General features: G+C 37.4%; 18 protein-coding genes and 2 long non-coding RNA genes across 37 annotated transcripts; 7 read left to right on the forward strand and 13 right to left on the reverse strand.

Annotated features, from left to right (window-relative positions):
* Positions 1-2,256: 2,256 nt before the first annotated feature.
* LOC122137131 (tetraspanin-7-like) lies at positions 2,257-4,448 on the reverse strand. The gene has a single exon (XM_042722706.1). It carries the CDS (start codon positions 3,902-3,904, stop codon positions 2,810-2,812), a length of 1,095 nt encoding a protein of 364 aa, XP_042578640.1. The 5' UTR covers positions 3,905-4,448; the 3' UTR covers positions 2,257-2,809.
* Positions 4,449-5,402: 954 nt separating this feature from the next.
* On the forward strand, positions 5,403-8,637 carry LOC109063764. The gene is made up of 7 exons (XM_019080791.2): positions 5,403-5,605; positions 6,317-6,513; positions 6,603-6,692; positions 6,790-6,885; positions 7,012-7,122; positions 7,228-7,381; positions 7,835-8,637. The coding sequence occupies exons 1-7, from the start codon at positions 5,572-5,574 to the stop codon at positions 8,485-8,487; spliced, it is 1,335 nt and encodes a 444-aa protein (XP_018936336.2). The 5' UTR covers positions 5,403-5,571; the 3' UTR covers positions 8,488-8,637.
* LOC122137112 (zinc finger protein 135-like) lies at positions 8,573-9,505 on the forward strand. The gene has a single exon (XM_042722612.1). It carries the CDS (start codon positions 8,573-8,575, stop codon positions 9,503-9,505), a length of 933 nt encoding a protein of 310 aa, XP_042578546.1.
* Positions 9,506-10,223: 718 nt separating this feature from the next.
* Positions 10,224-23,268, reverse strand: LOC109063774. 5 transcript variants are annotated; one of them, XM_042722653.1, is made up of 20 exons: positions 23,068-23,268; positions 22,582-22,775; positions 22,409-22,501; positions 22,199-22,294; positions 21,988-22,098; positions 21,778-21,901; positions 20,569-21,015; positions 20,220-20,466; positions 17,872-18,050; positions 17,562-17,787; positions 17,267-17,409; positions 16,375-16,624; positions 14,833-14,951; positions 13,869-14,118; positions 13,678-13,784; positions 13,195-13,444; positions 12,236-12,345; positions 11,818-12,076; positions 11,583-11,738; positions 10,224-11,325 (listed from the first exon to the last, which is right to left on the reverse strand). In XM_042722653.1, exons 1-19 carry the CDS (start codon positions 23,096-23,098, stop codon positions 11,609-11,611), a joined length of 3,366 nt encoding a protein of 1,121 aa, XP_042578587.1. In that variant the 5' UTR covers positions 23,099-23,268; the 3' UTR covers positions 10,224-11,325; positions 11,583-11,608. The 5 variants fall into 5 exon arrangements, with proteins under 5 accessions (XP_042578587.1, XP_042578588.1, XP_042578586.1 ...); XM_042722654.1 differs by having other exon boundaries at positions 13,869-13,971; positions 22,379-22,501; XM_042722652.1 differs by having other exon boundaries at positions 12,236-12,342; positions 22,379-22,501.
* A 731-nt stretch (positions 23,269-23,999) lies between these two features.
* Positions 24,000-27,106, reverse strand: LOC109063785 (DNA-(apurinic or apyrimidinic site) endonuclease). 2 transcript variants are annotated; one of them, XM_042722711.1, is made up of 6 exons: positions 26,948-27,053; positions 26,709-26,756; positions 26,475-26,594; positions 26,222-26,385; positions 25,859-26,051; positions 24,000-25,169 (listed from the first exon to the last, which is right to left on the reverse strand). In XM_042722711.1, the coding sequence occupies exons 2-6, from the start codon at positions 26,740-26,742 to the stop codon at positions 24,655-24,657; spliced, it is 1,026 nt and encodes a 341-aa protein (XP_042578645.1). In that variant the 5' UTR covers positions 26,743-26,756; positions 26,948-27,053; the 3' UTR covers positions 24,000-24,654. The 2 variants fall into 2 exon arrangements, with proteins under 2 accessions (XP_042578645.1, XP_042578646.1); XM_042722712.1 differs by lacking the exon at positions 26,709-26,756 and having other exon boundaries at positions 26,948-27,106.
* Positions 27,107-27,243: 137 nt separating this feature from the next.
* On the forward strand, positions 27,244-30,885 carry LOC122137132 (probable tRNA N6-adenosine threonylcarbamoyltransferase). 5 transcript variants are annotated; one of them, XM_042722714.1, is made up of 12 exons: positions 27,244-27,297; positions 28,315-28,434; positions 28,534-28,653; positions 28,734-28,909; positions 29,062-29,157; positions 29,328-29,377; positions 29,461-29,539; positions 29,622-29,687; positions 29,778-29,868; positions 29,938-30,013; positions 30,108-30,206; positions 30,722-30,885. In XM_042722714.1, the coding sequence occupies exons 2-12, from the start codon at positions 28,320-28,322 to the stop codon at positions 30,759-30,761; spliced, it is 1,008 nt and encodes a 335-aa protein (XP_042578648.1). In that variant the 5' UTR covers positions 27,244-27,297; positions 28,315-28,319; the 3' UTR covers positions 30,762-30,885. The 5 variants fall into 5 exon arrangements, with proteins under 5 accessions (XP_042578648.1, XP_042578650.1, XP_042578647.1 ...); XM_042722716.1 differs by having other exon boundaries at positions 27,267-27,297; positions 28,312-28,434; XM_042722713.1 differs by lacking the exon at positions 27,244-27,297 and adding an exon at positions 27,945-27,953 and having other exon boundaries at positions 28,312-28,434.
* Positions 30,886-31,674: 789 nt separating this feature from the next.
* LOC109065731 lies at positions 31,675-37,289 on the reverse strand. 2 transcript variants are annotated; one of them, XM_042722729.1, is made up of 4 exons: positions 37,142-37,289; positions 34,318-35,043; positions 33,451-33,483; positions 31,675-32,421 (listed from the first exon to the last, which is right to left on the reverse strand). In XM_042722729.1, the coding sequence occupies exons 1-4, from the start codon at positions 37,152-37,154 to the stop codon at positions 32,372-32,374; spliced, it is 822 nt and encodes a 273-aa protein (XP_042578663.1). In that variant the 5' UTR covers positions 37,155-37,289; the 3' UTR covers positions 31,675-32,371. The 2 variants fall into 2 exon arrangements, with proteins under 2 accessions (XP_042578663.1, XP_042578662.1); XM_042722728.1 differs by lacking the exon at positions 37,142-37,289 and adding an exon at positions 36,462-36,618.
* A 236-nt stretch (positions 37,290-37,525) lies between these two features.
* LOC109063793 (GTPase IMAP family member 8-like) lies at positions 37,526-44,500 on the forward strand. Its single transcript, XM_042722656.1, has 5 exons — positions 37,526-37,966; positions 38,608-39,300; positions 39,577-40,284; positions 41,012-41,707; positions 42,074-44,500. Exons 1-5 carry the CDS (start codon positions 37,936-37,938, stop codon positions 42,910-42,912), a joined length of 2,967 nt encoding a protein of 988 aa, XP_042578590.1. The 5' UTR covers positions 37,526-37,935; the 3' UTR covers positions 42,913-44,500.
* Positions 44,323-63,190, forward strand: LOC109059478 (clathrin coat assembly protein AP180-like). Of its 6 annotated transcripts, none has more exons than XM_042722677.1 (23): positions 44,325-45,175; positions 48,386-48,528; positions 48,919-48,995; positions 49,461-49,562; positions 49,866-49,959; positions 50,219-50,330; positions 50,447-50,553; positions 50,639-50,680; positions 51,618-51,679; positions 51,915-51,920; positions 52,025-52,037; positions 52,117-52,235; positions 52,334-52,410; positions 53,447-53,461; positions 53,782-53,946; positions 54,948-55,046; positions 57,212-57,274; positions 59,651-59,737; positions 60,258-60,282; positions 60,393-60,459; positions 61,537-61,620; positions 61,723-61,822; positions 62,269-63,190. In XM_042722677.1, exons 1-22 carry the CDS (start codon positions 45,046-45,048, stop codon positions 61,807-61,809), a joined length of 1,776 nt encoding a protein of 591 aa, XP_042578611.1. In that variant the 5' UTR covers positions 44,325-45,045; the 3' UTR covers positions 61,810-61,822; positions 62,269-63,190. The 6 variants fall into 6 exon arrangements, with proteins under 6 accessions (XP_042578617.1, XP_042578611.1, XP_042578614.1 ...); XM_042722680.1 differs by having other exon boundaries at positions 48,919-48,993; positions 49,459-49,562; positions 59,684-59,737; XM_042722681.1 differs by having other exon boundaries at positions 44,326-45,175; positions 48,919-48,993; positions 49,459-49,562; positions 59,684-59,737; positions 60,393-60,429.
* LOC122137135 lies at positions 59,015-62,275 on the reverse strand. Its single transcript, XR_006154632.1, has 3 exons — positions 61,515-62,275; positions 61,270-61,322; positions 59,015-60,575 (listed from the first exon to the last, which is right to left on the reverse strand). It is a non-coding gene; the product is annotated as an uncharacterized LOC122137135 (long non-coding RNA).
* An 849-nt stretch (positions 63,191-64,039) lies between the features above and the next one.
* On the reverse strand, positions 64,040-65,613 carry LOC109105307. Its single transcript, XR_002020375.2, has 3 exons — positions 65,302-65,613; positions 64,881-64,933; positions 64,040-64,611 (listed from the first exon to the last, which is right to left on the reverse strand). It is a non-coding gene; the product is annotated as an uncharacterized LOC109105307 (long non-coding RNA).
* A 794-nt stretch (positions 65,614-66,407) lies between these two features.
* Positions 66,408-69,126, reverse strand: si:ch211-214j24.14 (uncharacterized protein LOC559160 homolog). 2 transcript variants are annotated; one of them, XM_019076668.2, is made up of 2 exons: positions 68,987-69,126; positions 66,408-67,301 (listed from the first exon to the last, which is right to left on the reverse strand). In XM_019076668.2, the coding sequence occupies exon 2, from the start codon at positions 67,112-67,114 to the stop codon at positions 66,503-66,505; it is 612 nt and encodes a 203-aa protein (XP_018932213.1). In that variant the 5' UTR covers positions 67,115-67,301; positions 68,987-69,126; the 3' UTR covers positions 66,408-66,502. The 2 variants fall into 2 exon arrangements, with proteins under 2 accessions (XP_018932213.1, XP_018932214.1); XM_019076669.2 differs by lacking the exon at positions 68,987-69,126 and adding an exon at positions 68,835-68,933.
* Positions 69,127-69,887: 761 nt separating this feature from the next.
* Positions 69,888-73,461, forward strand: atp6v1e1b (ATPase H+ transporting V1 subunit E1b). The gene is made up of 9 exons (XM_019076667.2): positions 69,888-70,140; positions 70,783-70,848; positions 70,959-71,068; positions 71,251-71,317; positions 71,421-71,510; positions 71,607-71,675; positions 72,406-72,500; positions 72,707-72,794; positions 72,883-73,461. The coding sequence occupies exons 1-9, from the start codon at positions 70,108-70,110 to the stop codon at positions 72,943-72,945; spliced, it is 681 nt and encodes a 226-aa protein (XP_018932212.2). The 5' UTR covers positions 69,888-70,107; the 3' UTR covers positions 72,946-73,461.
* A 144-nt stretch (positions 73,462-73,605) lies between these two features.
* Positions 73,606-80,251, forward strand: ada2b (adenosine deaminase 2b). The gene is made up of 10 exons (XM_042722695.1): positions 73,606-73,739; positions 74,571-74,868; positions 74,941-75,160; positions 76,196-76,406; positions 76,490-76,617; positions 77,264-77,354; positions 77,655-77,763; positions 78,593-78,750; positions 79,620-79,822; positions 79,921-80,251. The coding sequence occupies exons 1-10, from the start codon at positions 73,719-73,721 to the stop codon at positions 80,006-80,008; spliced, it is 1,527 nt and encodes a 508-aa protein (XP_042578629.1). The 5' UTR covers positions 73,606-73,718; the 3' UTR covers positions 80,009-80,251.
* Positions 80,252-81,064: 813 nt separating this feature from the next.
* LOC109059469 (probable polypeptide N-acetylgalactosaminyltransferase 8) lies at positions 81,065-85,296 on the reverse strand. 2 transcript variants are annotated; one of them, XM_042722684.1, is made up of 11 exons: positions 84,735-85,295; positions 84,456-84,660; positions 84,219-84,385; positions 83,943-84,126; positions 83,380-83,577; positions 83,178-83,292; positions 82,612-82,797; positions 82,244-82,381; positions 82,066-82,161; positions 81,717-81,881; positions 81,065-81,623 (listed from the first exon to the last, which is right to left on the reverse strand). In XM_042722684.1, exons 1-11 carry the CDS (start codon positions 84,913-84,915, stop codon positions 81,483-81,485), a joined length of 1,776 nt encoding a protein of 591 aa, XP_042578618.1. In that variant the 5' UTR covers positions 84,916-85,295; the 3' UTR covers positions 81,065-81,482. The 2 variants fall into 2 exon arrangements, with proteins under 2 accessions (XP_042578618.1, XP_042578619.1); XM_042722685.1 differs by lacking the exon at positions 82,066-82,161 and having other exon boundaries at positions 84,735-85,296.
* Positions 85,297-85,439: 143 nt separating this feature from the next.
* On the reverse strand, positions 85,440-90,603 carry LOC109059467 (probable polypeptide N-acetylgalactosaminyltransferase 8). Its single transcript, XM_042722752.1, has 11 exons — positions 90,099-90,603; positions 89,395-89,599; positions 89,157-89,323; positions 88,881-89,064; positions 88,200-88,397; positions 87,998-88,112; positions 87,468-87,653; positions 87,100-87,237; positions 86,923-87,026; positions 86,545-86,701; positions 85,440-86,450 (listed from the first exon to the last, which is right to left on the reverse strand). Exons 1-11 carry the CDS (start codon positions 90,289-90,291, stop codon positions 86,310-86,312), a joined length of 1,788 nt encoding a protein of 595 aa, XP_042578686.1. The 5' UTR covers positions 90,292-90,603; the 3' UTR covers positions 85,440-86,309.
* A 1,370-nt stretch (positions 90,604-91,973) lies between these two features.
* LOC109059473 (probable polypeptide N-acetylgalactosaminyltransferase 8) lies at positions 91,974-98,610 on the reverse strand. The gene is made up of 11 exons (XM_042722676.1): positions 97,251-98,610; positions 96,161-96,365; positions 95,924-96,090; positions 95,648-95,831; positions 94,538-94,735; positions 94,336-94,450; positions 93,654-93,839; positions 93,343-93,477; positions 93,132-93,227; positions 92,855-93,019; positions 91,974-92,756 (listed from the first exon to the last, which is right to left on the reverse strand). The coding sequence occupies exons 1-11, from the start codon at positions 97,441-97,443 to the stop codon at positions 92,616-92,618; spliced, it is 1,785 nt and encodes a 594-aa protein (XP_042578610.1). The 5' UTR covers positions 97,444-98,610; the 3' UTR covers positions 91,974-92,615.
* On the reverse strand, positions 98,604-101,098 carry LOC109059472 (RAD51-associated protein 1-like). Its single transcript, XM_042722710.1, has 10 exons — positions 100,735-101,098; positions 100,511-100,554; positions 100,299-100,431; positions 100,072-100,178; positions 99,907-99,984; positions 99,699-99,770; positions 99,392-99,529; positions 99,083-99,259; positions 98,864-99,001; positions 98,604-98,787 (listed from the first exon to the last, which is right to left on the reverse strand). The coding sequence occupies exons 1-10, from the start codon at positions 100,749-100,751 to the stop codon at positions 98,660-98,662; spliced, it is 1,032 nt and encodes a 343-aa protein (XP_042578644.1). The 5' UTR covers positions 100,752-101,098; the 3' UTR covers positions 98,604-98,659.
* Positions 101,099-103,045: 1,947 nt separating this feature from the next.
* Positions 103,046-105,689, reverse strand: LOC109059470 (fibroblast growth factor 23). Its single transcript, XM_019076661.2, has 3 exons — positions 104,692-105,689; positions 104,421-104,524; positions 103,046-103,661 (listed from the first exon to the last, which is right to left on the reverse strand). Exons 1-3 carry the CDS (start codon positions 104,930-104,932, stop codon positions 103,230-103,232), a joined length of 777 nt encoding a protein of 258 aa, XP_018932206.1. The 5' UTR covers positions 104,933-105,689; the 3' UTR covers positions 103,046-103,229.
* A 2,696-nt stretch (positions 105,690-108,385) lies between these two features.
* LOC109059466 (fibroblast growth factor 6) lies at positions 108,386-115,636 on the reverse strand. The gene is made up of 3 exons (XM_042722742.1): positions 114,325-115,636; positions 113,767-113,870; positions 108,386-111,669 (listed from the first exon to the last, which is right to left on the reverse strand). Exons 1-3 carry the CDS (start codon positions 114,671-114,673, stop codon positions 111,493-111,495), a joined length of 630 nt encoding a protein of 209 aa, XP_042578676.1. The 5' UTR covers positions 114,674-115,636; the 3' UTR covers positions 108,386-111,492.
* Between the last annotated feature and the right edge of the window lie 5,943 nt (positions 115,637-121,579).

Raw genomic sequence — 121,579 nt, forward strand, 5'->3', positions numbered from 1 at the left:
TTCAAAAAGAACACAGAGAATGGCCTTCTCAGCTGCCATAGTTGCAACGCTTGCGTCATCACAACAGGGTGTTCAACACGCCACCGTTTCCGTTTAAAAAACGTTTTGCAACGTTTTGTCGGGGCTGAACGCAGCCCTGGATTTGTCTCAGCCATGGAGAGAATCATCTCCAGCTCACTAAGAATGGACACAGAGGAACACGTCTAAACAAGAAAAACATAGTTCAGTTATTATGTATCTCCAAACCTCCTTTTTTATTTTTGAACATAAGAAATGATGAGGGGTCTCAACCAGGATTATTTGAGTTACATGTAATTAAAACTACAAAAAAATTATTTACTTTGAAATAAATGTAAACTGAAATAAAATAAAATAAAATAAAATAAAATAAAATAAAATAAAATAAAATAAAATAAAATAAAATAAAATTAAATTAAATTAAATTAAATTAAATTAAATTAAATTAAATTAAATTAAATTAAATTAAATTAAATTAAATTAAATTAAGCTAGTTGAAATGCAAGATTTCTCATTTTAATTTAGTTTAACTTGATTTTTAACTTTTACAACTTGGCATTATGAAAAAGAAATGCGAGAAATGCATTTCTATGTGTGTCTGAGGGTAGATACCATATAAATAGAAGTGCTCAACTTGATAAAGGTGGGTGCTATTCTGAAAACCACTGAGCAACTCTTTGGTCTGGGATTGCCACTAGAATGCATCCCTTTGGACATAAAGTCAGAGGTCAGCAGTGGTCCTTCTCTTGATGTGGGAATTCCCAGTGCGAACATGGCCTCACTGCACAGGAACTCTCGAATGCTGGAGCGGAGCACTTTACGCCCATCAGATTGCCTACAGTACAGAGATACTGAAGCCTAATTTTTTTTAAAAACAAAGCACATGGAAATTTTTTTAACCCATTGTTGTTTGGTGTGCGTGCGTTTTTTTTTTTTTTTTTTAACAAGCTTTATTTTCCTTCTGTTTGACAATTTTGTGTCATTATGGGATTTAAAGGATAAGCTCACATTCAAATTAAAATTTCCCTATACTTTACTCACTCCCATGACATCCAAGATATTTACATCTTTCTTTCTTCAGTCAAGGTTTTTGATGAAAACATTCCAGGAAAATTCTCCTTATAGTGGACTATACAATGGCTACCAAACGGTTGAAGTTCAAAATTACAGTTTCAGTGCAGCTTCTAAGGGCTCTACAGCAAGAGTATTCTGAAGGATCTAATCATAGTTGTTTGCAGGTTGAAATTGAGATAAATTACAATCCACTACGTGGCAGGAAATTAAAAAAATTTAAAGAAGCAGCACTGACTGTCCCAGATCCCAATCATTTATCACCCGCTTGTAATTGTAGCAGGGGTTGTGATAAAGAAATACAGACTATCATAAATAAGCTTGTCTAAGATTGCAGTTTGAGGTTTGGTCAGCTATACCTTTCGGGAGCCAAAACATAAATCAAGTGTCTATCCATTTTAAAAAAGCACAATAAAATGCACCATTTTGCTTCAAACTCCCAACCAGATGGAGCTGTGTTGGAGCTGTGTATAGTGGTTTTCAATGTGGGTTGTCCAGAAAGTTAATAGCTGCTGGCATGCAGTTGTTCAACACATTTTTTTACATTTCAATTCATGTTTTTACTTTTACGTTTTGCTACTCTTCAAACTCATATTCAGTCTGGCTCCATTCATCTTAGTACTGCCCAATTTTCATGATTGGGAATTAGATCCCAGTAAATAAACAATTAGGTATCAGATCCCAATAATCAAAGAAAAACAGTTCTGCCATGCATTTTTCTTGTTTAATATTCTGTTTTAGAATATTAAATGAAACGTTGCAAGTGACAATTCACAATTATGAATAATCACATTACTGTTACTAAAATAGCAAGGTTTAATGCTGTGTACTTGGTCATGCATTCTGTAATAGAAATTCATTTAATATTGTAAATATTTTATGTTTATTTTTAAGAACAAGACATTTTTTTCTTTCTTTTAATTGACAATATTTTAGTGCTGTCAAACGATTAATCGCATCCAAAATCAAATTTTTGTTTACATAATATGTGTGTGTACTGTGTATATTTATTATGTGTATATATAAATACACACACATGCATGTATATATTTAAGAAAAATATGTTATGTTCATATATTAAATATATTTATATACAATATCAATTATATATATATATATATATATGTGTGTGTGTGTGTGTGTGTGTGTGTGTGTGTGTGTGTGTTTGTGTAAATATTTTCAAAATATATACTGTATGTGTGTGTATTTATATATACATAATAAATATACAATGTACACACACATACAGTATATTATGTAAACAAAAACTTATTTTGGATGTGCTTAATCCTGATTAATCATATGACAGCAAAACAATATTTATATAATCAATTCAATCATTCAAGAGCAATTGCAATTCACAATCAGTGTAACATCTCTAATGGGCCATTAATAGAAAAAAAAATAACAGAATACAAATGAGACACACTATTAAGACAATTTCTAAACTTATATACATAATATTTCAGGCAGTAATGAAAGCTAAATGGACTATTGGACAAAATCACAAGTCATTCAGAGTCATGCAAAATGTAATTATATATAAGATAATGTACATTTTTTACTCTATATCTTAAACATTCAATCTAACGTTTACGACACATTTGCAGTATTAATTGTTGCATTTGTCCAAAAACTGTTTGCTGGTCTCTTCCATAAAAACTGATCTGAACTCAAGAAACTGCAGCAAGTATATGAAAATTCACGATGTCTTTTTATTTCAACGGGCTTGTCTTCGGAGACTGGGCGAAAGACGATTGGCAAGCAGACATGCAAGGGCTATACCTGCCACCTGGGTGAAAGCAAGGCCCAGGACTGTTGCTGCAATATGAAAGACGTTGTCATTTACCAAGCTGAAGACTTTGCGGAAACAACCGTGAGCATGAATCCCTGCAAGCTCTATGTCACTGAATACACTCTCTGGCAACGGCCTATTGCGACAGCCTTTGCGTTTTATACAGCAACTGTCTGGCAACGACACAGAGGAAGAATCATTCCCCAAACCTCCTGTTGAGTAAACAGTATCTTGAATAGCCCAATTGGACATGAACCAATCGCGCCAACCCTCAGTGCCACAGCACTCAAGTGCCCTCTGCAGGCTGTCCAGTGCATCTGCGCGGCCCTCATCTTCTCCATAGTCCAACACAGCATTCTTAAGCCCACTACGGAAACCTTCGGCAATATCCTCCCTGTAAAAGAGCCCCAAGAGACCTGCCGCTAGTCCACACATGAGTGTGGCCAACTGGAAAAAGCCGTATGCCCGCAGAAGGTAGGGAAGGTTGGCAGCCACTCCCAAACATCCTAAAAAGCCCCACGCTGTCACAGCAGCACCTGTGCCTAACAAGATGATGGGCGCGTTTGGGTAACGGTTCGCAGAGAGTAGCATGTAGTCGGACAGAGAAGCCTGTGCCCAGACCCCTAAGGTGAAGATGGCAAGGCCTGCTGCCCAAAAAAGGAAGCTGAAAATCAGGAGTGCAAGTCGCAGCAAGGGCATGACTCCCACCGTCCGGCAGCACAGTGGGGCGGCACCCACTGCAGGCACAGGGGGTGCCAGCGAGGCCTCTGAGCACAACGATAACGAAAGCCGTTGCTGTTGGTCAGCGTACTCTCGGGAGGGTGAGAGCAGATATCCAGGGAGCGCTGAAGGCCGTCGGGAAATGGAAGGTAGAGCCGGTCGAAGTGGGGAAGACAGTCTTTGAGCACCGTGCAGCTCTCTTTCCCACTCTTTTGCACGGCAGGGGCTTGGCCGAGCTGGTAGCGAGTCGTAAGGCGGTGCAGAGCTCATGGCCCCGTCTTGCACTTTATCTACCACCATTTCACTCTCTCTCTTCTATTCCTCCCTTTGTTTCGTCCTTCCTCATCTCTCCCGCCTGTGTTTTACGGCTGGTCATCAACCCACCAGGGCCTATTCACACCCTCGTTTCACCATAAATCGTCTTTGGATGAACGCATGGCACGCTTATCTTCGCCTGCAGATCCTCAGCCCTCTCTCCGACGTTTATTTGTGACATTTCTTACACTCTCTTGATGCTGCTGCAGTGGGCGTGGGACTACACTGCATCTCTGACGATATGAAGGGGGGTTGGTGATTATATGGCTATGATGCTGTTAACCCACACCGCCCTGATCTCCCTCTACTGGTGCAGGAGCCACCGGTTCAGGATCATAAATGTCTGTTCTGATCGATATGTGGCCGTTATAGGCCTTTAATATCTAATGTCTTTACAACATTGGTTTTGATTAATTTTTTAGATTAAATGTTATAGATTTTTAGAATTACTCATTCATGTTATGTGTGTTGGTGCATATTCAAGGACACACTTTGTAGGTCTTTAAATCGGCTTGAATGTGTATGTTCAATTTGCTTTGACTTCATTGGCATATTCACTAGTATTAAAACATATAAAACTTGAATTAAAACAGCACTGAAAGTGTTTACATGTATGCTGACTTGTTGGCTGCTTTTCCCTTATTATCAGATCCAAAAATATTTTAATACAAAACATATATTTTTAATTCTAAAAATATTTGTAAGAAATAGTCATATGCAGGCATAATGTACATTTGATGCATTTAAGCACATAAAAAGAAAGAATGATGTTTGACATACCTTAACTTTTTCTCTTGCTGTGGTCAATGTACTGCAGTTCACCCAACCATGTAAAACAGCAAAAAACGAAGTTAGGCCTCAATACTCAGGTAAGATGACGAAACATCAAGACTGTATAAATTCTCTAACCTCCTGTCTTGACAACTTATAGCACAAATTACAAAAAAAAAAAAAAAAAAAACTGCCATAATAAATGTAATAAATGTTCCATAACAATCCTTTGCATTTCTCCGCCTCTTCTTAATGTGTATGGAGGTGCTTCTCAGAAATAACATCTGTCAGCAGTGATGGGCTCTGGGAAAAGTGAAAGAAAAGAACAGAAAATGTGAGAGAAGAGATGCAATATTGTGATTGATTACAGTTTCATTGTAACTGTACGTACTGTATCTTAAGCTAATAATGACTCCTTTGAAATTCTGTCAGTTTTGTTATCAGTAAATCGGAAATATGTACCCAATTGTCTTTTGCTTTCTACTAATCTGTATTTGCTCTTACACTGTTTGATTGTACTTACACTTAAACCAATTCCTTGTGGACAAAATTGTATTTACTTAATGCCATGAACGCTTTAATCACTTGCAAAGATATAAATTGGCACAGTTATTTTGTTTCACAACAGGTGAAAGCGCACCCGTTCTACGCCAGACCTGATGCGGTGTCATGCACGTTCAAACATCTTAAAAAAGCGCGGAATAGAGACCTACTTCCGGCTACTTCCGGTACCCCAGTTGAGCGTTGTTGTTCGTTGCTTCGATCAACTTCAGGACAGTCGTTCGCCAGTGCGTTTAACTGCTATTATGGTTTAATTCTGTGTCACGAGGCGTTCAGAGTTTGATTAAAAGACAAAAATCGATTCATTCTAACCTTAAATAATGGAAATCTTTAACGTAGAGAGCCGCGAGGCGGGTGAGTTTTATTTAGCTTGTGAGCTAAATGCTAAGATTGTGAAGCTAGCACAACCAATCCTATTAAAGTTACTCACACACACAACTCAGAACACATTTGGTTATATTATTTTTTTTTAAGAGCGGCCCGGTTAAAAAAAAATACAATTTTGTTCTTTAATTTAACATTATTCGAACTGTATTATTGTTGAAGAATATTTCTAAAAAGTGTCTGTGATAAATAATGCCAGAATACATTTATAATCTAGTTAGATTTCAAGCTCTTTTCACATTATTCATTAAAACCAGATTTAATTTGTTCTGTGATTAATATTTAAATTAGCAGTTGAGTAGTTAAAGTTATCTTTACTGTACTAAAAAGACTGTCTCTTTATTGCACTATAAAGTTCTCTCTGTACTATATATTATTATTATTATTATTGAGCTATGTAGATGTTGCACTCCACCTGTTACAGATTAACTTGCTTAGAATTAACACAACTGATGTCCTTGATGAAACACTGATTTCAAGTGTTGTTAAACAAATTATTACGCATAAATGGATGGAAATGCATTCAATTCTTTAAAACAAGAATTTAATTTTTAAATCAAACAACAATTAAAGGCATCATAATACCTTCAGACTTATCAGACTCGTCATTACTATCAGAATTATTAAGATCTTTTGATATTATACTCTGATATTTATCTGCACTGTCTTTATTTCCCCCCGCTCTCCCTCTCTCTGCACTGCGTCTGGTTGTGCCGCCTCTTCGGCTGATGTCAGCGTTTCTATGGCAGGTGGTTCAGCGTCGTAATGTGACTCAGTACGGGAAGCTGGAGCAATTTGTGGTGCTGGTGACCGAGACCGTGCCAGACATCATGAGTCGAAGTCTGGTTAATAAACTGATCTTTCACCTGCGGAAAAAGGTAGTCATAATTAACCTAAATATTTAATATACTTTATATTATATATTGTACAGTCTGAGACAAGTAACGTGAGATTTGTTTTCTTTTAGGTGATATTGGAGCTTTGTCTTAAAGATAAAATGCCAGATCTGTGGGTCATTCAAGCACATCTGGATTCTCTTCGAAATCTCACACATAAAGTAATAAATGTTGCTTTTGTAATTGCACTTACCATATACAGAAATACTGTTTTAGCATGTTATCAGTTCTTGTTTTTTTGCTTTCAATTTGTTCCAGTGTAAAGATGTGGAAAGTGAGATCATCAATAACAAATTTATCAGAATGGTGCACAACATTTTAGAGGACGCAGAAAAGAAAGAGAATTTCATCCAGGTTAGATTTGTTCACCTCTTTCTTGTCTTTTAGTGCATCTTTCCTCTTCACATTTTTGTGAGGTGAATGAATAAAGCAAGCATGAAAATATGTTTTTCCATCTTTCACCTGTCTCTTTGTCTTCAGCATGTCTTCCCTGTAGAATATGGATCCGGATATGATGCAGTATTACAGAGCCTTGCATGGGAGTTCCTGTCTCGAGTGGAAGATCTGCTGCCGGTGCCCAACCTCAAAGAGGTGTGTCCTCGATGAAAGATTGAAGAAAATGGTCCCTCTACAATAATAAACCAGACATTTTAAAATGAACGGTAAATCTGATTTGAAATCTGTCGACTTTCTCAGACAGCATCGTGGCTTTGCGGCGGTCTCTCGATGATGGAGGAGATTGTGCAGCCACTCTCAGATCCAGTGGAGATCAAGGATGTTCTCCAGCACTTCAAAACTAAAAGACTGCACACAGGAAACAATGAGCAATCTCAAAGAGTGATCAGTGAAAGTGAGCTTTACTGTTGCTACTGAACCATATTTGTTTGCATGTGTTGAATAACTAAAACACAGTGAGACATTTAATTTATATTTAATTCATATGACACTTTCAAAACATAACTGGGTCATATTTCACCCTAAAATCAAAAAAAATAAAAAAATAAAGCGAAATAATAAAACAAAAAGACCTTATCATTCTGAATATAAGCTTAATTTGATCATTGTGTTTTTTATGCATTTATTAAGTACTTTCAATAAAAAATGATTATTTGTTAGGACCCTTGAGGTTTTTTTTTTTTTTTTTGCATTGAGACATTAAGACAGTAATTTGTAAAATGTAATTGCTAATATTTATTATTTTGTGGTGAAATGTGACCTTATAATATGGTTTAAATCAACTATAATAAGATGTTAAGACATCTAAGTATTTTTCTAAGGTTTTTTTTTCTTTTGGTCTGTACAGTGTCCATTCCTTCTACAGCTGAAGTAGTTTGTTTGCCTCATCCAGTCTCGCCTACCATTGCCATTGAACATGAAGAAACTTTGCCCCCGACCTCCATTGCACAAGAGACAATTATCATTGAATCAGAAGGCACAGAGAACAGTCAGAATCTGATTATGCGGCCATTGATAATGAGCCCTTCTCAGAGTTACACAGAAGAGGCTGAGCCTTTAGTGGACAGCGAGGAGTTCACAGCGATAGCTGCCACTGAAGAAGCAGAGGAAGGCTTACAACAAGAGGAGGTACTTTGTGAAGAGAACGACTCAGGCGTCTGTGAAGTCCAGCAGATCTACCTGACCACAGATGGCTCAACCGTGGTGGTGTCAGAGTTTGAGAACGAGGGAGAGGAGGCGACTCAACTGCAATTCCTAGAGCAATCAGAGATAGTGGAAACGTCTGGTGTGAGGCAAGTCAGTTTAGAGCAGTGGATCTCAGAATTAACTGGAAAGGGCATCTCTCTACCAGTTTTGCCTCCAACTCCTGTTGAAATTGTGAGGGAGGAGACCATCTACGTTCCAGTCATAGAAAGACCACCATCTGTGAAGTCCATCATCCACAGAAAGAGCAGTCCACCTCGAGCCACAGTTTCCAAAGGCAGCGGCCACTCCTTCTGAGTCCCAGACAACGCAGGAGGAGAAAAGACACAGCTGTCCCGAGTGTCACAAAGAGTTTCGCTTCAAATGCCTGCTGAAGAATCACATGCGCACTCACACGGGCGAGCGGCCATTCCAGTGCTCAGACTGTGGCAAAAGCTTCCGGTGCCTCAGCTTCTTGACCAATCACATCAAAACGCACTCGCTCGCCAGACCTTTCAAATGCATACAGTGTGTCAAGACCTTTCGCAAAAAAGCAGACCTCATCAAGCACATCCGTGTGCACACTGGTGAGAAACCGTACAAGTGCACCATCTGTGGCAAAAGCTTCTCTCAAGGCTCGTACTTGAAGATCCACCGTGAATGCCACACCTCAGAGAACCTGCACCAGTGTCCTCACTGCAACAAGAGTTTCCCAACGGCATTTAAGCTGTCCATTCACGTCCGCTACCATTCCATGGAGCGCTCGTATCAGTGTAATCAATGCGGGAAGAGCTTCATCTATGCCAGTCTCCTACGAAGACACAAAGGTTATCATGCAGGTGAGCGCCAGCATCTGTGCTCCATCTGTGGCAAGTCCTTCGTCTACATGTTCGACCTGAAAAAGCACCAGCGCAACCATGAGAGACCGCGGATCAAGATCCCGTGCACCCTTTGTAACAAGACGTTTGCGGGACCTGAGATGCTGAGGTGCCACCTGCGCATACACACCGGAGAACGTCCATTCCGCTGTAAGATCTGCGGAAAAGCATTCTCTCAGATTGGGAACATGAAGAGACATGAGCGCGTGCACACAGGCGAGAGGCCATTCACCTGTGAAAGATGTGGGAAGACGTACAAGCATTCGTCTCACCTGAAGAACCACATGCTCAGCCACACAGGCGAGCGGCCATGGCAGTGCTCTCATTGCGGGAAGAGCTTCAAGTTTGCTGGGCCTCTTAAGAAACATGAGAGAACTCACTTGGGTGAACGAGGAAATCGTAGAAGGAGCTACGACCAAACGCGTAGCCGCATAAAACCAGAACCCAAAAGCCCTTAATTGAATGTAGGGATCTTGAGGCTTAACAATGACCAGCTTGACACATGATTAACTAGTTATTACTTTAAAAGGTAATATAATTTTGTTTTCCAAACCATGCTTTATGCAAACTGCACACAGAAATACTTTAGAAATTCATACTTTACATAGGTATTTAAAGGAATAGTTTACCACAAATTGAAAGTTTGCTGAAAATTTACCCTCAGGCCATCCATGATGTAGATGGGTTTTGGTAGAAATTTGCTCACCAATGGATCCTCTGCAGTGAATGGGTGCTATCAGAATGAGAGTCCAAACAGCTGATATAAACATCATAATAATATGCAAGTAATCCACACCACTGCAGTTTAAAGTTGGAAAGTTCTTGATGAAATAGTTTGTTACACACAGCTTTTTGCTTCACAAGACATTAATTGAAGGGCTGGAGTGGTGTGGATTATTTAGATGTTTTTATCAGCTGTTTGGACTCTAATTCTGACCGCACCCATTCACTACAGAGGATCCACTGGTGATCAAGTGATGTAATGCTAAATTTCTCCAAACTGGTTCCAATTAAAAAAACACTACATCTACATCTTGGATGGTCTCAGGGTGAGTACATTTTCAGCCAAGTTTCATTTTTGGATGAACTACTCCTTAAAGTTGACAACAATTGAGTCCTATCCAGAAGGCTTGTTGTCATAGTCACTGTGATATCTTAATCATGCTGGACAAGTCATTTCAACAAACTAATAAATAATCTGTTTATTGCACAGTAAAATGCATAAGGACAAAAGCAATGTGAGATTTAAAACAAAAAATATATAATTTTATTGTTTGTACACTTCAAAAATTTAGAAGCATATTGGAAAAACACACTGTAACATTAATACTGTCCACTTTTCCACCATCACTGAATATAATGCTGTATGTTTTTGTACAAAATTCCTGCACCAATTCTGACAATGTAAAATTCATCCGTTATTCGGCTAATGCCAGTACAAATTGGATACTCTTAAAAAGAGACTGAGATTTGAGCAGTGAGCTTTGGCATCATCCTGTGTAACAGTTACTTACATTTGTTTAATGTATATATTAAATTTAGTTAAATCTAGCAAATATACTTTAAAAGTTAATTCTTTTGTACAAAATGGAAATTCATTTCAGTGTTTTTCCCCATGTAGCACAAATTTGTTTCTTTTTATGATACAAATATACAATATAAATCAATTTTCTGGAAGGTTCTTTTTTCTGCACTAGGAAGAAAAAGACTGACTAAATTCCCTCCAGTTTTTCCATCATGTTCTAAATTGATTTTTTGTTACAATGAAAGAGCTACAAATTCAGACTTGGTTCTTCTATTTCCTGTTACTTGAGTCAGTTTGAGGTTGTAAGGACCTCATATTGTTCAGTAGACCACTGGCTTTAGTTCTCATCTTACTACGCAAATCCATCCCACTCACAAGCTGCCGAGCAGCTGAGACAAATTTAAGTTCAGTGTTAAAATTTACTCTGTAAAAACAAGATCAACTGAGATCACATGAGAACAGCACCATTAGGCAAATGTCTTTCAGATGTACATAAGAGCATAATACAGACGAGCATATTTGTGCACAGAGAACCTGCACAAATGTATTTCTGGTGCTTGGTAGTGGAAGTGTTGGCTTTTTCAGCGACAAGTTCGTGCTTAGAATTCAGCCGATTAAAGGTTTGTGTGTGTCACCATCCTCCACGGTCCACATAACAGAAATTGCCTCAGTCAGATCTGGTTTATATTCCTCAGCCCAGACATCCAGGAGAATATGGTTCTCGCCCCTCCAGACTAGTGTTGTGTAGTCAGACTGAAAAAGTGCAGTAGCAAAATATGGCTGATTACCAACAAATGTTTTTTTTGCTTCAAACACATTTACTAGTACATTTGGATTAACATTTGACATTAAAAGGTGAAGTCTGTACATTTTCTGTTATAATAAAATCTTAATCTCCATTTGTATTTTGATGCCCCCATCATATGTGCGCATTATTTTTACTGTACTTTTTAGTGTAAATTACACTTTTACAATCGGAAATAAGAAACATTTTCACAGTTCAGACTCACCTGAGCTCTGTGCTTTTGCAGAGCTGTTAGGGTTTTTTTTCCCCAACTGCCTCTGGCTCCTGAGCCATGGTGGTTTCGGAGTCATCTAGAGGGTATTTCTCAAATATTTTATTTAGCTGTTTGAAGAACTTCCACTCCACCTGCTCCCCTTCATTTCTGTGGGTTGTGATGACAAAATATATTTAATTTTAAGATTTAAACACTCCACATTTGAGGTCAATGTTGTTGTATCTACCTGTAATTGTCAAGGCACTGGCGGTAACTGGCCTTCAGTCTTTTGATCCTGGAGCGACACTGTTCGTCTGTTCTGCTGTAGCCCTTCTCGGCCATGACCAGTGCAATCTGCTGGAATACAGGTTTGCGTTTGACGCAGCCTTTGAGCCTCTCCTGGATGGTATCGCTGCCCCAGATGGATATAAGATTGTGTGTCTCACTGTCTCCCCATGCCAGCTTCGGTCCGTCCGCAGTGAGAGGTTTGGAGAGAGCAAGGGAGTCTGGGCATGCAAACACATTTCACAAGTACAAATGGATCAACTGTAAAACTTTACAAATTATATTCAAGCATTTTCACATCATAAAGAGATGATAAAAATTATAAAGGGAGACTATATCTCAAAAAAAGAGACCTAAGTAATTGAAATTGAGATTGATACCTGAATCAGAATCCGTTATGGATTCCAGCTCACTGATGTCCTGGCTTTCAGATGTTCTGTCCTTTAAAATAATCTGTTCCATCTGATCATAGAATTTACATTCCTCCCTGCTGGAAAACATTAAAAAGTAGAAACAATTCAAAATATAATACATTTATGCCCGGAATAGCATGGTACCATACTATATTACATATACATCACATTTGAATGTTTTTTAAACATGTTGAATATGCTCATATGAATATGTGGCTGCATTTAATTAAAAATACAGTTTAAACAATAATATTGTGAAATATTACAATTTAAAAGAATAGTCAAAGGTTTGGGGTAAGATTAAAAAAGAAAAGGAGAAAGAAAAATACTTATATTCAGCAAGGACAAATTAAGCTGGTCGAAAGTGACAGTAAAGACTTATGTTACAAAAAAATTCTATTTCAAACAAATGCTGTTGTTTTAAATTTTACATTCATTATAAGATTCTAAAAAAATGTGTCATGATTTACACAAAAAATAATAAGCAACACAACTGATAATAAAAAGGAATGTTTAGCAACATATTAGAATGATTCTGAAGGATCATGTGACACTGAAGACGGGAGTAATGATGCTGAAAATTCAGCTTTGCCATCACAAGAATAAATTAGATTTTAAAATATATTAATATAGGAAACAGTTATTTTAAACTGCAATACTATTCCAAAATATTACTGTTTTTACTGTATTTGTATTCAAATAAATGCAGCTTTCTTGAGCAGCTTGCTTTTAATTTATTTAAAGAAGTCTCTTATGTCTTTAATCTTAATTATTCCAAAATTTTGACCTGTAGTGTATGCTATGCAATACACAATTATTGCATTTTGAACATAACCTTTAAGAACTAGTCATCAATGCAATAACAGATTTTAACATCTTTAACATGTAACCAGTACTAAAGCCGGTCGAGTTTGGTTCTCACTCACCCATCATAGTAAAACTGGGACTTGAGTCTCTTCACACGAGAATGGCACTGCACGCCTGTTCGGTTGAAACCCAGTGCCATCATTCTCTTTGAAATATATTTGTATATGTGCCTGTTTTTTGGGCAGGACATGAGGCTGTGCTGCACACGGTCATCACCCCAGATGTCCAGCAGGGCCTGCGTCTCCCGCTCTGACCAGGTCATCTTCCTGCCGGACTCAGATACTGCTACCATAGCTGCCTGCTGGTATTCTGAGGGAGAACAAATGGATGAAACCAAAAACACTGAATACAGTAATGATGATTAGTAACTGTAATTATAAGAAAGTCTGAAGTAAAATGTCTACAAGAGACTTGATTGCAGTAAATTGAAGAAAAAAAAAAAAAAAACAATTCTAATGTGTTATTTTGGGGTAAAATGTAACCTGTGAGATCCACCCTAAACAAAATGAAGTAATGAATGAATGAATTTCAAAGTCACAAACCTGCATCTTGATCATCTTCATCACAGACATCCATGGAAAAGGCCTCATCACCCAGAACCTGCTCCAGTTTATCATAGTACTTGCAATCTACTTTCTCTATGCCACATCTAGATGAGAACAATATAGAGGAAATTTTTAAACAGAGTGGATGAAAAGTTAAAGCCAGTATCAACAAGCTAAAATAAACTCACTTTTTTCTTTCATAACACTGGCGGAAATTCTTTGTCAGGTTCTTGATCTTCCATCTGCACTGTTCTGGTGTTTTGAAGAATGCCTGACTGTTCAGTTTCTCTGCTATATCAGTAAACATGTGTATGTTAAGGACAGATCCTCTCAGGGCTTCCTGCACCTCATTTTCTGCCCAAACATCTATTAGAGCTACAGTTTCAGAGTCTGACCAGGATGTTGTCTGGTCTACACTGTTGCAGGTGTCCTGAGATTCTGACAGAAGGAAAGACTTTATTTTTACCGGTGTATCAAAAACAGGCATTACTACAATTTATAAAATCATTTTGGGCTGAATTTTTGGCAAAAAAACAAACATACTGTAATATATAACCTTTATTTTATGTACTATGATATAAAATTAAAACAGATTTGGAGAAATTTACCATTCCGTCACTTGCTCACCAATGGATCCTCTACAGTGAATGGGTGCCGTCAGAATGAGAGTCCAAACAGCTAAAAAAAACTCACAGTAATCCACAAGTAATCCACACCACTCCATGGAGTTGTTTCTTACAAACAAACAGCTTTTCAATTCACACAGCATTAACTGATGGACTGGAGTGGTGAGGATTACTTGTGGATTATTGTGATGTTTACAGTGATTAATTTGTAAATTGCGAGGTCCTGGAACAAAGCAGGGTAACGGATGTGATTACAGGAAGAAGAGGTAATGGAGTATTCACGCAATCACATTGGTGTTGCTTCTATGGTACGCACGGTCATGTTTATATCAGCTCTTTCTTTCATTCTGACGGCACCCATTCACTACAGAGGATCCATTAGTGAGCAAGTGATGGAATGCTAAATTTCTCCAAATCTGTTCCAATAAACATACTCATCAACATCTTGGATGGCCTGCAGGTGAGTAAAGTAAAGAATTCACATTTCATATCTTGCACACTATAACTAGATGTTTAAGAAAAGTACCTGATTTGATGCCTTTGTTGGATTCGTTATCTCCTGACCCTTTAGAAGAAGCATTCCTTTGAAAAATATCTTCCATCATATCATAGAATTTGAATTCTACACATTCAGCTTCAGGTGAACTGCACAGAAAAAAAGCACAAGCTGAAATTATATTTAGTGCTTAAGCTATATTAAAGGGGTCATATGACACTGCAAAAAAAGAACATTATTTTGTGTATTTGGTGTAATGAGATGTGTTTATGTGGTTTAAGGTTAAAAAACACATTATTTTCCACATACTGTACATTATTGTTTCTCCTCTATGAAGATTTTAACAAAGCTCATCGTTCTGAAAAGCGAGGTGTGCTCTGATTGGCCAGCTATCCAGTGCTTTGTGAATGCCCCAATACCACAACACCGTTACCAAAATACAAAACCCCTTACCATACTGTGATGCCATGTCCCGGCGTGACGAGACAAAAACAATAAAACCGATTATAAACGAGGCATTTGTAGCATCCAGTGGGGACATAATTACTGATTATAATGACTTATACTGTCTTTTTACGCACTTCACTGCATCGCGCTACGTAAACATAAAACCATGTCTGCATTTTTGATCGGAGAAAGACAAACAAGCACTACTCTACACTGCTCAGAACTTGCTTTTGAATCATCAGTGGCAAATCCTTTAAATATGAAAACATACATACAGGCTGTGAGTCAGCATTATTTGTCAGAACACCGGCATTTTAGGCTACTCTGCCAGGAAACAGTCCTCGTCCTTAGTAAAATGTGCTGCACACATCTGAATATTTAGTTTGAACTATTCTGGAACATTAGTGTTGTAAATACAACTTAACCACTTATTTTTAGTTGTATCCTCTTTTGGAAGACCAAACAAAGTAGTTTCGCTTTCACAACGACACACACAGCGTCTCCATGACATGGCAACAGCAGCAACAACAATACTGCAGAGAGAATCAAAGTAACGTCTTCTGTCTTTGCGTAAACATTTGGGTGGTGTTATGCAAATCTTCACACACAGTGACGTAGACATGTGGGGCGTGTTTAAACGAGCCGTTTTAGGAGGGCGTGGACAACTCTTAACTTTTATAAAGAATATCTCTTTGGGTTTGAGACTTTAGTCTTTGCAACTTTAGGGATAACTCATCTATTCATGAACATCCAAAGAGAAAGGAAAACGTGAAATGGCACCATATAACCCCTTTAATAAATAATGGGCTAATGTGATGGCACTCTAATATTAACCTGTATAATATAAACCCCTTTATAATATAAACCCTATAAGCTTCTTCAGTAGGACAGCTTCATTCATCAGGCTGTCAGGAAGCTTGCCTCCCCTCCCCTCTTTTTCCCCATGCACCACTGAACTCTGAACCCCAGAGTTTTTTATCTGTATTTAATGTTCTACTGTTAGTGTTATCTGTATGCACCAAGGGTCTGAGAGTAATGCAATTTAAATTCTCTGTATGCATGTACTGTACATGTGGAAGAATTGACAATAAAGCAGACTTGACTTGACTTGATATCTTCACTGACCTCATGCTGTCCCTGCAATGCCTGTAGCTGATCTTGAGTCGTTTGATTCTGGTGTGGCATTGCTCAGCAGAGCGCAGGTATCCGTGGGCATTCAGTTTCTCCGAGATCTCTGAGTAGATGTGCCCATTGTGAGGGCAACGTTGAAGGTTCTGCTGGATTTGTTCATTGCCCCATAACTGGAGGAGAATCAGTGTCTCGGCATCAGACCAAGCGACCTTCTTTCTATCGTCCATGCAGTTCGTTGCTGTTTCTATGTTGGGTGATGACAGAGGGACATGACACAGTGACCCCAAAAAGTATTAGACACTTAAAAATGTATGAATCCCCTTGCTACAAGGTCAATTTATGCAGTGTGTACTCTTTGTGTGTCATTTAAAACCGTGTGGGGTCGGTAAGATTTTAAAAAATGTTTTTGAAAGAAGCATTTTTGATCAAATATACAGAAAAACTGTGAAATATTATTACAATTTAAAATAATTTTCTATTGTAATATTTTTTAGGATGTAATTTATTCCTGTGATGCAAAGCTGAATTTTCAGCATCATTACTTCAGTCTTCAGTGTCATATGATCCTTCAGAAATCATTCTTATATGCTGATTTGCTGCTCAAGAAACAATTCTTATTATTATCAGTGCTGAAAATGGTTATGCTGCTTACTATTTGTGTAGTAGAAAATAGAACTGTTTTTCAGGATTTTTGATTTATAGAAAGTCCAATATAACAGCATTTGTTTGACATATTTGGTAAAATTGTGAACTTATTTACAGTCACTTTTGATTTAATGCATCCTTATGTATTAAAATAATTTCTTTCAAAAAAATCATACTGACCCCAAACTTTTGAACCGTGGACTTACACAATACAGTATTTACAAGGATGACAGGAACAAACCTATTTCCTGGTACTTGTACACCTGATATTCAATGTCCGTTGTCTCCTCCTCTTTGATCTGTGATGAGCATGGTTCTTCATTAGCCATAATTCTCTCCATCTGTTTATAGAATTTAAATTCAACTGGCTCTTTGCCTTCAATGCTGCAAAAAGAATCAAGAACAGCACTTTCAGTTATTAAAAATAACAAACAAAAAACAACTGCATTGAATTATATTCACTAGTTTCTCATGTCAGATGGGTTTGCTTGTATTGAAGCAGGAATTTTTTGACAATGATGTTGAACAGCGCTCACTGTTTACTCTCGTAAGACTGTTTGAAGCACAGCTTCAGTCTTTTGACTCGACTCTGACACTGCTCTGCTGTTCGGATGTAGCCATGAGCAGCCATCTTTTTTGAGATCATGGCAAAGATGTGTCCGTTCTGGAGAACCCCTCTCAGCTCTCGCTGGGTTTTGTCCTCTCCCCAGATCCTGATGAGGGTTTGCGTTTCCTGGTCTGTCCATGGAATATTCCTGGTGCCTTGAGAGGGTGTAAATGAAAATTTGGTTAATAACATATCAAGTCTTAAATATTTCATAGCATACGTCCAAAAATTCTGAGTACCCTCTAGTCCGACATGACCAAGAACTTCCCAATCAGTGTCATCTTCTGCCTGCTGTCCTGAGGACTCTTCTGGAATGCTGACATCAGTAACAGTGTCTTCCTGTTCTGTAGATTCTTTACGGCACAGAATTTTCTCCAGCACATTATAGAACTTCCATTCTGGTTTCTCTCCTTTCATACTGCCGAAAAACACACGTTCATTTCACTTGAAATCATAAAAAAAAAAAAGTTGTATGAAAAAAAAAAATCAGTTTCACGTTTCAAAGATTCATATACTCTTCTGTTCAAATGTTTAACTACAGGTCCTTCTCAAAAAATTAGCATATTGTGAAAAAGTTCATACATCTTTTCCATAATGTAATGATAAAAATTAAACTTTCATATATTTTAGATTCATTGCACACCAAACTGAAATATTTCAGGTCTTTTATTGTTTTAATACTGATGATTTTGGCATACAGCTCATGAAAACCAAAATTCCTATCTCAAAAAATTAGCATATTTCATCCGACCAATTAAAGAAAAGTGTTTTTAATACAAAAAAAGTCAACCTTCAAATAATTAGTTCAGTTGCAGAAATGACTGCTTCAATGCGGCGTGGCATGGAGGCAATCAGCCTGTGGCACTGCTAGGTGTTTGGAGGCCCACATTCGATAGCGGCCTTAAGCTCATCCAGTGTTGGGGTCTTGCGTCTCTCAACTTTCTCTTCACAATATCCCACAGATTCTCTATGGGGTTCAGGTCAGGAGAGTTGGCAGGCCACAGTAATACCATGGTCAGTAAACATTTACCAGTGGTTTTGGCACTGTGAGCAGGTGCAAGGTCGTGCTGAAAAACAACGAAATCTCATCTCCATAAAGCCTTTCAGCAGATGGAAGCATGAAGTGCTCCAAAATTCCTGATAGCTAGCTGCATTGACCCTGCCCTTTTAAACACAGTGGACCAACACCAGCAGCTGACATGGCAAGACCATCACTGACTGTGGGTACTTGACACTGGACTTCAGGCATTTTTTATTTCTCCCCAGTCTTCCTCCAGACTCTGGCACCTTGATTTCCGAATGACATGCAAAATTTGTTTCATCCGAAAAAAAAAGTACTTTGGACAGAGCATTTGCTGCTTTTGTAGCCCAGGTCAGGCGCTTCTGCCGCTGTTTTGGTTTGTGCACGGTGGCTCTGGATGTTCTCTACTCCAGACTCAGTCCACTTTTCCGCAGGTCCCCCAAGGTCTGGAAGGTCCTTCTCCACAATCTTCCTCAAGGGTCCGGTCACCTCTTCTCGTTGTGCAGTGTTTTTTGCCAAACTTTTTTCCTTCCCACAGACTTCCCACTGAGGTGCCTTGATACAGCACTCTGGGAACAGCCTATTCGTTTTCAGAAATTTCCTGTTTCTTACCCTCTCGCTTGAGGGTGTCAATGATGGCCTTCTGGGTTAACCTCTTACCCATGTTGCGGTTTTGAGTAATGAACCATGTGGGAGTTTTTAAAAGCCTTGCAGGTGTTTAGAGTTAATTAGTTGATTCAGATGATTAGGTTTAATAGCTCGTTTAGAGAACCTTTTCATGATGCCCTTAATTTTTTGAGATAGGAATTTTGGGTTTTTCATGAGCTGTATGCCAAAATCATCAGTATTAAAACAATAAAAGACCTGAAATATTTCAGATGGTGTGCAATGAATCTAAAATATATGAAAGTTTAATTTTTATCATTACATTATGGAAAATAATGAACTCACATTCACTGTAATTTTTTGAGAAGGACCTGTATATAAAAATACAGTTAAAACAGTAATATTATGAAACAATTTCTATTTTAATCTATTTTAAAAATGCCTGTGAATTTTCCACATCGTTACTCCAGTCTTCAGTGTCACATGATCCTTCAGAAATCAGACTAATATGCTGATTTTCCTTCTCAAGAAACATTTCTTATTATCAGTGTTGAAACCATTTGTGCTGCTTAATATTTTTAGTGGAAACTGATACATTTTAAAATATTTTTTTTTAAGAATACAAAGTTCAAAAGAACAGAATTTTATTTTTAAAATGTAACATTATTGTTTTTAGTCCTAACTATCGTTTTTGATAATTTAAGGCATCCTTAAGGCATAATTTCTTTAAAAAAAAAAAAATCTTACTAATTTACCTTTTTAAACTTATTAAATGTCATGTTAATGTCTTGTGTAAAAAGATGGATCCTTTTTTAACTATACAGAAAGTTATTTGGCCCTAAATTATTTTCTTTAAAGTCAACATTAAATGACTTTCACTGTAATAACAATAAAACCAAAAATATTCATTATGAAAGTCTATTTCATGTTGACTGCAAATGCATTTATGAATGAACTCACATGTTTTCATGGCACTGTCGAAAGCTCATTTTCAAGCGTTTTATCCTGGTATGACATTGCTCTGCAGTTCTGGTAAAGCCTCTCTCAAACATCTTCTTTGAGATGAGGTTGAATATGTGTCGGTTGCGGGCGCAGTCTTTTAGACTCCGCTGGACGCTGTCTTTCCCCCATATGTCAATGAGGCTGAATGTTTCTTCCTCTGACCAAGGGACTTTAGAAGCATCAGAGGTCTGGTAGGAAGACTCTTCTGAGTAAATAAAGCAGAAAAGAGTTTAAATCTGAGTTTAAATCTGCTTATATTAAAGTGATTCATCAAAATGAATATTTCAAATCATTTTGAAGAACTGACCTGTGTATGCACCCAAATGATTGATAAATGTGAACTCTCTGGACATGTCTGCGCTGTCCTCTCTTTTCTTTTTAGGGGACTTTTTAGAGTTTTTTTTGGTGTGTGTCTGATTCAGCTCTTCACCAAGAAAGCTGTCAATGTAACTGTTCTTCTTTTCTCTATATCCGGCACCTGTGATTGGCCAATTCTGATCATCCTCCTCCTCTTCATCCTCTCTCTCCTCCGTCTCTACTTTAAATTTTCTCTTTTTAGCCGTCCAGAAGGACGTATCGGGATCAGACAAGGTTTTAGAAGTGTGGCAATCATCTTTGTCTTGACCATCTACATCGGCCCCTGATTCAGAAGGGTCGCCGGATTCTGTGTGATCGCTGGAAATGACGACTTGAACCAGCGGAGGGAGAGACTGAGATGAAAACGTACAGCCGTTATGAGCAGAGCGAAGAGACTCTACAACAGAGAAAGACAAAAAGACAAAACTCCTTACAAACACTTGTCGGGTGCTTGTGGAGAAAATAATTAAGTGAAGGTGTTTTGTGTAGCATAATGTTATTTGCTAAGAAAATGTTAATTAAGTGTTAATTTTTGCCTTATTATTTGCATTTTGTTATGTTCACTCATGCTGTATATTTAAAGTTGTTTAAGTTTTTGTGATTACCATTTTGCTGAAGAGTAGTTAAGTTGTGGCTAAGTGGTTATATGATGACAGCTAGATTACAGACTGGTATTTTGGCCAGATGCAACGGTTTAAAGTTGAAATCAGTATAATAATGGATTTATTACCTATAAACATGTAGATTTTCACTTCACAAGACATTAATTGCTTTGATTACTAGTGGATTATTGTGATGTTTTTATCATTCTGATGGCACCCATTTACTGCAGAAATGTTAATTTCTCCAAATCTGTTCCAATGAAGATACAAACTCATTTTTATCCTGAAAGGCCAGAGAGTGAGCACATTTTAAGCAAATTTTCATTTTTGGGTGAACTATTGCTTTCAGGCTTCCCAAATGCTTATCCTTAGTGAAACTATCCCCTTGTAACTTGGGTTTGTCATTCTGATTGCATAAGCCATCTGGCTCACACCTTCACAAACACAGATGTAACTAAAAGAGAGAGTCCAAACTGCATCTTGTATTTACACAACATAGAAGCATCTGATATATCCTTTCATGTGTATATGGAATAATTTAATGTAAAAACTTCTACCATTGTCCTGAAGACTTCCATTAGCTCTGTGATGTTCAAGCAGGGTCTTCATCTGCTTTGGGACAAAAACTGAATGAAGACATTCCTCCAGAAGAGACGGGCAGGTCCTGAGCCAAGAGACCGTCTGAGGAACAAAACCAGACCAACTGTAACAGATATAATACAGTAACCATGTTCAGTTCTTTTTACATTTTATGTTTATTGATGTACCTGTGAAAGGTCAGGGACTGATATAATCCGATCAAACTGCAAGAGGAAGGCTTCCATAAGTGTCTTTAGGTTTTTGTCAAACTTGGGGCCATATTCCTCTGGGAAGATGTTCTGTTAATTACACAGGTTTGGGTAAATAATTAATTCATTTCATGGCAAAGAAACAAAAACAGAAAGCCAAGTGTTGTGAGCATGTTTATGTGTTTGAAACCTGAAAGAAATGCTCTCTCTCTTCGGGGTTGCTAATAAGGGTCTGAATTAGGTCTAAGAAACAGGCTTCAGATTCCCCCATGTCTTCATGAACCCCCTGTAATGTATAAAGTCTATTAAAAACATAGTAAAGTTTAATTCAAGATGTTTCAAGATGTTTAATTCGTGATGTTTCAACAACCTCCAAATGGGGTTCTAAGCATGATTTGACCTCACTGACACGAGGAGCACAGACTCGATCCAGGTAAGGCTGAATATCTTCCAGGCTGACCTGACGTTTACCACGACAAAACTCCAGAAGACGCTGTGAAAAATAAGAGATACAGTACTGTAACCAATGCTCTCTCTTTGAAAGCCCAAACTTTTTTCATGGTGGTTTGTTACCATTGTTCTTAATCCAAGTATCAGCTGGGCTCTTTGATTGTAATTTAGAAGCTCTGGCACACTCTCTGTCACCATGGTTACAAACTCCTCCAGCATCCCATAGTGCTTCACCTGTCTCTGTTCAGTCACCTGCCACATGGCTGCAGACAGTAACCTCGAAGGTGGAATGATGAAACTCATCAATGAAAGAGGGTCTGTTATAAAAACAAGACAAATAGGAAACAAATGCAATGAGAGGCAGCATATGCACGCATGTTAATCAGCTTTGACTTTATATTAGGCATTCAAATTGTGTTTTGAAAAACCTTAGAAATTGAATTAAAATGCATTTAATACTTCATGCTTTCATCTAAAATGAAGTTGCGTGATAATCATGAACATGACTGAATTCATTTGACTAACTTACGTTGCTTACACTTTAACATGCTGATTTGTTGTGTTGTATTTTAACGAAAATGGAAAAACAGGAAAAAAAAAAATACTCACCTTCGATTTTCTTGGTCCAAAGCGCTTCCATTGTTTACAACTTCAATCAAGTTTAAACAATCTCGAAATTAATATTTTCAACAGCTGTGAATCATAATTCAGATGAAAGCCGCTATCAGACGGGATACTTTTTAATTTCGATGCGCTTTGCACCTGACCATTTCGTTCGTTTCAAAACACTGGACTCAGTGGACTGAACGACACAGATTCCGGTCTAATCCGCCTTAGTCTGGTCTACAGTGTAATTCGAGTTCTCCCTCTGGTGGTGCAAAACCACATTATACTAGTTTTGCGAGACCATCTCACAAACCCAGCTCCCAAAGCATTCTTTCCTTTCGCTGTTATTTTGTATGCGTCTTACTTTTAATGTGATTTAATCTAGACTGGTATAGGGCATGGGGTCCAGAAACATCATGGATTTATGTTCACATTTTAAAAATTGGTCAAATTGAGGCGACTTTTATTATGAAGGATGTGGCCATGGATTTAGCTCATGACTATTTAATTTAGTTAATCCAACGTTGCTTTAGTAACCTTCCGGGAGTTTCGATCATGTGCCCTCATTAATATTCATAAGCCACCATACCACCGCCTGCCATTGGCCAACGATACGTACTTGAAGTCTTCGCCATGTCGAATTTCGCTGTCTGGTATTTAGATCCTTGACTATCATTTTTGCACTGCTTGTGAGCAGTTTGGACTACAGTATCAAATTTGTTGTACTTTGTAGGTTTACGTGTTGTTGTTACAAACGAAACTATTTTCACCTTCTTTTAAAATATAGACATGATTGTTTAATTTATGCATAAATGCATTCTAATCAGCTTCTTTTTCATTTGTACAGTAACAACCGAAGAAAAGTATAATAATACTTGAATATACATAGACTGTATAAGGTGTAACTTTAAAATGAAAATAAGACCAGAGACTAATTCTTTTTTTATAAACTACTTTATTTCAAAATATGAAAAATGGCTACAGACAGACATACTCTAGGGGAAAAAAACAGCACATAAGCAAAAAATCATTGGTCTTTGAAACTAAGTGGCATATGTAACATTTAACCACCACCAACTTCACGAAGTCGAGAGTAATGTACAATCCAGAGGTTAAAATAGCACCAAAGACAAAATCCAAAGATCTTTAACTTCATACAAATCAGACAGCTCATATATCCTTGCAAGTCAAGGTATTTTAAAAGCTTCAAAACGTTTTGCTATAATCAACACTGATGAGTTTGGCAGGGTTTGTCATTTAGATACCAGTCTGTTTTTTTTTTGTTTTTTTTTGTTTTTTTAAACACTGCAAATATAAAGTGGAATAAGAGCTTGAAATTATGATTTTTAGTAATATTTTAGTGTCAAAATCTGATTTCAGGTGAACAATAACAGCAGAATAAACCAAAATTGCAAAACAATTTATTCACGACTCCTTTCAATGTGTGTCTGCACCACACATATTCCTACATGTGGGCCTGTATTTGGTTTTTAGAAAGGAAATACTATTCGAGGACTAACAGGACTAGATCCTTATGTGTCTATGCAGACGTATATGGAACTGAAACGCTTGGGGCTTTAGAAACCTGATCTACACTGCCAAATACAAGGTAATAGGACAGTGGTCACTTCCCATGGCTGTGTTTCGGATCTTGCTGTCACACAGACCTGGGAGCAAGGCGGACGACAGCAAAAAGTAGTCCAAACGCCAGCCGACGTTTTTGGCTCGAGCGTTCATCATGTAGGTCCAGAAGGTGTAGGCATTGGCTTGTTCCGGATATAGCTCCCGAAAACTGTCAGTAAAACCAGCCTCCAGAAGTTTGGTGAAGCCCTCACGTTCCTCGGGGGTGAAGCCTGCGTTCTTGCGGTTACCCTTGGGGTTTTTGAGATCAATCTCTTGGTGGGCCACATTCAGATCTCCACACAGCACCAGGGGCTTGCGCTGGTCCAAGCCACTCAGGTAGGCCCGGAAATCCACATCCCAGGTCTTACGGTAGTCGAGTCGCACCAGACCACGACTGGCATTAGGCACATACGCCGTGACCAGGAAGAAAGATGGAAACTCAGCAGTGATAACCCGACCTTCTTTATCATGTTCCTCTTTACCTATATTGAGGCAGAATGAGATTTAAAAGCAAACAGCAAATTCAAGATTTGGATTTTGGAAACAATTATAAGCATTACATCAACTATTATACTGTAAAATAAAATAAAAAATGTATAGCAATAATAATAACTGAAATATTACAAAAAGAAACATTTTTTCTCCCCATTCAATATGGCTATATTACAATATTTGTAGCAAAAGTAGTAGTATTTAAATAAGAATTAAATCTAAAAAATTATTATTGCAATACTATAATATTGTAAAAAATGTTTTTGAATATTACTACTGCTACTACTAATAAAAAACATTATTATTTAAATCATAATAAAATTAATAAAGAAATACAATGCTGTTGCAATACTACTATTGTAGTGTAAAATAAAAATATTTACTACTACTAACAACATTAATATTATAATTAAATTATAAAACTTAATCAATAAAGAAATATGACCTTGCAATAAAACAAGTATATAAATACTACTATTATTAATAATAGTAATTTTAGTATAGTAAAGACAAACCTCAAATTAAAATAGCCATCTTAATTTCTCTGTGTTCAAAAATAGTGTTTTTAAATGCATACTATAGGTGAAACACAGACGTTGCATAGATGGAGACTATGCAATTCACATGGGTCATACAATATTGAAATCTGTATAAATATGGGGGGGAAAAAGACACTTACCAATACCATAGGTGACATTGAGCGGTTCAGTCTTGCAGAGCATGGCGACTCCGCTGTAACCCTCCTTATCCTCTGATCCAGCCCAGTACTTGTGCGGATACTCAGGCATGTCAGTGATCGCAGATGGCAGGGCTTTCTCAGCGCACTTAGTCTCCTGCAGACACAGCACGTCTGGATCCTCCTTACGCACCCACTGCAAACAGACAAAAAACAAAGAAACTTAAGAGTCCATACCTCTCTACCAATCTGACATAGACTCGCACACAAATACTAAATAAAGACACAGAGACTGGCTAGACTCCACAAGGAGGACCATGCAGTACATGTAAAACACGATCAATGACTCATATGTTGAATTCTCACATCAAGGCCGTTCTTTTTGACCCACGCGCGCAGACCATCCACATTCCAGGAGGTGATCTTCATGTTGGACGCACGGCCGTCCTTACTGGACATCTTATCTGGAGGATCTTCATACAGAATTGGGGCCTCTGGCTCCTTCCCCTTTTTCTCTTTCTTTGCAGGTTCTGTGATAGAAAACTCTTGTTAATGTTATCTGATGCACTCTGTGAAGATGCAAACTTTTTTTCTTATATACAGTATTAAAACTCTGTACCAGCTCCATTGCCAGTCTCCCCCTCGACAGCTTCCTCATTCTTCTTGGCTCTTTTAGGCATGCTTACAGTTGTTTTAAGACCACACACACGTAAGAAACTGACAGCACACACACGAACACCTACAAGAAAGGACATGCGCAATGGAATGCGTTATTCATCGGTCGCTGCAAACCTCTCATAAACAAAGGCTTTTACACTTATATAGCTCGCACACAAGTGATTAAATCACTTACATAAAATGCGTGAACTGCATAAACCAAAATGCATGAGCTTGCAGTATGCTGCAATAACGAATGGATATACATTAGCAACGTTTGTAAATTGGCCAAAAGTGCGGCCTCAATAAATGAAACAATAAGAGCAAACGGCTCGCGCTCTGCGTTTATATTAGACAAATGTATACTGACCGCGTTGAGAACTCTTTAAATATACATTTTGTTAATGTCTTTATATACAAATAGCTCTTTCTTACCTAACACTCTAATCGTTAGTTGAGTTTATAATGAAACCTCAATCTATGCAGAACTGCTCTGCACGGAAGGAGAGGAAGCCGAGGCTTTCTGCAATGTGCATGAGGCGCATGTTTCACCATCAAGACGTGTCTGACTTATTGCCTGACTAAAACTAAAGACTAAAAAAAAATTATTATTTAAATATTAGGCATTTATCACTTGTATATCAAATTATTGACTAATATTAGCTTGAAATATATTTCTATAAATTTTATAATTTGTTAGCACTAATATTCCCATCTATTTCATACAGGCATTTAGCAAAAGCCATGTTAGCTGTTGTTATGGTCCTACAACAAGCGAGTGTGCGGTAAGAGCAGGGGGCAAGGAAGTCGACCGGAAGTTGAAGTCGTCGGCCGCGTATCTTGTAGCAGAACTTCACTTGCGTTAGCATCCCATTGACTCCCATTCATTTTTGCGTCACTTTGACAGCGAATAACTTTACATCTGAGGCGTTTTTAAAGACTTATTATTTATTTCTAAAGATACACGACAATGTATAAAGGGCTCCATTACCTTCTATGTTACATTATGGCCCCGTAGAAACAGTTTTGTAAAAATAGGCAAGATTGCGTCATAACCACTCTCTCTGTCGCACAGTAGAGAAATTACCGTACAGACAGGAGGAGAAGCTCGCAGGCAATCGGGGAGACGTCAAGAGATATGGCGTACTGGCGTTACATTTTAAAATACTATACAAAATAATTAATTAAAATACTTACTCCTGCTCAACGCCAAAGAACTCCCCGCTCAAACTCTCCGTCTCTGCAAGTTAACGATGGCAGTTTGCACGCACAGCTACTAGAAGATTTATATCTACATATCAGACAGGTTGCTGACGTCATCAAGCTTAGTTTGAGTCTGCGCGTCAGAAACGGAAGTTCTAAAAATCGCTAAAAACGGGCTTCACTTGTCTCAATTGAGTTCCAATGGGGTCGCTGTGTCCATTTCTTTTACTGTCTATGGGTAAGAGTGGAGAAGCAGTGTTAAATAAGAGATAAAACACAAATATAATTATTATTAGTATACAAGTTATTATGATTAACCCAAAACAATCCCGACAATTTAATCTATAAGTGTTAATAATGAGTAGATTGTTTTATTCAGCAGCATGTGTCGCCGATCTCTGACAGCCAGACGGAACAGATTTAACTTTAACTGTAAAATAAAATGTAGAAATTTTTAAAAACACACTCACACTTTTGGAGTATTGACATTAAGACATAAAGAAATTGATTTTGAGGGGAAAAAAGGTAGATATTGTGTAATAGTGTCCCAGTATTTTGTGTTCATTCATCAAATGATTGCAGTTTAATTCTCCCAGCAGAAACCATGCCTGTGGTGATCGGATTTGAGGGCAGCGCTAATAAGATTGGTGTGGGTATCATCAGAGATGGGGAAGTTCTGTCAAACCCCAGGCGCACTTACATCACCCCACCTGGCCAAGGTGAGATCATCAGACAAATCGTTACCTCTAATGGACAGTGTCATCTTTATTTAAAAAGAGCCATCATTCCTCCTTGATTTTTCTCCGTGATCTTCTCAGGGTTCCTACCTGGTGAGACGGCCAAGCACCATCGTGGTGTGATTCTCACTGTGCTCCAGGAGGCACTAGATGAAGCAGGGCTGAAAGCTGCAGATATTGACTGTGTGGCGTACACTAAAGGTGAATATTTCTTACTTACCTGTAATACACTGTGCATTTCTCCACATTACTCCACTTATAAGATATGTCCTGTTGTACAGGGCCTGGAATGGGGGCTCCTCTGGTGACAGTGGCGATTGTGGCCAGGACAGTTGCCCAGTTGTGGGGAAAGCCATTGCTGGGGGTAAACCACTGTATTGGGCACATAGAAATGGGCCGTTTGATCACCAATGCCCAAAACCCCACTGTTCTGTATGTGAGTGGAGGAAATACTCAGGTATGAATTGAGAAGTGAAGATTAGATAAGATTTCTTAATTTGTTTTCACAATTGTATCAAGAGCAGACATATCAATATCCTTGACAGAATTACATTGACATCCTCATATTTCTTTTAATGTAAACAAACATGAATTATATTGTTTCTACAGGTTATTGCATATTCTGAACGCCGTTACAGAATATTTGGAGAAACTATTGATATTGCTGTTGGAAACTGCCTTGACCGGTTCGCCAGGGTCATCAAGGTCAGTCATTAAAAATAAGCTAATAAGAAAATTAAGTAGTACATTTATAGAGCCTTATGTTTATTTGGTATGTTTCTTTATTTTTTTTCTGTGGAGGATTGGAAAATATACCTATGATTTGTCTAAAATGTATGTAATTTTAAGATTACAATTTTCACCTGTATTCACAGATATCAAATGATCCCAGTCCTGGTTACAACATTGAACAAATGGCAAAGAAGTGAGTTTCCATGCACTTTAACATACCTAATTTGTGTAAAAGCATTTGTTTGATATATGTTAATATGCATATTCATTCTTCAGAGGCACCAAGTATATAGAGCTGCCGTATACAGTGAAGGGTATGGATGTGTCATTTTCTGGGATTTTGTCCTATATAGAGGTGAGATGAATGACTGGGAGATGTCTTTAAATTCTGTTTACACTTCTTTAAATTTCAATAATTACCGTATGTTCACATACAGGATGCCGCTCACAAACTGTTGAGTACAGGTCAATGTACGCCTGAGGATTTGTGTTTCTCCCTCCAAGTATGTACTTGAACCTGTGCTCACTATGCTTCCAATAAGACACATTCATTTATGATTATGAAAAGTGACTAAAAATAATGGGATTGACAGGAGACTCTGTTCGCTATGCTGGTGGAGATCACAGAAAGAGCCATGGCTCACTGCGGCTCTCAGGAGGTTCTGATCGTCGGTGGAGTTGGCTGTAAGTGTTTTTATGCTTATTTGGGTATTTCAGTTTTGTCAGCATCTAAGCATGCGTTTTTTTTTTCAGGTAACCTGCGACTGCAGGAGATGATGGGGGTCATGTGTAAGGAGAGAGGTGCTCGACTTTTTGCCACAGATGAGAGGTAAAAAACATGGGTGGCTTTTCACTGGTCACTGCTGAAAGAACTCACAACATTCAGTGTCAGTGGTTTTTAATCTCTTCATGTTAAATCGTAGGTTTTGTATAGACAATGGAGTAATGATCGCACAGGCCGGATGGGAAATGTTCCGCTCAGGTCACGTAACAGAGCTGTCAGACTCCTGGATTACACAAAGGTAAGCAATTTAACAACTAGCCATCAAAAACATTGGAACCAATTTGGAGAAGTTTAGCCTTACATCACTTGTCCAAGAATGGATCCTCTGCAGTTAATGGGTGCCGTCAGAATGAGCGTTCAAACAGCTGATAAAAACATCACAATAAAGTTATGCATATGACTCCAGTCCATCAATAAATGTCTTATGAAGTGAAAAGCTGTGTTTGAAAAGAAGCAAATCCATTATATAGACATTACAACCTAAAAGGTCCATAATTCCTAATAACACTTCCTCCAGAGAAAAAGTCTATTCCCTGTTAATAAATATTTGTTTTGAACGGTTTTGCACTGCTTTGATTTTTGGGTGAACTATTCCTTTAAAAAAAAAAGTGTCACAGATAACCATGCTATTTTCATCATTAGCCCAATGATTTTTCCATTGCATGCTGAGATTAAATATAGACCCGAGATAATAGGTTTTTTTCTTGTTAAGCTGTGACGTTATCATTTATTAATTGTCTATTGTGTTTTTAGGTACAGAACAGATGAAGTGGAGGTCACATGGCGGGACTGATGTTTGGATCTGGTTATTTAGGAATTTCAGTGGCACTAAAGTCAAGTTGTACTCATTGATCCCATTATTCATCCTCATGCAATATAAATTTTTACATCAGGGGCAGAAGTAGTTTTATATTTCAAATAAACTAAAACTTTCTAAAAAACACTTAAAAAAAATCAACAAAAAACACATTGAACTAAAGCTTCCAATCATTGATTATTTATGATGCGGTGAAGTGCTGTATAAAAGTAGTATTAAACTCACAATTACATTATATATCACTAAAGGAAGTTCATCCAAAAATTGTAATGTTCTAGACCATCCAGAATGTAGATGAGTTTGTTTGTTAATGAGAACAGATCTATAGAAATTAAGCATTACATCACTTGCTCACCATTTGATCCTATGCAATGAAATGGTGCCACCAGAATGAGAGTCCAAACAGCTGATAAAAAAAAATCTTGACATACATAATATGATAGACTGGAGTGGTGTGTATTATTGTGATGTTTTAATCAGCTATTTGGACTCTCATTCTGATGGCACCCATTAATTGGAGAGGACCGGCTGGTGACCAAGTGATGTAATTCTAAATGTCTCCAAATCTGTTCTGATGAAGAAACAAACTCATATACAACCCAGATAGCCTGAAGGTGAGTGAATTTTCAGCACTTTTTTTTTAATTTTTGGGTGAATTATTCCTTTCAATATTAGACTGGTTGACAACATGGCAGCTCTAAAATTAAGTACTGTTGGTAAATCAGCAAAATTATACAATACTGAAGATTTTCAGGTGTGTTACTGAAACACCCTGTGACTCTACATATAAAAAGTTATTTGGAAAATTGACAATAGATTGAGTACTGAAATACTAAATATCCAAATTTTTATTTCCTATAGATTTATACAAAAACCAAAGACCATGAAATATTTTAATAAGTTTATTCATTTTTATTATGCAACACTGTTTGATTAAATCTCTGAACATCTTCCAGTGTAAATTTGTATGTTTCTAAAAAAAACAAATTAGGTCATACACAGCAACGGATTCCTATTAGGATTTATGACCGACATTCAATCTGGGTGAAATATATATATTAAAAAAACAGCATTAAGACCAATAGACATTTGAAGGTGCTGCTGTAACGTGCCAATGGCACCTCTGTAAACTTCATGAGAACAATTTGTGTGGCAAGAAAGGGATTATCACCGGAGGGAAGACTGATGAAGACATTCAGGATTTGGTTCTAAAAACGAGGTCAGTCTTTAGAGAAAGGGATGACGTGTTCAACTACAGGTCAGAAAGTGCTTGATTTAACCACTTGCACAAAAGTAGGAACAAGGGAGGAATAAAAGGGATTTTTTTAACTGTAAAACTGCAGTTCACTGAAATAAAATTGCAGTTTTTTTCCTTAAAAGAAACGATTCTCCACCATTAAAATGACAGAGGTATGCAGAGGGACTCTGCGCCTGAGGCAGACTCTGTTGTAAGGCAACCGAGAAGTCCAAGACATCTATCTTCATAGGGGAACAAGTCCTAAAGTGTCTCAGCAGAAACGTTGAGGGGATGAGAACCTGAGTGCGGGGGGTGTGTGTGTGTGTTTGTGGAGACGTGTTAGTGTGTGCTAGGCAGGCGACTCCAGGGCATTCTTGTACCAAACAACCTTTGCAGGGTCTGAAAAACAAAACAAGCCTGTAAAAATAGTGAAAATTATCTAAAAATAGTCATTCTGCTTGTTTTTTAATGGATAGTAGGGCTACATTATATTGGAAGAAAACTGGCATTGCTATTTGATACTGTAAAGCTGAAAAAACACAACATGAAATTTCAAAATCAATATAAAAAAAAAAAAAAAAAATACAGGAACATTTACCAGATTACTTATTAGATTACCTGATTTTTTTTATATATATATATATATACACACACACACAAACAAACTTTTTTTTTATATATTATATTATATATATATATATATATATATAATATATATATATATATAGATATATATATATATCTATATATATATACACACACACACAAACAAACATTTACTTGTTTGTTTACTCTTTACAAGAACTAATTCAAACCTCTTTTAATAGAGTAAACTGTTACAAGTTATATCTTTCCATGAGTTTTCATAGGGAATATTTCAGTCAAATGTTTATTGTGATAAATGATAAACAAAATAAGAAGTTTATTGTAAAATTTAAAGTAAATAAAAAATTTAAGATAAAAATTGTGACTGATTAATAAAAAAAATAATGAAATTTACTGTGATTTTATTGTGATCATAATTAAATATCAAACAAAAGAAATGCACTACAACACTGTAACCTTAATAAAAAAAATCTAGTATTTCGTAAAGTATTTAATAATAACTATAAAATTACAATACCAACATTTATGTATTTTTCCTTCATTTTCAAACATTAAATCAAGCTTTTTTTTGACAGGTTGCCAGAAAATTGATCCATACTCTGCCAGGTTTCAGAATGAAACTCAGAACTGTGTTCTTTTGCATGCAAACAGCATGTAGTCTGGCGTTTTCAACAGAGCCAGAGGAGCTGATGGGCAGAGCCACTCTGAAGCCAGTAGCATATATATTTAATTAAATCACAGTCTGTGTGATTTAACAATTGCCATATCGAGATTCTGATTTAATTTGGACATCATGCAGCTAATAAAAAGTCAAACACCAACCTTGTTTTTGTCTCCATAATATTGCTTTCCATTCTGCGGATGAAAAACAATTAGAGTGAGTTAAGAAATACAAATGAGAAAGCCTTTTGCAACCTTAAAGGGGTCATATGATGCGATTTCAATTTTTCCTTTCTCTTTGTAGTGTTACTAGCTCTTGGTGCATAAAGAAGATCTGTAAAGTTGCAAAGACTAAAGCCTCAAATTCAAAGAGATATTCTTTATAAAAGTTAAGAGTTAACCACGCCTACCTAAAACAGCTCATTCTAACACGCCCCCACGTCTATGTCACGATGTGGGAAGATTTGCATAACGACGCCAAAATGTTCACACAAAGAAAGGCGGTGTAACTTATTCTTGCTTCTGAAGCCCAGACTGTAAGTACGTTTACATATGTAACAATAAAAAAAGAATTTGCCACTGATGATTTAAATGGGAGTTTTGAGAAGACAGTAAAAGTCATTATAATCAGTAATTATGTCCCCACTGGATGCAACAAATGCCTTGTTTGTAATGGGTTTTATTGGTTTTGTCTCATCGCGCCGGTGTCCTGACATTTTATCCTACACGTCAGGCACACATGGCATCACAGTGTTAAGGGGCGTAACATTTCAGTCACATGCTTGAGGCATTCGGCCAATCACAACACACTGGATAGCTGGCCAATCAGAGCACACCTTGCTTTTCAGAACGATGAGCTTTGTAAAAATCGATGTGTTTCAGAAGGCAGGGCATAGAGGAGAAACAACAATGTACATTATGTGGAAAATATTGTGTTTTTTAACCTTAAACCACATAAACACATTGCATTACACCAAATAATGTTCTTTTTAGCAACGTCATATGACCCCTTTAAATGTATCGCCTTACCTAGCGTGTGATACTCCAATGCTTCCTCCAGGTGGCGACAACTAAGCAGCAGCTCCTCTGAACTCTCTGAGCCTCTCGTGACCTGACCGGGCAGAGACTCTGAAGAAGCATGGGCCGGTTTTACAGTAACCTCTCCAGCAAGTGGGTGGAGATCCGGAGTTTTCTCCTGGGGAACATCTGCCTCCGGGCCATCGCTGATGAAGCTGAGTCCCCACTGGTTCTGCAGCAAAACCCCAATACCAGGGGGCTCTTCGGCTGCCCCAACAGAACCTCCCCCTGCCTTCACCTTGGAGGCGTAGCTGATGGCCGGCTGCAGTTTGGCGGGACTGTCCTTCACTGGGAAAGCAGGTGGAGGTTTGAGCAAAGACAGGCTGTTGTCTACCCATCGTTCTTTCTGACCGGTTCTGGAGTGTCTCTCATCTGAACGTGGCCCCTGTCTGGGGCCGTCACGCCGAAAGCTTCTTGATTTATTCGGGACACGACGCTCTCTCGACGTGAAGGTCTGGGTGTGACTCACCCCATTCAGAGAACCTTCCAGGCTACTCGGTGAGGCTTGACGTTTATCCATTCCAGAGGAACAGCCCCCTCCCCCCCCACCGCAGCTGCCAGAGCCGGGGGAGAGGCGACGGTTTCGGATCTGTGGTTCGGGTTTAGAGGGTGACACTAGCACGGCTGGATCACACAAGGGGTCGGACTCACACACTGCATTGCTTGACTCCCAAGTACCTAATGAAAAAATCAGATGCAATTATTCAATGACAAAACATGCAAACTGTTACGAAACATGTTAGACTGTCCCAAACCTTCACTTTCTAATGCAGTCTCAATCATGTGACCTCTTCTAACGATTTCCCCCTGCTGCTTTATTCACATTTTAGTGTTTGCGTCAAATTAAATTGACATGTGACTTTATATTTATTTGTTTAATTTTATTGCCATTGAAGCATGTATGGTTATTTTCATGGTCAGACCAGTGTATTTTAAAAGAAACCAACAGTTATAACACACAGTAGTAATAAAAAACAACTAACAACCCACATAATAAATGTTAAATAAGATTTTTCATTTAGTATCTGATCAAAAATAATTATCATTCCTGGTGAAACATTTTTAAAAACATCCATTATAGGACTTTCTGAATAAAACCTTTGCAAGTTTCAATTAACTTAAAATGTAAAACTTAATTGGAGAAATAAATCTTCCATCGCCATTCAACACGACAGATATATTTATCAGTACTAAATTTTATATTTAAAATGGTTTTGGGAAAAAATTACATTACAAAAATGATTTAAAACCTAGTGGTTTGAAGGATAGTGTCAAAGATTGGTAAAGATTTACAACGACAATTAATTGCTATTTTAGGCCGCACTAAGTGTATTTTTAAATCACATCTAATAATGATTTTTGCCTATCCAGCCACTAAATAAAGATAGAGTAGATTGATATATGCACATGCATACTTTTGCCCCATGCAAAGCAACGAGTCTTGAGCCCATAGCAAGATGTAACGTTAGCTGGAAATTTCTAGTCGCCACCTCATTCACATCTGCAGAATCAGAGAGGCCTTACGACAGAAACTACGACGAATTTGTAAAACATTTCCTACTCATAAACAACTTTTATTAATAACACATCTCATTACAGTTCGGTGATTTCAGTGCCTTCTTATATTCACCCGGTTTACACCAGCATAGAAACGACACAAAGCGTAGATACTGGCACGCATTTTTTTATTGTCTAAATGAACAAAATAAACGTGTTTGTAATTCTAGGCCACTATTATATCGTCAAATGAGTCAGAATAACATTAACGACATTTAAAGGAGATTTTGGCGTGTTTGGATTGCTAACGCTAACAGCAGGCCGCTTGTGTTTGGATGTTTAGCGCCCATAACAACCGCCTTTACACCGGCCAACAGAACAAACCCGACACGTCGGATTAAATAAGAGCCACTGCTTATAATTTCAGATCATTAAATATCTAAATGATAACAAAGAAAGATGCTAGTGACATCAGAAAGATCGAGAAACAAAAGTTTCATAAGGCTCATTCCGCACCATTCGAGCACACACTTCATATTACAAAACACTCCCACTATTACCCAACCAAATCGATAATATACCCTAAAGCCGCCTCTTACCTGTTTTGATATGCATTTCGGTGAGAGAATTCCGGTTTTTAAGCGCGGTTTGGACTTTAGTGTGTCTACGTGAGTGTGTCGCGCAGCGGCGTGTTGCTTAATGCGTTCATACGGAAGTGACAGTCACCAGGGAGAAATGAGGCGATGACCATTTCCGGTGTGCTGCAGGCGCGAAGAAGAGCGGGAACGGCTCATGAACGGAATTTAAATTATATTAAGAATGATAACAAGAAAACTGTGATAATTATTCCTATTTTATTTGTAGTTTACCGTTACAAAAGAAACAAAAAAGATACGTATGTGCATTTATGTACTATTAGACTCCATTACTTTTTAAAATTAGATAAAAGACTACACTCGTGTATAGTATGATATGAAATATGGTTTAAATTTATATAAAAAAGTATAACCAACAACTCCAGCATTTTTATGCCCAGAAAGGAACAAAAAAAAGATCCTATGAAATTAAAATATAATACAGGTAATATCTAATCAAATGCAAATTAGAATCTCCCTTCCCTAATAGACCTAACTTGCTAGCCAATCAAGTTTCATGAGATGTGTAACTACAGACAATTGGCCCTCAAAGTTCATTGTGTTTTTGAGGAAAAGATGGAGTAAGAAATGTTTTTTAAAAAACAAAACCATTAGTCTACACAACTGCATGCATGTTGTCTCACCTTCGGTGTCCATTCTGTCCCCTTTGTCAAAGTGTGTCTTTCACAGACAAAGAAAAAGTTCCATGTTTTCCCTTTCAAGATTCTGGTTACTCCTTCCTTTGCTGCCTTTCCTGACTTCACAGGAATCTCTCCTGTCTTCATTACTTCTGAGTTTTGTTGTTTTCCCTCAGCTGATTGATCTTTTGTCTCATGGGGTACATTATCAAGTTGCTTATCTGTGAGGTTATCTGTGTTTTTCTGTTAGTATTGTATTTCGTCACTCACTTGAGGAGGATTTACTGATTTGTGGTATTCAGTTTTAAGCTTTAACTGTTGTTATACTGGCTAATGAACGTTGCCCTTCTGTCTGTGATCAGTCTCTGTTGGCAAACTCTGAAACAATCTCAAACGATGACAAAAATGTAACGATGTCAACAAAATGAAAACACAGTTTGATTAGTTAATTCATGTTGATATCCTGCAAGTAATAATAATAAATGCAATAGTGACGTTACAATATATCTCATATTTCCTTTTCAACAGCCTTTTAAATATTAAAGGGGAATAGAAAAATGGGTTCTGAATAAACACAAACTAAGCAAAACTTCAAAAGTATATGGCTTTGTTGTGTATGAGGGAGTGGCATTATGGTGCGTCACAGGTTTATCACAGTATAAACTTTGGACCCATGGAATAGGTTGACATTACACATTCCAAAACACACCTAACGATGATTCACTCAGTCTTGTCTATTTCCACTGGAAACATAACCAAGATAATGCTCCTATGCATAAAATAAACCTGCATGACCCATTATGGCCTTAAAACTAACTTCTCAGAATCAAAGTAAGTTATTTTATTTCTTTACATTTGTTCTGACGCATATCCTTAAAGATAAAAGCTATAATGTTAACTATAATTAATGGTTGTTGTTGAGGGAAAAAGAGAGAGGTAATAAGGATGAGTTTGTTGAAAAATTAAACATTACAGAGTTTGGAAAAAGGTATATTATTTCATTTCCTTTTATTTATTTTGATGGATGTTCAAAGACAATAGCTAGGGTGAATTCAGGTAAACTGGGACACATTTTGTCATTGAGATGACTGGAAAAAAAATTCAATTATCACGAATTAACCTAATGTTCATATAATTAATGGTTCCAGGACGGAGAATTAAACTTTACTGACTTTTCTCATTTCCCTTAGGCTACATTTTCTCACACTAAAGTGCACTGTGTAACTTTTTTAGCAGTGATTCAGAAGTGTGAGTTACAGCTGTAGGCCATATTTGGGTCTGTATAATCTTTGCACATACAGATGTGTAATTTTAGGTTATATTTTAACTATGTCTCACAGTCTTGTGCTTTTATTGAATTATTAATCCGCTACTGCTTGAGAAAAAGAGAAACACTGCATATGTATTTTGAAAGATGCCATTAGTCTTCTGATGTGAAATATTAAAAATTGCACACTTTTTTTTTAATCAAGGGAATGTGAAGCATCTGTTCGAGTTGCGGATCATCCTTCTTGGAGGTCGAAATTCTGGAAAGAACATAGTGGGAAATGCTATCTTAAACCAAGAGGAGTTTGTCCTCCATGAAAGAACCACATGCCTGAGAAGAAAAGCTGAGGTACAAGGGAGAAGTGTGATAGTGGTGGATACACCAGGTTGGTGGTGTGACTTCTCAGCACAAGACACACCAGAGCTGGTCAGGAGGGAAATCAGACACAGCGTCTCCATGTGCCACCCAGGGCCTCACATCTTTCTCCTTGTGGTGAAAACAGACTCTGTGTTCATAGAAAAGAGGAGGAGAGCCGTAGAAGAGCATCTTGAGCTCCTCATTGGGGCAGTTTGGAGTCACACTATTGTGCTGTTCACAAAGGGCAAAAATGCAGGAAATAAATCATTTGAGGATCATGTTCAGGCATCAGGTAAACCCCTCCAGTGGCTCCTGGAAAAGTGTAGTGGCAGGTTTCATGTTTTTGATACCCCGGAAACATGTAGTGCCACCCAAGTAATGGAACTGATGGGGAAAATTGACAAAATGTTGGCAGAAAATGAAAGATGCCATTTTGAAATGGATGTAAAGACTTTACAGGAGATAGAGGACAGGAAGAGGGAAGTGGAGCTTAAGGCTCATCAGAGACTGATGAATATACAGAAACAGAGATCTCTGAAGGGTGAGTTTTAAAATAAGGTATTACACTCTTTTCTGGCAATTATTGAAGAACCTTTCCATTCCACAATAGGTTCTTTATAGTGAAAAAAGGTTCTTAAGACTTTTAAAATGCTTTTAAGAAAAAAAGTGGTTGATTAAGAAGTGTTCAGGTAATGGTTTTTTGGGGAACCAAAAACTGTAAACACTCTCTTTTGGAACCTACATTTTCAAAAGTGTAATATTTTATTGTATGCATTTTATTGTAAAACTCAATCATTCTATGTTTTCCTCCCCTCAGTGCACTCATCTCATCAACAAAATATAAGACTCATCTTGCTTGGAGCAAAGGGCTCAGGGAAGAGCTCAACAGGAAACAGCATTCTAGCCGCAGGAAGTGACCTAAGCTTTACACCAAACAAGCGGACCACACAATGCATGAAAGAAACATTCACAGTGGCAGGAAGACAGGTAACAGTTGTAGACACACCTGGCTGGTGGATGAACTACTTTACCCAGGATTCTTCAGCTTTTGACAAAGAGGAAATAGTCAAGAGTGTGTACTTGTTTCCACCTGGTCCTCACGCTTTCCTTTTGGTGGTACGGGTGGACAGGACATTCACAGAGATCTACAGGAGAGCCATTGAGGAGCACATAGAGCTCATTAGTAAGGAAGTTTGGGATCACTCTATAGTGCTGTTCAGCTTTGGGGACTGGCTTGGGGACACAACCATAGAGCAGTACATTGAAAGCGAAGGTAAGGCCCTCCAGAGGCTCGTGGAGAGATGTGGAAACCGCTACCATGTGCTAAACAACAAGCGCCTTGGGAATAAGTTCCAGATCACAGAGCTACTAGAGAAGATAGAAGAGATGACAGCAGGAAGCCACTTTAAAACAGATGAGAGTCTTTTTAAAGAGATGAAGAGAAAACAGCAAATAGAGGAAGACAGTGCAAAGATCCGCCGTGAAAATGTGCTGAGACGAAAACAAAGCTTGAGAGCTTTTAAGAGTAAGTCAAGAAACGTCCAGCATCATCTTATAAATTATACTGTGATACAAAATTTGATTCTGAATCAACCCTCATCTCATTTCAAACCTTAAGACTTTCATTCATCTTTGAAACAAATTAAGATATTTTTAATGAAACCTGGGAGGTTTCTGTCCTTTCACTGAAAGTCTATGCAACCAAAATTTTGAAGATCCAAAAAGATCATAAAGGCATTGTGAAACAAATCCATGTGATTAAATAAAGTCTAAATTAAACTTGTTCATTATAATGTTCATATCTTGGACTTAAATTAATTGGATTAAATTGCTCTATTTGTATGGACTAGGCTAGTGCCCAAACTTCCTGGAGATCTACCTTCCTGCAAAGTTCAACTCCAACCCTGATCAAACACAGCTTAACCAGCTAATTAAGATCTTCAGGAGCACTTGATAATTACATGCAGGTCTCCTGAAGCAGGGTTGAGCTGAACTCTGCAGGTAGGTAGATCTCCAGGAACAGGGTTGGGCACCACTGGATTAGGCTCATGACACTTTTTTGGATCTTGTAAGTTTTGGTCACATGGACTTTCAATAGAGGGACAGAAACCACTCCAATTTCATATAAAAAATGTACACATTTATTGAAGATAAACCAAAATCTTGCTAGTTTGGAATGCCATGTGGTTGAGTAAATGTTGACAGAATTTTCATGAACAATTCCTTTAAGAGTTTTTTTCTTTCTCTTACAGATAAAGTACAGTTGCCATCAGTTGTAAGAGTATTTCTCCTGGGTGGTAGACACTCTGGTAAGACATCTTCTGCAAATTGCATTTTGGGTAATGATGGACAAGAGGCTGACAACCAAAACCTCATGAGAGGTACTGTTATACTCAATGAGACAAGAGTTGAGGTTATGGACACACCAGGCTGGACAACTGAGTGTCCATATATTGCAGAGTTCAGAAGGCAACTTCTCCATGACTGGGTTTCAGGTTCAGCCAGTGGCATAGGCATCCTCCTGCTGGTTGTCAATGCCAGTTCGTCATTTACACTAAGGAACCTGAAAGCAGCTGAGGACCATCTGCGTGCTCTGGGAGGGAAAGCGTGGAGCAGCACTGTTGTGTTGTTCACACATGGAGACTGGCTCGGTGATGTCAGTGTGGAACAGTATATCGAAAGTGAAGGAGATGCACTTCAGACGCTGGTGGAGAAATGTGGAAATAGATATCAGGTTTTCAACAATAAGATCAAAGACAATGGCACTCAGGTCACAGAACTGATGCAGAAGATAGAGGAGATGGTGCTGGAACAAATATTAAATAACACAAAAAATCGAGGGAATATTCAACGACCTTTGGTAAATGACGAATTCAAGTTTGGTGGGAAGGTACAGATTGGGGAAATGCAAAAGACACCTCTTAGAAGCACTACAAACATCCATCATGGTGAGTTGTTATATTTTCACCATAAGTTCTCCACCATGCAGTTTATATCTCAAAATTTGTACTTTATTATCTTTTTCTCACAATTCAGATTCTTAAATACACTCAGACAACACTACCTCAAGCTTCTGAAGGAAATGTAAAGTCAACAATTCACAGTCAAACGTTCACATTTCATAATAAATCATCTAAATTAAAAAAAATTTTTCTCTCCTCAATTCATGTCTGTACAATTACAAGTTTTTCCAGAAGATTTTATATCACTGGTTGGTATTGATACTGGATGTTTAAAGTTTCTATTACTCTTTTAGTAACAGGTGATACTGACATTCGAGGACAGCATCAAATTATAAAAAATTACTCTTTTAGTAACAGGTGATACTGACATTCGAGGACAGCATCAAATTATTGAAATCTCTGAACATTTGCTCCCATCTACATCCAGTGATCCAAAAATTACCACCACAGACTCCAGTCTTTCACCAACTGAAAACCAAGCAGTGGCCTGCAGGAGTATCAAATTATCAAATAGGACCTCATTACCCAGAAACATTCATCAAAGACTAGTAGTGGTGCTCAACACCTCTGAATGGTTTCACCCAAATGAACCATGGATAGGTGTGAGTAGGACAGATGGGCCTGAAACAGGTTCTCTTGCTGCATTCCATGTTTCAACAACTGAACAGCCAATGAATGTGCAGCAATTATACAGGAATGAATCACAGGGGGAAAGTTTTTGGGGGCCATCCCTTCCATATTACCACAGGAATACACCTTACACATCTCAAACTGCAAAAGAAAGAGCCTTTATGGATTTTATCCAATCAGAGAACATGCAGAACCTAATTGACCAATGGGGTGACAGTAACATTGAGGAGCTGGAGGCATTTATAGATTCTTACTTTGAGATGGTGTGGCAGGAGGCTATGAATGAGCCTAAATGCACCAGCATGACTCCAATCAACTCTGAAGGCATCACTGAGAACGATCAGGGACATCTGGCCTCAATTGACAGGAAACTGTCAAAGCTTGACATCCTGGAGGGAGTGCAAAGAGACTTGCAGGAGCTGAAGCAAACAATCAAGCACTGTAGTAGAATATTTCAGGAACTGAAGGACAGTAGTAAAGAGACACACGACCCCAGCCGAACCTCTGAAGCAACTGCGTCAGCAGAAAGTGAGGAAACGGGTCAATCAGATGAAAAGTGAATGCCACTTTTCAGTACTGAAATGGCAAAAATAGAAAATGTATTTGTCAAGTTGGGCCATGACTATAACTTTACTGTTTAAAGTGTAACAAGATGTGCATTTTTCTCTATGAAAGAAAAAGAATGCAAAATAAAATGTAAACAAATATGAGTAAATCCTTTCATTCTAAATATTTTAATACATCTGGTATCCCACAATTCGTGATCTGGAATGCTCTTGAACAGCATGCAGACACTGTCAAAATACCTGATGACAGCAACTAAATGTTTTATATAAATCTAGAAGAAGACCATAACATTTATGCTTTAAATCTTGTGTTTTGGCTTTTGATGTAAGGCTTTACTTAAATGACATAATATCACATCATTAAAAGCATGTATTACAAAAGTCACAAAGTTATATATTACAAAGTCACAAAGAGTGTACATAATGTCTCACCTGTGCCTGCAGACTCTGTTTATAATCATAGGGACCGCCTCCGGCCTTTCTGTAAAGAATTATAAAACCTCTGTATATTTCATGAGTTGGCCTCATTTTTAATGTTTTATTTTATATTTAATATTTTAATCTTTATAAACTTTATTCTTATTTGTGTATTTGAATGGGTCTATTTTATTTTTGTTTTAATTCTGTTCAGTTTATTTTTATTTTTTTTATTAATTGCTGTATCATTTTGGTTCCTTCTTGTCTGTAAAGCATTTTGAATTGCATTAACTTGTTTAGAACAGTGCTTTATAAATAAAATTGACTTTCTTGCTTGCTCTGTCACCTGCATTAACTCCATTTTTCCACAATGCATGATGCATTTCCTCTGGGCCGTCAGACACATGAATAATAGTGTGAGAAAAATATCTGAACAATCTGAAGAAGGTAAAGATTAGTGCATTCACTGGTAGAATTTACAAACATTGTTTCGCTGGTAAATAGGTATACAAGACAAACTTTATAAGGGCTAAACTGTTTGTTGTGGCAATTTAAAAGTAAAATAAATAAATAAATAAAAATCTCTTTAAGCAAATAAAATCAATAGTTTTGAATTGCCTCTACCTAGTGGTCGAATGATGAAGCTGCTGTTTTCACATTCAGTCTCTAGATGTTTATAGTTTGACATGCAGTGGATAATGCTATTGCATATAAGCACCGCAAGGATAAATATAGCATAGCTTGTACGTAGCCTATTCACAGAGCACATAAAAAAGCAACAAAGGTCCAATAATGTAATAGAATTCTGAGACAAACTTAAAAATCATCTACACATTACACGATCATTTGACTGCCGTCTATTATTCACCCAATATCACTGAAAGCTCGTGACAGAAAATCTACCTCTGCAGACAGATGAACCGTGAACGCGCACAGACCCCTTAAAGACGCGTGACAGCATGACGCCGCTTCCCTTTAAGAGCCCGGTATGCGTCACCTGACCAGGTCCACCGACCACCGTCGAGGCAAGACCGTAACCTGCATTACCATAAATTAATCAACTAAAATAGCCAAGATCTACACGATATAGCACTGAGACGTGAAAACATACTTGTCTTCAAAATCCTGCCCTTGAGACGACTGGAAAGAGACACGTCACGCGGATCATCATCCGACTGGACGCGAAGGACACACGGGCTGCGACCGAATATTACCGAGGCTCCGGGATCCCGAACAGCTTTATAGTAGAGGATTTATCAACGGAGCGTTTCTACAACTCGCTTTTAGGTGTTTATTTAGTTAATTACGCTCTGTCATTTTGGTTAGATGGGGTTTTTAATACATATGATAATCAAAGGTGACGGTTTAATGTATTAATTTGATTATTTATTTCCCGCGAGAGCCAGGAAGCAACTCGTCGTAGGGCGTTACGTAATATAGGCATTATCCAGGGTGCTGAAACCAACGCATGCTAGACGCCTACAAGGGAATTTTTTTAAGAATTCAATTGCGAACATATATTTTGTGCTATTAAATACGCAAATTCATTCGCTCCGGTTGGAAACCGAGACGAGGAATTGACATTGTCAGTTTCTAGAGAGCCACCTTGGATTCCGTCTCTTTTTTTTGTCGGCGAATATCATATGCATTTCGGCTGTCCTTCCCCCTGAAGTTGATTCTTGAGGTGGTTGTCGACGCTACCGGGAGAAAATGTCGGGACAGACTCTGACGGATCGCATCGCCGCGGCGCAGTACCAGCTCACCGGATCCGAAGTGGCTCGTGCCGTTTGCAAAGCCACCACGCACGAGGTGATGGCGCCCAAGAAGAAGCACCTGGAATGTAAGTGAGACATTTTGCACGCACCCTCGTTCCTAAGACCTGGCGCTGTCCAGTTCAGCACCAACGATCAATGCGTACTATAATGAAGCTGTGTTTACCGTGCAATGAGCACAGCGCTCTGCATTATGCATGGTTTGCACTCAGCGAGGTTGTTTGCTACTAGTTGCAATTCTTTAAATGGAAAACCTGCCTTTTTTAGGGTGCATTTTATATACGGAGCTTAGTGTGTGAAGCTGATTGAAGGCAAATTGACAGCACAGAACATACCACGGAGTGTCTTTATGTGGGTGGCTTGTCTCGAGCTGAGAAGACAGAAGGAAATCAACTGCATTTAGACAGGACAGAGAGGCTACAAAGCATCTTCATGTCGGCCTCGAGCTCTGTGTCGTGCAGGAGAAGGCCTTCTGAATTATAAATTGATCAGCCAAAGCATGCATGTATTATTTACAAAGCCAAAGGTGAGGACACTGGTATGCAAGCAGAGGAATCAAAAGCCTTGTGTGTTTGTGAATATTAGCAATCCATTCATCAGGGAATCATACATGATGCTTAAGATGTTCCCTGATATCTCAGCAAACTTTAGGCTCTTCTGAAATCCATTCGGTCTTTGCACAGTTTAGCACCTGTGGAAAGATGCATTGTTCTTTGCACAGAAACAAAATAATTTTATTTCAGTAGTGTCAGGTGTCTATGACAAGGAAATATGTTTGATGAGTATTTGTCTTCCTACTTCAGTCATTTGTTTGTTGAATTGGAAGGCATGAGGGGTGTTGGTGAGGTTGTCATGGAAACTGTAGTAGATTATTGGGGAAGGGGGGGAGTGAATGACATCATGATGACATGCTATCAGTTTGCACAAGAGGGTCTTCAATCTAAAACAGACAGGCTGCATTTGCTTTAAAGTAAAAAGACTGAATTTAAAAGAATAGTTCACCCAAAAATTAAAATTGGTTCAACATGGACTCACCCAAGATGAGTTTATTTCTTTATCAGAACAGATTTGGAGAAACATTATATTACTTGCTCACTAAGGGATCCTCTGCAGTGAATGGGTGCTGTGAGAATGTAAATCCAAACAGCTGATAAAAACGTAATAATCCACAAGTTATCCACACCACTCCAGTACATCAGTTAACATCTTATGACGTGAAAAAACGCATGTTTGTAAGAAATAAATCCACTATTAAGGCGTTTTAACCTCAAACCATTGCTTTTGGCTAAAATTAAAGTTCTCTATCCATAATATTGCTTTCTTCGGTGAACAGGTTGTCTTGTATGAATCAGGAGAGAAGTAAGCACAGATCAAGCACCGTTTATAAATGAAAACAGTCAAAAACTAAATTCTAAAATTCTAAATTCTAAACAAATATGTCAGTGGATTTTGATGTGAGAGGACAAAAGGGGATGGAGTTTTTCACTAGAGGAATTGTTGTTAAGGATTATGGACTCATATTTTGGCCAGAAGTGACGTTTTAGAGTTAAAATGCCTTGATAGTTTTTGTTTCTTACAAATATGCAGATTTTCACTTCACAAAATGTTAATTAATGGGCATTTTGCATTTTAATTGATGCAGGTTGTTTGGCTTTTCTACGGAGCCCCGCACATGACATGCAAGAAAAAATAAATAAATTGTGCGCACGATTTACTAATTCATTCCCTCAATGTACTAAAACGTGCACACGATTTAGCCTACTATTTTTTCCTGCATGCCATGTGCGGGGCTCTGTACTTTTCTGCCAGTGTTGTTGTAAACATTAATTATTAACAGTAAAATGTGCTCTTTAGAGTTTATTTAAATATGAATGCAATATTGTCTTTTTAGATGCATTTTCTGTATTATATTTGGCATGACTGATAAGTATGATGTTGCATGATTGCATCATATACAGTAGAAATGACACCCAAGCAGCCATTTAGTCATGTGCTCACATTAATGTGGCCTAGCAGATGACTGTGTGTGTGCGTGTGTGTGTGTGTTTGCAATGTGTCTGTATTTACACTGCCTGTAATCCGGTCACATGAAGCACGGCCTCTTGTGCAATTCCATAATCCCAGTGAGCTGCGCCTGCTCACACTCTCATAACTGATATATGTACAGGGACTGCTGTGCCATACTTCAATATATTGTGACATTACATAGCAACATATTCCACTGGTGCTGACACACTGCATCTCAGTGTGTGTTTTAATCTGAACTATTCTAGGCTTCTTAACTCCACTGCAGTGTGATCTCTAGCAGCCATGACTAACATATTGGCACCCTAAGCACAATGTTATATGCTCAGTTGTGAAGCCTATCAAGAAGATTTCAGGGTCGTGCTGCGCTCCAAATCAAAATAAAAAATAAATAAATACATAAATTATATATATATATATATATATATATATATATATATATATATATATATAGATTACAGAAAATGAATCCTGTTTTAAGACTATTAAGATTTATGTGCATTGTTTTCATGACAATTAAACATATTTCCACAAAAATTCCCAATGCAGATTTCAGTTTAAAAAAATATATATAATAATAACAGTATTGAGAATCTGATGATAATCGCCATTGAGAATAATGGCTTCATTGCTTTATGCTCCAAAAAAAAAAAAGAAAAAAAAAAAAATGTGAGTCTTAAAATGTGAAATGAGTAAAATGTAGCCTGGACATGTTTTTATGTGTTTATCCATTTTTCGGTTCTGTTTCTTTGGTCCCATTTGATTGGAAACTGATATTGTGTCAGAAAGAAGTTAATTTTACAGTTGTATCTTGCGTGTAGTTGATTTCTGGAAGGGACTTTATTTAGACCTGTCAAGTGTGATAACCTTCACACTCCATATACAGTATGTTTCTAAATGTTAAATTTACACTGAATCTGGAAAACTAGATTTTCATGACACATTTGATTTCCTTTGATTTTGTTCAAAAAGCAAATATTGAATGACCTCAATCTCTCTGACTAGAACATTTCTTTCATTTTTTCCCTCATGCATTTCACTGCATGCAGTATGTTGTTACATGCAAGAAAAATGCACAGTAATATTGTTGTTTATCTCGGTGGGGCTGTTTCTTGCTTCCATAATGCAATTGCTGATATGAATTTTCCCCTTGAGAATCTGTCTTCTGGTTCAATAATCATAAAGCTCCTTCATCTACATTTCGGTGCATAGTGCTGTAGTGGTTAATGTGTGTTTTGTGTGTGTGTGTGCAGATCTGATCTCAGCCACCAACGAGACAAACGTGAACATCCCCCAGATGGCTGACACACTATTCGAAAGAGCCACTAATGCCAGCTGGGTGGTCGTGTTCAAAGCTCTAACCACGACCCACCACATCTGCATCTACGGCAATGAGGTGAGGCGCTACTTGCTGATTAATCTTCTCCTTTAAGTCAAACTGCTAATATTAAAACTCACAGAAACTGGGGAAATCGTGGCCTAATGTTTAGAGAGTTTAACTCCTAACCCTAAGGTTGTGGGTTCGAGTCCCAGGGTAATAATACCACTAATAAGCCCCCCATCAACAAACCGAACCCCCAACTGCTCCCCGGGCGCCGCAGCATAAAAAACAACCCACCACTCCAACAATTTTTTCACGTCACGTTTTTTGACAACACTGCCGTGTGTGTGCACTTTGGATGGGTTAAATGCAGTGCATGAATTCTGAGTATGGGTCACCATACTTGGCTGTATGTCACGTCACTTTCACTTTCACTAAAATGCTGTCCTTTTTAAATCCCTGCAGAGATTCATCCAGTATTTGGCCTCAAGGACTTCCCTGTTCAATCTCAGCAACTTTATTGACAAAACAGGCTCCCATGGTGAGTTTACTCACACTCATGACATACAAAAATTAATGAAGACACATAAACTTCACTTAAATTTGATTTAAAATAGCTCACCCAAAAATTTAAATTTGATGAAAATGTATTTACTCACCCTCAGGCCATCCAAGATGTAAATGAGTTTGTTTCTTTATGGGAACAGACATGGAGAATTTTAACATTACATCACTGAATCAACAATGGATCCTCTGCAGTGAATGGGTGCCATCAGAATGAAAGTCCAAACAGCTGATAAAACACCCATTCACTACAGATTTATTGGTGACATTTCTCCAAATCTGTCCTGATGAAGAAACAACCTTATCTACATCGTGGATGGCCTGAGGGTGAGTTTTTTTGGGTGAGCTGTTCCTTTAATTATTAACATGTTTAGCCTGTCTATACAAGTAAATGGTTTTAACTTGAAGGCTGCTTAGTGCTGTTTTTCCTTTTCTGTCTACGGCTATGACATGTCTACATTCATCAGACGATATGCACGGTACTTAAATGAGAAGGCATATGCTTACCGTGCGATGGCCTTCGACTTCACTCGAGTTAAGAAGGGGTAGGTCGATGGATTCTGGGAAAAGAAGGACACATTGGCAACATTTATACACTAGTTACTCCAAGTAATTAAATATTATGTCAGAGTGCATTTTAAATAGCATGTTGCTGTTTGCCTGAAGGTTAGAAACACTTCAGAATTTACTCCCAGAGCTGTTACGCTTACAGAACAAAAAGGGAATGTCATCTCTAAGTTAGAGAGAATGAAAGGATGGTTTCTCAGTATTCACAAACTAACTAACTAAGCAATCAGTCTTATGTAGTGTGTGTGTGTGTGTGTGTGTGTGTGTGTGTGTGTGCACAGAGCTGACGGAGTGATGAGGACTATGGCTCCTGACAAGCTTTTGAAGGCCATGCCTGCCCTTCAGACTCAAGTGGACACATTGCTGGAGTTTGACGTGAGTTATGACATCTCCCACGTCTGAGACAGAAGTTGAACGTCTGAGATTGAGCCGTCTAGGTTTAGGCTTAATGAATGTGGTTTCACCACTGATTTTGTTCTTTCACCAGTTTGTTGACTTGATTGTATTTATTTCAATGTGCTTTATCATTAATTGGTCAGGAACAGAAGGTCCAACTCTATTTTATTGTTCACATTACTGTTATAAATACTCCCTTTTGTCTTGTTCCCTGTCCTTCCACCATCTTTTTTCTCAGGTTCATCCTAAAGACTTGAATAATGGCATCATAAATGCAGCATTCCTGCTTCTCTTTAAGGATCTGATAAAACTCTTCGCCTCCTACAATGACGGCATCATCAATTTATTAGGTATGTGATAACTTATTTGTGATCTCAACTACATTACATCTTTATATTTTAATATATTTTAATGTTTTAAACATCTATTTTGTCCCCTGAAAATGGGTCTATTTTTAATTATACAGAGAGATATTTCAAAATGAAGAAGTCTGAGTGCAAGGATTCTCTGGACATTTATAAGAAATTTCTCACTCGGGTGACCAAAATTGCAGAGTTCATGAAAATTGCTGAGGTAAGGCCAGAAGCAGAGATCTTTTCAAGTCAAGTATTTGGATAGAATGTCAATTCACTGTATTTTTATTGTGTTTCTGTTGCAGCAAGTAGGAGTGGATAAGAATGACATCCCTGACATCTCTTATGTAAGTCAGCCACTTGAAACAAACATTTGTTCGTTCATGCTGGTATGTCACTAGCTCTTAATTAATATGAGAATCAGGTCAGGTATTGATTTCTTGATGTCAATGGCTTCTAAAACATTATAGCATGGGAAGACTCTAACGACCTTTTAAAATAATTAAGTAAAGCTGGTGTGAGTTTCAAAGAGCTTTTCATCCATCCTAACCAAGAGTCATTATCAAAACGCCTTCCCGTGGGGATTCCCAGTGTTTGCACCCCCGCGTAGTTGCAGACCTGGCAGATTCAGACAATGAAGACTGTCCCTTTAAAGACTGCCGCAACGAAGAGCCGGTAACCATGGCGACTGATATGGGACACAATATGCATCAGTGTATTGCTTTTACCTGCTTGTACAGAAGCCCTTCCTGACTGGGCCAGTCACAAAACATTAGTTTTTAACATATGGTGTTACTGGAAGCTTCAAAGCAATAATAAGAACTCTTCTGTTGGGCTGCTTTATAGTTGAAATCAAAGAATTTTGCAAAATTAACATTGTTATTTTCCTGCTTTAAGCTGCACTGAAACAATCTGTATTGTATGAAGTGACGCTATGCAAGTGACTTTTTGACTTGAATTTCTCTCTAAGACCGAAAGGTCACATCATAGTTAGCCTTTTGTTCAGAAGCTGAGAAAAGCAATGCACTGAAGTCCAGTTCTGTCCCACAGTTTGTGCTTTGAGCTGATTTTGCATTGCTGTGAGGAGTGCTTTGGGTAAAGATTTTCACTGGGTTTTGATGTGGTGTTTTTATTGTTTGAATTTGCTGTGGAGATATCAAAATCAAAAATGCCCTGATGCCATGATTTTTGTACTGTCTTCACACTGCTTTCCTTTTCTCATCATATGCGTGTGTGTGTGTGTGTGTGTGTGTGTGTGTGTGTGTTTTATTCTGCTGTCCTCAGGCTCCCAGCAGTATTCTGGAGTCTCTAGAGGCACATATGAACAGTCTAGAGGGCAAGAAAGGGTACGAGATCCCTGAACTCATTCTAAATCACTTTAAATGTCAGAGGGGAAGTAACTCTGCACTTGTAAATCAAATGTTGCATGCTAAATTTGATAGAGAAACTTGAGAAAGGCACATAACCATGGCTTGTCTCTGCAGTTATTATACTGTAAGTCTCTTTGAATAATAAATAGAAAGCCAATAAATAATAATACTAATTTATGTTCTTTTCCTCCTCCTACAATGGTTTGTTCAGGGAAGGGTGAGTATGTTTTAAGTAATCTCAGGCATTTTCATCAGTTATATTGTTTTTAAATAAAATGATCTGTTCACTTTTATCTCATTGTCTCTGCTTGTGTCCTTCAGGTCACCCACAAAAGTAAGTGGGAATTTTTATGGTTTTATTTTTGATAGATATCACACACATGCTCAATATTTTGCTCTGTGTTATGTTTTAGGGATCACCCACCAATAACGTTTCTCCAACCTCCACTCCTGCCAAATCAGCCGCTGCCGTCCCCACTTTGGAGCCGCCGCGTGCTGAGGCCACGCCTGCTGCCGCCGAAACTGCCACCGAGTGAGTGACTTCACTTCCTGTCTGATTAAATGCTAGTCAGAACAACAGATAATATCTGAATGTGCAGCTTTAATAAGTGTTTGTCTGTCTCACCGTAGTTCTCTGCTGGATCTGGACCCACTGTCTTCCTCCGGACCGTCTACAGGAGCATCAGCTGCTCCCACATCTTGGGGAGGTACAATCCAAACACTTACACACTTTGCAGCTCAAACCAGTGTTGTTATTGTTATCTAAAGATATAACTATTAAACGTTTTAGTTAATTAAGCTGAAAAAATAAAATACAAACATTCAGAAAACTTAAACTAAATGTATATGCATAAAATTGCTTTGACATATTAAAATAACAAAATGACAACTAAAACTGAAACGAAACCAAAACTGAAAGAAACATCAATTAAAAATATTTAGAAATATTTTTAACAAACAAACACTAATAAAAATGACAAAAATGACTACAAGTTAAATTAAAATTAAATTTGAATTAAATAAAATGAAAATAAATAAAAATAAACAAATAAAAACACATTTAAAATATTACTAAAAACTAGAGTAATATATAAATAATACTAAAATAGCATTGGCCCAAATCTGTGAATTTCAAGGCCAAATCCAACACAACCCCCCCCAAAAAATGTTTTGAGTAAACTCAGATACATGGCTTTGCTGTGATCTGACTCAAAGATGTTGGAGTATATGTGCCAGCATGCTCAAATTGGGTTACTTTAATATGAAACCATAAAATATTTATAATAATAATTTATCTTATGAACATGAAACAGCATTCACAACCTATTTCACTTACATAATGTGACATATTTTAAAGTGAAACGGGTCATCCAGCAAGAAAAAACTGACTAGATTTATCTATCGGACTGATTAAATAATAAAAGTAGTATCAATGACATCAGGCATAAAGAAAACTGCATTAGAATTAGGTAAAAATTATGATTACATTTGCAATAATATGCACCAGTGAATTATTCAGTTTTGTAAAAGTATATTAGATCTCTTTTAATTTCACATTGATCCATTACAAAACCAAACTTGCCACAAACCCAAAGTAATGTGAAAAACTGATCTCGGTAGCAGACCTTTAACTCACAAACTTCCTAGATTAAAGCATCCGTTTTATATTCCTCATTACAAACTCTTAATGACCTAATTTGAAATATCTTTTTCTTTCTCTGTCATGGGGTGCAATCACATCAGATCTGCTGGGCTCAGGTAAGCGCTGTTGACCTTTCATTTTATGTTGAATAAGTGTTTTCGTCTAATTTGATGTGTTAAATGTCTCATTCACTTTATTAAACATTTAAAAAAAAATGTATAGTTCATCTGGAGAATTGAAATTAGAGTATGACAGAGTATGACAAACCTAGTCTCCAAAAGCCCATTTAACATCTCTGTGACAATCCCTCAGTCTTTGCTCAGTAGAATCTCTTTCTCTCTCTCTTTTGCTCTTACCCTCTTCATTGGTTCCTTTCCTGGTTATCTGTTGATTTTCGGTGTGTTTATATTGGTCCGCTGGGGGCGTGGCTATGCAGAAATAGGCTCCCTTACTACAGAGACTCTCCTTCCTGACCCAACCCCTGCAGTAGACTCCTACACCTCAGCCACGCCCACCACCACAGCCGCTGAGGCAGCCGTTTCTTTGGCTCCTCCTCCTTCCGCTGCCGGTGCTTCCTCCGGCTCAGCAGATCTCCTTGGAGGTCAGTAGTGAGGTTTCTTCCTTACGAAGAGTGGTCTGGGGGAAAAGGCTGTGCCACATTTTGAAACAGAGGAAGAAAATCAAAGATTAGATCAAAATCACAGTTTGTGCATCATTTGTGAAGTCTGTGGTCATCATTGCTCCTCCATTTGTGTCCGTAGTAGAAATCTAGAGCTTCTCATTTCCCTTTCTACTTCTTCCATGCTACACTTATGCAGTTTGCATTTGACATTCATTTGCCATTATTTGTGTATTAAAATTACACTGAATGGATTTGTATCATTTGATTGTTCTTATGTGTACATTTGCAGACTACACAGTAAGATTAATCAGGTTTTCATTAGTTTTAAATTCAGCAACTACAAATAGGTTTAAAGTCAAATTGAAATTTGACCCATTTTATTTTATGTTTCTAGAGTAAAATGGGTATTTTTCATATATCTTTATTACTATTATTATCAAAAGTTTGCAAGACATAAGCTGTGTACCAATTCAAGGGCTACATCCTTAGACGGACCACTAATATGTTTACCTTGGTCCATTTATGTACATAATAAAAGTGTAAACTGCCTTTAAAATCGCATCTTGGTAAGGTCCACATTTGAGCCATTTTAAATTGTCACATTTACATATACTTATTTAAGTGTAGCTCTCTTTTAAAAAATAATCTTTTCATCAATAGTACGAAAAGAATCTTGGGATAGTCTGTGCCGCGAAGGATCCATCGTGGCCTGGGAAATGAAGGGCGGATTTCCAAGGCCACATTTATATAAGCCTACGAAATGGCATGCAGCCTTTGAAGGATGTAGCCCATGAATTGGGATACAGCTTTAGTTTTAAATATTTTAAATGTCAAACATCTTTTCATTCGAACTCTGCATGGCACTGAATCTTTTGTTTCTCTCTCTTTCTCTACACTATCTACTATTTCCACTTCTCCCTTTCCTCTTTTTCTTTGGCTATTATACACCATCCCTTTGGCCCTGATGTGTGCTACTCCAGATGTGTTTGCGGCCCCTGTGGCTGAAACAGCTGCTGCTGCAGAAGGTGGGGCCGCAGCAACCAACCCCACCCCTGCTGCCGATGGCACCGCGCCAACCGGTGGGTGACAACAGTTCACGTGCATATATGTGTATGTGAGAATGTCAGCACATGACGGGTGAGAGAGCGCGTGCTTGCTTCTGAATGTTTCATTTACCGGTCTGAAGAACCTCACAGAGCCTCTTATGCAGGCTCTGCTCCTAATGAAGCCTCCTCTGGTCAGTGTTGAGTTTTCTGGATTGGCATCGGTGTTGCCACGGAGATTGCAATCTGTGTTGCTAGGGCGATAGTCTTTGAACACTGAAGTTCTGTTCTCCAGGAGCCACAAGCAGATGTCGACTTGTTAAATGTGCAACAAAATTCTTTTTCATTCTTCCTACTCTGAAATTTCATCCTTGGGACAACTTTATAAGTCTTTCAGAGCCTGGAAGATGTTTTTAAACACTCATCCTCTTCTCCCGTTAGATCCCTTCACTCCAGCGGCTGGTACTGCTGATAACTCCCATCAGTCGGACCTGTTCTCCATGCAGCCAGTAGATGACAGTAACTCTCTCTTTAGCTCAGTGGCACCCAACATGGTCCAGGCGTCTGTCGCCACAACCACCAGCACTGTAGCCCCCGCTGCTTCCCCAGCCCTGACGATAGACCTGTTTGCTGGTAAACCTCCTTAGCCCAGAGATTTGGCAAGACCCGTTATTAAAATCTGGACTGGAAATCTTTTCCTTTCCTGTTGTTTTTCAGCAAGTGCTTTTAAGGGAAGATCCACCCAAGAATGACAATTATGTCATGATTTCCTACCCGTCCTCATGTTGTTTCAAACTAGTATGACTTTCCTTGTATGACTCTGTGGAATGTAAAAGAAGATACTCTGAAAAATGTTGGCAACCAAAGTTTTGGTACCCACTGACTTCCATAATATGCAGAAAAAATGGAAGTCAGTGGGAACCGGAGCTGTTTGCTTATCAGCACTCTTCAGAATATCTTACTTTTTATGTTCCGCAGGAGACAGAAATGCATGCAGGAACAACATGATGCTGTTAATGATGACGAGCTTTCATTTTTTGGTGTACTGTCCCTTAAAAGGGAACAGTTAAAACTATTTGAATAAAAATTTTGCAATTTAAGGAAGTTATTTATTCCAGTGTAAAGCATAAATTCACATTTCCATGTGATTAGCCATGGCACTGGAACTTTCATAAGGTATCTTTAAGTTTGGTTTATCTGGTCTTTTGGTATTCTATATTTTCATTTGTTTGGTTTGTGTTGTGTATTAATATTATTTGTGTTTATAAATGTTGTCTTGCTTTTAGGTTTTTTTGATCCCATGCCAGACTCATCTGTTCCCAAAACAGACCCAAACCCCAGTCTAGACCTGTTTTCAGCAGGTACACGCTACAGAAAATCCATCCACTCATTCCCTGCCTCGCTTGTGCTTTGTTTGTTTTTTTCTCTATTCTGTCCTTGACTGCTCACGGTGAGCCAAATATGCTTCTCTCCCGGGGCAGCCGAAGGAACTGTCCGTCCGAATAACTGATTTCTCTCAGTCCCTTAGGCCTTCATTCATTTCTTAATCATTCCAAATCTTTCCATCTATGTTTCTTTTGAAACATCTCCAAGACCCATTAGTTACATTATCCCCACTTATAAACGTTTCTATTTTTGCTTTTTCCCTTGGGCTTTATCTCACAAACCTGTCTTCATCTAAGAAGTAAACAGGCTCTGGTTTTGACCTAAAACTAATGCGTTTACGGGTCCTGGTTTACATAGTTGCATAGTTGCTCTTCAAATAATGGATGTTAAACAAGCAGGACTTTAGGTGTCAACTAAACCCATTCCTGTGCTCCAGATGTGTTTCGTCCTCCTGCCGCTGCTCTATCGGCCCCCATGAGCTGGCCAGACAGCGGAGCAAATCTGGACCTGTTTGGGGGTTGGTAACTAGTGTGCATGCTGGAGGTTTGATTAGCATGTCTTGACCAGATGGTTGCTGTGGATTCTATTAAAAGCTGATGGTTGATGGACCAGGAGATTTCCTGAGCAGACAAAAGGCTTTAATGAGGTGTATGTGTGTGCTGTTGTGTGAGTTTGTTTCCATTTCTGGCTTGTATTTATGTGTTATAACTCTCTCTCTCTCTCTCTCTCTTTCTCTCTCTCTGGGGTTATTTCTCAGAGTAATGGCTTTGGCTCACGTTAAACTTTTTTACCCTCATGCTGCGTGGATGGATCAGAATCTGCGAGCACTGGAGAGGCCAAACCAGCCGCAGCAGCAGCCGGAGGAGATCTGATGTCAGGTACATCACCTGCAGCCCTCGTAACTTCTTTCCTTTTTCTTCATGTCATTTTCATTGCACTCTCAGAACAAAAGGTACATCTTTGTGCCTCTAATTGGGTACCTCAAAGGTACATGTTAGATTGTTAGTACCTTTTGAAAGGTTTGGTACCTTTTTCTGAGAGTGTGCAGCCAAATTTTTGTCTGGTGTTCAAAACAGTCATGGTTACAATCATCATAGTCCATAACATGAAAACTGTAGCACTGTTACATACCCTTAGGAAAGACAAATCACAAATGAGATGTCAGTAGTTTCTCACTGAAAGCTGTGAGATTAGATGGAGAACAAATGGAGACTTGTGCTTGAAGTCAGAAAGGAACAGAAATTGTTAAAGATCTTATTGTTATAGAGCTTATCTTATTTGTAACAGGTTGTTAGTGTGTGTGTTTTGTTAAAAAATGTTTTGAACTAATCAGAAAGTCATAACTAGACAGTGTTTTCTGTGGTGATGTCCAATCATATAGTCTGCTTAAGCTCCACCCCTGCAAGATCACATTCATCTGACACACTCACATCTCAACATCCAATCAACAACCGATGAACAGAACCACGTCCCCGCCCATTGCAGCCTGATGAACATAACATTATGGAAGAAAATATCTGTCACTCTGACTTAATCTTCTTATCCTGGTTTTGTTAAAAAAAACCACAATAAAACAACAAAACACAACAACCTCTACTAAACAATCCAACAAACTAATGATAATAAACATTTTCCAACAAAAAAACAAAAAATAATATTTTTTCCTTTTTAGAAACATTTTTTTCTGGGTATATGTCACTTTTACAATCGCAGAGACATGTTTGATGTTCAGTGATTGTGTGCGTGTGCCATATTGAGTCTAGACATGTTACATCTCAGTTGTGTGATGATATTGTTGTGTTGAGATGAGATCAGTTTTGTTTCCATCTGTTTCTCTCATGCCTGGCGTTTACATTCATCTCTGCTCTACATGGACTGAGAAAGTCTTCTTCCCAATGCCTTGCTGCTTAATTCTGCTCTCTTTTCTCTCATTCACTCTCACTCTTTTGTGCTCATCTGATCTGTTTCTACCGCTTCTTCATCCTGATCATGTTCTTCTTCCATTTCTCCTTCCAATGTTTCAATTTCCTCTATTTATCTTTTTTTTTTTTCATTTTCGCTCTCTTTCCCTTCATCTGGCTCTTGGGTCATTGCTTGCTTCCTCCTGTGCTACTGGTGAGTCCTGATGCTCCTACATCAGCTGCAATCCCACAGTGCACTGCTGCATTGCAGAATAGGGCTTTAGTGAATTCAACTGAAAGACTGCTAGCCAAGTTATGCAGATTACAAGATGGGTGGATGAATGAATGGATGTTTGGATGCTTTACAAAGATCTCTAGAGTGAAATTCTGTGCAACAACATGTAGAAACTAATAGTAGAAAAGTACATTATGCGAATTTTGTTGTCTTTAGACTTATTTGACAGCATATGCATAAGCAGTAGCTCGCATTCATTTCTGTGCCCAGGGGCTTTAGGGGCTCCAAAGTTGTGTGTTAATAATTAATAGATGTAAATTAGTTTGGGTGTAAAATGTGATCCTCCTCTTCTCACAGGCCATTATTTAAAGAAATACTCAGTGTTGTTTTAGTATTATTGTGTACTAATATAGTTTTTAATTAATATTTTGAATTAGCTTTTTTATTTACATATTTTTATTAGAATTTTATTTTTTGTAATTTGTAATGTGCTTTTGTCATTTTTATTATTCTTTTGTATAATATTTACATTTATTATATATTTTTGTATATTTTATATTAAATGTTACTATTTAGGTTTAATTTTATTTCAGTTTTAGTTTTAATTTCCAGCTATTTGGCAAGGCAAAGTTTAGTTTAACTTTTTCATCTAATATTTATATTTTTTTTAGCTTTATTGCAGTTAACAAAAACATTTTAATAGTTAACCTTAAAAACCCAGTGTAGTAACCCAGAAATCATGTTATTTTCAGTATTTAGCTGCAGATGGTGTCAATATAAAAGCACAAAGCAAGTCTTTTGGTAGTAGTATGTTCTGCTTTCCGTGCTGTGTGAAACAAGTCTTATATGTAAATGATGATATTAATGTTAAATGTTATGTTGAAATAAATGTTTAATGTTTCATGGCTTTGTGTGACTGTAGTTGATGATAGCGCTCAGCTCTTTCTTACTGCTCTCATCTTTTAGATTTTTCTTGTACTGGTTGCCATAGAGATATGCACTGTGTAACGGTTGTTAGTGTTCAGTTAAGCTCCCTTTTTTTTTTTTTTTTTTTTTTTTTTTTACTGTTACTCAAAATCAAGCTCACTGTTTCTCTTACTCTTCACTCCCCCTTAAAGCTTTTGATGGATTCGGTGATGTGCTCATGCCAGCTATGGCTCCACAGGGAGGAGATCTGGACTCAGCTATGGCCAACATGGCCAGCAGTACGTTCCCATCCACTTTTTACTTTGTGTACTCCAAAATCATACAGTCTTAACATTAAAGTTTCCTTATTGGCATCAATGGTTCCATGAAGAACCTTTAAAAGGTTCTTTATAGCAGAAAAAAACTCTTTAAATTATTAAAATGATCTTCACACTAAGAAAAATAATGGTTCTCTTAAAAACTGTTAACAGAAAGGTTTTTTGAGATACACCTTTTAGAACCTTTATTTTAAAGAGTATAACCAAATAGAATGAAGTTACAACACTTTGACATTTTAGGGTTCTTTACTGGAATCAGTGGTTCCATGAAGAAGCTTTAACATCCATGAAATCTTTCAATTCCACAAAATGTTCTTTATAGTGGAAAAGGTTCTATAGATTATTAAAGTATTTTTCACACTAAGAAAAAATGGTTCTTTCCAGAACTGTTGACTAAAAGGTTCTTTGGGGAATAAAAAATTGTTCTTCATGACATCACAGCAAAATGTAAATTTATATATTTCTGTGTCTGTGCTTGCAGATTTGGCAGTGGGGAACCAGAAACCGTAAGCTACAGTAACTTCCTTCACTCTATTTCACCATATTTTCTTGCCCTCTTCAAATAAATATTTTTGTACCTGTTCCTTTTCTATTTCTATCTTTCTTTACCTCTCAGGGGTGAAGCAGCTGGAGGGGCAAACTGGCAAGCGCAGGTACCCACCCCTAGCTGGGGCGTTGCCATGGTAAATGTTGTGTTGTTCTGTAGATGTGAAGCATGGGGGTGGAGTCGCATGGCTTTGAGCAGCATGACGTAGAGCCAATCACAAGCTTCCTCTTCTCCCTGCCTCTCTCTGGGCTCCTATCAGTTGAATGAACAGGACAAAAGAGGCAGAACTTTCTAATATATGAAACTTAGAGTTGAAATAATGAAAAATTAGACAATGACATACTTTAAAAGGATATTTCAAACTTTGAATTCATAAAAATCTATAATCTTACTTTCACTTGCATTTGTGTGCACTGTGAACAAAGCCTCAAGTCAAGTCAAATTTACTTGAATATCACTTATCAAAATGCATATTGCGTCAAAACTACAGAGCCCCACACATTAAATGTGGGGGGAAAAACACTGTTTCCATTTTAATTACTTCAAATGAGAGAATGAATTAGTGAAACATGGCCATGATTTACTAAAAGGAGAGAACAAATTCATAAACTGATGAAACTAATTCTTAATATGTGGCCACAATAAATATATTTTTGTCTGCACATTTGCTATATATTTTGTTTGCTATATACTATATATGCACATAAAATTGGACGTATCCAAGTTTATATAAAGAGATAATATAATATATTTATTAATATAAATGTAAATGTATATAAAGAGAGAGAGCTGTTACAAATACAGTTTAAGATTCAGATTTATTCTTGCTTTAGAGCTTCAGACCTGTTTGGTTTGACAGCCGCTTCCTTCTCTATTTCTTTTCTTTTTATACTGCTAAACAAATATGCATGCACATGCCTCATAAAACATTAAAACTCACACTTACCTCAGACTGGTAACCACCATCCCGGGTGTGTGTGCAGGTTCCCTCCTGTGTGTCTGTGTGTCATAGAGTCATTTTGTTCAGGTGTTGTCCTGTCCCCCCCCCCCCCCCCCCCCCCCCATTCCTACCACTTGCTTAGACTTCCCCTCTCGGGGTCTGTCCTGTCATGGGATCCCCGTCACCATTTGGCATGGTAAGAGTGTGTGTTTATGTGTATGTGCGTGTGTGCAGGCGTATGTATCTCTTACTGTGTCTCTGTGTGACTCACAGACTGGTGCAGGAACTGCTCCCATGATGCCTGGCTCACCGATGATGAGGCCACAGTTTCCCGCACCAGGAGCCCCTGGACAACCGGTATTTTAGACATACATGCAGTTGAATTTACTGATATAGTCATTTAGACAAGAATGCTTAGCGTGTAAATACACATACACATACTTTATTATTGCTCCTCAGATGTCACCAGGAATGGCCCAGAGTCCCAGGAAGCCTCCCCCTCCTAAAGACCCTCTCGCTGACCTCAGTATCAAAGACTTCATGTAGATGAGCAGCTGGTGTAAGTTTCACTACAGCTAGAGCAGATGTGCAATTTGATGACAGGACACACGAGACACAAGCTGAATTTTTTTCATCTGATGCATCTATTTTGTAATATTAAGAATATAGTTGAAAATAGCCTGCTTGTAGAAACAAAGCATTTACATGAGGCTGTAACCACCAGGGGGAGACAGTACAATAAGTATTTAATCAATATTCAATATCTATACAGTCAGTCAAGATTTGCGACTTCTCATACACACCGCACAAACACACACACACACATATATATGTACTGTAAAAAATATGTTTTTCAGAAAAAGAAATCCTATTTCAGTCTTTGTCTTTCTACTTAAAAATTTAAATGTGTTACTTACCATTTCTTTCTAATAAGCTGTGCAATGTACTAGCGTGTTTTTTTCCAGTGTATAATACTAAAATGTCTTTCTTTTTTCTCTATTGCAGTTGTCACACTTATTGTGCAGCCCTGATGAATCAGACGTGTGTATTCTCTCTTCCGTTCATCACATTCAGGGACTCCAGTCCCTTCTTTTCTCTCTCTTTCCCTTCCCAGTCCGTTTTTGTAGCACAAACCGTGAATGTGAATAAGTACATGTGTGTACGTGTGTTTGTATTTCAGTGTTCTCAGTTACTTCAGATCTATATATATATATAAAAAAAAGTACTATGAAACACGAGAATGGCGGATGCATTCTTGAATGTGCGTCTGGAGGTCTCTTAATGATAGATGTGCATTCATTTTTCCTGGCTCGCTTTCTGTGGGAAATCAAATCAAAAGTGTGACGTTTTCTGTGGAAAATGTTTTTTTGCTGTGGTGAATATCACTGGGCCGGTCTGTGTCATCATCAGTCCAGTATTAGTCATCTTTTGACCAGGGAAGAACTTCTGTGGGAACAATATCAACATATTATGAGTTTGTTTTTATCAATGCCCTGATTTTATTCTTTTTCGTATCTATCGATTGTGAGTTACATGCAACATGTGACTATTTGATGAAAATACATATGCATTTTAAAATATTTTAAAAGACAGATTGTTTTGAATATCCTTAGTCTTTATTTTGAGATAAAAAGGCTGAATATATTTTAGTTATGTCAGAAGTTTACTTTGCATACTACATGTCTAGTTAGTAATCCCATTTGTACAAATGTCTCTGTACATCACAAGGCACTGAGCTGACTGAGTCCTGCTAGTATGTACAATATAATAGCGCAGCATGTAATTCCTCTGTTGTGTAAAGGGGATGTCAGTGAGCCAGAACAGATTCTGAATCAGCAGCAAGTTCACCTACATCTTAATCAACATATCAGAAATAGTTCAACCAAAAATTACAATTTGCTTAAAATGTACTCACCCTCAGATCATCCAAGATGTAGATGAGTTTGAGGAGTCCTCATCAGAACATATTTTGAGTAATGTAGCATTACATCACTTGCTCACCTCACCATTGGCTCCTCTGCAGTGAATGGGTGCCGTCCAAACAGCTGATAAAAACATCACAATAATCCACACCTCTCCAGCCCATCAGTTAACATGAAAAAAATCTGCGTGTTTGTAAGGACCAAATCCATCAAGACTGTTTTAACTTCAAAATGTTGCTTTTGGCTAAAATAGTCTTCCATCTATAAAATTCTCCAGTGAAAGTCGTCTCATCTGAATCAGGAGAGAAATATGCACATATGAAACACTGTTTAAAACAGACAGAAACAGTTCTAAACAAATATGTTGGTGTGTTTTAATAACAGGAGATGGACCTTTTCACTGGAGGAAGCGTTATTATGGATTATGGACTATTTTGGCTTTAAGCGATGGTTTAAAGTTAAAACGCTTTAATCATGTTTTTTTTTTCTTATGAACATGCAGCTTTTCATTTCACAAGAAAAAAATCATGTACTGGAGTGGTGTGGATTACTGTGATGTTTTTATCAGCTGTTTGGACTCTCATTCTGACGGCACCCATTCACTGCAGAGGATCCATTGGTGAGCAAGTGATGGAATGCTACATTTCTCCAAATTTGTTCAATTGAAGAAACAAACTCATCTACATATTTGATGGCCTCAAGGTGAGTGAGCACATTTTCATTTTTCAATGAACTATTTCTTTAAAATAGGACTGAATATACCTGGCTGCCTAGTGTTTTGTTGTATCGCAAGTGAGTGTGTTACCAATTCTATTTGCTACAAGTATCAATGATATCAAAGGGACGAACTGCAGTTTCATGGGACAGTATTGCATTTTATTGATGGCTGTTTTTTATTTCAACTGAACATTTTGTTGATAAATTTTATTTTTGGATGGAATAACACCCTCTGCCCCTCCCACCTTTGTGCATGTTAGTCCTGTTGAAATGCAATAAACAGTGATCTGGAGAGAAACAGCATTTAGTCATTATTGGGTACAGTGTTTCACAATGAGGATCATATAAACATACATAATCCCAAATCTGTGTGTCTCTCTGATGAACAAGCATCTAATGTCTCTTTGTTGCATGGCAAACAAACTATGTATAGATTTGAGGGAATCCAACACGTTGAGGCCGAGATGAAGACATAAGGTATAATGTATTTTTGGCTAAAATGACAAATTCACAACCTCTGAATAAACCACTGATGGGTATGAATGGATATCAGACTCCCCAAACCTCATTCTCTGGTGGTGTTTGGCACGAGAGAAAAGTACCTCTTAATATATGAATGTGTAGTAGAAAAGAGCACTGATGGCTAACAGAGCGACAGACAGCATCATGTTCTTCCTGTTCTCTCCTCTCAGCACCTGCAGCTCCTTTTCTGAAGAATAAAATATAAAAGATACTATCAGATAAAACTGCTCTCACAGTAATTTTCTTTATCAAGTAATGCAATGCATCAAGAAATTAGGTCATCATTTTGCATGCTTCATAACAGCTTTAGGAAAATAGAGTATTTTGAGTAAACAAATCCATAAATTCATACACTGAGTATTAAGTGATAATTACATTCGATGACCAATGCACTTAATTTTCATTGTCTGATCTACGTATTTTTGCACCCCCAACCATTCCATAAACCGGACTCACCATATTTCTGTATTCTTTCATTCAATATGGTCATCTCATCTTCTAGGGCCGGCCTGTAAGTACATAAAAAGACTCGTTTGCTGTGTTTCTGTATAAGGGTTATGCGGCAAAATGTTGGCATAGAGCTGCTCTTTTCTCTGTCTGAATTCTGCCCTCTCCAGGCTGTTTACAGTGTAATTTGCGCTCTTCAGTGCGGTCAATCTAAAGAGACCAGATACACCGATATGAATGCAAACAATTTCATAAATGATTTTTCAGAATAACAACAACATTAGGATCTGGTCGGTTTTTCTTTTTTCTTTTACTTTTTCTTTTTTTTAATAATTTTATTTTTCAGTACACTGAAAAGTAACGTTATCTGTTAACTGTTTCGTACACAAAATATGACATACAATTTTATATGTATTAAAATGCCATTTACCTCGCTTGCCACACTTATTTTCTCTTTCTTCAAGGGTCTTGATTTACTCATTTTGGAGGGTCTGAGGCTTTTACTTCCTTCACTCACTCTCTTACTCGTCGCGGTCAGCCTGTGGTGAGTTCATACTGCCACCTGCTCTCAGAGCGGTAACATTTCATATTGGACACAGCCGGTGCGTTCCAAACGGGAAATATCGCCCTCCGAAGGGCACTTCGGAGTGAAAACAATCATGGCCGCCGTATTGAAAGGTCAAAACTGGCCACTTCAAATAGACCCTTCGGAATGAAGGATTTCGAAGGCCACAACCATATACTGTATAGGGTACAACTGATGGACACTTCGGGCTCTCATGATCCTTTGCGCAGATTCTTTGCATGATGACGGCGCCTCCGTATGGGCACGTGATGATGACGCAGAAGGGCACTTCAAGAAACAATTGTTTGGTCCCCTACAACCTTCAACCCTTCAAAGCTCTCACTCCAGAGGGTAAACCCTTTGAAGGGAGCAACACATTCGCTGAATAGTTTTTATTAAATAATATTCCAACATTATTTAGTTTATTAGTTAATGGCAGCACTTATATTACTAGACTATTACTATAATAAATTACTTTTACTTATATTTGTACTGTAATACTGAAAATTGACTGAATTTGTATTACTATTGCTTCTATATTGAACAATATAAATTGAAGACTGTATAACACATACTACAATGTTTTAAAAAAAAAATATTTTTGAGGTGAACGATGATCCAGACTTCCAGACTGTGTTTAGCCTCTGTGTACAGTATGTGTAAATATGTAGGGGAAGTTGTGGCCTAATGGTTAGAGAGTTTGACTCCTAACCCTAAGGTTGTGTGTTTGAGTTTCTGGCCGGCAATACCATGACTGAGGTGCCCTTGAGCAAGGCACCAAACCCACAACTGCTACCCGGGTGCCGCAGCATAAATGGCTGCCCACTGCTCCGGGTGTGTGTTCACGGTGTGTGTGTGTTCACTGCAGTGTGTGCACTTTGGATGGGTTAAATGCAGAGCACGAATTCCGAGTATGGGTCACCATACTTGGCTGTATGTCACCTCACTTTAAAATAAGACAAATGACAATATTTAACAACACCGTATTTTTATATCACATAGTCAATAATACAATCTGTTGAATTGTTGCACAATTTTGAAACTATTCAAGAGATACGCAATCCTGCTATTTTCTAATAAGGGTATATGCAAGTATTCCCAATACCGCCACCAGGGCGGCGCCACCAACCAGCAGCACAGGGAGTTCAAAGGGTGCAGCTGAAAGCGGGTCTGCCTTTAGAACAACCTCTTCTGAAGATGACGCTGACACACGAGGTGCATTAATAGACTCTGATTCAGTGGCATGCGTTTCCTCTGAGAGTGTGACTGTGGAGGGTGGGAGTTGATCTAAAACCTGTGATATGATTTCAGGTATGGGAACAGAAGCCAGCGTAAAATCTAAAGGCTCAGACAGAAGGGGAGTGTGAGTGAAAACCGGCTCAAAAGCCACCTCTGCGTCAATTTCCTCCATAACTGGCTCCTCCACACACACCAGGAGCTCCACAGTCTGTGGAGGCTTGAGATCTGATTCTGCAGGAAGTGCTGCAATCTCTTCAAGCTCGCTGCCAATCATGCTCAGCATGCTGCTCTGAAGCTCCTCCTCCTCATCTGACTCCACCCTCTGATGGAGCTCCGCCTCTAGGTGGATGATGTCAGAGGTGGAGGAGTGGTTCTCGCTGTGGTCCTCTTGATCTAGGACCATCTCACTGGTCTCTAAACTTCCAAGCTCTGGCTCCATGTCGCTAAAAGATGCCCAGGACTCGGCAAGACTAGCAGTCTGCCAGGGGCCGGACCCACTGCTGCTCTCCTCCAGGCTTGAGGTTCGATCCTGGGGAGGGTCCCGCAAACTGCCTGTCCTCAGACAGGATGGAAGACCTTTTTCGCCTCTATGAAAATCGGACTAATATTTACAGGTTCAGTGAGTCCTAAAAATGAGAGACAGAATTCATTCAGTCATGTAAGTGCGTTGTGCCACTTATTAATTACATTAATATGAGCATTTTGGGGATGTAGGAATGTATTTTACAGCATACATTTTATTAACACAAGCTGACATTTAATATAAGAACAAATTCAAAAATATAAAATTATATTAATAATGAAACAACAGCAACAAAAAAAAAAAGCTATAATAGTTATATCATCATCATCAAGATTTTTATGTGAGGTTAAACACTGTGCCCATCAAAGACATAAGATGAGAATTATAGTATATAGTATAATATTTTAAATAAAAACATGACAACACATATATTCACACACACAAATTCAGTCATTCACATTTTTCCTCAATACTTATAAAACATTTATGTAAAATGTTAAACTTCTAATATCTTATATATCTTTGTTAATAAATAATTGTAGGGAAGAAACCAAACCAAACTGAATTAATGAGAATATATATATATATATATATATATATATATATATATATATATATATATATATATATATATATATATATTTATATATATAATTAAGTCTTAAAATTTAACTTCGGCAACATTTCATTAGTGTAAAAAAGACAAATTACAATTACAAAAATCTTAATTTATCATATCGTATTATATTGTGATATGTATAGGTCAGTAAGCTCATATCTGACTGACTATGCAACCTATATATATATCTCCATCTGTTCCCATGAACAGAGAATGTCAGACATTTCACATGGCATGACAGGATCGTGGTTCAGTTCACGTAGCACTTACACAAAATGGACATACTGTATCTATACTTACTCTTTTATGATTTGATTTAATTTAATTTGTCAAAGAAAAAAATCCTAAACTCATAAATTTCCTGCTGACTTGGATTCTAAAGATTCATCACTGTCTATAAATACATTAACTAACTAACTAACTAACTAACTAACTAACTAATTCTATGATAATAAAAATGTTAGTGTCCAGACACGTTAATGAAGTACATAACATGAGGGTAACAATTACTCTTTGCATCAGCACGGCTTCAGTCACGTCACAGTGAAAACATGCAGCGTTAACAGTCATATTGTGAAGAGAAAACTAAAGCCCACTGGCAAGATCAAAGGTCAAAGTGCTTAAAGGGATCAAATGTGCAAGAAATACATGCTGTGGCTTTTTTAACTTTGACCTCTGACAGAGGCAGACTGTAAACCAATGGAAAGAATGAGAACCAGGCAAGAACAACAACACAGGTCAGTTATTCTGTAGAGAGAAGCATATTTTAACCAGCAGCAGAGGAGTATTTAGTTTAGAATAACTGAATAGGCCATTCACTAACCAGACAGTTAATATAATGAGATGATCTAATCTAATTATCTTTTCAGCTTGTTAAGAGTGACAGATTCCTCTGTATGATATCACTATTGTTATAAAAAACATGCTTATGGCACCTTATAGCACTACGAAAGGGAGTATCATTTGATTCGATTAAAGGAGTATAATTTGAAATGAAAACAAAATGAGCAAGCTTACATTCTCATAGTATCCATACAAGAAACTGAAATGACACATATTTTCTTATTTTGAAGACTGGAAAACATTATATAACCATCTGTTAGAGACGAAAAGAAGAATACACACAGTCTTAAACTCCACATGCCAGACTCAATGAAAACAGATCTTACCTTCTCTGAGTGCGAGGTTTAACTTAGACAGACTGAAGGCTTGAATAAATACAGAGGAGGGTCACTGGAGTGACAGTAAGCAGTCCAGCCCTTCCCTGTCCCCTAAAATCCCACCCCTATCCCATTACATCTGCCCAACTCATGATGACGTGACAAAGCAGTACAAACTCCCATCGGTCCACTTACCTTTGTTCTGTTCTATATTGAGGGTCATGACACATCGATCTGCCCTACTTTCTGTGACACTGTCCTGTTTGCTTGACATGTGTTTGTTTGGCAAAGTTAGTGTCCACCTTGTGATTAAGGTCACAGTTATTTTATTTTTTATTTTTGCATCATTTAAAAGTTCACAATGATCCTATGTGTACAAATACTGTTTGTGTTCATTTTCCATTTCATCTTAATGAACAGTCTGACGCCATATTTAATTAAAAGCTGATGAAAACGAGGCTGTGAGATACGGACTCACAGTTTTTACAATGGCACTTGCTTTTTTGGTCTACTTAAAGTTTTTTTGGAACTACATTTCATCAACTGAACAAACAGCATGTTGCCAAACGACAGTACAATCCATTAAACGCACTGTACTTCAGTGCCTCACACAGCCTCGTTTTCAAAAATTAAATATGGCGCTACCCTGACTAAGGCATATATATATATATATATATATATACCCTATACTAATATATATATATATATATATATATATATATATATATATGGACTAAGGTCTATGTTTGTTATTATAAAAAAGACTTTTTTATTTAATTATTAATGGTAGCAGTATCATTATTATTATCATCTGTAACCGGTTCAAAATAAGCGCATATGTAACAAAAAGCCTAGACGCGCACTGAGATCTGATTGGCTCCCAGAGAGGAAACACGCATCATGTGACGCGTGTGTCATCATTGACTGAGAATCAGCTGACCCTTCCAGTCTATTTTCACGACTCTGTCACGACCCTTCATGTCATGTTTTGTGCGTTTTTAAATCTGTAGGCTTTTCGCAAATATTTCTAAAATCCATTTGTCACTCAGACGTCTTTCCGTCTTCGCGACACGAGCTTTTTTTCAGTCGGTGGAGTTTAAAATCCTCTTACAGCAGCCGCAGCAGCAGTCATGGCGCTCAGCGATGCCGACGTCCAGAAGCAGGTGAAAAGGCGTTCAAATGCTTAATTTACTATATAAATAAATTTAACCACTTGGAGATTAGATGAATTCAGTGTTTTAGACGAGCCTGGCACGAGCATCGTGATTTAATCCGATGATGTGGCCTTCAAGGTTGTTCGTCATTTATTCATAAAATATGCGCTTGAATCACGAGATATGTCTGTATAATAATAGTGATTTTATAGTAACGCATTTTAATACGTACACATGTGCATAAAGGACGAATAAGGACAAATTAAATTGAGCAGCTCATTCCAAAAACAAATGCATCAAGATAGTGTGATGTATAATATCAAATATTCACCACAAAATTACCCATTTTAGAATCCAGATGATGCAAAATATTAAGGTGTACGACGTAGTGCATAGTAATAACATAGTAACTAGGCACACACAAACACTAGACACATTCAGCATCCTCATTCATCATCAACATTCAGGCATCTCATTGCTACTGGAACTTTAAACAGATTTAAGATGATTTTTCTCAGAGAAACAACAAACAGCGGTCTAACGATGTATTTTATATAATTTGGAAAAAGAAAGAAAGACATTATGTATGTGCATGTATTTACAATACATAGATATTGAATGGTTCCTCTCTTGATTCTCATATCTTTCCAGATCAAGCACATGATGGCATTCATTGAGCAGGAGGCCAATGAAAAAGCAGAGGAGATTGATGCAAAGGTAATTTTTATTTACATATAGCTTTAAATTATTCCACTAAAACATCTAAAGACTAACTCTGATAATGGTGTGATAAGAGCTGAAATGATGATAAGTGACTCCCCCTGCAGGCAGAGGAGGAGTTCAACATTGAGAAAGGCCGGCTGGTTCAGACTCAGCGTCTGAAGATTATGGAGTATTATGAGAAAAAAGAGAAACAGATCGAACAGCAGAAGAAAATGTGAGTGAGACTTCCTGAAACAACAAGACGCCCAAATCACTGCTGTGGAAACTCCCAGTTTCCTCTTAATCTGTTACTCAAGCAAGCATTTCATGCAGTAAAACAGTTTCACATTATTTAATTATTTATGAATGTTCTGATTGTGATTCACTTTGTTATAATTGTTGGCTTCCTGTCCACAGTCAAATGTCCAACCTAATGAACCAGGCCAGACTGAAGGTCCTGAAGGCCCGTGATGACATGATTTCGGTTAGATCCTGTTCTCTTTTGTGGCACATCTAGCCTTAAAGTAGATATTGGGTTTCTGTTGTCTGTTTACGCTGCAGTTTAAATTATTATTATTTTTTTTTAGGATTTGCTAAATGATGCACGTCAGCGACTAGCGAATGTAGCTAGAGATCCATCCAGATACGCGGCTCTGATGGACGGGCTTGTCCTGCAGGTGAGCGATATATAATTAAACAGAATAGCAAACTAGGTCTATGAAAGACTGTATGGGAGTCTTATCGGGACACACTCTGATATTCTTATGTTTCAGGGTTTTTACCAGCTCCTGGAACCCAAAGTGACCATCCGTTGCCGCAAACAGGACGTGGGTATAGTGCAGGTCTGTAGTTCCCTAAACCTAAAACCATCAAAAAAACAAAAAACAAAAAATTGTTACTTCAAATAATAAATGTAAACTGAAAAATAATATATATATAAAGAAGTCAGCTAGTTGCCAAGGAATTTCTTATTTTTATTTAGTTTAGCTTGGTTTATTAAAATAATCAAAGCTGATATAAACATAAAAAAACTCAAAACACAACACAAAATTATTAAAACTTTTAAATTAAAATTAAAACAGAAAATTCAAAATTTTAATAAAAACCATAATAGTACATTAATGATACTAAAATAACACCACCTTCAGCAATATAAAATTCTGTAATGCACTGTATTATGTAAAATTGTATAATGCATATATATATATATAATCTAACTTCTTATATAGTTATATATACACTTTAATAGTTTTATATATAGTTAAATAGTTATATAAACATAATATATAGTTTATATAAAACATATATACAGTTTAACTGCATGTATTAAAATTACTAAAACTGAAATGTAATAAAAAAAATCTTAAAATGACAAAAAACAACGCATTTACTAAAACTTTAGATGAAATCAAAATGAAAACAGAATATTCAGAAATTTATTAAAAACTATAGTAGGATCTCAATGATAATAAAATAACACTGGCTGCAGCAAAATGTTGTGTATTACTCTGACAATTATTAATAAACGATTACTTCATGATATAAATCAAGCACAAACATGTGTTTTATTAGGCTGCTGTGCAGAAAAACATTCCCAACTACAAGGCAGCAGTGAAGGACAATCTTGAAGTGCGCATTGACCAGGAGAACTTCCTCTCTCCAGAAGTGTGAGCATCTGCTGTTTCAGTTTCTAGTTTACAAAACTGTGACCCTCTCTGTGAAATCCAGGCTAAAGTCTCAAAATCTAATTATGAGATAACAAGCACCAAAGTTTGAGTCTGGGTTTTCTGAGCCAGGGCCACATTTAGTCTGAATATCTTTTGTGGTTTTTAAATATATAAAATGAAAGTCTCTGTTTTTTTTTTTTGTGTAGCTCTGGTGGTATTGAGCTGTATAATGCTGATGGGAAGATAAAAGTGTCCAACACCCTGGAGAGCAGGCTGGACCTCATAGCACAACAGGTACAGGAATTGGGCTGAGTGGGTTATGATTATGAGAAACAGTGTGAAATGTACAGCAGATTTTTCAGTTGCTTTCGATTTCTTTTAGATGATGCCTGAAATCCGAGTCGCCCTATTTGGCGCAAACCAGAACCGCAAGTTCATGGACTAATCCTCACTCACACAAAACCACGGCAGAACGCCATTGTTTGATGTTGTTCTTTTATTTTTATTCTGATGTTAAAGACTCCATTCCTGTGTCTGTCTGTATTTAAAAAATATCATGTGTTTGTGTTTGTTCTGTATGTGGTGATTCATTATTGCTGTAAAAAGGATCAAAATAGTGTTTCGATTGGCTGCTAGAACTCTGGTCCATAACATCTCATGTGTTTGATTCTGAGTGCAGCTGTAATATAACACGGTTATGAGTGAGCTCAGTCTTAAACTTTTTTCTCACCCATTTTGTGGCCGTGGAGGAGAAGATGGACCCATCTTGAACATCCCTCAGAAAAACAAAATGGTGGTACAGACTTGAAAATTACAATGTGTTGAATTTTTATTTGCTGTCCTCCCTGTGGTGAAGCATGACCTGTATATCACAAGCAATCGTGTCTGTTAATGCTGCAAAGATTATATTGATGTGGAAATGATAAATAATGAAAAACAAAACAATACTAAACAGATCTTCTTCCATTGTGTGCTTACTGAGTCTGGCGTTGTGAACGGCTAAATGTCAGTCATTAGAGGAATGTCATAATGAGAAGCATTTGCAAAAGGCTCCTATTCCTGATTCTCAGTATGTCACATGCTCTATTGTCATCACATTCTTAACATGTGCTGGTTTTGCAAAATGAGGAACTTAATACACTAGAAATGCAGACAGACAGCAGCTGAAATACATGCTCTCTGGCTTTAAGACGAAGAGAAGAAAACAAAAAGGGAGCAATGAGCAGAATAAACTTGAAGGTAAGGTAACTTTCAGCCTGATAATGGAATTGTTTATTATTTGCAATCAGTAATAATGGTTTAAAGTTTGCTCTTTTCTCAATGTTGAGGTTTTCCAGATTAGATTCCTGAGTCAATTATTTGATTATTGCAAAAGCTGGGGTTCAAATTACCACCATATTAAAATATTAAGGAAATTAAGAAATAATATTAAGGAAATAGATCTAACATAAATTGTGGTGAATATTATAATTAATATGATCACGTAAAAATGCTTATTTATAATAAATCTTAATAAAATAATTGTTCCAATAAGAGTTTAAAAAGACTATGAGATAATAAGACTATGCCAAATGAACTTACAATAGATCCTTTCAAATGCTTTTCACAGAATGACTGCAAAAATTTTAGTGTGTGAGAAAACAGCTCAACTATTATTAGTAGTAGGCTAGTAGCAGAAGTAAAACTGACTTCGGTTTAAAGGAATAGTTTACCAAAAATTAACATTTGCAGAAAATGTAATCAATGTACCAAACAGCTGATAAAAACATCACAATAATCCACACCACTCCAGTCAAACAATTAATGTTTTATAAAGGAAAAAAAAAAAAACTGTTTATAAGAAACAATTTTATCATTAAGGCATTTTTAAACATTGCTTCAGGCTAAAATACTAGTCCATATTCCATAATAAGGTTTAGACATCAAGCTATACGTTTAGAGTTGAACTCTTTAATGTCCAGGCTCAGTGAAGGTGCAAATTACACTAAAACAACTTTGTAAAAGTATAGACAAATCCCATTTAAAAAAAAAACTAACAAGAATGGGAATATCACTCTCTCACCATCTCAGGATCTCTGTATCTCCAGCATGGCAGCTCTGACTGTCCTGATGTCACTGTGTATCAGAGAGTGTAATCCAATGCCAGATCCCCATCAGAGGGAGCTGATGCTGAAGCAGGACATGTCCCAGCAGGTAGGGGGCAGAGTGGAGCTCACTGCTGCTGAACTGCAACTGGATTCACTCCTGCACCAGCTGAAGCTGAAAGAAATGGCTGCTTCACCTTTCCCACCATCCAAGCACTTCTTCAAAGTCCGGCACATTGTGCAAAAAAGCCCTGTCTTCAAACTGCTACAGAAAATGCCAAAGGGTAAAAAATGGTTACTTGTATACTTGGGAAACATCTGTCCTTCAGATGATAAAATGACTGTGTCCCTTACAGGTGCTGCTCTTCACATCCACAGCTCTGCTATGGTGAGTGTGGATTGGCTGGTGATGAATGCAACGTACAGGCCTCATTGTTACATCTGCTTCACGTGGGACGGGTCAGTGCAGTTCCTTTTCTCCACCAATACGCCCTTTCTGCGATGGGGATGCTCTTTTTGGAAACGCCTAGATGTGCTGAGGGCAAGTCTGAGTGACATCACTGCATTTGATAACAGGTGATTAAACGTATTTCAAAATCAGGTATAAAACAGCCACAGGAGTTCACTGGTACAAACAATGACAGTGGCCTTTATAGTGCATTGAAATGCATTAATTGCTTGCAATTACCACTTGGTTGATGGATGAAATTCATACATTTTTAAGTGTGGCTTTAGTGGCCTTTTGATGTTAAACCTCACAGAAATACCCTAAATATATTTACTGAATGAAACCCAACACTTGTTTTTTTATTATGTTTTAAGGTGCCGATTCCAAAAATAGTGCCTGTTTTGCATTTCGTATAATTTTTGCAGTATTTGCAGTATTTTTGCATTTATAAAGTGGAAAGTCTTGTATTATTACTTAATCGTCAGAAAAACTGCCACAAAGACATGATTGATATCTTCCTCTAGGCCAGGTAACAAGTATTTGTTCAATTCTCAGCTGATTTTCACATATGGGAGATTCTGAAGACATTGTTTTAAGCCTAATTCTGATATCAAAGTTAGAATTATGGCCAGTGACAAGAAAATGCAAACATGACCCAGATGTTTTCTGCTACATCTGTGGGTGTTTTACAACATCCAAGCAGGGACATAAAATTACAGATTTTGTGGGGGGAAAGCTTATTTTTAAAGTTCTTTGCATTAAATTGAGCATGTGTCTATGTGAACACATTTTCCATTACTTTGCTGATTGAAGTTACATTTTAAACATATCATGTTGGTCTTTTTTGTCTTTTTTTTAACCTTTGATAACTGCACCAGATTTTTTGAACCAGAAGAACGAAATGAAAAAATAACCACTTTTCCCTTAATAATAGACGAAATGAGTGCTATTGTATATTTTCACTGATGTGCAACCTGTCCATCTATGTTAACATCTCAAAAAATGCTATATAATTTAAAAAAAATCTTATTGTGTTTAAAAAAAACCTGAATGTTGTATTGATGTTTTTGAACTCAGCAAATTAAAATCAAATTAGGTTATAATGTTTGTTGTTAGTTCCAGAACTAACAAACAGAACTAATTAAACAAATTACATTTCTCAGTTTAATGCGGAATCTTACACTCTTCACGGAAGACCCGGAGATGTCTTATCCGACACAAGATGCAGTATGGGACAAGTTTGAGAAGACTTTTATGGCTCTATCTGGGCTGATCACATATGCACCTGTCTTTAAGGACTATATCTACCAGGGTCTGAAGGAGCTTTACGAAGACAACATCATGTACCTGGAGCTAAGGCTCGGACAGTCCAAGGTTTGTGACTGATAGACCACATCACCATAATTAAGTGTATGCATGCTCTTATAGTAAAATGTGTATTATATAATTATTTTTAGGCATATGAACTTGATGGCACCACCCATGACAGAGCATGGTCTCTGGAGGTCTACAGAAACACTACTGAGCAGTTCAGAGCAAATCATCCAGATTTCATAGGATCTCGTTTAATCTTCTCTGTCCACAGGTAAAACTACATTAAATGATCTAAATCAATCAATAAATTGTCTATCTTGTCCTGTGAATAAACTGAATAAGGTGAATACACATTTAATTTACCACTACAATACAGTAATAATAATAATAATAATAATAATAATAATAAAAATAATAATAATAATAATAAAACAATCCTGGGTAAATAACTTTAATTTCTGTTACCAAGGGTCATAACAGTCAGCTTTATGATTAAAATGTTTTTTTTTACAGCTGACATGTGACAAATGACATTTTATACAGTGTTTTTCCCCTTTTAAAGAGCATAAGCCATGTTGGCTTATTTAATAAAGTCACTTTAATGGTTACTGTTTCTAAAAAAGGAAATGACATTTCCACTATCCAAATAAGATTTTTCTTTTTTGCAATTATGACTCCACTAGACTAATGGGTGAAACTTTGGACAATAATGCTTCCTTGAAACATAAACTCCAGATGACAAAAGCAAAGACCCATGCCATTAATTGCTCCAGAATAAAAACACGTTTGTCATTTGAATTAAAAAAGATGAATTATATTGTCTAGGATTTTTTGACAGGATTTTACATACTAAGATTATTTATTTCAGATGCAGTATTATATTCACATTTGTCTGATCTGAATGCGTTTTTACACAGGTCTCTCAGTGTGTCTCAAGTGAAGCAGGCAGTACAAGAGGCCATTGAAATGCAGAGAAAATATCCAGATATCATTGCTGGTTTTGACCTGGTAATCTCATCCTTGACTTAAGTTACAGTTCACAGCCATGTTGCCAGAATGCAATACTAAATACTTAACATCTGCATATATGCTCTATATAATTGTGTATGGGACAAATAAAAATCTTGAATCTTGAATTGTGCAAGCAATCCACAGTAATAACAAAGCCAAAATAACTAAACGATGAGTCAGATGAGTCGATCCTAAAAGTTGACATGGCACCATAACGCTAAAAAAAATGAAAGATGTGAAATTATATTACCACATTTAATATCAGTTTTCTCTCATTTGAACAATTTATTGCTGTAGGTTGGTCGTGAAGACACTGGAAGATCTATCTGGTACTTTCGAGATGCCTTATCACTCCCTTCAGAAATAAAGACGCAGCTTCCTTTCTTTTTCCATGCTGGTGAGACGGGTCAGTATATGTAGCTCACTTCATTCGTTTTTGGAGAATTTAAACTTTTGAATGCATTGAACCAACTGCTTCACAAAATCTTCATTAAACACTTAAAACACCACTTGTTGGCCAAAATTATGTAAATGCAACTCAATACAAACATGCATAAAAATACATCTTTTACAAATCAATTGCAAATGTTTTATCAAAAGTGTAACCTATTAAATGCAATTAGGAAAAGTCCAAATATAGTGTGACCATATGTCTTTTTTTCCTGGACATGTTCTGGCTGGGATTTCTAAATTGCATTAAATGTCAGGATTTTGCCTTTGTTTTCATACTTGCCTAAGGTATTGACTGAAAATTAGTTTAACCAATAGCATGAAGGCATTGTAGATAATCATGCGAGAATGTGCGATCTACAGAAAATGGTCAAAGCAATGCAAATACGTATACATATGATGTGTGAGGACTGTAGAGAGCACAGCAACAAAGAAACAAAGACAAACCCGGACATTTTAGGGCATTTAGACAAAGAGGCCATATGGTCACCCTAATCAAACCCCATTAAATATAAACTCTGTGAATTATGTGTTCTTTTATTAGCCATTAACTATACTTTCCTTTTTATTATACAAATGTGTCACTGAAAATGTTTACAAATTTATAAAAACTTTTATCATAAACACTAGTTCATGGGTGCTAGAAACCTCTGGTTTGTAATCAGTGAAAAGGTTTCGAAGCTGTGTTTTGAAAGCCCCCATCACTACACTCAATTGTTTTACAGTTACAATAACAGCTGAATTGAATAGATTGGAATTGGCTTGCTGTGGGTGTTTATTTTTAGATTTGGATGGTACAGATGTGGACAGGAATGTGTTAGATGCTCTGCTGTTTAACACCAGCCGCATTGGACATGGTTTTGCACTGGTTCATCATCCCCTGGCCAAGCAGCTGTCCAGGACGAGAGGAGTGGCAGTGGAGTTGTGTCCTATTTCCAATCAGGTAAGTTGTGGTGCAAAACTAGGGTGATCATACATCCTCTTTTTCCATGATATTTCCTAGTTGGGATTTGTAAATTGGCTAAATTGTCTGGGTTTTGGCTTTGCTCATCTTTTTTTTTTTCATACTTGCTAAAAGCATTGTTGGGGAAAGTTACTTTAAAAAGTAACGCATTACAATATTGTGTTACTTTTTATGGAAAGTAAAGCATTACGTTACTTTTGCATTACTTTTTGTCACCTTGGATGTGCTTGCTTATAAATTAAAAACAAAACAAAAAAAAACAAAAGCATGCAGCCAGATTACATAATCGGCCAGTTGTGTCAAGCAAGAAGGTGGGATGTACAGAGAATAGTCAAAGCACTTCAGAATACGCGTACATATAAGTGAAGTGACATACAGCCAAGTATGGTGACCCATACTGAGAATTTGTGCACTGCATTTAACCCATCCACACACACAGCAGTGAACACACACACCGTGAACACACACCCGGAGCAGTGGGCAGCCATTTATGCTGCGGCGCCCGGGGAGCAGTTGGTGGTTCGGTGTCTTGCTCGAGGGCACCTCAGTCGTGGTATTGCCGGCCCGAGACTCGAACCCACAACCTTAGGGTTAGGAGTCAAACTCTCTAACCACTAGGCCTTTATTTAGAAATCCCAGCCCGGACATGTCAAGGAAAAAGAGGATGTATGTTCACCCTTCAAAGCACACAGGGGACAGTTTGCCTCCCAAATAAAGTCCTAAATGTTCTTTTTGGCTTGCTCCACTAGTGTGAATAAAACCAATAATTTGACAGACACATCTTGAAAAGAACTGTGTCAATAATGTCATTGTGATTGGTTGAATCAACAGTGTTCCGTCTTCATCAGGTGCTAAAACTGGTCTCGGATTTGCGAAACCATCCCGCCGCGGTACTAATGTCAGATGGTCATCCCATAGTGGTGAGCTCTGATGATCCCACCTTATTCGGGACCACAGGACTCTCTTATGATTTCTACCAGGTCTTTGTGGGTATTGGTGGGTTGAGCGCAAACCTGGGGACTCTAAAGGAGCTTGCGATGAATTCAATCAGGTGCTTAAGATATATTTATTCACATACTTTTATTTGAAACTTTTTTTTCATTATGTAGAAGAATAATTTAAGGTTGCACTTTTCCCCTTTATTAACAGGTACAGTTCTTTGTCACCACAACTACAGGATAAAGCTATTACGATATGGAAGGAAAAGTGGAACAAATTTGTGGCAGAAAATTCATAACCAAGACAAACAGAATAGGAGAGGACTGTATTTTTTATTATTACTTATCTTTTGAAACTAAGAAAAAGAGAAAAGTTTCTTATGCTCACCAGGGATGAATTTATGTGATTAAAAATATAGTTTAAACTATGAAATATTGTTATGAAAACTGTTATGTTGTATTTTCACTGTTGTATTAAATGTATTTTCTGTCACATTTGATCAATTTAATTCATTCCTGCTGACTAAAATAAATAATTTGTTTAGAAAACTTTTGAACAGTAGAGTGTATATTTTCATATTTCTTACAACCACTCCATAACCAGGTGTATCATCAATGGGTTAAATTGTGCAAAATCAATACCATACCATCCAGATACCATTTGAATGGTATCTCTTTCTCGCCGATACATCGCTGATGTATCGCCGAAGATCAGGCATGTAGTTTGTGTTCCCTCTCGTTGCGAGCAGGGCTTCACCCTGGTCCTGAAAGAGAGAGTTCTTGAGAAACTGTTCACATTTGATATACTCTCATACCTAACAATTTTGATTGTATTTTTTTAAGTGGAGGACAAATTCTATATAGTTGAGCAAATGTTTATGCATCTAAAGAAATGGATGAATGCATCAAGACAGATGTTAAATTACAGAGAGTGTCCATCAACTGCTGAAACTCACCTGTGGTCTCGAGTGTCTGGCAGCTCCCGGTCCAGAGGCAACTGGTCACTAAGGAAGGCATTATAGCCGTATTTCTGAAAGAGCTCCTCAGCCTTCCTCTGGTCATCCTCAGAGAGTTCAACAGTCCATTGCTTGAAGAGATTTGAGTTTGGAAACAGCTTCTTTGCTAGCTTATGTCTCACTTTGGGGCTTCTCTCTTCTGCAAGAATATGTGTTCATCAAGTATTCAAAATATTAAACTAAAGCAAACATACAGTATATTAGTATCTCACCCACTGGATTTAAATGAGTTTTTCTTCTTCTGTTTTCAGTTATTCTGTCGCTGGTCCTGTCATGCTTGAGGTGATTGTGTAAAAGTGTATACTTAGTCACTGTGACAGAAGATTTGCATGCAACGGCTTCAATGTTAATTCACTTTCTTTATTAAATGTAACATACATTTCACAAAAACGATAAAGCCTAGACGTGAATCTAGTTACATGAAAAAACATAAGACTCCACAAAGCTCCAGGAGTGCTATATGATGGAAGTCAATATTTTCACCGAATTCAATGTTGCTGTATGGAAAACAACAGTCTGGATATTCTGCTCAGTAAATGAAGAGAGAATTGTAATTTTTGGATGAATTATTATTTTAATAAACACTGGCATTCTGTGACAACATTTCTTATAGCTGGCTATTAGGAATAGGGTAGATTAGTATGAAACATTAAAAATTTTCACACAGTCTCTTTGAGTTCATAGCTGCATTCACATTTTTACCACTAACACTCCAGCATGTTAGCTGTGTTTATATAGATTGATTATATCTAGCTTTTCATAAGTCCTGAATTACATTCTGTATCTTCCAGTGTTGGTTTCTGCAGTCCTGAAGAAAAACGTTCTCTTCATACTTCCCTGTCTGGTCAGCGCTGATCTCCAGACAGCGTTTGGTTTCTCTGTTCTGTATGGCCTGTCCCTGAAAACAACCAAAAATATAATTTTTTTCCAAGCAATGTTTAGATTGTAATATATCACAGCATCAATGTTTGGGGTGTAATTATTTGTTCACCTGTTTGAAATCCCAGTACATGTGTTTTGGTTTTTCAGTGTCTGAACACCAGGAAAGCTCTGGAAACCTGCCTGAGCCGGGATCAATTAGACAGCGGTTCCTATTGTTTTTAAGGGACTGAAGAGGATGTGCAAATATCTCACCACGTGCTGTATAGTGAAATATCTGTGTGATGAGAAACTGGAGTGTGTCAAATACTCCCCAAAAATAATTTGAAAATGCAGAGAAGAGAAGAGAAGAGAAGAGAAGAGAAGAGAAGAGAAGAGAAGAGAAGAGAAGAGAAGAGAAGAGAAGAGAAGAGAAGAGAAGAGAAGAGAAGAGAAGAGAAGAGAAGAGAAGAGAAGAGTACCTGTGTTCCCGTAAAATGACATGGATATAAAATGGGTGTGTTCTCCTCAAGTGGCCCCTTATCCAAACATAAACTTATTTGCAGATCATTAATCAGCTGTTTTGATAGATAGTAAGGACATTTTATTAAAATGGTTAAACCAATCATCTTGTTTCATAGTAAACCATATGGCACTCACCACTCCATAACCAATTAAATCATTCATGGGATTTAACTGAGGATAGACATTTTCCAGATACCATTTAAATGGCTTGCATTTTAGCCTCTCTCTCAGCTTTTTTCTTTCTGATACATCACCAATGTCTACCCCATGTTTCTGTGGAAACAGGAAAGAACAGATACTCAGGATCATTTGCAGATCATAAATCTAATAAAGAGCCAAAACAAATGAACATTTAAAATCTCAAAACCTCTAGTCACACATCTCTCTAGTCACAATGTTATGTATCTCAAACTAAACCAGACAGAAACAACACTTCAGTAGTCCTAGAACTGGCCTTGAAAATACAGTATTTGATTGGCTGAATCTCCTTTCATTAGATCTACCTGTATAGGAAGACCCCAGGCGATGTTCACATTTATTTTGTATTCATCCATCCAAACTTCTGCCACTCTGAGTGCATTTCTCATCATGACATTGTTAAGATCAGTTACATATGGTTTGTGTCCCCTCTCAATGTGAGCAATTTTAGAGCAGGGTATAATCTCTACACTTCCTCCACACAGCCACACCTGAGCCAAAACGTGAAAGAAAAAGTCAACACTGTGCAATATGAGTACCATGTAACTACAGGATGTAAGGAATAATTGACAACAGGCTAATGAATTATTGAAAAACAATGCACAACTCTGGTGGTAATGCAGCCATAACACAGATCATGCATTATTGAACAATAATTCAATAATTCCACTCAAACCATGTTTACAAACACATCAATGCATTGTTCAGATATTTTATTGGGAGATATTTTTCAAGTTTTTGTCCATCAAATGCTTTTGTGTACAGAACTTATTTCTTACAAATCTCGTCTCAAGCCTCCATTGCTAATTATAAAACGTCATTTTAGAGCAAATAGAATTTAAGGAGATTGATCAGCGTGTTTGTGAATTACCCGTATTCCTAATTCAACATTCTCTCCTCCATACACCTCCATCCCTCCGTCCAGAGTCCCAATCTCACCAAAGAACAGGCGATCAACCACGAGTATTCCCATTACAGAAGGACTCCTGGACAACAGGAAGAGAACGAATCTGTTAGACTCTCATCTGAGATGGACTACAGTATAAAATATTAAACCAGCAACACGCACTCACTTTTCTGGCTGTGAAGGGTCATTTTGATCGTACCACTTCTGAGGGAATCCCACGTACATGCACCAGAGAGCCCAGTCAAAACCATGAGCAGAGGCGAACCGCTTTGTCACCTGCAAGTCATAATAATTGACTTTATCAAACACAGGGCTCAGGACCAGCGTACGGTCAGCCTGGATACGTGCAAGCAGAGGCTCCGCCCTAAAAGAGAGAGAGTTCTTGAGAAACATTTCATACACAGCCCCCCTAAATAAACTTCTAATTTGCTGTGTATTGATAGTAGGTAAGGTAGTTGTTGTAGTAGCTATGTTTTGGTATGGGGTAGGGTTAAGGGATCTAGAAAATGGTCATGCAGAATAAGGCATTAATATGCGCTGCATAAGGAAATATTCTAGTAGTAATAACAAACTAGTTAATAATGAATGGTGTTCTCTAATCTTAAGTGTTACCATTTTGTCTAAATAATACTAAAACAACACTACTTCACAGAAGCTATGCTATATCTTTTCCATCTTGTTGAGCAAATATTATTGCCAAATACTAAAGTTAACTGAGCAGTTTCACACCATTTGACATGGACCTCAATGTGGGCGTCTAAAATGGCAACCACATCCCCAGTGGCAGCCTTCCACCCCGAGATTCTGGCCTGGGAAAGTCCTTTCTGCTCTGAATGGGTCACCATCTTCACCAGGCCTGGGTGCTTCTCATTGATGGAGCTGATATACACATGTAGCTGTGTTTTCAGATCTTCTGCAGAAGAGATACATCCAGAATTAATAGCTCATTTTGTGCACAATATGCATCTAAGACTAGGGTTGGGTGATGTTTTGAGAGAAACAAACCATTTGTGCTGTGGTCGTCCACCAGTATGATCTCTTTGAGCAGGTGGGCTGGAGTTCTGTTGATGATGCTGCAAATGGCTCTTTGAATGACAGACAGAGCCTCATCCAGGTAAATCAGCACCACGCTGAGGGTGGGCAGATTATGGGGGTATTCACGGCCAATGCATCTACAGAAATGGATGAATGCATCAAGACAGATGTTGAATTTCAGAGTGTTCATAAACCGCTGAAACTCACCTGTGGTCTCGAGTGTCTGGCAGCTCCCGGTCCAGAGGCAACTGGTCACTAAGGAAGGCATTATAGCCGTATTTCTGAAAGAGCTCCTCAGCCTTCCTCTGGTCATCCTCAGAGAGTTCAACAGTCCATTCCTTGAAGAGATTTGAGTTTGGGAACAGCTTCTTTGCTGGCTTCTGTTCATTTTTCTCTTTGAGGCTTCTCTCTTCTGCAAGAATTCATGTTCACCAAGTATTCAAAATCTAAAACAACACTGAAGCAAAACATATATTAGTAACTCACCCACTGCATTTAAATGAGCCTCCAGTTTGTCCAGCTTGTTGAGGATGAGTGCACTGTGCATCGAGAAGTTCTGCTGGACTTGGTGGAGCTGCTTAATATCATTCATCATCAAGCTCATATAGAGAAACACCACAGTGACAGACAAGACTGGAAACAAAGTCTTCACAAAGCTTATTCTCATGATTTGAATGCTCGAGTGTGGCTATCATCGCAGAAAGGGTTCTTGGTCTGATGAAAGGCGTTTTTTCCCACTGTTTTCAGTTACTCTGTCATTTGTCCTGTCATGCTCGTAACAGTTGTGTGAAAGTGTAGCATCACTGATGCTTAGTCACTGTGACAGGAGGTTTGTATGCAACAGCTTCAATGTAGATTGCCTTACTTCATTAAATGTAACATACAGGTTCACAAAAAAGATAATGTCTAGACGTGAATCTACATTTACATGCAAAAACACCACAGATTCAGGATTTCACATAGATTTCAAAGGAGCGCTATGGTGGATATCAAGATTTTGACAGAATAAAAACTTAAACTTTTACCTCTTCATCACACTTAGCCATCATATGTCTTTGGAAGTCCCAGAAATACAATTCGGTAGAATTAAGTCATATGAACTAATTCTGTCCTTTTTGGAGCTTTCCATTTACATTTGTTGTATGGAAAACAACAGCTAAATATCTCATTTTGTGTGAGGCTGAGTAAATAATGAAAGAATCACTTTTGGTTGAACTACTGCTTTAATATACATTGAGATTCTGTGACAACATGCCCCTATAGTGGGCTATTAGGAACAGGGCAAACTATGATTATTGTTTTTTTTTTTTTTTATTCAAGAAAGATACATTGATTTCATAACAAAACATAAACTTCCATTCATTGATATATTTTGCAAACTGTATATCCTTTGTGAAGTCTGGGGATGCTTGAGTCTTTCCCTGCTCCTTATCAGGGGTTCTCAAACATTTCTGTCACCTGAACCGCTCATTTACTTGAAGAACCCCAGTAGTGCCTATCTGCCTCAAAAATGCCAAACCCACTTTCACAGTACTTTCACAGTGTAGACTCTCATGTGTTCAAATGCATTCACTAAAGATCCCCTTCTTTCCGCCTACTGACCAAATTCTTTAACATTTTGGGATGTGTTGTTGAAGCGTGCTAGCCAGACAGGATTTAACCTTGCCGTCTGAAATCGTAAGTTTGCTTTGAAGGGAAAAAAGTAAAAAGCACAATGATTTCTTACCAGTCCTGATTCTAACAATCTCACAGCGTTCAGCGTAGTTATGCAGCTATCTGAGCAGAAACGAAAGCTGCCGCTCTTCGTATCATCTTCTATAGTCTCTTTTTGCATTCATATATAAATTGCAGGAGCCTATTTGGCAATATTAGAGTGAAAGGTCAGAAAAAGCCCTACCCATAGATCTGCCCTAAAATAAATCATGAAAGTGGTCAAAAGTGGACAAAAGAGACAAATTATATAAAACAGGTAAATGGGAATGTGTCTCTCTCATCTTCTTGTGATCCCATCGACCAAAACCATTTCAGCTGCATTTATGTAGATTGATTTAATCTTGCATTTCAAAAGTCCTGAATTACATTCTGTATCTTCCAGTGTTGGTTTCTGCAGTCCTGAAGAAAAACGTTCTTTTCATACTTCCCTGTCTGGTCAGCGCTGATCTCCAGACAGCGTTTGGTTTCTCTGTTCTGTATGGCCTGTCCCTGAAAACAAACAAGAATATAATTTTTTTTCCAAGCAATGTTTAAATTGTAATATATCACAGCATCAATGTTTGGGGTGTAATTATTTGTTCACCTGTTTGAAATCCCAGTACATGTGTTTTGGTTTTTCAGTGTCTGAACACCAGGACAGATCTGGAAACCTGTCTGAGCCGGGATCAATTAGACAGCGGTTCCTATTGTTTTTAAGGGACTGAAGAGGATGTGCAAATATCTCACCACGTGCTGTTAGGGAACTGAAGAGGAAACTGTGCAAATACTCCCCACCAATATGCTGTATAGTGAAATAGAAGAGAAGTGATGAGAAGAAAAAAGGAGTGTGTCAAATACTCCCCAAAAAAGGGAAGGGAATAGTTTGAAAAGAGAAGAGAAGAAGAGAAGAGAGAGAGAGAAGAAGAGAAGAGAAGAGAAGAGAAGAGAAGAGAAGAGAAGAGAAGAGAAGAGAAGAGAAGAGAAGAGTACCTGTGTTCCCGTAAAATGACATGGATATAAAATGGGTGTGTTCTCCTCAAGTGGCCCCTTATCCAAACAAATACTTGTTTGCAGATCATTAATCAGCTGTTTTGATAGATAGTAAGGACATTTTATTAAAATGGTTAAACTAATCATCAATAAACCATATGGCACTCACCACTCCATAACCAAGTAAATCATTCATGGGATTTAACTCAGGATAGACATTTTCCAGATACCATTTAAATGGCTTGCATTTTAGCCTCCCTCTCAGCTTTTTTCTTTCTGATACATCACCAATGTCTATCCCATGTTTCTGTGAAAACAAGAAAGAACAGATACTCAGGATCATTTGCAGATTATAAATCTAATAAAGAGCCAAAACAAATTAACATTTAAAATCTCAAAACCTCTAGTCACACATCTCTCTAGTCACAATGTTATGTATCTCAAACTAAACCAGACAGAAACAACACTTCAATAGTCCTAGAACTGGCCTTGAAAATCCAGTATTTGATTGGCTGAATCTCCTTTCATTAGATCTACCTGTATAGGAAGACCCCAGGCGATGTTCACATTTATTTTGTATTCATCCATCCAAACTTCTGCCACTCTGAGTGCATTTCTCTTCATGACATTGTTAAGATCAGTTACATATGGTTTGTGTCCCCTCTGAATGTGAGCAATTTTAGAGCAGGGTATAATCTCTACACTTCCTCCACACAGCCACACCTGAGCCAAAACGTGAAAGAAAAAGTCAACACTGTGCAATATGAGTGCCATGTAACTACAGGATGTAAGGAATAATTGACAACAGGCTGATGAATTATTGAAAAACAATGCACAACTCAGGTGGTAATGCAGCCATAACACAGAGCATGTATTATTGAACAATAATTCAATAATTCCACTCAAACCATGTTTACAAACACATCAATGCATTGTTCAGATGTTTTATTGGGAGATATTTTTCAGGTTTTTGTCCATCAAATGCTTTTGTGTACAGAACCATTGCTCCATTGCTAATTATAAAACGCCATTTTAGAGCAAATAGAATCAGCGTGTTTGTGAATTACCCGTATTCCTAATTCAACATTCTCTCCTCCATACACCTCCATCCCTCCGTCCAGAGTCCCAATCTCACCAAAGAACAGGCGATCAACCACAAGTATTCCCATTACAGAGGGACTCCTGGACAACAGGAAGAGGACAAATCTGTTTCACTCACATCTGAGATGGACTACAGTATAAAATATTAAACCAGCAACACGCACTCACTTTTCTGGCTGTGAAGGGTCATTTTGATCGTACCACTTCTGAGGGAATCCCACGTACATGCACCAGAGAGCCCAGTCAAAACCATGAGCAGAGGCGAACCGCTTTGTCACCTGCAAGTCATAATAATTGACTTTATCAAACACAGGGCTCAGGACCAGCGTACGGTCAGCCTGGATACGTGCAAGCAGAGGCTCCGCCCTAAAAGAGAGAGAGTTCTTGAGAAACATTTCATACACCTTCATACACTGTATTTTTCCCATACATTGCACCTATACATTAGACCCAATTAAAAAAAAAAAATCACTACATCCTAATTTAAAATATATGGAGAATGTCCCACTGCCCCCCTAAATGAACTTCTAATTTGCTGTGTATTGATAGTAGGTAAGGTAGTTGTTGTAGTAGCTATGTTTTGGTATGGGGTAGGGTTAAGGGATCTAGAAAATGGTCATGCAGAATAAGGCATTAATATGCACTGCATAAGGAAATATTCTAGTAGTAATAACAAACTAGTTAATAATGAATGGTGTTCTCTAATCTTAAGTGTAACCGTTTTATCTAAATAATACTAAAACAACACTACTTCACAGAAGCTATGCTATATCTTTTTAAGACAGAGAATTCCATCTAGTTGAGCAAATATTTCTGCCAAATACTAAAGTTAACTGAGCAATTTCACACCATTTGACATGGACCTCAATGTGGGCGTCTAAAATGGCAACCACATCCCCAGTGGCAGCCTTCCACCCTGAGATTCTGGCCTGGGAAAGTCCTTTCTGCTCTGAATGGGTCACCATCTTCACCAGGCCTGGGTGCTTCTCATTGATGGAGCTGATATACACATGTAGCTGTGTTTTCAGATCTTCTGCAGAAGATATACATACAGAATGAATAGCTTATTTTGTGCACAATATGCATCTAAGATTAGGGTTGGGTGAGGTTTTGAGAGAAACAAACCATTTGTGCTGTGGTCGTCCACCAGTATGATCTCTTTGAGCAGGTGGGCTGGAGTTCTGTTGATGATGCTGCAAATGGCTCTTTGAATGACAGACAGAGCCTCATCCAGATAAATCAGCACCACGCTGAGGGTGGGCAGATTATGGGGGTATTCACGGCCAATGCATCTACAGAAATGGATGAATGCATCAAGACAGATGTTGAATTTCAGAGTGTTCATAAACCGCTGACTACTCACCTGTGGTCTCGAGTGTCTGGCAGCTCCCGGTCCAGAGGCAACTGGTCACTAAGGAAGGCATTATAGCCGTATTTCTGAAAGAGCTCCTCAGCCTTCCTCTGGTCATCCTCAGAGAGTTCAACAGTCCATTCCTTGAAGAGGTATGAGTTTGGGAACAGCTTCTTTGCTGGCTTCTTCTCATTTTTCTCTTTGAGGCTTCTCTCTTCTGCATAATTTTTTTATACATTTTAGTTTAGTAAAATTGCTTAGAATCTTTAATTCTGCTATACCAGCAAAGACATTAACAGATCTCTGTTTGTGTATCCATTTAAAAACTGGTTGTCTATAATCACTTTAAATTACATAGATATAAACCCATAATGTTGCTTCAATTAGTGCTAAATAATATATTATTATAAACAATATTGTGCATGTACATGTAAAACTGTGCATTCATTCAAAAAAGTTGCACTCAGTACTTTTGAAAAATATTTTTAAAAAGAGGTTTATATATATATATATACTGCAAACAGAGTGTTAAAAAACTGCATTTTTTAATTGAAAAGGTCAAAAGGCCACATATATAGATAGATAGATGAAAAAAAAAATAAATAAACAAATACATATAAATAAACATAGATAGATAGATGCTAACTTTAAAGAGTGCTTAGAGAGTTACGTAAAACAACAGCTAAACAGAAATAATTAAACAGATAGTAACTCACCCACTGCATTTAAATGAGCCTCCAGTTTGTCCAGCTTGTTGAGGATGAGTGCACTGTGTAACGAAAAGTTCTGCTGGACTTGGTGGAGCTGCATCTCTTGAGTATGAATATTATTCCTCATCAAGCTCACATAGAGAAACACCACAGTGACAGACAAGACTGGAAACAAAGTCTTCACAAAGCTTATTCTCATGATGATCAGCAAATATCCCAGTTCTGAAATATTTGTAAAGATTTTCTAGATTCCGTGAGGCTGTCACTTGTCAATGCTTTATGGTTATAGCTCTGTGACTGTAAAGTTTGCTATCTGATCTTAACTTGATCTTTATTAATCATGCTAGATTGAAAGGGAGGAAACAGAACATGGAGTCCTGGTAGAGGTGGTGGAGTTAAACATTAGACACAACTATTCACTTTTAAAAATATCAATCATATCATTCAGGATATCATTCAGTAAAAGGAACCAGGCAGGCACCACAATACATCAACACTTATTACATATAAACAAAAACACGTCTAGATTTTCGACTCGAATTATAAAAACTATATATTAGATATAAACTTGCTAAAATATCAAATTTATATAAAATGTTAAAATGCAAACATATATGTTTTAAAAAAAGTTTTTTTTGCTTTTTTTTCATGTCACGTGTTATTTATTAACTTAAATTTAATTTGACAATTTAACTTTTTCAAGTGACACTTACCAATAATTACTGTATGTAATAATAAATTGAAAAGGACCCAAATAAATTTGACCAAACTATGAAATGTCAAATACATTTTACAGTGCAGAACTAAAATGCACATTATATCGATCAGTGAGACTATCAATGTGAGAATGTTTACAAAGAGTTTTATGGTTTTGAGTATTTACAATAACCTGCAGCACTGAAAACCTTCGTTACAAAGAGATAACATTATTGAGAGTATTGTAAAATTGTTCATTTATAAAGAAACACTCTGCTTATGCAAATAATCATGCTTCCTGCAATTTATACCTGTAATTAAAAAAAAAAAAAAAATAGGACCCAAATAAGTCAGCACCAATAGCCTTGTGGTTAGCGCATCGACATACAGCACAACTGCGCTCACAGTTACCCAAGTTTGATTCCTGCCTTGAGGTCCTTTGCCAGTCCCCCTCCCCCCCCTCCCTCATCCTAGTACTTTCCTGTAATGTCTCTACTGTCCTATCTTAACAAAATTAATAAATGCCCATAAAAAAAATAGGACCCAAATACAGTTAGCCAAACTGGGTAAAGTCAAACAAACTTTAAAATGCAAAACTTCAATGCAAATCAAAAATCTAATGAAGTCCCAAAACAAACAAACATTTCATACCTAGGTCTCTACTAAACCTAACAGAATCAGTACCTCAAGACTTCTAGAACTGGCCTTGAACATCCAGATTTTGAGCTTCCTGTCCAGATGCATTTGGTAACTGAGGAAGGCATTATAGCCGTATATCTGAAAGAGATCCTCAGCCTTCCTCCATTGCTTGAAGAGATTTGAGTTTGGGAACAGCTTCTTTGCTAGCTTCCTCTCATTTCTCACTTTGAGGCTTCTCTCTTCTGCAAGAATTTGTGTTCACCAAGTATTCAAAGTCTGAAACAAAACTTATATTAATAATTCACCCACTGCTATTAAATGAGCCTCCAGTTTGTCCAGCTTGAGCAGAAGAGCACTGTGTAACAAGAAGTTCTGCTGGACTTGGTGGAGCTGCTTCTCTTGAACTTAAAAATCAAGAATAACTTAAACTTTGAGCTTTATCACACTTAGCCATCATATGGTTTTAAAAGACACAGAAAACAACAGTCTGGACATTCCACTAAATATCTCATTTTGTGTGGGGTTGAGTAAATGATGAAATAATCATTTTTTGTTGAACTATTGCTTTAATATACATTGACATTCTGTGACAACATGCCCCATCCTCATTCACTGTGGCTTTTAATTACTCAAGTCTTGTTTGAAGGAGATTAATCACATGTTTACATAAAACTATACTTCTAAAAAACTGAAACTGACACTTATTTCCGTCCGTAGTATGTTGAAAAGGGGGTTTATAATTGATTTAATAAAGTACACTGTAAATTTTTTTTTAGAATTTCTGTACATTATGTAGACTACAAATGTGTAGGCTAATATATGCTCTCTTGCTCTTTATCAGGGGTTCCCAATTTTTTTTGTCAGCCGAACCCCTTAGATGTAACATATTTACTTGAAGTATCCACTGATATTTTCACCATTCTCTGATGCCGGTTAATGGTCACATGACATGCAAGTTAAATATTTTATATTTGATTCTATTTGAATTGCAATAAGACATTATTATTCTCTTAATCCTCTTTGACTCTAAATTAAATTTTTACTTTGATCAGCCATATAATTTTTTTGTGTTTTTTTTAGCACCTAATATTTTTCAGTTCATAGCTGCATTCACAGTTTTACCACTAACTCTCTCTGTGATGTTTCTCCAGCATGCCATGTTTATATAAACGGATTACATATTGTATTTCAGAAGTCCTGAATTACATTCTGTATCTTCCAGTGTTGGTTTCTGCAGTCCTGAAGAAAAACGTTCTTTTCATACTTCCCTGTCTGGTCAGCGCTGATCTCCAGACAGCGTTTGGTTTCTCTGTTCTGTATGGCCTGTCCCTGAAAACAAACAAGAATATAATTTTTTTCCAAGCAATGTTTAGATTGTAATATACCACAGTATCCTATCAATGTTTGGGGTGTAATTATTTGTTCACCTGTTTGAAATCCCAGTACATGTGTTTTTGTTTTTCAGTGTCTGAACACCAGGACAGCTCTGGAAACCTGCCTGAGCCGGGATCAATTAGACAGCGGTTCCTATTGTTTTTAAGGGACTGCAGAGGATGTGCAAATATCTCACCACGTGCTGTATAGTGAAATATCTGTGTAATGAGAAACTGAAGTGTGTCAAATATTCCCCAAATATAGAGTTTAAAAATGCAGGGCAGGGCAGGGCACAGGATGGGACGGGAAGGGAAGAAGAGAAGAGGTTACCTGAGATCCCATAAAATGACATGGATATAAAATGGGTGTGTTCTCCTCAAGTGGACCCTTATCTAAACATAAACTTGTTTGCAGATCATTAATCAGCTGTTTTGACAGAAATAAGGACATCGTATTACATTTTCAAACACCACATAATTTTTCCTGCAGAACTGATCTCTCAGACTTTATCTTGATTCATAGTGAACCGTATGTCACTCACCACTCCATAAGCTAATAAATTCACGGGATTTAAATCAGGATAGACATTTTCCAGATACCATTTAAATGGCTTGCAATTTAGCCTTGCTCTCAGTTTCTTTCTCTCTGATACATCGCCAATGTCTATCCCATGGTTCTGTGGGAAAATGAGAGAACAGATACACAGGATCATTTGCAGATCATAAGAACCAGAACAATTTACCATTTCGAACTTCTTGGTTCACTTTAGAGGTCTCAAACAGAATCTGATAGAATCATCTGGCCTTGAAAATCCAGTATTTGATTGGCTGAATCTCCTTTCATTAGATCTACCTGTATAGGAAGACCCCAGGCGATGTTCACATTTATTTTGTATTCATCCATCCAAACTTCTGCCACTCTGAGTGCATTTCTCTTCATGACATTGTTAAGATCAGCCATGTAGGGTTTGTGTGCCCTCTCAATGTGAGCAATTTTAGAGCAGGGTACAATCTCTACGCTTCCTCCACACAGCCACACCTGAGCCAAAACGTGGAATAAAAAGTCAACACTGTGCAATGGCTACCAAATATACTATATTACATTGGTAATAACTGACAGCTGTTGTTAAATTACTTTCCAAAAAATTAACAACTGAGTTTGTAATGCAGCCAAGAGGCAAAGCAGCCGTTACACGAGATGTGCATTTTTCAGCTTAGGCTATACCACAGTTACAATAAATCAAAGACATTGTTCAGATATTTTATTTCAAGACGGGTTTTTGTCCTTCAAACCCTTTTGTGTGTACAACTAAGAATTTCTTTCGCATAACTGAAATCACTTGGCAAAGAGAACTGTAATGCGGTCGACAGACCTAGAACTACTTCATAAGCTGTGCGTTTATTGAAATAATAATAATAATAATAATAATAATAGAACACTCATCAATCAATACCAAGCATTCAACAGCCCAGTGGTATAATTAGAGTTTAATATAGTATCATTTAGGAGATTGATCAGCGTGTTTGTGAATTACCCGTATTCCTAATTCAACATTCTCTCCTCCATACACCTCCATCCCTCCGTCCAGAGTCCCAATCTCACCAAAGAACAGGCGATCAACCACAAGTATTCCCATTACAGAAGGACTCCTGGACAACAGGAAGAGGACAAATCTGTTTCACTCACATCTGAGATGGACAACAGTATAAAATATTAAACCAGCAACACGCACTCACTTTCCTGGCTGTGAAGGGTCTTTTTGATCGTACCACTTCTGAGGGAATCCCACGTACATGCACCAGAGAGCCCAGTCAAAACCTTGAGCAGAGGCAAAATAGTTTGTCACCTGCAAGTCATTGTAATTGACTTTATCAAACACAGGGCTCAGGACCAGCGTACGGTCAGCCTGGATACGTGCAAGCAGAGGCTCCGCCCTAAAAGACAGAGAGTTCTTGAGAAACATTTCACACACCTTAAAACCAATCAAACTGTTTTGAATGTAGTTTAAAAAAAATAATTAAGGTGGAGCATTATAATCATCTGAGCAAATGTTTAGGTTACTGACAGACAATGAAACAGTTACACACTTCAAGTTGAAGTACTAAAATTACTTAAAGAGGTCATATGATGCAATTTCAAGTTTTCCTTTCTCTTTGGAGTGTTACAAGCTGTTCGTGCATAGATAAGATCCCTAAAGTTGCAAAAGCTAAAGTCTCAAAACCAAAGAGATATTCTTTATAAAAGTTAAGACTCATCCACGCCCTCCTAAAACGCCTCGTTTAAACACGCCCCCACGTCTATATCACTGTGTGGGAAGATTTGCATAACACCGCCCATATGTTTACACAAAGAAAGGAGGAGTAACTTTTATTCTCGCTGCAGTATTGTTGTTGCTGCATGACAAACTATTTTGCCTACTACTACCATGTCGTGAAAAAGCTGTGTGTTTCGTTGTGAAAGCGAAACTACATTGTTTGGCCTTCCAAAAGAGGACACAACTAGAAATCAGTGGTTAGGTTGTATTTACAACACTAATGTTCCAGAACAGTTCAAACCAAATATTTGTGTGTTTGTGTGTGTGTGTGTGCAATGCATTTAACGGAGGACTGAACCTACAATGTCGGCTGTTCTAACTCAAAAATGACAAAACACATATCAAAATTACTAAATCTTGAAATTAAAATGAAAACTTTTTAAATAAATGCTAATTAAAAATATTAATAAATACTACAATAGCATATAAATAATACTCAAACAACACTGCTTTGCAGCAGTTATGCAATATCGTTTTAAGACAAATATTTAATTTATTGCCAAATACTAAAGTTAACTGAGCAGTTTCACACCATTTGACATGGACCTCAATGTGGGCGTCCAAAATGGCAACCACATCCCCAGTGGCAGCCTTCCACCCTGAGATTCTGGCCTGGGAAAGTCCTTTCTGCTCTGAATGGGTCACCATCTTCACCAGGCCTGGGTGCTTCTCATTGATGGAGCTGATATACACATGTAGCTGTGTTTTCAGATCTTCTGCAGAAGAGATACATACAGAATTAATAGCTCATTTTGTGCACAATATGCATCTAAGACTAGGGTTGGGTGGGGTTTTGAGAGAAACAAACCATTTGTGCTGTGGTCGTCCACCAGTATGATCTCTTTAAGCAGGTAGGCTGGAGTTCTGTTGATGATGCTGCAAATGGCTCTTTGAATGACAGACAGAGCCTCATCCAGATAAATCAGCACCACGCTGAGGGTGGGCAGATTATGGGGGTATTCACGGCCAATGCATCTACAGAAATGGATGAATGCATCAAGCAAGATGTTGAATTTCTGAGTGTTCATAAACCGCTGAAACTCACCTGTGGTCTCGAGTGTCTGGGAGCTCCCGGTCCAGAGGCAACTGGTCACTAAGGAAGGCATTATAGCCGTATTTCTGAAAGAGCTCCTCAGCCTTCCTCTGGTCATCCTCAGAGAGTTCAACAGTCCATTCCTTGAAGAGATTTGAGTTTGGGAACAGTTTCTTAGCTGGCTTTTTTCCATTTCCCATTTTATGGCTTTTCTCTTCTGCAAAAAAAGTTTAATTTTAAACATCACTGTGGGCAAGAATCGCTTCAAATGAATACAAACCCACCAAAATAGTGATTAAAATGTGCAACTAAAGGTGCACTCATTTTTCTACAATTTTGAATAGAACTCTTGAAAAATGTTTTTAAAAATATTTTAAAAAATACATTCAAAAAAAGTGTTATCAGTAGTCTAGCAACAGCTGTAATTTCCATTGGCAGACAGGTTGAGATCACATAACCAGATAAAAACTACTCGCTTTATCTTCAGTCTTTCTGCTTTTGGCTGTATTGATACATTAATAATGGCTAACTGTGAATGAAACATTCAACATTTGCATCGCTCACTGAAGAATTTTGCTTTTGCATGGTTATTCATATCAAAGAAAGAGTAAGTTATTTACTTCTGCAGAACAAAAAATAGAATATTTTGAAGACTGTTCACCCTATGCCATAGATCTATTTTAGGTTATTTAAGGTTAAGGTTATTTTATTTTTCCTAATGCAAAATAAAAAAAATTATAATTTAATGCATTTCAATAATCTAAATAATTTGTTTCCACTATAGAGAATCTTTTGTGCAATGAAAAGGTTGTTCTTGCACCATTGATACCAATAAAGAACCTTTCATTTTAAGATTGTTGTCAACCTAACAGTTTTGGTTACCATTTACTTCCGTGGCATGGACCCAAAAATTGTCAAGATTTTTCCAAAATTATGGTTCACAGAAAAAAAGTTAAGTCGAGCAAAACAATAACAAAAAAAAAAAAAACAATTACAATTACAATCCAATTCCAATTTTAAAGTTTGCTTAAAGAGTAAAACAACTGTTGTTGTTGTTTTTTAAATCCAATTCACTTGCTAAAAAGATTTTACATTAACTCACCCACTGCTATTAAATGAGCCTCCAGTTTGTCTAGCTTGTCTAGAAGAAGTGCACTGTGTAATGAGAAGTTCCGTTGGACTTGGTGGAGCTGCTTCTCTTGAGTTTGGATTTCCCACTTGACAGAGCTCATATAGAGAAAAACCATAGCAACAGACAGGACTGGAAACAAAGTCTTCACACAGCTTATTCTCATGATGATCAGAACAGCAAAGGTCACAGAATTAGTTGTTTTCTAGTTGTTTTCCGTCTTCAGGTGTTACTCTGTAAGGCTGGCACTGGTTCACATTGTACGCTTCAAGCATTTGTGAAACTAATGCTTGCTGAGTGATTGTGATATTAATGTTGGTCACACTAATCATACTATTGGGAGGGAGAAAACCAGGACACTGAATCCTGGTAGAGGTGGTAGAGTTAAACAATGGGTACGACTTTTCAGTCCATCGACATAACATAATCAATATAAACCAAAACAGCTCTGCAGATTTTCGATTGCAGGCTGAACAGAACTATAAAAAATGATCAATTAGAAATAAACTTGCTAAAATATCCAACTGATATAAACATGTTAAACTAAACATTAAACACTGAAATTGGTTTTAAAATGTTAAGATTAAAGTTTATCATGTTAATTTATGAATTACAGGTGACACTTGTTACACCAATAATTTTTGTATGTAATAAAATTGAATAAACAAGTTACACAGGCCATTTAACATAAGATTTTTGTTTGCAGTTACTCTGAAAACAAATGCTGGTGAACTGGTTTTTAGATTTATTTGCATAGTGCTTTCACAATACATATTGTTCAAAAGAAGCTCTACAAATCTAAGCTCCACCCCAGATGACTGTGGCAAGAAAAAGCTGTTCTTGTTCTCCTCTCCTCCACACATGCTTCTTTTTAACCACTAGAGGGAGGCATCGCTTGAGCATTAACTGAGGGAACACGTCCTATCCTTGAAAGGGACATTGATACAACAAATGTAAGATGTTTTCAGACCAAAATGCAATGTGGTTCATATTTCGATTGCAAAACATGTTGTGTTCTGATCACTTGTGTTCAGGATTTCCTTTTTCCCAAAAATGCTAGTTTATGTTTATTGTATTGGACTAAAACTTAATAACTTTGCTCATCCAGGGTGTAACAACTTCCCAAATTTTTTTGTACAAAAAAAAAAAAAAAAAAAACAGATTTTAGCATATTTAATCTTTATTTATCAAAAAGTGCATTTTTACGAAGCTAAAACACCACAAAAACACATTAAAAATATTTTAAAGCACAACAAAAAAAGTTGATACATATTACTGCATATTATTCTGGACAAATTTCAGTAAAAAATATCCATTGCTTCTTACCATTTTTTGAGTTCCCAAATGCCATTGTAAAGCTTTCGAATTTAAAACAAGTCTGTTTAGTTCGCAGCAGCATTAGGGTGAAGGGGTTTGACTCGAGCCATACGGGAAAGTCCTAAACGCAGCCCCTGTCCTGGAGACTTCACATGTGCATTCTGAGACGCACCGGGACTCCGGCCAAGCAGACCTGGAGATGGAGTTAGAAAGAGTTTACAAAAGGACACTTTTCTGTTGTGGGCTGTTCTGGTGAAAATTAGTCTCACCAGGGGGATTCCACTTAGCCAGTCTGGCCCCTGAAGGACTGGAACAGACTGCAGGTTTAGAGACAGGCGGAGTAGTAGACGCCTTCTTCAGTCCAGACACAGGAGCAGCAGGACTCCGACAGGTCGCTGGGCTGGGAGCTGTCAGACCAAGAGAAATGTTAGTGTAGTTGATATTGTCTTTTGTCAGAGTGTAAAATTTAAAAACAGAAAAAAATGCACCTGAGGCTTTGGTTTTTGAAGCTTTCGTTGGATTTTTGTCTTTCTTTTCTGTCTTGTTCCTTGCAGCTGGTGGGGCCTTTTTTTCTGTCTTCTGTTTCAAAACCTTTTTCTTTTTCACAGTGAATGTCTCGTCTTCGCTCTCATCTTCTTCAGTAAAGTCTGCATCACTTTCTGAATCTGCAACAGGAACAAGCTTAAATAAACGGCTACATTTTGTATCCGAAGTACTGAAGTATTAACCTTCATCATGTAAACACTGAAAACAGTCCAGTCTCATAATAATTATGAGCGTGAAGGTCCTCAGATTACCTGGTGTGTTCTGAAGCTGGTAGTCCTCATCGTCTCTGTTCTCCTTCTTATCCTTCAGTGGTTTTCTCTGCTCCTCTGAGGTTTCCGTCTGTTTAGAAACACTGGTAGGGGAGGCATCTATGCTGATCGGATTCAGCCCTGAAAACAGAACAGTAATAAATACAGAAATCACATATTTTAACATAACTAACATTCACAAAAGTCTTGTTTGTTTTTCATATCACCTTCATAGTGTTCTCAGAAAGATACTTTTTTAACACACTGATTTTTACATTTTCAAATTTCAAAGTCAGAACTTTGTAGTTACCTAAACTTCTGCCATCACTGCTACAACTGGACAGCACTGGAAGAGAATCTGGACGAGGCTGACCTTCACTGACTGTACAGAATCAAAGGTGTTTGCATGCAAATATGTCAAATAAAGCTTCATAAATATGTACTAAGCATCTGTAAAAATAATAATAATAAAAAAAATAATCAGTTTGTGACCCTGTAAAATACTAAATAATTATTACCTAAACATCTGCCCTCAGCGCTGCAGTGTATTAGAACAGGTGGTGAACACTGAGGAGGCTGAGAACTGTCATGTTCATCTGCAGTAAATAACAGTGAAATATAGCTTTTCACTTCCTGAATGAACTCCATGATGCTTTATTATACAGCAGCAGTAGTACATTCACCTCTTTTGGTTGTAGGCTCTCCAGCTTGTGTTCTTGAAGAGTCCGGCAATGATGATGATAGAGCTGTCTCCATCTCTTTTTCATAAAGTCTGTCCTCCAGAGATGCCCTGAAATAACACAATGGTGCCATTACGTATTTGTATACACAGTGGTCCATGTGGAGATTCTATATAATTGGTGATAAAATGCGTTTTGATGAAAAAAAATAAATAAATGTTTTTTGTAACCTCTTCTTGCTTCCTGAGCTGGTTAGATCAACCACTTCATTTGGAGAGGCACTGAGGTTTCTCTCACAATCGGGGTCATTTATGGCCATTCGAGCTTTTTTGGGAGGAGGTTTTACACAGGCAAAATCCTCATCTGACAGATAAATCGTGTAAACGTGTTTATAAGACTAACTAGCTTTAGTTCTGAGCATTCTGAAGTAATAATATCTCACCATCATCGTCCTGGAAGTCTGTGTAGTTGACAGCTTTCTTATTTCTGATGACAGTAGAAAACAGACTACATCAAACCAGACACTGATAGTCCAAATTCCTGAACTCAAGGTGATTGTTTATGAAAATATCAGGACATTAAATGCCAAACAACTGTCAGATACAACAACAAGCACATATAGAAAGTGACATGACAACCATAATCGAAGGTATATTTGATACGAACCTGGATGGTCGGTCCATTCTTTAGATCAAAAAGTGAAAGTAAAATGTCACGTTATGCCTCGTGAATATAACGTACATTCAAACACTGACACCACCGCTGTTTTAACAACGTTCTGTAGCTACTGAACCTTATGCTGAAAAACAACCAGCAATTAAAATTATTTTAAGTTTAAAAACATAAAGGTCAATTAGAAAGTCTGTCGTTGTGTCATAAGATTTATATGCATGTTGTTTTGGTGCGAGGTGATACACCCGCCTGAAAACAAACGACGGAAATCTATCTGAATACAACAACTTGCAATTCAATATAATCTTTTCTATCGCTGTGACTCCAGTTTTACACTAGGTAATTGATAAAATATATATATTTTTTTTCTTATTATTATATGTATGTTAAAGTTCGACGAAACTTCTTCTGCCTGGTCCAAGCTTTTTGTGCGTTTTGTAGAAATCTCGAATCTGCGGATGTGGTTCTGTATGGCTAAGCGTGGACGCGGGAATACATCCAACTATTTATTTATAATTTTTTTTTTTAATGTTGGTACACCGAAGTAAATAGTTGTTAGTTATTTCTGTAAACAGTTTCTGTCAATTTTCTTAATCTTGTTTTTATAACAATATACACTTAAGTCGTTAAGAAATACTTCGAAGAATACTTTGGCCTAAATAAATAAATAAAATGTAGAAGGTAATGAAAAATATAGTCTTTTGAAATATTATAAACATTTTTTTTTCTTATTATTATTATTATTACAAGACCTGTAAGCTAAATCAAATTACGTTAACATTTTACATGAGAAACTAAAATGTGTTTTACATTCTGCCAATGTTACAAGAAAATCAGATTCACTTTAGGCAAGACACTAGGCTTTACTTCCATTACATGACTTTTTTTTTTTCAGACTAATGGAATATGAAATCATTCAAAATTAATCATTTAACAGTTTGTTAGGCCTACATGATCTTTGCATTTCTTATTTCATTTGCAATGAATGTCTTTAGGCTAAATGTCATTTTCTCACAACTGAGCCAAAAATCCTCTTCTCGCCTTTATTCTGGGTGTATTTCCAGAGGCGTTTGTTCGTATTTCAGCTGATTTATTTATTTGATTTATGGTGTGATGAGAAGAGATATCCTTAAACCCTAAAACTATGTAAAAACTCTAATAAGAGAATGTCTTTTGAACCTGATCTTATCCTTTTTTTTTTCATCAGAATAGCATTGCTTTACTAATCTCCTTTTCAGTGGCAGAAGGCATCATGCACATCAAAATCAGGCAAAGCAACAAATTAGTATTCTTCAACATATCCTAGCTTTTTACAGAAAATATTCAGATGAAACCCACTTTTATTTAATTACAATTATTTTTTTCTCAGTAACTGTAATGGATTAGTTATTTTTTAATTAAATTATGTAACACCGTTACATGTAACTATAGTTACTATGTTTTGCCTTAATTCAGAACATAATCCTCAAATCATCTAAGCGCAAATCTCTGGTTTATATAGCGTAAGCAGGTCATAGTGTAACTTAAATGTTGGCTCTCTTTAAGGCCCTTCATCCAAAAATAGCCAAAGTGCAGCCTTTGACATTGGAAACAAAACAGAATGTGGAAAGGTTTATTCTTAGAGACTCAGAGACTGGTGCAGATTGATCTTTCAGACTGATTCAGAGTGTTGATTATTCACCTCTAATGATGGGAAAGTCAATGTTAAACCAGTTACATTTCTAATGAGGAGTCCAGCAACCAACTAGTGACAAACAGATGATTTTGAATCAACTTACTTACTGAAGACAAAGGCACAAATAAATAAAACACATTTTCTTTAATCAAGAAACACAATTTTATTTATTTAAAGTGAGTATAACATTTCCTAACCCTTAAAGCAAACATATAAATACCATAAATAAAACATATGTAATTCATTAAATAAATAAATACTTTGTTTGACAATTGTTGTTCACAGGTGGTGTCCAGCACCAAAGACAAATTAATGGTGGCAGGTGAAAAAACTAATACAAAGAACAAAGTAGATTTAGTTTTTTCAGGTTTGGTGAGATACTCAACAGCCTAAATAATCTGCAGATTTCTGCTTTTAAAAATAAAGGTTCTTTATTGGCACTGATGGTTCCATGAACTTTCATAGAACCTTTATATCGCACAAAAGTTCTTTACAGTGAAAAAAAAATTCTTCATATATATATATATAGCTCTATATATATATATACATATATATATATATATATATATATATATATATATATATATATATAATATATATATATATATATAAAAATCTGTTATTTGGGGAAACCAAAATTGGTCCTTGGCATCACTGCAAGAAACCTTTGTTTTGGAACCTTTATTTTTAAGAGCGTACACGTGAAGTTGGTTTGAAATATATGTCCTTAAAAACACTTATTTATGATGATTATATTATGGTGCCACACTCTAACTTTGCGGTTCAACAGTCACGGCATGGAGGGTCTGTAACTTTATCCAACAACTGCTGAAATCCGGGGACTGCCGGGGCTCGTGTCGTGAAGAAGATCCCATGGGTCATCATCGGAAGGAGAAACCAGGGTTTCCCTGGAGATGTTTCGACCCTCTGACGGCTCAGAGTCTAAGTCCCCGTCGTCCTCTTGAGCAGCTCTGGAGTCCGAGGCCTCTCCGTGCCGGAGCGCGTTCAGCGGGTCTGATGGATTCACCTGCCGGTTTCTCCTCTCCCGGTGCTGCAGGCGCTCCAGTGAAACAGTGTTCTTCTCTGATAAGAAGAGAGATGACTGAGGGAGGTTTTGTCCCTCTATGAACACCTGTTTCGCCCCGTCCAGGTTAAGCAGTATGCCATGCTTGGTGGAGTAATACACGTCACGATGGTTTTCCAAAAGTTTGTGGTGAAAAAGACAGTCTTCCTTATTGCAAACAGTCTAAAGATATAAAAACATACAAATAGTTAAATAATAAATCAAACTTATTTCAAGCTTCATTACAACAATTACTTGCGTTTTCGCCTACTGTAAAAAAAAAAAAAACTGTACAATTTACGGTTGCCAGAGCTTTTCCGTGAAAATGGTTTTACGAATGAACTTTTATTTAGAGTAAAATAAATAAAAAATAAATAAAAACGTAGGCCTATATTTTATTAACTGATATAGGCTAATTAAACTGTACTAAAATAGGCTATGTTTTGCAACTTTATAATAGGCTATATGCTACTGACAGCCACCAAAAACCAAAACTTTTTCACCTCCAAAAACTGTCAATTTAACGTTAGGCTACTTTACTTTAAAATTATTTGAAATGTCCCGTTATTAGTATTTCACCCTATATAGTTAAAAAAACAAACAAAAAAAAAACTAGTAAACAATCAAGAAGTTTTTAGCATTTTTTATTTTAAAATGTGAACATTTTTGGCGATAACCATTGTAGATTGGCTATCTGGTGACCTGCACTTGCTAGAGCTATTTCTACTTTATTTAACCCATAAAATGTAAAATATTTGCATACATTAATGTATTTGAGTTTATTCTGTGACATTAGTATTTGAATAAAACCAGTTAAATTCAATGTTACCATTTTGAGATTCCATACCGACTGCACTTATATAACTGTATTAATATTAATAATATAATAATAGATAATACCTTACTTTTTATACCTTATTTTTAATTTGTTTGAATACTTACAGATGTGAAAAGAGTTCCTCCTGCGTCCATACACAAAAATCGGTTACTTTTCACTCCAAATATTGCCAGACGGTCTCTGCTCTCTGCTTTCAATAAAATTACACCTGTTGAATGCAGAATAAAAAGAGGAATAAGAAGGACATTGTTTTATAGATAAAACAATGAGAAATACATAGGCTATATAAAACAAAAATCATTCATGATTCATAGACTGGTGAGAATTTAATTTTTATTTTACTGGCCTAATATCCTAAATATCCTAAAAACTCACTGTAGGACCCCCGGTTTGTAGTTTTGCGCACATGTCCATTCGGGCCGATCTCCAAGTAGAAGTTGTTTAAGTCCGAGGTGGTCTGAAGGTGGATGTACCTCCGCGGGTTCCCCCAGCTGGAGCCCAGGAGGGGAGAGGGGTTAGGGGCAGCATCCGCAGATCTGAATCCCTGGAGAGCCGTGATCCACAGCGCGAGGACGGAGGAGAGCAGCATGTGCAGTTTGGAAAGTGCGCAACGCATCTTGACGAAGCACAAACCCAGTGTGCAGAGCTGAAGGAGTTGTGATGCGTGAAAGTTTGTGAGCGCGGCTATTTAAACGCATCCTGTGCCACTCCTTTACGCAACACTCGCCCGCAGAGCCAGAGGATGTGAGGAGGCGGATTCAGCATGTCCATCTTCTGTTTGTTAGGAAGGTAATTGACTGGTTAACCATAATTGGCTTGTCAATTTGGCACAGCTTTGACTTTCTATGTATCCTGACATCTTGCTGTCAAAACAAAACTGAAAACAAGAATACATTTTAAAAGTTTTTGTGCATGAGAATCAGTTGGTTGTCTCTCAATGTTTTTCAAATGCTAAATCAACTTACTGTGACGTATCATTTAGTATCACTTACGTTCATTTAGGCTATTTAGGATTGTCTAACTAATATAAAAAATGTACAGAGCTGTTACTTGGGCGGTATCTTTAGATACGAAAGGTAAAGGTACATCTTTTTACCTAATTTACACCAAAATGTCACATATTAGCACTTTAAAAGTCCATATTATTTCGCCGAGTGACAGGGTTTTTTTGGGGGTTTTCTTTTTTGTTGTACCTGTATTAGGTGACTGAACGCATGATTAGTGTACTGAACGGATATATATAGAATGACCCCAATCTGAACTTCTTCAAATTGGCCAGCAGAGGGAACCTGTGCCTCATTTACGAACAAGTAACGCACCAAAAACTGAGCAAAGCTGTGTGCAATTACTTTGAAATTGTTTAAATAAAAAAAAAAAACACCTTAAATAAGTTACCATGACCAAAAAAAAACCCTTTTCTTTATTCATATATAACATAATAATATATAATAACATTATATAGCAACATAAACTAATGACTGTAAATATCTTTTATATTTGTATCATATTTTTTTTATATATATTTTACTTTTCTATTTATATTTTAGAATTTCAAAATGGAAACGATTTGTACATTTGTATTTTGAAAGCAATTTGTAAAGTATTAACCATATGGCTTTGGAGAAGTAATGATTATCTGTTTATTATATACGTTTAACATTATAAAAATAAAAAAATAAAACATTTACAGAGAAACTGGATCCAATGGATGCATTTTAACTGTCAGGTTTTGCATATGAATCAGAAAAAAAAACATCAAATAACCAGGGAAGAAGTTTATGAATTACTTGCAGTAGTTTATTGAACTGTAGTCATGTTGTATAAATGATCCTGTATGAGTGTGACATCCTGACAGCGTTATTTCTAGAAAAGAATCAGTTCTGGGCACACTGTGCATGACTGCTCACTGTACTTGCTACTTTGAGCATAATTAAAATGTGAAACAAAAACACACACACAAATGAAATAAAATGTAAAAAAAAAGAAAAGAAAATAGTTTTATAACATCAGGAATATGATTAAACTGCTGTGCACAGCACATACGTAGAAAAGTAAAGGGAAAAAAATATTTTTCTCAAATATATCTGTATTTATACATAGCATCAGTGCTTGAACTCAGAATCACATGATTATGTCCTCAATTTCCTACTTTCAAAAAATCATTGCAAGAAATATGAACTAATGCAGGGGTGAGAGATGTCTTTACAAAGAGGAGCGGACAGGAACACACTTTTAAACAGAGAATATAGAGCCACACAAAATCCTGAATTTCACTGATGTGCAGAATGACAACTCAGTTCATATTTTAGATATGAACTGAGTATAATGAGTATAATATTCCCTACTATTAATCTAAATAATTAAAAATTAAAAGAATATATATATATATATATATATATATATATATATATATATATATATATATATTTTTTTTTTTTTTTTTTTTTATATTATTATAATATAAGTAGAGAAAATAGATAAAAGAAAGTATGTGGTATGCTAGTGGAAAAAATGTGAAAAGAAAAATCCAGAAATCACATTAAATGATTAATGAAGCCTCACAGATATGGGGTCTTCACTGTAACAGGATCAGCCGCACAAAGCCATTTCAAAACAAAGACAGTGCAAAGCAACTAACTGGCATCCTGTTCAAATGCCTCTGATGCTCCAAAGATTCCAGAAACCCTCCCTGCATATGTGAGGAGGATTCAGCCGGTGACAGCTTGCAGTCCTTCATGCACATACGTTTTTCTCATGAGTCCAGAGTGTACCAGGAAACTGGTGTCTATATTCTATGCCCAATAAACATTTTTACAGCTGTTGCTATAAATCCAAGCGACATACATCAGCATATCAGATGGCTCTGATTACCAAATGTTCACGCATATCATTCATTCTTCACAGACTTAAGATGGTATTGTCACAATCAGGACACAGTACATTTATATAAGTTGACATTTTAGTACCAGTCTGCCAAACCCATTACTCTTGAGTTACTTTATTTATAATAAGTTTTCCGTGAAACCAAAGCCAAAATGTTAGATGATGGTAAAAGTTGTGACCGTAGATGGCTGTTAAATAGCTACATTTCTGTCCTATAAATGTGTTTTATTGTTTTTCGTAAGTGTGCAAGTCTCACTGGGACTCACAGTGATATGAATTCTGAGGCACATCAGCTAAATACAGTCCTCAATGGCACATTATTGACAAGAAACTTGCTAATGTACAAGTACTGACTGAATGCCCTTGAATACTGAAACATCTCTTCACAGATGAGACCACGAAACAAGCAGCTTGTCAGAGGCGAGAAATGATCGGCTTTTTTTGTCTCCCTAAAGTATTGCGTCAGTCCTGCAGAGGTCTGTCCTGATATATTCACTGCGCTAGAGGAAGAAGCCAGTCCCACAAAAACTTTCCATTTCATATAGTAGCAAACAAATGTGAATAACCCAGTAGGGTCATAGCACTACTGGATTCACCCAACACAATCTCACTGCAATTCAAAGCTGTTTTACATTTGGCGAATTGGTGGCTAATTCGTATTGGTGCGGTTTTGTATGACCTGTGGGTTGGGTTTAGGAGTGAAGCGTCATGCTTACTATTTTCTAAAAATTAAACATTTTTGTACAAATCACATTAATATGAAATCGTCACAGTGTAAAAAAAAAAAATGTTTTCTCATGAGATCAAGTTGAATTTGTTTGGATTCATGTAACCAATTTACTTCTCTAATGTGATGAACTTCTGAGTGAAAAAGGATATTTAATGGGAAAAAACATAGGATGGGACTTGATTTTAGCCGTCAGAAAAGATTTAAATATTGAACAGTGGCCATTTACAATTTTGCTAAAATATTACAGAGATTCTTTGGAATATTGTGGATCAATAAATCTAAATAAGACCAGGAACTGACGCGAAGAAAGCAACTAGGGATGAATTTGATTTCATGCTGACTAAACTGTAGGCAAAATTAAGTAAAAAAATCATCCAATACAGAAAACACATTAAAAAAAATCAACCCATACAGAGATCACATAAAAAAAAAACAGGAGTCCATCCAACACAAGATTTCATGTTGAAATTACAGGAGTTCACGCAACAGAACAATGGTAAATTCAGTTAAGAACAACCTTAACTGAAAGCAGCATGGATCCAAACACATGATAATGAGACCACAAAGGACTTGAGGAAAGAAACAAGACCTTGGACGGACTTTTTCGACTAGTTTAACTCCATGGCTACGACCTTGGACTAAAGTTGGCTGGAAAACCATAAAGAGCCCTAGTGCTACTGGAATCTCAAGGCTTCTGTGCACAGTGGCTTTTACAAGACTACCCATGTTGCGAGGGAGACGTCACCAGCATGGCCTCTGCTCAGGTATTCCACCCCCACATACTTCAAACAGACTGAACAAACAATCAGGCCATAAGTCTTTCTAAAATAACGTCATTCCTTTCGATTCCTTTCCCTTTAACCCTCATGCTGTGACCCAGAGAGATTTTCTATTTCTTAAATCTGCTAGTTAATGTTATCACATTGGACTAAAACTTACTGATGTTGCTTACACATTGTATAGCAACTTCCCAAAAATAATTTTTGTACTATTTTTGGAGGTTTTTCCACCTTGTTCCACCTTTAAAATGAACAACCTACCAAAAAATTGCTAACAAGTTTCTCATTGTGCTATTTTATTGCCAAATACTGGATTCAATCTTTTTATCAACCTGTTTTCTTTGAATTAACATGAGTTTTGTTTTTGTTTTTGGAACTGATTGATCAAGGGTGTCATTGATCTGAGTTCATGCACCTCAGTTTTTGAGTGACCAATGCCAACATGATCCACAAATAATGTTTTTTTCATTTAAAAACCGAGGTCCATAAGCTCAGATCAATAAGGCCTACAACCAACCAGTCCAGAAATAAATAAAAATCTGTGCTTATTGAAAGAAAACAAGTCGACAAAAAGATTAAATCCAAGATTTGGTAACAATATAGTATTAACGAGAGATTTACAAGCAATTTTCAAAAGGCCAGTCATTTTTGACTCGAAACACCAAATTAGGTAAAGGTTTTCAGACCAGCACAAGGGTTAAATAAACAAGGTGGGGTGACATTTGGTGATCCAAACTGATGCAAACAAAAGCAGACATACCAAAATCCTAAAAAACAGTGAGTGTCCCTCAGTTTGGATGCCACACGGTGTCTGCCCTGTAATTACATTTGCATAGAGCAGCAGTCGCGAGTGCCACTGCAGTGCCTCTGCAGCAACAGGAAAGAACCAGACTCGACTGCCCCCTCGACCAGGATTCACACACACGCAAGCATCCACAAGGACAGGTGCACACACATATACTCACACCAAAAGCAAAAATAAATAAAAATATACTGCACGTATTCCTTTGAATCAGTTACCATCATGGATGGCAGTGTGCCTTTAGCAACAAGCGACAAAGCTCCGGGCTACTGGCGTTTTCAGTGCACAGTCAGTATTTACAGTATTTTCATTGGTTTAGAAGACGGTCTCATTCACAGCAACGCTTAAAGCTTATTTTCAAGTGCTCCTTTTGTTCAGGCAAACCTGTGGTAAGCAATAGTATAATCGAACCAGCCGTGTTTAACATTTCCAATGTGTGCTTGCATCAGTTCCCCTGTAGATTTCTCACTTTTTACTTGTTGTTTTTTTCCCCGTTTTCATTATAAAAAGTTTAATTCTGATTGCAAAGGGGTTTGGCTAGAAAAGATAATAGCCCCTTTCACGCATACTATCTGTACTGCTTAATTACAGTTTAGAGATCATGTGTCAACAGGACTTTTTTTTTTTTAAATACCGGTAATTCAGTTCTAACAGTGCTTTGGAAACTATTGTGTGGTGTTTTGTGTTTTTAAGACAATTTTTTTCTTTTTTTTTCGGAATTCTGTCTTTTTTTGTTTCTGCCACAGAATATTAAAAAAAGGTAATTGCAACTTTTTATCTTGCAATTGCGAGTTTATACCTCACAATTTGGACTTTCTTCTCAGAATTGCATAATGTTGACTAACTGTAAATTTGCAATTGTAAGAAAAAAGTCCAAATTGTGCAATAAAAAGTTGCCGTTACCCGTTTTATTTTTTATATTTGGTGGAGGAAACGGGTTTCCATAATCATCATGTCACTCAGAAGACAAAAAAAGGTTATCAAATTCAAAATGCATACGACCTAATGAAGAAATAGTACTGCATAATTTCCAGTGACTGACATCACAGAGTTTACCGTTTTTTTTTACTGATGCATGAATGGTCTCTTAGCAGTACAAAGCCACTGAGTACTGGAAAAGTAATTCTGGTCATTTTTATGGCAATTTACTGGGATTACCAGTGAAAAGGGGCTAAAGCTACACCTCATTTCTGAGTTGACAGCAGACGATGCCAAATGTCAGAGATGATCAGTGTTTACAAGCCGCTCTCGCGTCTCATACAGTGTTCTCTAATTAGAGAAAAGTAAAATAAAGCAGAGATGCACACTCATCCACCTCGCCCCTCTCTGGGGCCCTTGTGGGACAGTCCCCGCGGGGCCCTGGCTCAAATATAACAGCCCTATTTCTGAAACCCCGGGGCGTTCAGAGCATGCATGTTAAAGGGGCGGAGTGTGGGAATGCCAAGGCACCTCAGTGCAACATGCAGCAAGAGAGATCTGCTTTCTTTTAAGTGCTGACACAACCCCACAGCATGAGAAAAACAGAAAGAAAATAAAGTCAAAGATAAAAAAATAAAGACTCGATATGCTTGTATCGGCTCAGACAGAACTAAAATAACAAGCATAACTTCATGCATTCTTTTAAACCATCTAGGTAGCTCTTTGAGGTAATAAAAAACATAATTTCACTATAAAAAGCTGAGGAGGACTTCCATCATCCATTCTAGAGTCTGTTTGATTCTTGGCAAGCACCTGATTACAGAAAGGAAGACTGGGAGAGCCTCCACATCCATAACCAATAATATATATAAATAAAAGAAGTAAGCAGCAACGGATAGCATATTCAGATATCCTAATAAAAAGCTGACCTATCCAAATATACATATAAAAAAAGAAGAAGTACTATTTTGGTGATATCCTTGCAGTTCCTTGTATGTTTGTGTGTCCGTTTTCAGATCTCTTGGGGAGATCAGTGCAAATGAAGAATTATTGCAAGAGTCTGCTCATATTCGCGGGAGAAAGTGGGTGACTGTCATGGCGGTGGTGGCCTTGTTGCCTCGCTTCACTCGGCCATGTTTGCTGAGAGCGACATAGAATCCTTTGTAAACGGAGGACTCGTAGGCATTGTAGTTATTTGGCAGCAGGGTCTCCTTGAACTTGCATTCGTCTTTAAAGGTAGCCTGAAAGACGGAGAAGAGAAGGAATGTGAATGCCAGCATTCAGTCAGAGGCACCAGTGTTATTTTAGTATGACTGAGATACTAATTCTTTAATATTGTTTTTTATCATTTCAATTTGAGTTATTAATTTATTTAGTAATTTTGTTGGGTGTTTTTGTAATTTTATTAGTTATTGTTTTTTCTATATGTCCATATAGTTTTTTTAATTCATTTGAAGTTTTAGTTATTTTAGTATGTCAAGGTAAACTAAATGAAAATTGTGAGGTTTTAATATCATTGAGAAACTATTTTAGTTTATAAATATTATACACACATATTTAATTATTTTCTGTTTTTTTTTTTGGTTAAAGTTTAAGTTATTTTGTTATGTGTTTTTATCATGTTAGTTATTGTTTTTTTAATATGTCTATGTAGTTTTTCATTAATATATATATATATTATAAGTTTTAATTGTCTAATCAAGTTCAGTTAAATGACAACTGAAAAAAATTGTGTTATTTTAGTATTATTGATATACTACTATATTTTTATATATATTGAATTAGTTTTAATTTTTGTATTTTCCATTTTTATGTTAAATTTGGTTAAAGTTTTAGTAATTTTGTTTTGTGCTTTTGTAATTTTTATAAGTTAAATATATTGTTTTAATTATACCTATATTACATATTTTATATATATTTTAGTTATTTTAGTACATTAAGTTAAACTAAATGAAAATGAGAAATTTTGCTTTGGCTACTGCTGAAATAAAAAAGTTTATTTTATTTAAAGTAACAAATGTGTGTGTGTGTGTGTGTGTGTGTGTGTGTGTGTGTGTGTGTGTGTGTGTGTGTTTTAGTTTTAGTTAGATAATAGAGTTAGTTAGGTAATAGAGTTTTAGTTTTAGTGAGATAATAACCCTGCAATGCACAATCATTTTGCCTTTCATTGCTATTAGTGCTTTGCTATTTCAATGAGTCAAACATCTGAGCAAATAAATTAGGCTTCTGTGAAGCAATAAGCAACTCATAAACAACAGCACTGTTTTGCACATGACTTTGAGTGCAAATACATCTAACCTCTTGAATGGACCAGTTTCTCAGCCTAATTTCCCATAACAGACAACATACTGAACAAACCTGCAAAGAAACTTTCAGCTGAGCCTGGTTCCACAAGAAACCCATTAACCTGAAGCATTAACCTGATAACCCCTGAGCTAAACAGGCTTTTTTATTAAAAAACACTTTAATGATGACTGCAAGACTAGCCTGTGGCGTCCGCTTTATCTCCGCTCATCCAGAGGATGCTCTAGTAACGCTCTGCAGTTTTTGGATAGAGCTGTCATGCGCTCATGGGCCCCTAAGGACCAGTGTTGCACTGCGCTTGTCACACCTATGCCAAACTTCAGCCAAGTGTATAATTTACCCTTTAAACCTGCAGACACCCTTTAAATTAAACACATTACATGTAAATAACAAACTACATAATCACTACTACTGCTAATAACTGTTCAAATCAATGTGTAAATACAAGCTGCTCTAGAAAATATTTCAATTTATGCACACAATTCATTACACATTTGGGTTAATTAGTGACATTTTCTCCAGTCATCTCCCAATTTACCAGGATTCCCCCCAATATAACACAGTATATAAGATAAAGTGTAAAGCAAGATGGGAACTGCAACTATGCACTGCATGTGCGACTATATGACCTACAATTAACTACCAGCTAATGTAAAAGAATGAGGCGTTAGTTTATATGCTTAGTGCAGGCAATTATTATAAACCTTTTACTCGTGCTTGCGAGGCGCTTTGGCGCTGTGCCTGGATCTAATGCACCGTTTAATAATAATGTGCAAAAGCCGTGCAGCTGTGGCAAACGTCCTTCTTCAACACATTATATTTATAAGGCATGAATAATTGAATGCAGCACACGCCGTAAACACTATTATTACTCGCGCGACCCCCTCACGTGCCAAATGCATGGGTCACGAATTAGATGAAAACGCACAAAGGAAGCGTCACCTGTTTAACACACACGCACTCGATTTTTGGGGATGCAAATCCTCGTTGCATTGGCAGGCAGAAAGAAAGCCGACACGGTTGCGCACACCTACCGTTCCGTACAGCCTTCCTCTGTTATTCATTGCGACAAACAGCTCGCTTTTCACACCGTACAGGCTAACCACTCCTCTGGCCACAGTGGAGATCTCTATGAGACCTGCTCAAACAGAACAAGCATGTTACACACAGTAAAGCGACTCCGCGGGACTCAGAACAAGAAGGCATGCGGTGGGTGGAACCTCTGCAGGTGCCAGTTGTGGATGCGCAAACGGCCTCTCTCGCGCAACTAGGCTACTACATTATTGCCGAAAGACGAACATCCCTCACACTTGGAGAGTCGTGCATGTTCTAAGCGCTTCTGGGCCGCACAAGGAGCCGGTGTAAAAATAAGTTGGCATCTATATCCGTCCCAGCATTCATGTCGTGTTTTAGCCCAGCGCAGATATTTAGCACTAAGGGATACTCTGTGTGTGTGTGTGTGTGTGTGTGTGTGTGTGTGTGTGTGTGTGTGTGTGTTTTAATAGATTTGTCTTTGCCTCTAAAGACGAGTGTCGCTTCTAAAGAATAAAGAGCTCTGCGCAATTAAGTACTGCATTATTCCGTGAACTCACTGTACTGGTTCTCATTATGTGCACCGTTTATCTTGCCGTCTGGGAGGACCTGAAGATGAAACCCGATGCCTACATTGCAGTACAGCCTCCGCACTCTTTTGATGCCCAGCAAATAGTCATTCTCCCAGTTCGCCTCTGGTCTCTCTCCAGAGATCCCCAACACGGAGCGGGAGAAGAGGCTCTCCCATCGCTTCTCCAGTAAAGTTGTCCTATTAGTCCTACTCGGAAGCGGACTGGAGGACACAATCCCAACTAGGAGCAATCCCAAGAGCAGAACGGCAGTCCTTGGCCAGTGTTGCGCGTTGGCCTCGCAGGACATACTGATGAGGAGCCTTTGCGCAATGGCCATCGGGTTTACCTTCGGGGCACGTGGTCAAAATTAATGGCACTAAAAATACCCCTCTTCTAGATTTTCTTCCCTCGGCATGGTGGTGCAGGCTTAATTTAGCGAGGCAGGTCAGGACTTCGGGCATGCGACGGTGGCCCGAGATGAGAGCGGCGGAAGAACGGGGAGAGAGCGCGGAGACACGACTTGAGGTGGAGAAGGTGGTGATGACCATGTTTTGCAGCTCCGAAGCCTCGGGTCGTGGAGAATGCCACTCACCAAAATCCCTATCTCACCTCAGAAGCCACCCTCATCCTTACATGACATCATATATCTGGGGATGGGGGAGGAGAGAGAGAGAGAGGGAGAGAGAGAGAAAGTTGCGAGCGGCGGACTGATGATGATGGGACGCTGCTGTCACTCCACGTGTGCAATGGGGGTCGCATGCTGAGCCTTATTGGATGGCTTGCGCGCGATCATGGGATGCGATGGGCACTCTGGCAGCGCCCAAATTGGGACGGTGGTCATATGTCTGACAGCCCTGCTTCCTTATTTAGAAGGATGGTGTAAAAACAGTCCACTTGTCACCGGAGAGCAATGGCACCCCTGTCTGGCACATCCAAGGCAGTTTGTGCGGGAAGTTTACACAACGACCTGATTCCACAATATTGCGTTCCCACGATGCGTGCCGATCGTAACGTTCCCCGTCTCGTGCACCGCGCTGCCTGAGCTTTTATCTTCCGGGAGGCTGCCTGTCTCTCTGGATCTCGCTGCGGTGATGCTGAGCAAAACGCACCTTCAAGAATGCTCGGACCGCGCGCAATGTCCAGACGTCAGCAGATGCTGCGCGTCGTTACGCGGATCTCCAGGTGCGCGGAGACTACAGTGAAGCCGGAATTTAGTGACGCTTGGGGAGGCGCTGTTGTTGGCAGCGTGTTAAAGCGCCAAACACGTTATTTCAGCAGTTGCCTGGCTCCCCTGGAATATGGAGCAAAAATCAATTTTTAATTCTAAATCAACACATTTTAGGACTGTGAAATATGCCAGCCACAAAAATGTTCATTCTTGCTTAACATATAACAGGGGGGAAATGCAGTACCATCTTTATTTTATGATCATTTTACTAACTTTCCAATTAAATCAAAATAAAATAAATAAAATAAAAATAAATTAACTTAATTTTAATTAATTACATATTTTTTCAATTATTTTTAGTTATAATTCAAATATATTAATTTAATTTAAAAAGTTTACATTTCAGAAATGTATAGAAAAATAGAAAAAAAAATACTTAATACTGTATATACTAAGCAGTTTATGTCATGTAGGCAATGATTTTAAAATCACATTATGACTGCTTCTAAATCTCTCGCAAAACCACACTGGGAAAAAAATCATTAACTCTATACAGCACAATGCAATGCAGTGCAAAATTCAACATACAGGTAAAATGCCTCTAAAAATCAATATGGAACTGTTTTAGAGTCCAATCATATACAATGGGCCAACATAAATCAAAAACTAGACCTTATAGAACACTTCACTTAACCTTAACATTAACAATTGACAGCTGCCATTCAGGTTAACTAAAGAACTGCAGCGTGTAGCAATAAAATTAAAAGTCATGACTTGGAACATTTGTAGCTGAGTAGTCATCAGCTGTCTTTAAGCTGCTTACAGCTCTTGCTATACAGTGACAGTCTAATTAGCAAAGAAATCTCAAATCAGTAGCAAAATTCCTGAATCCTTCTGACCCTTTAGCACCAACACATAGTGTATATATAAAAAGGACAGTTTTAATGTTGTTTTAATTGCTCATATAAATCCAGTTGCACACATTAAAGCTGATGCACAGATCAGTGACTCCACCCCGTGGCATAATACACATGATTTCCACACGTCCATTCTGATAAATCAGCAAAACTAAGATCAAAGCAGACATTTCAGCATTCAGCTGTCTCTGCATCTCAAGTTCAGACAGATTACGGCACACCCAAACATCTGCTGCACATCACTTCAGTTTACCTGAGATAGGATTCAACAGCCTGTGACTCACTCAATCATCTCTCTAAGGAAAAGCAGAAGCTTTGATTAATAAATTAAACAGCTTCTAATGGCATCTGTGAATATATTACATGTTCAGAACTGATTTTTGAGGTTAGAGGCAGAACTTTTAGCATCAGAACGTTATAGTTTTGAAGGATATCGTCATTCCATGGGGCTTTGTGCGAGGCAGGATTGTCACAAACCATGTAACTGGATCCATTGCGGTTTCAAACTCTTTCAATTAGGTTTTTATTAATGTGGGTTTAGGCAGTACAGAAATGACAGCTGAGGAGAGCTGCTGAAATCCAGGAGAGAATTACTCACACATGACATCAGGAACATCAGTGGACATTTAACATTTAACACAGCGCACAAATGGTATTCTATACAGGAGAGCAGCTGCGAGGCGGTACCCATCTACATCCTACTGAAGAAAACCCTTCAGCATATGCTCTATTTTAATGTGCATTCTTCCAACCATTCATTAAAAACAAGCTGTGTGCTCCAGCACTAGAACAATCGGCATGATGGCACTTTGGGGGAAATAAAGCTATCAGTCCGGGTGTAAAAGTGTCCAGTGGAATGGCAGAGATGGATACGAGTCAGACACTGTGATCTTGCTGACACAGCTGATCAATAATTCAACACTGAAAAGTCGCACAACAGCCTTCAGTTCACATTTAATTTTTATTAAAAAGCACAAAAAACACAACTGGGCTGTGAAACAATGAATTCTATTACAAATGGTTGACTGAAGAAATGTTTGTAAATATTAATTGACAATTCACTTCTTATATAAAATTGGCAGCTACAATCAATCAATCAATCAGTCAATCTTAAAGGTCATGTAATTAAAATGAATATAAAATAAAATGCATAATAAAAGTAAATATTTTATGTGTGTGTGTGGGTGTGTTTATTTAATCCTTAAAAAATGTATTACAGTTTTCACAAAAGAAATATTAATCAGCACTAATGTTTTCAAAATTAATAATAAATGGAAGTATTTTTTGAGCAGCAAATTAGCATATTACAATGATTTCTGAAGGATCATGTGACATTGAATACTGGATTAATGATGCTGAAAAAATGACATTTTGAAATATATTTAAATAGAAATATTTCTTTTAAATTGTAATAATATTTCATTGTAGCGATGTAAAGCGGTTTCTGCAGTGGTGAAGTTCCTGTTGTGGCAGGGATTTTGTGTGTCAGGCTGAGCTGCAAGAACAGCACTAAAAGCACAGTGTGTTCACTCAAGAGAGAACATCTGACCCCTGCAGAGAGCAGAACTCTGCGCACACTATTAGCACAGCTGAAACTCACAGCACAATGACTCAGGTCAAATTTCTGTCCTCCTTTAAAACAATGGTCACTTTACCTTTGCTGATTGAGTTCTGAATCTGGGGATTCAAGATTTTTGTGCTTTTGTTTCCCTGTTTGAGAACAGCCTGATGCTGTCTGCTTCTTTTTCTTGTGAGCTGAAAAGTGCACAGTCATTTTAAATTAAATCTCACCTCTCAGCACTCTTTATATGAGTCACTGTTTCTCAGGCGTTGAGTATGGATCATCCTCATTTGCACTCTGATCGAGTCAGACGCTATTCTGTGTAATACATTTATAAAGAAAAAAGCACAACTGCCATCATCTTGACCAGAACTGCTGCCACTCGGTTCACAGATCCTGCCAGAATAACTTTTTGGCACAGAAATGTATCATTTCATCAATTGCTCCTCTGGAGTGAATGGGTGCCGTCAGAATGAGAGTCCAAACAGCTGATGAAAGCATCACAAGTAATCCACACCACTCCAGTCCATCAATTAACATCTTCTGGAGTGAACACTGCATGTTTGTCATTAAGGCATCATTAAGGCATTCTTTCTCAAATAGTCAGACTAGTCAGATGTCACTAACAACTCATAATTAAGAGATATTCTGTATTATAAATTTACAGAAAAGCTCAACTGCCATCATCTGTTCCCAGACCCTGGCAGAGTAACTTGTTTGCACAGAGATGGGCTGCACTGAAGTAATCGCTTTTTGGAAAGCAGAATGATGTCAGCGGAGGATTTCTGCTGAGTCAGCAAGACACAACCCCAGTGGTCTCCCAGCATTCCCTTGAACTCTACACCAGCGCTGGCTCCCAAGTGCCCAGCCCTGGAATGAACGGCATTCTGTTTGACATCCTTGCACCACTTTACACATTCTCACTCCCTACAGGCGAGAATGGTGTTACCGACTCTGATGCGGACTTAAAGTGGGTGTATCTACTGCTTTCCATTCTTTCATTTCAGCAATGGAGGAAGCAACTGCACCACAGGACAAGTGTTCGGGGCTTTGGTGGCCAGATGAGTGGATCGGGGCACACACACAAACACACACACACACAAATGCAGTGACTCATCCACGACAGCGATTCTGTTCCTGTGCCAATATAGGCACTGCAGCAGCAATCATTTACATAATAAATATCTCATTACAGAGACAGTAACTGGAACACATTCATTAATCATATTTAAAGCCAACAGAGAGGCAACACAATGTTCCTGTAAAGAAACAACTCTCAGTGTGAAGTACACAGTAGTATATTCCCTACAGCCATGAGCAGGTCACAGTGACTGGATGGAGAAACAGACTCTGTTATAAAAGCAACAATTGAATCAGTTCAGATTTCTAAAAGTAATTCCTTTGTCTATATTGTGTTTGAAATTAGTTTTAAAGACAAATACAGGTTTTCTTTTGGGACTACTAAAAAGTAAATGAAATGTCAGAATTTGTCTGCAGTCCTGAGAAATGATTTTCTTTACAAAGTCAAAGTGAAGAGTGTCATTGCTATTTTAAAGTACATTTAATGTCTAATTGATCAAATACTTAATATAAAACTTTTAGTCCTATGTTCACTTAACTGTGCTATTATCAAAGAAAAATCTTACATTAATATTTGTTTAAAAATATCAAAATAACATTTCTCTTTAATAATACCAATGGACAATGGGCCAAAAAATATATAAATTCAGTGGCATGTTTTTTTCTCTATTTTTCCCTCCTATACTTATGAAAAGGCATAGTGGGCCAGTTTTGTCCCTCGGGTCCTGTTTTGAGTATCTCTGCTCTAAAATATTCTATCATGTTCACTTGGACTTGACAAGAGTATATGTATAAAGATGTGGTGTACCCTTGAATAGAATTTTTTTCCTTACAGCATAACAGGAATGATTTAGGTACCTTTCATCGCTGCTGTCGCCCTCTGCTGGTGTGAAGGTGAAGAGCATCTGTTCTGTGGAACCGCTATTAATTTACTGCATTGCAGCACTGGGACGTTGTCACTCATTTTGGCATGGCGTGTGCACAGATCACTCCAGGAAGAAAGATTGAAAAACTTGTCCTAGTAGTTCTGGACAAATATTAAACATTAGAAAATTATTAAACTGTCTCTGAATACAAAACTTCAATCAATATTCCATTAATAAGTTTAACAAAAATAGTTCTAAAGGCTATCTTGTGCTTTCAAGTCTACTAAAAGAGTATATTTTCATCTTATTTCTTTTTTGTTTCCTTGCCAAGCAAAAATGAGTCAGGAAATGTAGATAATGAAATTATATTAATCAAATAAAGGTAGAATGGAAGCTTAAACACATTCCATAAATAAAATTAGATTATTGGCTCCAAACTGTAGTGCAGGGTCCAGTGTGAATCTGATACTGCAATTACTATTACAGCTCTCTTGATACTGTCCTTTTAGTTCATACAGAACAATATTATCTTCATTACTATTTTTTTCAATTCAAATATATTACAATATTTATCAAATAAATTCCACCTTCATAACTGCAAGGGAGCCAACTCAAAACTTTGACTGGCAATGATCATCATCATTTCATTTGTTTTTATGTTAAGATTGGATAATAGCTTTCTGAATGAAATAAAGGACTTCTCAGTTTAAAGCAAATAAAAAAGTGACTCAATAAGAAACAAAAGACTCAATAAGATCAAGTAAAGAAAATTTAAGGAACACACTGAGTTTATTTGCAACACTTTAAAGTTGGAAAATACAACATTCAACTGATCTCCATTATGTTTACTTCTTTCAGTACTTTTTAATTCATAATTCAATAGCTCTGCTCCCAATATAGAAATAACGTTACCTGATCATAAATAAATGATAGCAATAACTAACTAAATGAATGAATGAATGAATTAATTAATTAATGGATGAAAAAAGGTCTTTCCATGTATTTGTTTTCTAGTGCAAAGCTTTACTTTTAGATTTACATTTACTTAATAGGAAAACAAACAAAAGATAAGTTTTGTTTTCTGTGAAATTAATCAAAATGAAGTGAGATTATGATTTAAAAAATAATAAAATATCTGCCTATTGGCTCAGAAAAATCAACTTTATTCAAAGGAAAAAAGTTTCATGACATAGTTTTCTTTTTTTATATATAAACATGCTCACTTTTGTCCAATTTCTCAGAAAACAAGACTTAATTTGTTCATTTTGCACCTCAAGTAAATGTATCGTGATTTAAGAAACTTGTATTAGGAGACTTGTGTTAGAGAATTTTTAGCAATGCATGCAACATGTAATGCCATGCCAAGATTTTCTGTTCCGATTTAAAATCTTTTAAAGGCTTTAATTTGTGGAAGGGTGAATTAAGACTTTTTAAGAAACCTGTATAATATTCATACAAGAATTTTATTTATTTATTTTTTAATTTGCATTCCAAATCCACTTGTTTAAAATGTTTGACTTCCTCTCGCTCCTGCACACACGCATAAATCCACAGCCCATCATGGCAATTAGCAGACTGGCTGCCCGGCAGTGCGTGTTCTGCATAAAGAGCTCTTCAAAAGCGACTGTTTAGAGACATCGAGGGAAAATAA

This window comes from Cyprinus carpio, chromosome B4, assembly GCF_018340385.1.
Source record: "Cyprinus carpio isolate SPL01 chromosome B4, ASM1834038v1, whole genome shotgun sequence".
NCBI lineage: Eukaryota > Metazoa > Chordata > Actinopteri > Cypriniformes > Cyprinidae > Cyprinus > Cyprinus carpio.

What these genes read in the sequence shown, in the direction of transcription:
- ada2b (XM_042722695.1), top strand. Translation starts at nt 73,719, where the DNA reads ATGAGCAGAATAAACTTGAAG. An exon ending in GCTACAGAAAATGCCAAAGG is followed by an intron (nt 74,869 to 74,940) that starts GTAAAAAATGGT and finishes TGTCCCTTACAG; the next exon opens with GTGCTGCTCTTCACATCCAC. An exon ending in TCATTGCTGGTTTTGACCTG is followed by an intron (nt 77,355 to 77,654) that starts GTAATCTCATCC and finishes TTATTGCTGTAG; the next exon opens with GTTGGTCGTGAAGACACTGG.
- LOC109059473 (XM_042722676.1), bottom strand. Translation starts at nt 97,443, where the DNA reads ATGAGAATAAGCTGTGTGAAGACTTTGTTTCCAGTCCTGTCTGTTGCT. An exon ending in GGCTCATTTAATAGCAGTGG is followed by an intron (nt 96,366 to 97,250) that starts GTGAGTTAATGT and finishes CTTTTTTTGCAG; the next exon opens with AAGAGAAAAGCCATAAAATG. An exon ending in ATTTATTAGCTTATGGAGTG is followed by an intron (nt 93,228 to 93,342) that starts GTGAGTGACATA and finishes CTGTCAAAACAG; the next exon opens with CTGATTAATGATCTGCAAAC.
- LOC109063764 (XM_019080791.2), top strand. Translation starts at nt 5,572, where the DNA reads ATGGAAATCTTTAACGTAGAGAGCCGCGAGGCGG. An exon ending in CGGTGCCCAACCTCAAAGAG is followed by an intron (nt 7,123 to 7,227) that starts GTGTGTCCTCGA and finishes CGACTTTCTCAG; the next exon opens with ACAGCATCGTGGCTTTGCGG. An exon ending in TCAAAGAGTGATCAGTGAAA is followed by an intron (nt 7,382 to 7,834) that starts GTGAGCTTTACT and finishes TGGTCTGTACAG; the next exon opens with TGTCCATTCCTTCTACAGCT.
- LOC109063774 (XM_042722651.1), bottom strand. Translation starts at nt 23,098, where the DNA reads ATGGAAGCGCTTTGGACCAAGAAAATCGAAG. An exon ending in TGAAGATGATCAAGATGCAG is followed by an intron (nt 13,445 to 13,677) that starts GTTTGTGACTTT and finishes GTTCTCCCTCAG; the next exon opens with AATACCAGCAGGCAGCTATG. An exon ending in CATAACGGATTCTGATTCAG is followed by an intron (nt 12,077 to 12,235) that starts GTATCAATCTCA and finishes TTGCATGCCCAG; the next exon opens with ACTCCCTTGCTCTCTCCAAA.
- si:ch211-214j24.14 (XM_019076668.2), bottom strand. Translation starts at nt 67,114, where the DNA reads ATGGAGCCAGAGCTTGGAAGTTTAGAGACCAGTGAGATGGTCCTAGAT.
- LOC109059478 (XM_042722677.1), top strand. Translation starts at nt 45,046, where the DNA reads ATGTCGGGACAGACTCTGACGGATCGCATCGCCGCGGCGCAGTACCAG. An exon ending in CTCAGCAGATCTCCTTGGAG is followed by an intron (nt 53,947 to 54,947) that starts GTCAGTAGTGAG and finishes GTGCTACTCCAG; the next exon opens with ATGTGTTTGCGGCCCCTGTG. An exon ending in CAGGAGCCCCTGGACAACCG is followed by an intron (nt 61,621 to 61,722) that starts GTATTTTAGACA and finishes ATTGCTCCTCAG; the next exon opens with ATGTCACCAGGAATGGCCCA.
- LOC122137131 (XM_042722706.1), bottom strand. Translation starts at nt 3,904, where the DNA reads ATGGTGGTAGATAAAGTGCAAGACGGGGCCATGAGCTCTGCACCGCCT.
- LOC109059470 (XM_019076661.2), bottom strand. Translation starts at nt 104,932, where the DNA reads ATGCGTTGCGCACTTTCCAAACTGCACATGCTGCTCTCCTCCGTCCTC. An exon ending in TACAAACCGGGGGTCCTACA is followed by an intron (nt 104,525 to 104,691) that starts GTGAGTTTTTAG and finishes TGCATTCAACAG; the next exon opens with GTGTAATTTTATTGAAAGCA. An exon ending in GAGGAACTCTTTTCACATCT is followed by an intron (nt 103,662 to 104,420) that starts GTAAGTATTCAA and finishes TTATATCTTTAG; the next exon opens with ACTGTTTGCAATAAGGAAGA.
- LOC109059469 (XM_042722684.1), bottom strand. Translation starts at nt 84,915, where the DNA reads ATGAGAATAAGCTTTGTGAAGACTTTGTTTCCAGTCTTGTCTGTCACT. An exon ending in CCAGACACTCGAGACCACAG is followed by an intron (nt 84,386 to 84,455) that starts GTGAGTTTCAGC and finishes CCATTTCTGTAG; the next exon opens with ATGCATTGGCCGTGAATACC. An exon ending in GTCATTTTACGGGAACACAG is followed by an intron (nt 81,882 to 82,065) that starts GTACTCTTCTCT and finishes CTCATCACACAG; the next exon opens with ATATTTCACTATACAGCACG.
- LOC122137112 (XM_042722612.1), top strand. Translation starts at nt 8,573, where the DNA reads ATGCGCACTCACACGGGCGAGCGGCCATTCCAGTGCTCAGACTGTGGC.
- LOC109063785 (XM_042722711.1), bottom strand. Translation starts at nt 26,742, where the DNA reads ATGCATTTTGGTTTATGCAGTTCACGCATTTTAT. An exon ending in ATGCAGTTCACGCATTTTAT is followed by an intron (nt 26,595 to 26,708) that starts GTAAGTGATTTA and finishes CCTTTCTTGTAG; the next exon opens with GTGTTCGTGTGTGTGCTGTC. An exon ending in TCAAAAAGAACGGCCTTGAT is followed by an intron (nt 26,052 to 26,221) that starts GTGAGAATTCAA and finishes GTCTGTTTGCAG; the next exon opens with TGGGTGCGTAAGGAGGATCC.
- LOC109059466 (XM_042722742.1), bottom strand. Translation starts at nt 114,673, where the DNA reads ATGGCCATTGCGCAAAGGCTCCTCATCAGTATGTCCTGCGAGGCCAAC. An exon ending in ACATAATGAGAACCAGTACA is followed by an intron (nt 113,871 to 114,324) that starts GTGAGTTCACGG and finishes CTGTTTGAGCAG; the next exon opens with GTCTCATAGAGATCTCCACT. An exon ending in GAGGAAGGCTGTACGGAACG is followed by an intron (nt 111,670 to 113,766) that starts GTAGGTGTGCGC and finishes TCCGTCTTTCAG; the next exon opens with GCTACCTTTAAAGACGAATG.
- LOC122137132 (XM_042722713.1), top strand. An exon ending in ATTTGTGTTTCTCCCTCCAA is followed by an intron (nt 29,688 to 29,777) that starts GTATGTACTTGA and finishes TGGGATTGACAG; the next exon opens with GAGACTCTGTTCGCTATGCT. An exon ending in CTTTTTGCCACAGATGAGAG is followed by an intron (nt 30,014 to 30,107) that starts GTAAAAAACATG and finishes GTTAAATCGTAG; the next exon opens with GTTTTGTATAGACAATGGAG.
- LOC109059472 (XM_042722710.1), bottom strand. An exon ending in AGAGCCTACAACCAAAAGAG is followed by an intron (nt 99,985 to 100,071) that starts GTGAATGTACTA and finishes TATTTACTGCAG; the next exon opens with ATGAACATGACAGTTCTCAG. An exon ending in CGCTGAGGGCAGATGTTTAG is followed by an intron (nt 99,771 to 99,906) that starts GTAATAATTATT and finishes GATTCTGTACAG; the next exon opens with TCAGTGAAGGTCAGCCTCGT.
- atp6v1e1b (XM_019076667.2), top strand. Translation starts at nt 70,108, where the DNA reads ATGGCGCTCAGCGATGCCGACGTCCAGAAGCAG. An exon ending in AGGACGTGGGTATAGTGCAG is followed by an intron (nt 71,676 to 72,405) that starts GTCTGTAGTTCC and finishes GTGTTTTATTAG; the next exon opens with GCTGCTGTGCAGAAAAACAT. An exon ending in TGGACCTCATAGCACAACAG is followed by an intron (nt 72,795 to 72,882) that starts GTACAGGAATTG and finishes GATTTCTTTTAG; the next exon opens with ATGATGCCTGAAATCCGAGT.
- LOC109059467 (XM_042722752.1), bottom strand. Translation starts at nt 90,291, where the DNA reads ATGAGAATAAGCTTTGTGAAGACTTTGTTTCCAGTCTTGTCTGTCACT. An exon ending in CCAGACACTCGAGACCACAG is followed by an intron (nt 89,324 to 89,394) that starts GTGAGTAGTCAG and finishes CCATTTCTGTAG; the next exon opens with ATGCATTGGCCGTGAATACC. An exon ending in TGTACTGGGATTTCAAACAG is followed by an intron (nt 86,451 to 86,544) that starts GTGAACAAATAA and finishes GTTTGTTTTCAG; the next exon opens with GGACAGGCCATACAGAACAG.
- LOC109063793 (XM_042722656.1), top strand. Translation starts at nt 37,936, where the DNA reads ATGGCCTTAAAACTAACTTCTCAGAATCAAA. An exon ending in GAAACAGAGATCTCTGAAGG is followed by an intron (nt 39,301 to 39,576) that starts GTGAGTTTTAAA and finishes TCCTCCCCTCAG; the next exon opens with TGCACTCATCTCATCAACAA. An exon ending in AAGCTTGAGAGCTTTTAAGA is followed by an intron (nt 40,285 to 41,011) that starts GTAAGTCAAGAA and finishes TTTCTCTTACAG; the next exon opens with ATAAAGTACAGTTGCCATCA.
- LOC109065731 (XM_042722728.1), bottom strand. An exon ending in ATTGGAGTATCACACGCTAG is followed by an intron (nt 33,484 to 34,317) that starts GTAAGGCGATAC and finishes TTTCATCCGCAG; the next exon opens with AATGGAAAGCAATATTATGG. An exon ending in ATTATGGAGACAAAAACAAG is followed by an intron (nt 32,422 to 33,450) that starts GTTGGTGTTTGA and finishes TTTGTTTTTCAG; the next exon opens with ACCCTGCAAAGGTTGTTTGG.